The sequence below is a fragment of the Pelodiscus sinensis genome, chromosome 1 (genome assembly GCF_052426305.1).
Source record: "Pelodiscus sinensis isolate ZL-2025 chromosome 1, ASM5242630v1, whole genome shotgun sequence".
NCBI lineage: Eukaryota > Metazoa > Chordata > Testudines > Trionychidae > Pelodiscus > Pelodiscus sinensis.
Window position 1 is genome coordinate 50,700,159 of NC_143052.1, and position 119,014 is coordinate 50,819,172.

Consider the following 119,014-nt stretch of genomic DNA (forward strand, 5'->3'; position numbering starts at 1 on the left):
CAGGGACACTACTCCTATCCCCTGGCTAATAGCACTCCATGGACCCAACCTCCATGACTTGATCTCACTTCCCTTTAAACTCTGTTCTAGTTCTAGTCTTCACAGCCTCCTGCAGAAAGGAGTTCCACAGGTTGACTCTTTGCTTTGTGAAGAACAACTTTCTGTTACTAGTTTGAAGCCTGCTACCCATTCTTTTCCTTTGGTGTCCTCTAGTCCTTCTTTATGGGAACTAAAGAAGAACTTTTCTGTATGCACCCTCTCCACCCAACTCCTGCTTTTAGAGACCTCTATCCTGTCCCCCCTCCGTCTCCTCTTTTCTAAGCTGAAAAGTCCCAGTCTCTTTAGCCTCTCTTCATATGGGACCTGGTTCCCAACCCCTGATCATTTTAGTTGCCCTCCCCTCTCCCAGCCTCTCTCTTCCCCTCTTCCACCTCCTTTTCCCAGTCTCCCCCAGTTTTGTTCAATAAAGACAAATTCAAGTTTGGAAGACACGTTATCTTTATTTTGTACATCAAGAAGAGGGGCTAGGGAAGGGTAAGTGGAAGGAGGTGAGGGAGGAATGGGGCACGAGCCCCCGATGGCGAGGACTGGGCTGGCTCTGCGGGCTTCTGGGGGTGGGAGCTCTCCTGCAGCCCCCCAATTACCTCCTCTCCCCAGATGGCAGCCTGTGGCAAGTGTTGCCGGTCTGATGGCCGAGTGGTGTGATGTGCCCAGTGTGGGTACTCCGGGCACTCCAAGCCAAGACTGCTTTGCAAGCGGGGCACCCCTGAGAACTGTCTGTCCGGGGTGGGGGTCGGGACCCTTTAAGCACAGCCCTCGGCTAGCCTGAGACAGCATCTCCACGCTCTAAGTCCTCCTCTGATGCCCTGCCGGCACTGCTTCCGGCCATCCTTAACCCCGGTTCAGGGTCCACTTAATGTGGACATGCTAGTTCAAATTAGCAAAACGCTAATTCAAACTAGTTTTTTAGTCTGGACCGTTAGTTTGAATTAGCTTAGTTCGAATTAACTAATTCTAACTAAGTTAGTTCGAATTAACGTTGTAGTGTAGACGTACCCACAGAGAAGATACAAAATGTTTAACATACTCAGGGCTGAATTAATTATTCTGGGGGCCACCTAGGGCTCTGGGGTGGGGCCAAAAAGGAGGGGTTCAGAGTGTGGGAGGCTGCAGGTTGAGGCAGAAGAGTGGGGGAGGGAGGGAGGTGATGGCGCCAACTGGAGATGCAGGCTCTGGGAGAGGCTAGGAGTGAGGAGTTTGGAATGCAGAAGGAGGGTCGGGACGGGGGCTGGGGAGCAGAAGAGGGTGTGGAGTTTGAGCTCTCGGAGAGGGTTCAGGACAGTGGCAAGAGGTTAAAGTGTGGGTCTGGAAGGGCGTTAGGGTGAAAGAAGGGAGTCATGGCTGGGGCAGAGGGTTGGACTGTGGGGCAATTACCTGGGGCAGCTCCCCTTTGGTGTGGGGGGAAGCAGGTGCCTCAGCATGGGCTGCACTGTCCTGCATTCTGGGCATCGGTCCCCACAGCTTCGTAACAACAGCCATACTGGGTCAGACCAAAGGTCCATCCAGCCCAGTATCCTGTTGGCCAACAGAGGGCATAAGGTAACAACAGGTAACCATCACGTGATCAGCCAATGGGAACTGCAGTGGAGTCTGAAAGTGAGGGCAGCACAGGGATGGAGCTTACCTGTGTTTGTGGCAACACAGCACTAGCCCAGCAGAGCAGATGGCAGCATGCGGAGCTGCCTCCCACTCTGGCCAGGCAGTAACAGATAATGCACAGCGCCCAGGGCTGAAGGGGCCTCGCAAAAAGATCTGGATGTTGGCAGCGTGGAGATCTTTTGTGGGTCCCCCTTAGTCTGGGGCCCTAGGCTACAGCCCCTATATCCCCTTTCTTAATATGGTCCTGAACATACTGCATAATTCCATTTGAAGAGGGGAGCAATGAAGCCCTGCCTATCACAGCAGAGAGATGTTCAGGCCACTAGCTCTCCTTTAGACACTAGAGACTTAAGCTCCTCCCTCTCTTCCTCTAGAAGCTCTTCTATGAATTGTCATACTTTGTCCCTCTTCAGATAGGCACTTCTGTGGAAATAGTGACTTGTAATTTAAAATGTGCATCTGAATACTAATGGAGGAGACTTTTCTAGTGAACGAGTCAAGTTTCTTAGGGGTCCTTCTTCCTTGGGTCATGTTCAGAGGCTCGCGCTGTTTGGATCTTTCATGCACTACTATTGCCACCAGTTACTCTGGGACTGGTGGAAGTAGAAACACTGTAGAGGGAATTGGATGTTTATCAGCTTTCTTGGACGTGGGTGTCAGAGATGCTGCAGTACATCACAGTGTCTTAGCTAGGTCCAGCAACCCCCTGTTGAAAGGCCTGGCAAACCTACCAGATGGGGAAGTAGGGTGTGGGCATGCAGAATAATTTACTGGCAGTAAATTGCGGGATTTTTATTGCACTACCTCTACCAGAACCTCCAAAGTGTCTGCCATGCATCACAAGAGATCTTAGAAGATCAAAAAATCATCCAGATGGCTACTAAAAGAGATAACGGCCTCTTCAGATGGGGAAGGAAGATACTGCTTTGAAATCAACTGAATTTCTGCCTCCTCCTGGTTCTCTTCATATCTCTGATGCTCCTGCTGGAACAGATCATAAGATCAATAAACCTTCTTGAATAGACCTTGTCACGTTATTGGATTTTTGAGGGGAGCCGGGTCACCACCCATGGGGAGTGTTCGCCCCAAAAGTGGTACAAAGGGGGCCATGTGAGGTGTCAAACAAAATCTATCTACTGATTCTGTATATGCCCTTCATATATCTGTATGATGTCTGGGTGTGGAGTTATGAATATGTACTCTGTATGGAGACTGGAAGTTTCTCTGTATGTGGTTGAGCAATGGGCTCAGCCTATGGACATGCTAATTAGCAAGGCTCCAGGGACAATAGGTCTCGTAAGTACCCGAGACCCACCTATAAAGGAATCTAGGTGCCTGGTCAGAAACCATGTGACTGTCTCCAGCTTGGAAGAAGCCATGAAGGAGATATAAATAGGCCATGTGGCCAACTCCATCTTGGTCTCCAGATCTGCTCCTGACCCTAGATGCAGCCTTGCAGGGATTCACGAGCTGGGAAGAACTGTGGACCCATCCTGGCATAGGATGTGCATCAAGGACTTTTAAGCCAGCATCTAAAATATCTCTGCTGCAAGCCTGCACCGAGAACTGGGAGATTCGATGCATGTAATGTATGATACTTTAACAACCTTACTCTCATGCTTTACTTTCTTGATGTTAGATTCTAAAGGACTGGCTCAGCGTGATCTTGTGGGTAAGGTCCAGAGTGTAAATTAACCTGGGATCTGTGGCTGGTTTCTTGGAACTGGACAGAACTTGTTCGGGGAAGGTGAGGTTGGGCTCTAAAACCCCTCACCTTTGTATGAGGCCTGGAGCCATCTGGGGCACAGATATTGCTGTGGTGTCGGAGGGGTTTTGCTCATGAGGCTTCAGGCAGGCATCTGAAATGTTCTGTGGGACTGGTTTGTGGCCTATTTGGGGTACTGAGAAAGCATAAGTTAGGGAATCAGCTAGCTATTATGAACTATGTGTATGGCTATACCCTTATGGCTGCCTGTACTGAAGTCTACTTCTTGTCTTGTGCTAAGAAGAGGGAGAGTGGCTCTTTGGGGTCAGCCTCAGATTGGATGACAATTAAGTATAATCAACAACTGAATAACCCTGATCCTTGCAGAGCAATGGGGTTGCCATAATCTATCTTGATTAGGCATCTCAAACGCACGGCCTAAAGGCCATCTATGGTCTGAGCAGTTCTATAATCTGGCTCATGCGCAGCTGCTGGCATGTGAGTCCCTGTGGCCATGGGGAAGGGTGACAGTATCTTTCTCCCAAGTGCAGCCCCTGCTGTGCTGCCACCCCAGCTCTTCTTCCCCTGTCCCACCCATCGCACCCATTTCCTTAAGCCCCTCCCTCGAGAGACACAACCTCAGGGATTACCGGGGGGCCTGGTGCAGGGCAGCAGTGGATCAGGTCCCCTTGTACTCACTATGGTGACAGGAGATGCAATGAAGTGGAGCAATGCAGCAGCCTCTGCTCTGCTCCACCGCCCGCTCCCAGCCTAGCCCAGTCACTCCACTTTGCCACGGTAGCAGGAAGCAAAGCACCCCAGTCCTAGGACGGGCTGGCTTGGGAGATGTTAGCAGAGTTGAGCAGGCTGCTGCATAGCCCTACTTCCCTACGGCTTCTGCTGCCATGGTGAGTGTTGGAGGGGCAGCCCCTAGCTTGCCCAAGGTCCCACTGGCTAACCTGAGTATGGGGGATCATTCCATCCATAAGACAGCAGGGGTAGCCACCACAGTGCCCCCAAAGCATGGGGTCCAGGGTGTTGTTTGCACCAAATCATCCTATGAATTGGACGGCTCTGTACACACCTCCCCCCAGGCTACAGGCACATGCCAGCAGTGACACAGAGCCCCATCCACAAGCCCCTCTAGCCCCACTGAGCTACTGGCGGTGGTGCTGGAGCCCCCTTAAAGGGGGTTACGTAGCCTGGGTGCAATAGGCAGGATGAGAGGACGCATAGGTGGGGATGCAGGCCAACAGGTGGGGCTGGGAGCCGTATGGGGGGCAACACTTGGAGACCTTCCCCAGTGCCCTGCCAGAAAGGGGAGCCTACTGGTGCACTTGGAGGATTTGAGAACTGGCACTTAGGTAACACTAAGTTTGAGCCATGTTCTAGATGGGGGTGGGGAGCCTAAGACCCGGGGGGCAGATGCAGGTTCCAGCTTGCCTGGATCTGGTCCCTGAGGCTCAGGGCTCCCCCCACCCTTGGGGGCCCACACTGGCATGGGGTGGGGGGGGGGGTTGTGTCTCACTTGTGTGCTGCCCCTGATTGATTTTTCTGAGGATTAATAGCCCTGACCCAAAAAAGGTTTCCCACCCCTATTCTAGATCAAATCAGTTATCTCCAACTTGTCTGCAGAGGAGAAGCAACAAGAAAAAAAAACCACATGAAAAGAAACACTGAACCAAGATGTTAGTCGTTAGTCTTGTGGCACCTTAGTCTCTGTCTATACTGCATCATTTTTCTGGAAGAAGAAATGCAAATGGAGCACTCGTCTGCCTATCTCGTGCTCTCATTTGCATATTCTCTTCTGATCCTTTTTGTGGAAGAGGTTTTTGCACAAAAAAGCACTGTATAGATGGTGCCTTTTTGCGCAAAAAACCCCTTTTGCACAAGAACTCTTATTCCTCAAAAAATGAGGAAAAAGTGTTCTTGCGCAAAAACCTCTTCTGCAAAAAGGATCAGAATATGCAAATGAGAGCATGAGATAGGCAAATGAGCGCTCCATTTGCATTTCCTCTTCCAGAAAAATGATGCAGTGTAGACGGAGCCTTAGAGATTAACCAAAAAAGATATGTAGTATCATGAGGTTTCATGGGCAAAACTCACTTCTTCAGCTGAGCTAGAAGCTGGACTGGAAATAACAGGGACCCAGAACCTATACCAGAAAAAAAAAGGGTAGAGGAAAAAAAGTTTCTGGCAGCAGTACTGGTGGTAACAAGGCTAACTGAGTGAGCTGGATGTGTCCCATACTTAGATTTTGATGTAAATAAGGTGTTACATGCATCGAGGGCTGGCTTTATAATGTGACATCCAGTTAATGTCTTTGTTCAAGCCAAAGGAACCAGTGTCAGATTGCATATGAAGATCAATTCTGCATTCTCTATAATTGGCTTGTGAAATTCCTTTGTTGAATAGCTACTCTTAAATCCATGGCTGAGTGCCCAGGCAGGTTAAAATGTACAGCCGGGGTGGCCAAAACTGTGGCACTCAAGCCACATGCGGCTCTTTGCTCATAGAAATGCAGCTTTTTAGTGTTACCATGCGTCCAGTTTTTCCCAGACATGTCCTGGTTTTCCTGTCTTCTTTAAAACACAAAAAATGTCTGGGATTGAGGGAGGGGGCGGCGGCACCTGCCTCCAAGGGGAACATTCGACTGTCTTTTGGAGCCATGTGCCTGGACAGTTCACGGCCGCTCTGTGCATGCGCCCCAGAGCCTGGAGGAAAAAGCGCTTGGCTGCAGCGGCAGCTCCCGTGAAACCCAGGATATTAATAAAAGAATCTGGGGCTGCCTGGCTCTGAGGGAGGGGTGAGTAGCTAGTATTGCTAGATGGTGGTCAGTTCAAACTGATGCATGACTGATTGCTGGCCTGGTGATATTGGGAAGGGAGCCCTCCCAGGAGCAGCGAGCTCGGGGCTGTATTTCTATACCTGTGGTGGATGGGTCAGGGGAGAGCGGCAGTGAGGGTGAAAAACTGCATGGCCCCAGATCCCTCTGCCCAACTCTCTCTCTCTTTTTGCTATTTCGAAATAGCGCGTCCACACTGAGTGGATGCTGAATCGCATTTAAGGCCAGCTGGAACCAGGTCTGGAAGGGCATCAGGTCAGGAGTTACTTTCTGAGGCCTGTGCTTAAAGGGACACCTCCTGGACAGCCAGTTCTCAGGTTTCCCTGCTTGCTTGCATACCTCGATATGGGACAGCAAAGCATTTTTGTCTCTGTGTGCTCTGGTTGCCCTCACTCAGGACACCACAGCATGCTGCAACATGGACCCAGAGCTGCCTCTGGGCACTCCAGTGCTTCTTGTAGACACTTTGCTACGAGCCTGGCTGCACTTTCTGCAGGCTGCCATCTAGGAGGTCCATCGGGGGCTTTCAGTATCCAGGAAGCCCTGCAAGAGAGCATCCACCCTGAGGAAGACTAAGAGCTCCCCTGGTCTGCCCCACTGGGGGCTTGTGCCTCATTCCTCCCTCACTTCCTTCCACTTACCCCTCCCTAACCCCGCTTCCTGATGTCAAATAAAATACATGTATTTTCATTAACACAAACTCTCTTTATTTAACAAAACGGGGTGGGGAGGGGGGGAGATGAAACTGGTGACACCAGGGAAAGGAGGCAGGAGAGGGGAGAAGAGAGGGTGGGAGAGGGGAGGGGGAAACCTAGGAGGAGGGAGCTGGAAGGAGGAAGAAGGGGGAGAGGAAACTCAGGGTTGGGGGTCTCGACGGACCAACTTGATTTTTATGCAAACCTGCTCCTGGGTTCGCATGTGGCCTTTAGTGGCCAAGCTGGCAGCTATCCTGCCATAGACGGCCACATTCCTCCATCTAGTGCAGAGATCATGGACGTTGGGTGCATCCCCCCCAAACCTGAATAAGGTCCATGATCGCCACCCTAGACCAGGAAGACGCCCGCCTTCTCCAAGCCCTGGCAGGCTCCTGGGAGCTGGCAGACTGCTCCTGGGGAGTGGTGGAGGGCTGGCTGCCAGTGGCTTGCTGGCTCATGTTTTGGGGCCACTGGGTCGGGGCAGTGACTGCTGGCTCTGGGCTGCCAGGCTTGGAGCTGGCACAGGCACTGTGGCCAGAGTCTACCCCTTTAAGTGCTCCGGGGGGAAGGGAGAGGAGTGTTCTTGGTTGAGGCTGGAGGGGCCACCAGGGCACCCTGCGAAGGCTGGAGGCCCCCTATTTCGATATAAGTGTCTACACAGCCCTTATTTCGAAATAGCTATTTCAAATTTGGCATTATTCCTCATGAAATGAGGTTTATCAAATTCGAATTAAGCGCTCCGCTATTTCGAATTAATCTCAAAATAGCGGTTTGGCTGTGTAGACACTAGTAAAGTTATTTCAAAATAACTTTAATGTGTAGACATACCCTAACTGGTTGGCCACCCCTGACCTATAGGTTTATGTATGTTACCATTTCTGATATCTGACTTATGCCCATTTATCCTTTGCCCTTTGTCTCTAGTTTGGCCAATATACATGGCAGAGGGGCATTGCTGGCACTTGATGGCATACATTACATTAGAGGATGTGCAGGATGAGTTCAGACCTCTGAGGGGTAGATGCTAAAGCTATTGGTGGATCTTGAGCAATTACCACTGGTTTTGGGAGCTCAGAACAGCAGGTCTCATTCTCTAAAAATACCAAACAGAGAGTTTATGGCCAAGGAGTGAGCCTTGTCAGTAGTAAGTAGCAAGTGACATGCATCTGACAAAGTGGGTCTTTGCCCACGAAAGCTTATGCTCCAATACATCTTAGTCAGTCTATAAGGTGCCACAGGACTCCTTGTCACTTTTGCAGATCCAGTACTTGGATCCAAACATAGCCTGGTGAGTATTCAACAAAGTGAATGGTTCCAATATACATGGACAGCCAAAATAATCCAGTCTTGCTTTCATGAAGTTAATGTGCATCAGAAATGGAATCCACGTGGATAATCTTTCAAAAAAAAGAACTAGGGGACTTCTGGTGGGATTTTCAAATAATTTTAATAGGAATTGGGCATCTAAATCTCTTAGGCAGGGATGATAATCTCAGTCTCAACTAAACTGAAAGGTAATAATTACAACTTATTAAAAGAACTTCTTTTACTCAGTCCTTATTTCACCTGTGGAACTCATTGCCACACTATAAAATTGAAACCAAGAGCTTAGCAAGTTTTAAAGGAGTATATATTTCTATGTATCATAAGAACATCTGCATTTACTTTAGAAAGGGATAAAAAAGTGAGAAATATAAACCCTCATGCTTCAGGGTATATACTGACTGATGTGGATTAGAAGAAAACTTCCACTACCAGTGGTCCATAGTTTATTTTGTAAACTTCTGCTCTGAAGGGTTTGGTCTTAGGGACTGTCTTACAGATTGTCTTCTTGTGTGGTACTCTGGACACTGATATCAGCTGAGGTGCCTATGCCAACATCTCCTTCATTTATATAGGAAGAGGGTGATGACAGGAGCTTTCTGGTGAGTGGCTCTCTATTTTGGAACTTGCTCCTCCCAACTAGAGCTAAAGTCCTTCTGTAAGTCCTGCTGGATCTATTCTCCCAAGATGGGACAGTAGAATCCAAATTTGTAGTGATAGGGGAAGTAAAGTTCATATCAGGTTGCACATATCTATGAGGTAAAAGGAAATGAACATGCCTGATCTGTGCTTCTTCCTGTCATCATTCTAGTCATTCCCCTCACCATGTCAACCCTGAGATAAATAAGTCAAGACTGAAGTAAACCTAGACTGATGAGAAAATGTACCTTATTTCTGGCCAAACAACTTCTCTTTTTAATGATCTGATGGCATCAACATGGACTTGGGGTGTGTCTAAAACTACATGGCTCCGTTGACGGAGACATGTAGTCTAGACGTACCCTTGGTGATCAGACTGTTGATATTGCTCTTTAGTGTACGCAAGCATATGGAGAAGTCACGTGTATTGCAACAAATCTAACTTCTCATAATTTACATTTATGCCTAATCTGCCCATCTCATGTGATGATTCTGTCATAGATGTTTACTGTTTGAGTCCTGACTCATAATCAGTTGTCAATTACATAGGATTTAATAAGAAAATATTTAATTTACTAACTGCAAGATCCTATTAAATGGAATATCAACAATTCAAGCAACAGAATTAGTTAAAACATCATCAACAATAATTGACTAATTTTTTTAGGAAGAAGACAAGTCTACAAATATAAAATCTGGCTCAGCCTTATTTTTCCATGCAAGTCAGATTATTTAAATTCATGAATAATGGATACATCTTTTTATGATGTCTCATTGCCTTTCATAGTACAAGAAGACTAGCATTATGCAAATTTAATGTCTTGAAAATGGTCTTGTCAAATAAGCATCATTTTGTATTTTCTGTTAATGTAATTGACAAAACACTCAATACTACTGATTGTCTTTTCTTGTAAACCACTTATTTTATAGGCATAAACAGCTGTGTTTATGCTTCTATGAATTTCCGATTTCATTATGACGTTGTCACCATGCTGTGAAAGAGTAATAGGCAGAGTCCTAGACACTCTAGTTACCAGATGGCAAAAGCATTTCTTTAGTAATAAAGGTATAATTCAATCAACATTGGTACATTTCTAATAGTGCAGGAAGGTTTCTTTTTTTTTCTTTAGTTGATCCTGTGTGGATTTAACAAGTTAATCTGAATGCATGTAACTCTTGATTTACATAATATTACCTGTCCTTAAAGCTTTAAGCAGATGTCATCAGTTAACCATTCGAGACATACCCTTTGAGGTCCTGAGCAAGCTCAACTTCCTTTGAAGACTTCTATGGGACCATTGCAGCTGCCCTAAAGTTAAACTAGGGGGAATTTCATCCACCAATGGCTTCAAAATCAGGGAAGTGGTAAGGTGATTCATAGCAACCACTGCACAAAGGATGTGTCCCATGAGATCCTATTCTTCACTCTGTTACACAAGTTTTACACCAATATAACTTGACTTACTACAGCAGGGTTCCACTATAAATCTGGTTTAACAGAGTCAAGAATCCATCCATTTTTGTCTAAGAGTTTGTGCTATACAGTTGTTATTCATCACTAAAAATATACCAAACCTCCTCTATAGGTGAACAGATACATTTCCCAGTATTATTGCTCTTTTGTGCCCAAAGCAGCCAGTTAAATTTTGGAACCCTGAGGATGCTCCAGCTGGACACAGAAATAGAGTGTTAGTATAGTGTGTAATGCTGTCTTGTTTATTTATAAGGAACTAAAAGATGTACCCTGTGTTGCTCAGGTCCTTAATTCAATTAATTTTCTTTTTTTTTGGAAAATAAAATGAAAATGTACATGCTTAATTTTACTCATTGCTCTGAAGTGGGGTTGGGTTGGGGACGAGGGGATCAATATGCAGGCTGTTCCAGGGAGACAGGACAACCAAGGCCTTCTCTCACTGTAACAGGTTGGGGTCAGATGAGAAGTTCCTCTCTATGGCTGCTGCAGCTGCAGCGGGCATAGCTGGGGAAGGAATGCATGTCCTCCAGGGGCAGGTCCGAGTTTGTCTGTCCCCCGGACACTCTAGCCAAAGTGAGAAAAGCAGCAAACTGTTGACTTTCTCCTCACTCCCTGATGAAGGGGAATATCCAGAGATGTCCCTGTAGAAATGTAGGGGACAGATTTCCTAAAGGATGCCTGGTGGGTGAGAGCTCAGGGCTGATGCAGTGCCGGATGTGGGGGAGCACACTCCCAGCTATCCCCTTTCACCTGCCTGGTGATTCTCTCTCTTTTCTTTATGGTTTTCTGAGAAGCTATCCCATTCCAGACACATCCCATGTTCCTGGCACAACCAAACTGTTATGTTGTTTTAAATTATAAGAGGAAGCTGTATACCAAATTTAGTGGTCCTAGATCTTACTGTTTAGGAGTTCTCGAACAAACAGACAAACTCTCTCGAATATATAGTTGATGCACAAAGCCCTGCTCCTTAAACACAGGGGGAACCAAAATCATAAGAAACTATTTCTTAGCTTAGCAGTGCCAAGACTCTTTAGACAAAAGAACCAAAAGCTGTCTCTCTTGCCTCTTCCATGGCCACACTATGCTCACAAGATCTGAGGAAGTGGGTCTGGCCCACGAAAGCTCACTTAATAAACCATCTTGTTAGTCTTTAAAGTGCTACATTGTCCTGCATTTTGCTTCAAGCTACTACTTGGTTTTCTTGCTTTTTGCCTCTGTCTCTCTCTGTGGCTATGTCTACACTGGCATGATTTTCCGAAAATGCTTTTAACGGAAAACTTTTCCGTTAAAAGCATTTTTGGAAAAGCACGTCTAGATTGGCAGGATGCTTTTCTGCAAAAGCACTTTTTGCGGAAAAGTGTCTGTGGCCAATCTAGACGCGGTTTTCCGCAAAAAAGCCCTGATCGCCATTTTCGCGATCGGGGCTTTTTTGCGGAAAACAGTACTGTGCTGTCTACACTGGCCCTTTTTAGCAAAAGTCTTTCGGAAAAAGACTTTTGCCCGAACAGGAGCAGCATAGTATTTCCGGAAAAGCACTGACAATCTTACATGAGATCGTCAGTGCTTTTGCGGAAATTCAAGCGGCCAGTGTAGACAGCTGGCAAGTTTTTCCGCAAAAGCAGATGATTTTGCGGAAAAACTTGCCAGTCTAGACACAGCCTGTGTGTATTCTTGTGAGTCCCTAATGTTTGTGTGTTCACTATGATCCCCACCATACAAATATCTGGATAATATACAATACCCAGTGCATCTCCTAACCTACATGGTGCTAGCTTTTGCGCAGACTCTTTTAGGTCTTGTTTTGAGTGAAGCGTCTTAGAGCTACTTGTAAGACACGCCCATCAAAGAACAAGTTTACTTATCAGCTTGAACAAGGTTTTAACTCAGCCTATAATAAAGTTTAGCGCAGCTCCCAACAACTCACTCACCTTCCAGATCTTTGCTTCCCCCATTATCTTTAAGTGGCCTAAAATAGCGATACCCCACAACTCATCCCAAATAGAAAGAAAATAATGAACAGAACAAATTACAAATCATGCAAGTTTAACTGTTCACATATATAATGTCTGTGTTAATAAGAACTATTAACTATAAATATTCTTATTCCAATCCAAATCTCTTTGGGACTCTGCTCTCTGATAGACTTTCTTTGACCTACCAAGGAAGGACCCCTTTCAATCAACTCTGAAGAATGAATGTTGCTTCTGTAGAATTTGCTATCTAATACAGGCAATGTCCATTCTATTTGAATAGGACACTCAAGGTAAGGGGGTGCTCTTACCAATATGTGCTGCATAGGGCACCACAGTATTTGGGGGGGACCATTCCTCTGCTGGATGGGAGGGACTGTATTCCAATCAAGTAGATAAGAGTGGGAAGCTAAATGTGCCAGCATGGTGCATTCAGGGTTCTCCGTGCTGGTGATGGGTCTCTGGGAAGAATGGGGGCCTGGATAAGGGAAGTGACAGATTCACCTGTGAGTCTCAGTCTCTCCCCAACTCCTCTAATTCAGTGAGAGTAGGGCCAGCAGCCAGGTTGCATGCTGACCACAATAACATTATCATATTCTTTCCTTTATCATATCTACCTCTTCTGCCAGAGTTCTTCTTCTACACCAAACCCCTGCCCACACCTGCAAAGTGAAGGCTAGCTCTGGTCCTCCCCCCGAATGTCCCAGCCCCTCCCAGCACAGAGCTCAGCCCCACCATGGAGGGAGGGTGTAGGTGCAGGTGTTAGCTGTCTGCATATGTACTGAGAGACTGAGTCATTTCAACAGCAGCCAGCCTGCCAGAGCATCCATCTGTTCTGCTCCAACTCAGTGACTGCATGCAGACTGCGGCTGCTGCAGAACGAGTGTGACATGCAGCACAACATTCATCATCAGCATGGACAGGGAGTCCCCTCTGTACTCCTTGCCAAGTGGAGCCCAGCCCCAGACAACCCCCCAATGCTGAGTGCACCAACTCCTCACACCCACTCTGACAAAAAACTTGTTTTAGAGGAAACGTTGACAATATATACAAACCCCAAAATGGCAATTTTTGGGGATCTTATTCAACTGCTAGGAAAATCTGACACAGTAATATCTCTGAAGTGTAAGTGAAAATTAAATAAATACATTGCCACAATTTGGGACCAAGAATTCAAAATGAACTGATCATGCTAAGGAGTGGTAAAGTGAGAGACAAAACTGTTCATCAGTTTCTTTGGCAAAATACTGTGCCATAATTCTAGATTGCATTCCAGACGTGTCATCAACAACAGATGTCATTACAGTGAGATTTGTTGACATTAGTGATTCAGCACAGATTACACTTAAGGAATCATCACATTTTTAGAAATACAGAACACTACAGGTTTTGGAATTCTTCAAGCTCTTCTTGATGAATGAAAATGAATGTGGCTCTCTGCACTGCGGGGGGAGGCTTGGTACGCACTGCCTCCACCCCCAGTAAAATCTCTCAGCTCCCATTGGCCAGTTTGCATGAAAGGGAAAAGTTAATTTTTATACCTGTGTCTCTCAGAAAATATCACACAGGATCTTATTAAATGTGAAAGGCACAGTATGACCATCATTTACAACTGTACTTACAGAGAAACCTTACTTCTTGGATTTGCTTTTGCTGCCTTCACATTTTTTTTGCTCTGGCTTTTTACTAGAGAAATGGAATAAAAAGTGCCATATGTCAGTTCCACCTGTCAATTATTAACTCAAGAGTCACAGTATTTATCTTAATATTGCATCATTTTACATTCTGATATAAAAATTACAAGGAAATGTTATTCTTGTAGTTAGAATGTTATGTGTTGAACTTCATTTCTTAGTTTCACAGCTAGAGTAGAAGATAAAGAAGAAATTTAAGTAAAAAATGGTTATTCATCTTTTGTATCTGTTGTTCTTTGAAAGGTGTTGTTTGTGGTTGATTCCAATCAGGTGTGTGTACATGCATGCCCAGTAGCTGGAAGATTTTACCCCTAGAAGCTAGCTATGGGGTCAGCCTGAGTACCCCCTGCAGTGGTGCCCATAGCGCGCCCAATTTAGGGCCCTGTCAACTCCACCCTCTTCAGTTCCTTCATGTTAGCTACTCCAACAGAGGGGAAGGAGGGTTGGTATTGAAATTGACATAAACAACACATCTCAAAGAACTATAGTTCCAAAAGGTTAAGTAACCATTTTATCTTCTTTGAGTGCTTGTTCATGTGCATTCCAATCTGGTTACTCACAAGCTCAAGTCTAAGAGGTGGGGTAAGAGTTCTGCACTGACTGCCCAAAGGCTGCATCAGATCTCCACTACTGTGTAATTGTGTAGTGCTCAGCAAAGGTATGTATTGGGGACCAGGTTGCAGCCCTACAGATCTTCTGAGTGGGCATCGGGTGAGGAACCCTGTGGAGGCCTGGACAATGGTAGAGTGTACCATGACCAGGAGCGGAGGCATATCCATGAGGCCATAGCATTCTGAGATACAGGATACTATCCATGAAGAGATGCATTGAGATGATACAGGTTTGTCCTTCAATCTGTCTGCCACTACCACAAACAACTGAGGTGACTTCCTGAATAGACTTGTTCTGTCAAGGCAAAAAGCCAATGTTCTATCCATATCAAAGGAATGGAGAACCTGTTCTCCAGCACTAGAGTGCAGTTTAGGGTAAAACACCTAGAAAGAAAGAAAGATGTCTTGACTCGTATGGAAACTGGAGACCACCTTTGGCAAGAAGGCTGGATGCGGGCAGAGTTGCACCTTGTCCTTCTAGAAGATTGTATTATGAGGGCCCTCAGCTCAGATATCTTTCTAGCAGAAAAACACTGAATAAGAAAGGTAGAGCAGGTAGAAAGTGGCCAAAGTTTTGAATGGGGGCCCCATGAGATTGGATAGAACTAAGTTAAGGGAAGGACTGGTTGGTGAATGTGAGGGTAGAATCTGTCCAGGCCCTTTAGGAATCGGCAAACTATTTCACGAGGCATACCTGCGCCAGTCAACAAAGGCTTCCTTGTCGACAGTGGCGCGTCCAGACTACCCCATCTGCCGACAAACAGCTGATCATCAGTTGGTCGGCAGAGTGCGGCAGCCATTTAAATTTAAATGAAGCTGCGATTATTTAAATCGCGGCTTCATTTCCCTCTGCCGATCAGCCTAATCTACATGGCTCCATCGACGGAGCCATGTAGTTTAGACACACCCACAATGTCCTGACAGGTATGACTTGAAAGCCTAACAAGCTAGCCAAACTGCCCTTAGCTCCATGACATTGATGTGTACCATTAGACCAGCTAGAGACCAAAGACCCTTAGTTTTGAGGTCCTCCAGATGGGTGCCCCATCCCAATTTTGAGGCATCCGTGACCACCATTTTGTGGTGTCACAAAGGGAAACCCTAAGCAGACTTTCTGTGGGTCTAACCAACAGGTCAGGGAATCAAGAACTGGGTGAGGCAGAGTCACTATCATGTCTAAAGCATTCCTGGTAGGGCGATAGACCACTGCAGCTGTGGCTGGCATCAGTCTGAGTCTGAGCCTGGCATGTCACACCACAGACACACAGGCAGACATGTGGCCGGGTATCTCAAAGCAGTTCCTCACTGTAGTAGTCAGGAACTGTTAGAGACTTTCAATGAGATCAGATAGGAGCTTGAACCTTGAGTGTGGCATGTGTTGAGTCCAGGACTGCTCCTATAAACTCTATTCTCAGAACTAGCATAGCAACAGCGTGCACTTTGCTTTGTTCACAAGAAGAATTATATCATTGAAGATGGTCCTGATAAATGCAAGGCAAGCCACTGGCCGATGAGCTTGGAGCAAGCTTTGATCAGCCAGTTGTCAAGGTACGGGAACACTTGTATGTGATGTCTGCAAAAGAAAACTGCTACCACTGTCATGCATTTGATGAATACACAGGGAGTTGCTGATAGACCGAAGAGAAGTACTGTGAACTAGAGGGTGCCACTCACCACAAATTTAGAATTTCCTGTGTGGCTGAACAATCACTATATGAAAATACATGTCCTTTAAGTTGTGGGTAGCATACCAGTCTGCCAGATCCAATGACAGGCTAATGGAGGCCATGCAGAACTTGGATTTCTCTATGGATTTGTTGAGTTCTCACAGGTCTAGGACTGGTCTGAGACTCCCCTTGGCTTTCAGTATTAGGAAATACCAAGAGTAAAACTCCTTGCTGCTGTGCACCTGAGGAGCCTCCTCCACTTCCCCCAATTGTAGAAGTGATTGCACCTTCTGCATTAGGAGTTCCTTGTGAGAAAGGAGGGAACTGAAGAGAGACAGGAAAGGGGGTGATTAAGAATTGGATAGAGTATCCCGTCTACCGTGTTGAAAACTCAATGCTCCGTAGTGATACTGGACCGTGCATGGTAGAAAGGGAATAGTCGGGAGGAAAAGGTAAATGGGGGTGGATGTACTGGCAAGTGTGGTGTGCTGTCCCTAACCGTGCCTTCAAAAGGCAGGCTTTGGCCCTGGAAGGGGCTTCAGGTGGCCTGAGTTTTGCCCCGAGGGCTGATGTGACTTCTTTCTGCCACTTCAGTTTCTCTTCCTAGAGCCATCTTGATAGCTCTGCTGTGGGAAATACTGTTGAGGCTGTGGTTGGAAGTGCCCACATTGGGTAGAAAGGGTAGAAAGGCACAGGGACCCTAGGGTAGTCCTGCAGTCTTTTAGGCTGTTGAGACTCTTCGGCTACGACTACACTGGCATGAATTTCCGGAAATGCTTTTAACAGAAAAGTTTTCCGTTAAAAGCATTTTCGGAAAAGCGCGTCTAGATTGGCAGGACGCTTTTCTGCAAAAGCACTTTTTGCGGAAAAGCGTCTGTGGCCAATCTAGACACGCTTTTCCGCAAAAAAGCCCCGATCGCCATTTTCGCAATTGGAAAACAAATCTCTGCTGTCTACACTGGCCCTTTTGCGCAAAAGTTTTTTGGAAAAAGACTTTTGCCCGAACAGGAGCAGCATAGTATTTCCGCAAAAGCACTGACAATCTTACTTGAGATCGTCAGTGCTTTTGCGGAAATTCAAGCGGCCAGTGTAGACAGCTGGCAAGTTTTTCCGGAAAAGCGACTGCTTTTCTGGAAAAAGTGGCCAGTCTAGACACAGCCTTCATGTTCTCTGAGAATAAGCCCTCTTTGAATGGCAAATTCTATATTGTTTGTTGGACTTATAGGGGAGGCCTGAGACTTGCAACCAAGACTCTTACACATGGGAATTCCAGTGACCATCATCCTAGTAGCAGCATCAGCAGAGTCTAACGCTGCCTGTAGGGACACTCTGGAGATGAGTCTCCCTTCTTCAAGCAAAGCTAAAAACTTGGCCCTGGAGTCCAACGGGAGGAGCTCTATGAACTTGGCCATTGCTGAACAGATGTTGTAGGAGCAGGTGGAGGAGTACCTGCTGACAATGGCCTGCTGGTTTGTGATTTGCAATTGTAAGCTCCTGACAGAAAAGGACTAGGCATTTTAGCCTCTCTGTTTTTAAGGCAGGTCCCCTGAAGCCACTCTCTTTCCCTCTGATTAGCAGCATCTACTACGAGGAAGTTTAGTTGCATCTGAGCGTAAAGGGGACAAAGTATCATCTCCTACTCCTTGGAGGGAACAAAGTATCATCTCTTATTGCATTTGGCTGTAACTCATCAATGTCATGGATGCTGAGATCCCTGGCTCCTGCTCTGACCCTGATGGAAGGCCCAGGAGATCCAAAAGGGCTACTGTGGGGGATTCTGCCATTGCAGTGGCCATTGGGAACAGTGGAGCCATCTACTGTCATTGCTGCAAGGATGACCACTACCTGCTGCTGCTGTACTCCGATCTGTTCAAGTCCGACTCCAATTCGAAGTACAAAACCCAAAGGAGAACTGCACTTCTTGACACAGATTTAACTGAGGTAGGAGATCTGCTGTGGTTCCTGGAAGGGCAGGGAGAGGGAGCTCTAGACAGCATCATCACCAGCTTCCCTTTTGATTGCCTTGGTGGCCTCAGAAGAGGTTAAGGCACCGATGCGGAGAACTGCCTGCATGGCAAAAATAGTGCCAAAAAGCACATCAAGTTCTACACCACATGAAACACATCCCGTATGGAAGGCTAGGGTTGGCACTTTAAAGGCACTGATGAAGAAGACTGTCTGGACTGGGCAGGAGTCAACATGGTCCCAGTGGCGGTCTTGGCATTATGGCCCTACTGTGGTGCTGGCACCATCCAATCCATGGGCATCAAAGCTGGAGATCAGCCTCTGTCCCTCTTTTTCTTCTAGCCTGGAGATTGGGAACAATACTGAGTGCCAACATGGCCCTGAGTGGAGACATGTTGGTTCTGGTCCCTGCTAAAGTTCTTCTTGGCACCATCTCTTTCAACATTGGCACCAGAATCTCTGGGCAAAGGAAGAGGCACTAGGCACCATGTCCACAGTGCCTGGGCTGACTGCAGTCACAGAGCTACTTCCATAAATAAAATTCAAAGAGGTTGCTCCTTCTCTCTTAGGGTATGTCTACACTAGCTCCCTAGTTCGAACTAGGGAGGCTAATGAGGGTGACCAAAATTGTAAATGAAGCATGGGATTGAAATATCCTGCACTTCATTAGCATGTTCTCAGGCGGTCGCCATTTTGGAAATTGACTAGCCTGGATGGAAGAACTGCCCTCATCTACACGCGGCACAGAAGGGTGATTCCGAAATAAACCCTTTACTTCGAATTACCAGTTAAACCTCATGGCACACGGGCAGTTCTTCCGGGCTAGTCAATTTCCAAAATGGCAACCGCCTGGGAACATGCTAATGAAGCGCGGGATATTTAAATCCCATGCTTCATTTGCAATTTCAGTTGCCCTCATTAGCCTCCCTAGTTTGAGCTAGGGGGCTAGTGTAGACAAACCCTTACAGTTCTGGGTCAGAACCCTTTACACATCTTGCAGTTCTTTTAGTGATCCTCACGCAGGCAATTTAAGCCGGAGGAGTGAGGATAATTTTTTGGCATGTTCTTGGTGCACTACTGACAAGCCTTAAAACCCAGGGAAGGAAGCATGCATTAGGAATGGCTTTTGATGAAAGGGGGCGTAATGAACTTATCCTAACACCAACACTAAGAACTACTATAACTATGAACTAACTAATAAGAAATAATGCTTATCTGCTTGCAAGGCAAGGAATGAGCAAGGGGAAGTTCCAGCTACTATCACTTGTGGTAAGAAGGACTGAGGAGATGGCGAGTGCTATATTAGCGCTACTCCAAAGAGATGCCCAGGCTAACCCTATCACTAGCAACCAGGGGAAAAATCTTCTGGCTTCTGTGCTCATGCGCACGCACGCACACACACACCTGATTGGAATGCACATGAACAAGCATTTGAACAACTCATCTTTACGCACCACATGTAGTTTTTCCAGTGCCTAATGGATTCAAAGGATGCGGTGCTTTTTTCTTTTTTTTGTTAGAATAAAAAAATTCTTAGTAGGAAAGTTATATGATTTTGCGCACACATGCATGCGTATATGAGTGCATGTGTGAAAATCTAGTGACCACACAAGACAATGGAGTTCTCTCTGCTCCATCTGAGCACCTAAGAAGCACACAACAAAAAGTGCCATCAAAGACAAGCCATTACTACCCCCGGAAACCTGAAGTCATCTCCTGAATGGGGTGCAAGCAATCTTCAATTTTTATTCAAGCAGAGTGCGGAAAGTTATGACAGCTTCAACTAAGGGTACGTCTACAGTACACATTTCTTTCAAAAGAGAACGTCTAAACAGCAACAACGTTTTTCGAAAAAGTGACAAGCTTTTTCGAAAGAGCGCACCCAGACAATCTGGATGCTCTCTTTCGAAAAAGCCTTGTTTGCGGTCAAGAAAGCCTCTTTTCAAAAGAGCGCTCTCAAAAAAAGGCATTCTTCCTCGTAAAATGAGGTTTACTACTGCTGTTGAAAAAAACGCCGTGTTCTTTCGGTTTAATTTCAAAGAATGCAGCAGCAGTCTAGACACAGGTGAAGTTTTTAAAAAGGCCACTTTAAAAAAAAACAAAAAAACCCTGTAGTCTAGACATAGCCTAAGAGGTAAATCTGGAGAAAAAAGAAACTGATAGGGGTAGTTACTGGATGGCATTTTGGAGTAGGAGAGACTTCCCCCACCCTTCTTACTTCCCGTGGATTTCCTCCATTTCCAGAAGCAGTAGCTATTTTCCTCTCAGTCCCTTTAAATAACATTTTAAAACTTTGATTCCAGCTTCAGTTCTCTCCTGCCTTTTAAAAGAAATAAAAGCTGTTGAACAAAGGGCGCCATTTATGCAGGACTAGGTGGGCAGTAGCCCCCTCCCGAGTTTAAACCCTCTGGATTTCATACTTAAAGCTGCAACAGAAGGACTTCTTAAATGCAACAGAGTTTGAGCTGCTTGCAGTTTTGGATTGGGACAGCGAGTTTGTTATAAAAAGCGGGAGGCAGGCAATTAATAACAGAAGACTGTTCATTCAAGTAATTAAAGATCCTTAAATCACCATGAAAACATTGTCAGGTATTTAAAAGATGGCGGGGGGAGACGGAGTAGCAATGAGTGTTGTGCTGCTGGGATTTAAATTTGGAGCAGTACTGATACACTTTAGATGTTCTTGAAAAAGGGGTAAATAGTGAGGTGGCAAAATTTGCAGATACTACAAAATTACTCTAAATAGTTATGTCCAAAGCTGACTGCAAAGAGTTACAAAAGGATCTTACAAAACTGGGTGACTAGGCAACACAAGGGCAGCTGGAATTCAGTATTGATAAATGCAAAGTAATGCACAGTGGGGGTGGGAAGGCTACCCTCTCATAGACTGCCACCCCGCATGGGCTGGAAGCCAACAGCCCCTTCTCCTACAGCTGCTTCTGCCCAGCGTGAGCCTGCAGATGGCTGGGAGCTAGCAGCCCTTCCTCTGCTGTTGCTTCTCCTCTCTCTTCAGCACGGAGCTGCTGACTCCTAGCCCATGCGGTCTGTAAACAAGCTGCTTGGTAGAGCTTGAGCTACCCCATCCATGGTGCGGGGGCCACTCCAGCCCAGCCGTGATGGACAGGGGTGGGACACTCCAGCCCAGCAGACTGAAACGTCTCTCCCACCCTGTTTAATCAGTTAAATGGTTAAACTTAACATTTAATCAGTTAACTAATTAAATGGGATTTTATATCTCTAAACCAAAAATAAACCCACAATTTCTGAGAATCGTGAGTTGGTTGCACCAGATGCACATACGCACGAATGGGCTGAAGCAAGAGATCTGAAATCTATTTTTTCTCACTGATGCTTGGCAGGCTGGTTCTTGCTCACCTGTTCAGAGTCTAACAGATCACTATTTGTAGGGATAGCAAGGAATTTTCTTCCTGATTAGATTAGCAGTGGGATTTTTTTTGCCTTCCCCTGCAGCATGTGGAAGCCAGGTCACCTGCTAAAATTACAGTATCTGGGTATTTCTCACTTAATCAATTCCCTGCCATTGTGGGGGCAACAAACACTGGTGCATCTCAGGTCTTCCTGTTCTCTGCTTGTGGCACTTCCTATTCTCTAGTTTCCTGTGGTGTCTAGTACTTTGGTATCATTTTGGCTGATGTGTTTAGTGCTGGGTAGTGGTGACCTGTGACAGAAGAGGTCAGACTAGATGATTTGGTGGTCCCTTCTGACCTTAAATTCTATGAATCTATTCCAGAGACTGTTGTATGATCATAGACAAGTCATTGAACCGCACTGCTTCATTTTCCCTTTTAAGAACTGAAAATAATATTAACTTTTTGTCATAAAGCACTTGAAATCTATGTTTGAAACACTCCATATGTATAATAGTGATAGAAATGTAGCCGTCTTAGTCTGGTGTAGCTGAAACAAAATACAGGACTATGTAGCACTTTAAAGACTAACAAAATGGTTTATTAGATGATGAGCTTTCGTGGGCCAGACCCACTTCCTCAGATCAAATAGTGGAAGAAAATAGTCACAGCCATATATACCAAAGGATACAATTAAAAAAAATGAACACATATGAAAAGGACAAATCACATTTCAGAACAGAAGGGGGATGCGGGGGGGGGGGGGGGGGGGAAGGAAGGTGAATGCCTGTGAGTTAATGATATTAGAGGTGATATTAGAAACTTCTACCCTTCCCCATCTCTAATATCATTAACTCACAGGCATTCACCTTCCTCCCCCCCCCCCCCCCCCTCCCCCTTCTGTTCTGAAATGTGATTTGTCCTTTTCATATGTGTTCATTTTTTAAAATTGTATCCTTTGGTATATATGGCTGTGACTATTTTCTTCCACTATTTGATCTGAGGAAGTGGGTCTGGCCCACGAAAACTCATCATCTAATAAACCATCTTCTTAGTCTTTAAAGTGCTACATAGTCCTGTATTTTACTCCATATGTATGGTATTCTACAATACTTCCCATCTATAGCACAGGGATTATTTTTACCATGCAGAGGTGCCAGATGATGTTGATGCTGATGTTTCTGTTATTTCTGAACCTTTCTTCACAGGGTTACTGGATATCTTTTTTGCTGACCATTCGGAGGCTGCCCGTGTAATTCTTAGAATCCTCTCTGAAATCTCACTGCCTAAGGAATATATAATCATGTGCAAAATTAAGCTCTCTTTCATACCTTAACATTGGTTTAGCATTCGTGACATGCTAGTTGCAGTGTTTTCTGAATTTTCTCATATAATTCTGTATGTGTTCACCTGTTGAGCTAAACTGTACATTTTTTCTGATTACTAACTTTCACAGAACACAGCTATTTTTGTGATACTTAAAGCTCCAATTGTATTGACATGATTCTGTTTTCTAATCAAATCTAAATGTAAATCTAGTGACACCTATTTGAGATGATAGCACTGTTACACCAATAACTATGAAGGCAACTTTGCTTTCCATTGCTATAGGCAAGGTCCTTCGCATTTGCTTCACAGATGAAATGATAATCTAAAGAAACTGGCATGTTGACTCTGAATCTAACTCTTACATGAACCTTGAGATGCTGTTCAAAATCTTCCTGTGCAGCCATTTTAGTCTATATATAATCTGTAGGTAACACGGATCTTTCCCTCTCCATGCAGAAAGGAGTGCACTATTGCCTTACACTCAATATCTGTACTTTTTTAGGAATCCGTGCGGGCAGGGCATGGGAGTGAGCAGGAGAAATGGACCTGAATTGGTGGATGCACTTAAACACACACAACACAGCCCAAGCTCAAACGTCCATACCATAATTAAGCGGACCCTTAACCCAAGCCTCTTGAGCCTGATATGGGTAAGTCTCAGGTGTTTTAACTATTGTGCAGACATACCTTAGAGGGTGGGAAGTGAGGGCCAACTAGGGAATACATTGTAATATAGCTCCACTGAGGCTAAGGCAGAAATACTAGCAACCCAGAATCGATTCAGAGGACCAGAACTCCTCAAAATGCCCCTGTGTCCTAGAGGATAAGCAGTGATTTTGGAGGTTCCTAGTATTTGTGAGCTTTCCCCTAGTTTGCTCCACACTGGGGCAAGAATCTCTCAATGGAAGAATTCAGGGAAACTCTGGAAGGAAAAGTTGATGGAGTTTCCTAGTCCTACATTGGCATTTCCTTGCAAGCAGTAGCTGGTCAACACTTGAGCCAATCTGGGGACCCCAGGAGCACCAGAACCTTTGTAGAAGGGAGAGCGCCACAAACATTGGAACTGTGGCCCCACCCTTGCTCCTCCTCTTTCCTCTGTCAGCCCACCCATTGCTCCTCCTCTTCTCCCTGAGGCTTTACCCCCTAGTTAGCCCAGATGATGGAACTGGGTCAAGGAAAGTGTCTAGGATGCTATGGGAAGCACTGGCCCTCCACCTGCCCTGGGGAGAGAAGCCTGAGAGCAACCCCTGGCCTGTCTCTGTCCCCGAGTGTGTTGCCCATGGCAGATGGAGGATTGGCAGGGGTGGAGGTATCCCAATATTAGCTCAGTCTGTCTGGGTTGCTCTAAGGGGGATGAGACGTGCAGGAGGCAGAGCCCTATAGTAATTTAGGACTAAGGCTCAGCTTGGATGTTGCCCTTCTATTTACTTCATACTTTAACATTTTTAACTTAAAGTATATTTAAATACTTAAAGTACTTTTGTTGGTAAAATATTTTGGTCAGGGGGGTGAAAAAACCATCCCTAACTGCCAAAAGTTTCACCAACAAAAGCACTGGTGTGGACAATGTTGTCAGTGGTAGATGCTCTTCTGCTGACAGAGCTACTGCCACTCATCAGGGTGGTTTAATTATGCCAGTGGGACAGCTCTCTCCAACTGGTATAGAGCAGCTACATAGGAGACCTTTCAGTAGCACAGCTGCAGTGGTGCAGCCATGCCATTGAAAGGGTCATAATATACTGTAGACATAGCCTTAGGGTGTGTCTACATTATCAGTCAGCTCAACAAGCAACAATCAATACAGCAGGATCAATTTATTGAGTCTAGTCACCGAGTGCTCTCCCGTGGACTTCAGTACTCCACCAGAACAAGAATAGTAATGGGAGTTGACAGGAGAGCATCAGTTGTTGACTTACTGCAGTTTAGGTACCACTGTAAGCAGATCTAAGTTTGCTGACTTCAGCTATGTATTGTCCAGATTATGAACAGGAGGCTTCCAGGCAACTCTCCAACACTACATTCTACAGGCCATTTTCCTCTGATCGAGGAATATCAAAAGGAAATATACCATCTGCTCAAGAAATTCCCAACCAGAAGTATTCTCCTACCCAAGATCCATAAACCTGGAAATCCTGGATGCCCCATCATCTCAGGCATTGGCACCCATACAGCAGGGTTATCCATCTATGTGGATACTCTCCTCCCACCCTATGCTACCAGCACTTAAATACTATGTCTAAACTACATCCCTCTTTCAAACGAGGGATGTAAATTAGGCAGATTGAAAGTGCAAATGAAGCGGGGATTTAAATATCCCGTGCTTCATTTGCATAATTGCAACACAGCGTTCTTTTGAAAAAGGGTATTTTGAAAGTGAGACCGCCACTCACACCCATTTTGTTTTTGTTTTTTTTAAACCTTTTTCAAAAGATCCTGTACTCCTCACTTTTTGAAATGTACTCCTTATCCTGTACTCCTCAACTTTTGAAAAAGATTTTTTTTTGAAAGAACCACGTCTAGATGGCAGTTTCACTTTCAAAATACCCTTTTTCAAAAGAATGCTGTGACACGATTATGCAAATGAAATGCAGGATATTTAAATCCCCACTTAATTTGCACTTTCAATCTGTCTAATTTACATCCCTCTTTCGAAAGAGGGATGTAGTTTAGACATGCCCCAACACACTGCTGAGTTCTCGAGGAAACTACAGCGCATCAGTAATCTTCCTGAAAACACCATCTTTGACACCATGGATGTAGAAGCTCTCTACACCAATATTCCACATGAGCATGGAATACAAGGTGTCAGAAACAGTATCCCCAGTGATGCCATGGCACAGCTGGTGGCTGAACTATGTGATTTTGTCCTCACACACAGCCATTTCTGATTTGGAGACAATTATACCTTCAAGTCAGCAGTTCTGCTATGGGTATCCACATAGCCCCACAATATGCCAGCATTTTTATGGCTGACCTAGAATGTTTTCTCAGCGTTATTTTGGAATAACTGACATTTTTCAAAATAACAACATGCATATCTGCACTACAAGCCATTATCTCAAAATAATGTCAAGCTGGAGGACTTCTTACTCTGACTCCTGTAACCCTCATTTCATGACGAGAAAGGAAAGTGGAAGGAAGAGTGTTCTTTCTTCAACTTCTTGCTGTGTAGAGAACATCAAAAGCTGAATTAAGCTATTTCAACTTCAGCTACACAATTGATAGAGCTGAAATTGAGTATCTTAATTCAACTTTTGTCCTGCTGTGTAGATGTACCCTAAGGTGCCATAGAGCTACGGATGTTGGGTAATTGGCTAATCATGTAGTCAATACAATTTTTATCAACTACACTATTAGTCGATAAGGGAAGGCACTCAATCCTGGCTCATGCCAGATCAAGGAACTACCCCCTCTGCACTTCTGCAGTTTAAATGTAGTAGAAGCCAGAGTGCAGGCAGCCCGGTTCCTACTACATTTAAACTGCAGAGGTGCAGTAGGGGTAGTTCCTGGACCCAGCACGAGCCAGAATTGAGCCGGGCTTGCTCAGTCCCAGCTCAGGTCCAGGACATAACCTTATTGCACCTCTGCAGTTTAAATGCCCAGCTCTTACTACATTTGAACTGCAGAGGCCCAGTGGGGATTGGTCCCGGACCTAGCACGAGCCAACACTGAGCAAGCCCGGCTCAGTCCTGACTACCTCCACTGTAGCTGCTCGCCCAACTCTTAGTACATTTAAACTGCAGAACCACAGCAGGGGTAGTCCCAGTTGCCTGCCTGGCTGGAGCAAGCCCTGTTCACGACAGCCCAGGCTTGAGCCTGCCATGGGCAGAGGCTGCTTTGTGCCAGCCTCCCCTGCTCCTTCATGCTGCTGCTTTTGACAATGTTGTATAAATGCTTCATAAAAATAAGAACCGAGAGTATTGTAATGGAAGAAGAACTAGGCTGGGTAGGTTGTGGTTATTTTTAGCTAACAATAATCTGTGTAATTATTACCATTCAATTTTAAACCAGATTCCTTTAATATCTTTCCATATGATGCCCTCCTTGCAAATGTAGAGTTGTCAAGATAACAGGTTGGAGTGCTGCAGATAAAGGACCCCTTTTTCTGTCCAGGAAGTAAGTCCGTTTTCTTGTCTCTGTGACATGCTGAATTGGGAAGAAGAGATTTTCTAAGAAACAGTAAGTAGTATAATTCAACTCTTTTTAGAAGAAAGATTTTTGGAATTAATGTTTCTTTAAAAAGTGCATGAGCTGCTTTACAAAATCTGTAGGGAATACAAAATAAAGATCTGAATATAAATAACCTTAAATTTCCAGTATACTGAAAAAATTAACTTAGTCTCGCTCTTCTTTTATAGTGGGTTCATAATGGTGCTGACATTCAGACGGGGGGGGGAGGGGGGGTCTAAAATTATGTTGCACAAATTACCGACTGGAAGTAATGATAACTAGTTTACACAGTAGCAGAGTCTGCATTTAAAAGAGCCAGGGTATGTCCTCTGGAGAAATAAAGAGAGTTTCATCTTCAAAAGGAGGAGGTTATTCTTTGGAAAATTCACAGTTTTGTGAGACCACAAAGATTTTCATTATGACACAGAGTACAGAGACATTTATCTTTCATCAGTAGAACACAGTTGAAGTTCCCACTGCCTAAAGTATAGCCCTCTTCCACTGTGAGAAGATCTGACTTAGAACGGACTGACCAACTTATCCTTGCATCTGAATTTGGTAATATCAGGTGCAGGAATTGTAAGGAGGGAATATCAAATTCTGGCCTTTGACCTGAAGCCTCTACTAGGGAAGCACTGAAAGAAAAATATATGTCAAAATAATTATTATTAAAAATAAACTGCCATGGATGGTTCTTTATGAAATAGATGCAAAAGTGACCCTTTCTTCATTTTTACTCGGTATGAACTAGTCTGCTTATTTGTGGAAGTCCCCTATAAGGACCTTTAATCTGCTGGGGACTGCCAACATTCTTTGTACTCTGGCTACTGCCTCTCTTCACCGTTATCTATTCCTGCACATCAACATATTGCCTGTGCTGGGATCTGCAATGGGGGGAGGCACAGATGATAACTCTACTGGCTCAATGCCCCTTGGGGAGTAACAGGAGATTTCTGGTCCCTCTGTGCCAACTGGGTGACACAAAGGGAGCTGGAGAACCTAGCTCAGTATCTTTGAATTTAAAACAAATGTCTGATTAATTTAAACTTTTTTTTTAAACCTGGAAGACATATTTCATTGTAACTAGTCACTATAGGGATCAGTAGATCAGTAAACCATGTATGCTGAATTTACATACCTATCTGTAACTATTTGTAAATATATTCTGTGGTGAAGATAGGGCCTAGTGGCATACTTTTTTCTCAGGCAGATCTAGCAAATAGAGGCTGAAAGCGCTGCAGAGTTAGTAAGCTGAATTCTTGGTAAGAAATCTTTCATGCTTCTTTACAGGGAACCCTTTGCTTAAAGGGGATGTGAAAGGTGCTCCATTTAGCCCTCCTCAGCTAGAATAAAGGTGGCAGCAACGCAGATCCTTAACAATGATGAGGTAGAGCTAGGAGAAGAGGTCATCAGAAACCTCTGAGGCGGAAATTAGAATTTCACTGAATAATTAGCAATAAGTAAATATAATGTTATGTTACAATGAAATATTGTCCATTAAAAATAGAGTGATTCCTATTATAAGGTTTATGTGTACACAAAAGCTGTACCAATTTAACTATTCTGGTACACTTAAAATGGTACAACTCTCCAGTGTGAATGCAGTACACAAATATAAATTCACTTATACCAGTATACAGCTTATTCCCATACAAGAAGGGAAATAAGTTAGTGCAGAATAAGGCACTATAAACAGTATAATTGCATCACACTAGGGATTACTCCAGTATAACTATGCTGGGGGGGAAAACCCACATTCCTTACTAACACAGTTGTACTGGTACAAAATCTGTGTGTAAACAAGGCCAACAAAATGATCCAGATGACTGATGGCACCATAAATATTTAATTTTGTACTATAGGAGGAAAAATATTCATTTCCCTTCATCATTAACATATTTGTCTTGAGCAGTGGCCAATCTAGTTAAACTAAGCTGCCAACACTTGATGGCTAATAAAAGTTCCTCCCATTGAGAGGAAATTTCATGTTACATTGCAGATCATAATCAAGAGGATTTGGATTGAATCAAGAGGCTTTGGGTGATATCATGCTGTATCTGGAGGATACAAACTTTGGGCATGTTTTAATTTGAAGTGTTTGAGAGAAAGGGAAAACTGCTGGCTTTATTTTTTATTTCACTGTGATTTTTTTTTAATAATGTCAAAGGGTCCCTATAACTAGAGCTGGATGACATTTTTCAAATACTTTATTCACTGATGAATGTAGTTTTGAGCCACCTGAAACTATTTATTAATTCATCTTGGGTGCGTCTAGACTGGCAAGAAAACTTGCCAGCTGTCTACACTGGCTGCTTGAATTTGCACAAGAGCACTGACTTTGTAATGTACAAAATCAGTGCTTCTTGCACAAATACTTTCATGCTCCCGCTCGGGAAAAAGCCCTCTTGCACAAGAATACTTGCGCAAGAGGGCCAGTGTAGACAGGGAAGAACTGTTTTGCACAAAAAAAGCCCCGATGGCTAAAATGGCGATCGGGGCTTTCTTGCACAAAATCGCATCTAGACTGGCCACAGATGCTTTTGCGCAAAAGCACTTTTTGCGCAAAAGCATCCGTGCCAATCTAGATGCGCTTTTGCGGAAATACTTTTAACGGAAAAACTTTTCCGTTAAAAGTATTTCCGCAAAATCATGCCAGTCTAGACGCAGCCTTTGAGTTCATTGAATAGCTTTGACCAAACCAAAAACAAAAAACTGAAATATTTTGTAATGTCAAAAGGAAATGTTTAGTTTTGGCTTGACTTTTTTTAACCAATTTTCAGTCATTTTGACAAAAACAAAGGAAAGGAGAACTATATTTACAAAATGACTGGAGGAGTAATATTAAACACAGAAGGTTCAAGAGGCACATCATTGCAGCAAAGTAGTTAAAACACTTTCAATGCTCTTACGATCAAGTGGCAACTGTGACATTAATGAACTTCCAGCCAACAAGTTGACTTTCATTATTGTGTGAGGAACATTGAGAGACCACAGGAATCTGTAAGACATTTATGAGAAAAAAAAGCCACTTAACATTTTTCATAGAAGCTATTGACATTATATTGATTCACTTCCCTCCAATTGTCCTCATAAGTTGTCCCCAAACCAGACTAAATATGTTCTTAATTTTACACAAAAAATGCCAACTCAGATATAGGGAGTCCTACTCAAAAAGAAAAACATGATACTGCAAGTTGGATTAATATTTACTGTGATTTTTAATAATTTATTAATTTTATAAATTAATACTATTTATTTTGTTCTCTTTTATTATGTTCTATAATTTATTATGTTCTCTTTTCAGGTTTTAGCTTTTTATAAGCCGCAACACAAGTATTCTATATATTTGGCATTCTTTATCATATTTTATTTATTTGTGTGTGTGTGTGCGTGCGCGCGCGTGTGCAGTCGTATGCCTCATAAAGGACAGCTCTAAAATATAAATATTTTGAATAAACTTGCATGTGCAATATTAGACTAACGCTCCTGGAGGCAGTCATGTTCAGGTTTTAAGTGTCATGCACAACAATGTTCCAACATCATAGTGAAATAAAGATAGTTGTCAATTTATTTAATTACTATGGGTATCTATACACTAGCTCGTTAGTTCGAGCTAGGTAGGCAAATGAGGGCAACCGGAGTTGCAAATGAAGCCCGGGATTTAAATATCCTGGGCTTTATTTGCATGTTCCCGGGCGCCACCATTTTTAAATCCCCCTCATTCCACGAGGAGTAACAGTTAATTCGAACTAAGGACTTAATTCAAATTAACATTTAACTGCCGCGTCTAGCCACGGGCAGTTAGTTCGGACTAAGGGGGATTTAAAAATGGCGGCGCCCAGGAACATGCAAATGAAGCGTGGGATATTTAAATCCCAGACTTCATTTGCAGCCCTGGTTGCCCTCGTTTGCCTTCCTAGCTCGAACTAACGTATTAGAGAACTTAGAAAGAGAAAAGACCTATACGTCATCAAGTCTCTCCATGCTGGGTCTTCAATAGATTCACAGTTCAGATAGAAAACAACAAACTATAATATGTGTACTTAACCTAATTACAAACATTATTTATGCTTTATTATAGTGGTTTGCAACCTTCTAAAAATCCCTAAAAGTTTTGAATCGACGTGCAGACCCATTTGGAACTCTTACATATAGTCTGCAGATCCCCCTTGGTCTGCGGCCCTCAGGTTGAAAACCATTGTTCTATAGTAACCATATTTGGTAGGTTGCTTAAATAGTCTATAGAACTCCTGGGGTCTGTGGACCACAGCAGGAAAACCTCTGTTTTACTACCTCATGGTATTCTTTTGTTTGTCAAATGTTGCACTTTCTGTCCTCCCTATCCACTTTAATCTCACTGTTTATTTATGGAGTCCCAGGAATAAAAATGTTAATATGTGCTGCTCTTTGGTATGGTCATTTAACTTAATTTTTGTACTAAATTAGATAGAAGATAATATATAAATCATGTTTATTTTTATTTTCCAGATGAAAAACTTTGCTAAATTGGAGTTAAGTTTGACAGACATATCCATAACATAAAGATTAAAAAAAAATCAAGAATGTTGTAGTAACAAAAATAAGGACAAAATCAGGAAATTCAGAGTTAAAGTTAAAAGAACTCCAATGATGTGAAAGTATGGACATGCACAGTTGATCTAACTCAAACAATTTTATCTGCCTTTGTTGTAGTGCTGGCCTTCCCTCTTGTAACCATCATGACACAAATATATTCAAACTGTAAACCCATGCAATGTGATCATCTTCAGTTTGCAGACCAGCTGAAACAACAGCTCTGAGTGGTATAAACTGCCTCATTATATTATTTTTCATGTTTTATTTAATAAAATTCTCTATTTTATATTTTTTCTGAAGATGCCACAGAAATTTCTGCCAGAGCACTGCCATATCCAGTGACTTTGCACAGAACATACATCCTGTTCACCACAAAGTACTTGAACCTTGCACCAGAATCCTAATGAAAAAGTTGTTTGTTTAATTGGGAATATTTTTTCTTTTACTGCACATATGACTGCACATAGCACAACTGCTGCATCTTTGAAAATAAGATATTATATTTTTTGAGGTTACTGATTAAAACAATATCCTTTTCATGGATAAGATTGACATAGATGGCATGACCCAGGGTTTGAACTCAGACTCAAGACTAACCTTCCACCCATTCTTATCTACAAACAGCACTATCCCAGGGCTGGATTTCAGGGTCTCAGGATCCCACAGGGATGGAGGGTCCAAGCCTAAGTCAAACTTGGATTCAGAGTTCAAGTCCTATTGCTCTTCAGTGTAGACACAGCTCCCCTTGGATCCATGCTCTGAGAGTCTGCCAAGTGCATCCCACACTCATATGGACTGACTTTCTTTTCCTATGGACAGTCAAGTTTTCACATGCTGCACCATGAACAAAGCACAAGAGCAACCACATTTTGGAAGGGTATTAGGAAGACTGGGATATGGTTGGTTAGATTTGGGTGTGAGTACTGCATTGTGGATGTTGAAGCCCCAGGTCCAGGCCTAGGCCCAGGTCAGAACAGTTATTAACCTCAGGTTGACAAACAGTGTAGATGCCCAAGCTCTGGACTCTAGAATCAACTCACATGTGTTCCTCTAACCCTAGGCTTACATTGCAGCATAGGTGTACCAGAGTTAGTTTTCTCCTGAAATACATTGTTATGAGAGACACACCATGTTATGAGGGCATTCTTATGATTGGGTGACTTATTCAACATATTCATAAATGAGCTGGAAAAAGGGGTAAACAGGTGGCAACATTTGTTGATGACACAAAACTGCTCAAGGTAGTAAAATCCAAAGAAGACTGTGAAGAGCTTCAAAGGGATCTCACAAAACTAGGCGATTGAGCAACAAAATGGCAAATGAATTTTAATGTTGATAAATGCAAAGTAATGCACATTGGAAAAAATAATCCCAACAATATATACAAAGTGATGGAGACTAATTTAGCTATAACCACTCAAGAGAGAGATCTTAGAGTCATTGAGAATAGTTTAGCTCTCTATCCATTCAATGCGTAGCAGCAATCACAAAAAAAAAAGCAGCAGCAAACAGACTGTTAGGAATCATTAAAAGAGAGACTAAGACAGAGAATATCTTATCTCAGTATAAATCCATTGTACACCCACATCTTGAACACTGTGTTCAGAAAGACTGCCATATGAGGAGAGATTAATAGGACTAGGACTTTTCCACTTGGAGAGGAGACAGCTTGGAGGAAGTGGCAGCACTGTAGTTTGGGAGCTGGGCAGCCCTACAGGCTGGAACAGCCCCCCCGACCCAGGGGAATCCCTCTTAACTGGTTTAAGCAGCTAACTGATTCAATGGGATTTTACATCCCTATTCCATATCTTGATTCCTGCTCCCCTTCTCATGTTGCGTACAGCTAGACTACAAGTTTTTGTCTGAAAAGGGTATGCAAAATGCGCTCCACATTTTGTGTACCTTTTTCCGATTCTTTTGTCAGAAGAGGCTTTTCCAACATTTGGCCCTTCTAGACTGGGCCAAATGTTGGGAAAAAAACCCTCTTTCGGAAGCCGCAGCACGAGGAATACAAGGGCTTCCGAAAGAGCACATTTATTCTTCCACCAAAAAAAGAGGACGTGCAAACACGTTCCCTGGACACGGCAGAGTTTTTCTGGGATCCCGAAATCACCTCGCAGTCTAGCCGTACCCTTTATCTCTCTCAGACCTAAAGTTTACAGGACCTACTACAGATTCCTGCAGAACACTAGGCCAAATGCAATCATTTTGGGAAGTTGGGGGAGCTGGAAAAGATGAAGATTAGAGAGCAGATGACTCAGGCAACCCAGCTCTGAACCTAAGAGGGCTGCAGGATCAGTTGAGTACAGGGGACACTACATATCTTAAAAACTCTACAAGTACTCTGCATGAAGGAGAAGCACTGGAAACCTAAAAGCACTATGGGCTTCAGGATTCACTGGAATCTAGTCTAGTAATCCCTGGCTACTGGCATGCACAGCACAAGAACAGCTGGCTGGGGGAGGTTAGCCACCAGTCCTACCCCTTCCGCCCAAAGCCCCATCCCTTCTGCCCTCCCCGCCAGAGCCCATGGGAGGAAGGACAGTTGCTACCACCGCAGTCTCTCCAGTCCTGAATCTGGGTCACAGAGTGGAAGCAGAGGCCTAGGAATGGAGCATGGGAGGAGCCATGCCTCTTTGCCTATGGTACTTGCTGCCCTGATGGTGTCTGCTGCCTTCCCACTATTATTTTGTGCACCATAATTTTGTAAGTAATATCAGGAAGCTATGCATTTCGAGCCTCCAGCTTTCTCTGGATTCACTTTCAAAACTACCAAGGCTGGAGGGAGATATGTACTATACCAGAAGAAAGTTATGCAGGACGATGTGAATATTGCCTTCACTGCATTGCTTTCTACCCTCTTCTCCTTTTGTACCCTCCCCCACTTTTCTCCACCTTGTTTCATTTGTTGCTGCCTTTTTAAAAATCTCTCTTTTATTCTTTCCACACAACCCTCCCATGAATTATACTGTACTGATACACCTATCCAATGAAACATGAGCTCTCAATGACTGGGTTAAGTGGTGTTGAGTAAAGAGTACCCTGTGGATTTCCCCATTGTACAGGTTTAATGGTCCATGTCCCAGCCACCTGCAAACCCCTCCATGCTGAAAAGTCAGTTACTGGTTTCCATAGCTAGTGTTCTTCAAGATCTGTTGCTCAAGTCCATTCAAAGCAGGTGTGTGTGCTTGACACATGCCACAGTGTTGGAAGATTTTCACTCAGTAGTATCTGTAGGAGAACCAGCTCCCACATCGCTGCAAGTGACACACACATGCTGTCCTATAAAATGCACTGCTGGACCCCGTCTAATCTCAGTTCCTTGCTCACAACACTCCTGTTAATGCATCCCAGAATCATGTTTGCTTTTTTTGGAACAGTGTCACACTGTGGACTCATATTTAGCTTGTGGTCCCTTTCTGCAGTACTCCTTCCTAGACAATCACTTCCTATTCTGTATGTCTGAAACTGATTGTTCCTTCCTAAGTGGAGTACTTTGCATTTGTCCTATTTACCTCAGATCATTTTTCTAGTTTGTCCAGATCATTTTGAATTTTGACCCTATCCTCCAAAGCACTTGCAACCCCTCTCAACTTGGTATCATTTGCTAACGTAATAATCGTATTCTCTATGTCAATATCTAAATCGTTGATGAAGATAGCGAACATAACAAGTCCCAAAACAGACCCCCTGCAGAACCCCACTTGTTATGCCCTTCCAGCATGATTGTGAACCGTTAATAACTACTCTCTGAGAACAGTTATCCAGACAGTTATGCACCCACCTTATAGTAGCCCCATCTAAGTTCTATTTGCCTAGTTTATTGATAAGAAGGTCATGCAAGACCGTGCCAAATGCCTTACTAAAGTCTCAGTATACCATGTACACCGCTTCTCTCTTATCTACAAGACTTGTTATCCTATCAAAGAAAGCTATCAGATTTGTTTGACATGATTTGTTCTTTTCCATGCTGGCTGTTTGTTATCTATCACTTTATTATCTTCCAGATGTTTGCAGATGAATTCCTAAATTACTTGCTCCATTATCTTTCCTGGGACAGAAGTTAAACTGACTATTCTGTAGTTTCCTGGGTTGTTCTTATTTCCCTTTTTATGGATGGGCACTATATTTGCCCTTTTTCAGTCTTCTGGACTCTCTTCTGACTTCCATGATAGATGTGAACTAGAGCATGAGATTGTGATTGAATGAGGTCAGATGGCACCATGTGGGTGTTTCCTGATGTGCTGATTATGCCATTCACACTCACCTCCTTACTCTTTGGGGTTCCCCACCACCGTGGTCTGCTGGACCAGATTCTCTGGTTTCCCCAAGACAAGGCACAAATTTGGAGTAACTGCCTTTCATGAAGAGCAATGCAGACACTGAAGCACAGCACCCAGAAATTCCGCCCCCAGAAAGGATCAAAACCCCAAATAAATCCGTCTTCCTCTGACTAAAAGTTTACACAAAGAAAGCCTATGAGGATGTTCACCCTCTTTATCAATGAAAGAGAAAACAAGCACATAAGATTACTCCCCTCAGACAAAAATTATTTACACTGGGCTCAATAGTAAACAAAGGTGACTTTATTAAGTACAAACAGTAGGATTTAAGTGGTTACAAGTGAAAACAGAGCATAGGAAATTGCAGAATTAAAGTTAAAAGAAAATGCATAGCTAATTCTAATGCACTAAAAAGCTTATAAGCAGTCCCTTACAGTAAAGAGCTTGTTCTTATTTCAGGACAGTCTTCAAGTCAAAAGATGATCCTTTACTCTGACTTGGGTCTCCCGTAGTTCCCTTTGTATCTTAGTATGTCAGGCTCTTCCTCAGGCCAGCCGATTATATATAGATTCTTCTTGGGTGAGAAGAATCTCTACCTCCACCTTCCATGGAAAATGATCTTGTCAAACTGGTACCCTAATATCAGGTGGCATGGTCACATGTCTTCCTAAGGCCAACCACTTCTTAGACTTAAAAGGACAAACAAGGGTGTTCTCAAGTCATTAAGTTGATCACCCAGTCAGTAAGGCTTCCAGGGAGCACTATTGAGGGCTTACATTTGCATATTTAAAACTATAAACAATTTCACACCTCATATTTCTAACTTTTCATATAAGAATGATACATGCACCCAAATAAGATATACAGATCCAGCAGACAGTAACATTAAGATTGATAGGTTATGTGAGGCATTTTGTCCAAAGCATCTTCGACACAGTAATATTTATACTCACAAGCCAATTTCATAAAACATGTTGGGGGGGGGGGGGGGACTGAGCTCTGAACTCCTTTTTAGAAACATCAGGCAGGGCCAGCTAGAATTTGGACATTGCCTGTCACATAGTGGGCTATGATAAAACTATCAGGGCCTGGTGATTTGCTACACAAAATTGGAGGCTGGAAGAGAAATAAAGTTTGTGGCCAAATAAATCGAGCCTCTTAAAATCCTTATTCTTTCGGGTGGTGCTAACTTGGCCTTGATGCTTCCACTTCCAGAACCAGAGTACTAGGGGTGGGTGACTATATGAGTACTCATGCCCTTTGGTGGGAACAAAGTACTTATGCTCTGCCAAGGGGGGAGGAATGAGGTAGTCTGACAATCTTCATGACACCATCATGCAGGGGCAAGGTCACTCTGGCTGGGGCCACCTGTCCGAGCACCACAGAGTGTCCACAGTCTCCTCCAGGTTCCTCAGCTTGGAGTTTTAACTGAAAGGCCACTCTACAAAAAAATCTTGATGTGCCTTCCTGTCATCCTGTGGGGCTACAGGTGGGAGCCCCACTAGAGCCTCATTTAGGGATGAAGAGGAGGATGCTTGTATTGATGGACTTTCCTCTGGTAACGGGGGTGGGGTCAGAACATTGTTCTGCTACCTCCATCTTGATTGATGGGGTGGTGGCCCCAGAGACCTCAGGTGCCAGGAGCTGGAGGCTGATGCCACCTCTAATGACCCAGCTACTGAACAAGGCACCTGGGGTTGCACAGGGAATGCCCGTAAGTTCCATGGACACAAACGGCAAGCACATGCGCCTACTATGAATGGACATGAACAAGCACTTTAAGAAGAACTAACATAAAACTTCAGTGAGTTTTCTGGATCCTTTTTTCCCCACTTTGCTATGTTAGCAAGGAAAAACATGTTATTTGTTATTATTATTTGTAGGACCAGTGACACCAATCTGTGATCAGAGTCACATTTTGTTAGGTACTATACACAGTATTAAAAACAAAAACAAAAAACAAAAAAACCCCACCAGTCTCTGCCCCCAAAGAGCTTTAGAGTTTTTATTTTCTAGTTGCAGTTCCCAATGGAGTGTATTTCTTCCATAACTGCAGAAAGGCCACCTGACCCTTTAACACTGAAATATGTCAAGTGTAAGATTTAATACTTCTAAATTCATGGAGAGGCTATCAGGAAATAGCTTTAAAGACTGTCCACTGAGCCATTAGATCAAAACTGAAGTAATAAAGGGATGAATCATGTTCCAATATAATGAATTATATTGGAAAAGAGGAATGTTTCAGCTCTTTTGATACTTCTATTATTAGTCTGATATACTTATATCTGTCTGTAACATTATGAGATCTCTTTTTATAATAGCCTGGTTCATCAAAAATGACTTCATGTCAATGTATCATCTCAGAAGCCTGCTGTGAAACCAGTACTTGTAAGACTTGCTCAAATACAGAGACAGAAATAAATGTAGTTGTTTAGCGCAATGTTAAATCTGCAGATTATTCATTCCCTAATTTAGCTTTATTGTAACTATTCACAAAATCACTAGTTTCTAGATAAAGCAGTAACCATAGCAACCAGCCTTCATAAATTAGATAGCAATCAGGATTATCAGTCATAAGCAACAATTTCAGTCTGGTAATGTGAAAAAAACAATAGTTACAAAGTATTTGTGCCTCTACCTTGTCATATTCAGAAACAATCTACTGTGTTGAATTTGCAGTCTGTATGTACAAAGAATTGTTGCATATGTTTACTGCAATGAACTGGTCTGCAAACAACAGCTAGCAGTAATAAATAACAACAACTGAAATCCAGAGCTTTCCTTGGAGGTTAAAGATTGACTGGGAGGAGTTTCTGGACAAAGTATTTCTGATCCTTTTCTGGTTAACAGCCACCTTACTTAAAAAAAAAAAAGTGATATTTCTAACTGGTGATGTGGCTATGACATTTGAGGGTGCAAGCCATACAAGTGATGTACTGTGACATTCTTTCTCTACACCCTAAGATACCTCACAATGTTTTGCTCTACCTGGACCTCTCAAAAATGGACAAACATTATGAAGATCACACTTGAAGTGTCTGTGTATAGCTGCAGCCTGTCAGGAAACTCCAGTCAGACTTTGATTTTCACCAACCTATGTTATTATTTGCAGGGTGACAACAACATGCTCTCAATCCCAAACTCCTCTCCTGTGTGTCTGCCTTCTCAGGTATTTTGGGTCAGTTGCCCATGTAAGGGGATCAATATACAACAGTTTGCTACTTTAAAATGGAGTTATCCAATCCACTACACTGGATTACTTTTGATCTGAGAATAAAACAAATGTATCTAGAAAGAGACATATTTTAAGGGAATATAATTATAAGGCATTAACGTCAGAAACAACAATAAAACACTTTCTCCTGCTAAAACTTAAACTAGGCTTGATTCACGGTGATATCGCTATGTTCCCAGTAATATTGCTAACCAAATTTTTAGGCCAGTATCTGCACCTAAATGAACTCTTAAAGTTAGTATTATATTTATTGCGTTGTAGGGCCGCTCTAATAGTATGTCAGGGTCATTTTGTGATCAAAGTCTTGCAACATTTCTCCAATTCTTGTCTCTCCACCATCCAACTTCCCAGGTTTTCATCAGACAGGGTTGCACGAGAGGGCTTTTGCCCGAACGGGAGCAGCACAGTATTTCCGCAAGACTACTGACGATCTTACATGAGATCGTCAGTGTTCTTGCGGAAATTCAAATGGCCAGTGTAGACAGCTGGCAAGTTTTTCCGCAAAATCATCTGATTTTGCGGAAAAACTTGCCAGTCTAGACACAGCCTTTGGGTTTCAGTGCGGGGCAGCACCGCCCCGTCACAAATAGGAACAAGAAGACGACAACAACAATTTTATTTAACTTTATCAAATATGCTGATGCCACTTCATGGTTTGAATAGAAAGACTTCACACTTTTTGAATCCCTGCAAGTGTAACAGCTTTGCTTCTTTTCTTGGTAACTGTCCTGTTCCTTCTCTAGGTTCACCATTCATTGCTCCATTCTGGAACTCTTTGTTATCTTGTAACACAATGCACGACTACCTTCAGCATAAACTATAGAACCATTCTATTCAGATAACTTACTGACCTATCACTTTATATGGCTTGGTTTCAAGTCACTAGTCAAACAGATTTTAGGGTCAAAAACCTCTAGAACTAAGCAACAATAATTCTCCTTGAAGGTGGTCTATTCACATTTAAGGAGAATTTTAAATTTGGTTCCTGTTGGTGTTTATTCCCACATGCATGGAAGCAAACAGGATGATTTAAGAATGTAATACACCTTTTCAAAAAACTATAAAAAAAAAAAGATTGATCCACAGCTAAAACCAGCTTCAGAGTTGAAATGAATCTTTTGGACGGGGGCCAGGAGAATGAGAGATATTGAGGGGGTTACTATATATCAAGTAGGCAAACATTTACAGATTTCACTTCCACCCCAACTTAGTGATATACTAGCAGAGATCTGAGTTTCTGTCTCTAGGGACCAGGACTTTTATGTCTCACTGATATGCACTCTAAAGCCAACTTCTAAAGATCACATTTCACCAATGTTTAGGTAGGATAGTGACAGGCAAATACCAATGCACAGGCCAGAGGCAGTTATGAACATAAGAATATAAGAACAGACATACTGGGTCAGATCAAAGGCCTGTCATCTGATAGTGGCCAATTCCAGGTGCCCCAGAGGGAATGAATGAGGTTTCAAAGGATACATCTACAAAGCAATGCTATTTCAGGATACCGGAGTATCCCGAAATCGCTATCCCACATCTTCACAGCAAGCCTGTTATTTTGGGCTTGCTATTCCAACGTCCCTGTAAACCTCATTCTGTGAGGAGTAAGGGGCATTGCAGAATAGCTCTTTATTTTGAAATTTGGCACTGTGTAGACAGCACCAAAATGACAAAATAAGCTATTTTGAAACAGCATTGAAATAAGATAAGCAATTTGCATAGCTCAAATTGTGTATCTTATTTTGAGTTATGGTGCTGTGTAGACACACCCCAAGTGATCCATCCACTGATGCCCATTCCCTGCATCTGATAAAAAGAGGTTAGGGATACCCAGGGCGCAAAAAATTATGGAAAACCCTACTTGCCAGACAAAAAAGGGACTCGCCACCCTCCCCCCAAAAAAGTTTTTTTTAATAGCATAAATTCCTAATAAGAATAAGAACAGTAATTACTAATAAGTTATTAATAAATATCTTATAAACCTCTACTTTTTTCCTCTGCTGCCATGTCTCCTCCCCTTGCTCCATCAGCTCCCCTGGAACCTGCTGCCCCCCAACCCCTCACCCTCCTCTGCTGTCCTGACTTCTGCCCTTCTCACTGCCCTCAGCCTTCTGAGACCTGCCCCCCTCCACTAGCCCTTCTCAACACTCTGTGCCCACTCCTCCAATAGCCCCACTCTGATCATGTGAGCTACCCTTCCTCATCCCTGCTCCTAACACCTTCCTGTACACACCTGCCCTGCCTCTCTCCTCTGATGCTGGTCCCTCCCCTGCAGGTGTCTGCCCTTCTGCTTCACCCCCAGAACCCCCTGGCACCTGCACCCTCCTGGTGCCTCCCACTTCCCTCTCTGCTCCTGCTCCCTTTGCTCTCTTTTTCCCTGATACCCACCCCCTCACCACCCTCTGCCTGTTCCCTTCATGCCCCTGTGCTCTTACACATGCCTTGCTCCATATCTGCCTTCCTCATGCCCACTCCTTCTTTCAAGCCTTCTCCCAGCACTTCCCCCTTCCCCCACTAGCCCCCAGTGCCCTTACCCTCTCCTCTCCCAGCATCACCCTGTCCCCCTTCCCACTGACACCTCCCCTCCTGCCCTTTTCCTCATTGTCTGCACTTGCCCCCCTGGGATTTGTCTCTCCTGCACCCCTGTCCCTTGGTGCCTTCCCTTTTCATCTTCTTCTTCTCCTCCTGACCTCCTCCCCTCCCCTCCGCACAAGCCCCTTCCCCATATTTTTTCCCTCCCCTCTCCTCCCTTCCTCTCCCCCCAGCCCATCCCAGACCCTTCCCCTCCCCCAGGGCCAGCTATAGGTTTTTTGCTGCACCAAGCTAAACATTTTTTGGCCGCCCTCCCTTTTTTGTTGTCTTTTACACATTTGCATTTTGCATTGGGTTTTTTTTTTGTTTGTTTTCGTTTTTGTCCAGGCATTTTAGCCCTATAAATAGCAAATAACATATTCATTTGTTTTTTTCCATAAAGATACAGGTGCTTCAAATGAACTCCCCCTTTCACTGCTGCTGGGTCACAACAGCCTTTTCCCTGCCCTGTCGAGCCTCTCCCTATGGACAAGTACCCCATACTCCCGACCCACAGGGGGAGCAGGGTGCAGGGACAGCACAAAGCCAGGGGGTGGAGGGAACAATGGGGGTGAACAGGGGTGGCGCGGGGAACAAGAGGCACAGAGGGACACAGGGATCGGGGGGAGCAGGGTGCGGTGGAGGCACGGGGAATGGTACGCGGGGAACAGGAGGGGCAGAGTGATCAGGGAACAGGCAGAGTGCAAGGAACAGGCAGCACAGAGCTGGGGGGCAGGGATCGGGGGGAGCAGAGTGCAGGGTGCAAGGGCGGTGCAGAGCCAGTGAGTCGCAGGGAAGAGGGAGAGCAGGAGGTCCGGGGTGCAGGGGAGCAGGGGCGGCATGGGGAACGGGCGGCACGGAGACAAAGGGGTGTGGGGGCGGGCGCAGCTAGCTGGGCGGTCGACAAGGAGGTGTACCGGTAGTTCGGAATAGGAAGCCTAGTCCGAACTACCTAGTTCGAGCCCCGTGTAGCCGCGCTGCACGGGGTTCGAACCAGCGGGGTTTTAAAAATGGCGGCTCCCCGCTTATGCAAATGAAGCCCGGGAAATTCAAATCCCGGGCTTCATTTGCAAGTGCGGTATGCCTACATTACCCCGCTAGTTCAAACTAGGAGGGTAGTGTAGACATACCCTTAGTTAGTGAAACATTCCTTCATAGCACTAAAGAAAGGGGTTAGTTCTGTTGCTCAGTTCTGATTTAGGAACTTTAGTCACTTTCTTGCTTTTGGCAAAACAGACACAGAAAGGGAGAGAAGAGACAAAATAATACTGATGGGGCAAATATGGCTTTTGTTGATGTTCTCAGATTACATGGCAGCTAGTCAACCACAGACAGATGCTTTGGGCTGACAAATCACTCACAACAACTGTTGATCTGTATCTTGGCTCACCTCCGGGCTCTGGTAAATCATCTGGTTGTTCTGGTCAGGTCCCTGTTCCTCACTTGTCCTACTCAGGGTCAGCAGAGCTGGATGGGCTATCTCATCCCAATGTGCTGATGCTGTACAGTACAGCCAATTTCAGGATTTGGTGAAAAGCAAAGGGGAAGGGGAAGACAGGAGGAACATGGGAGGGACAGAAAGGAGTACACAACAAAGAGGAAGGCAAAGTAAAATCTCACTTGTATCAGGTTGGGGGTCCTTACTTGTGCAACATGATGGTCAAATATCCCCACTGGAGTATAAAAGTCTGATGTCATAGCAACAATCCTGACACAGCTATTTTGATGGTAAAAATATCCCCATTTCCCCAAAAAAGTCTGTTGATAAGGGTTCCACTTAGGCAACGCAATAATCCATCCTCTCATTATTATGTCCACCAATGAAGCCTAATTTCCAACACACACATGTATTGGTTTATTGATTTCTGAGTCTCAACTTCTCTTGTTTACCAGTGGTAATAGTAGACCCTTTCTGTTTAAAGAAATTCACTTGCTCTGTTTCCTTCTCACATCCTTTCTTAACCGGTTTCATATACCAGATCATTGTGACAACTCCTGAACTTCTACCCACTTTTCACCAAGTAGGCTAAGAATTAAAGTAGGCATATTAAGTCACAATTATTACCTAAGGTCCTGCTCCATCTACAGGCCTTCTTGCCCCTCTTTCAAGAATGGGCAGCATTTCCCCTGTCTGGCAGCTGTCCTTAGAACCCCCAAGGGAACAGACCAGTATGAAGGGAGCTCCATACAAACACAGGCTGAATGCATTTTTTAATACATTTATCATTAGTTATTAGGGAACAATTACATCACCCAAATCTCACTTTTAAATCTCTCCTCAGGTGGACTCTGATCTATAGAGTGTCCTCCTCAGGATATGTATGAGGGGAAATATGGTGCCACAAAGGTCAGTACAGGAAAGATATTCACATCTGGATCCTCCTCAAAGTGATGTCATTAGGACTTTTTATTGGCTGTGGCATCTGATGACACAGTTACCAGGACAGAAATTGGGAACAACTGCAAAGAAAAAGGCACCCCACAATGAAATGATGGTTAGGGTCTCTTCTTAGGAAAGTGTACAGCAATAATAAGAAAATTAAGTTATCCTCACTTCAGCCACAACTAAAATAAGTCTTTAATTTCTCCTTGCAGTAGCCATATGCACTAGTACTCACCTATCATAGAACTCTGGCATTTTAGGACAATGGAAATCTTCTACATCAAAGAAATGTTTACTCTCTTTGTCCAGTATATAAGCCTATTGAGAAGAAAAAAATATTAACTGTTGGTAGATTATCAATAAGTCCGATACATCAAACAGTGAAATTTTGGGACACATGAGCAATGGGAAGCTAAGGGAGTTAAGATTTCCATAATCATTATTGCTTTGAATGTATTTATCTGGGGGAGTGGATGGCTAGAGGAATCGCTCACAGGAAATTGGGCCAACCTAGGTTGTCAGTTATGATGCAGCCCACGTCAGCAGTGAGCCAAAGTTATTGCCATGAAAGCTGTTTGATGGCCTGTGGAGATAAAGTGGATGGCCTCTCCGCTTCCCAGTGGATCCACACATCACACAAATCATCACAATAATTGGCACTTTTGGGCAGCCTTAGCAGAGGCACTCAGGAACGGTAAACATGGAGACTGTACTATCCTTTCTTTCCCAGATACGAACCCTCCAAGGAAGTGTTGAAGCACACTGGCATGGCAGTTTCAGAAAACCGTGCACTACTGTTGCCTATATTGCATCTGTTCTGTGGAATAATGGGGGAAGCAGGACTGAACCCGCCAGGATTAATAAACCAGCTCTATACTCACACACAGTCATTTAAAATAAAGTGTTTGTTTACTGTTACTAATAGTACACTAATTGCTACAGTATTTAGCACATTCTTTTAGTGCAAAGAACAGCCTTAAAAGAGTATGAGCAATCTAGCAAATGAATTTGAAATGCCCGAATTACAAGAATTCAGTGACTAGACATGTCCTACACAGATTTCACACACAGTGTTTTCTTCCTCTTACAAACAATTCGTAAAATATTTACAAACGTGAAAGAATAAAAGAGAAACTGTTTTGTTCTATAGGAAGAAAGAGATGTTAAAAGTTCAGATGCCAGTGACAATGGGTTAGCCTCTGTCTAAGCCAACAAAACACATAAGCACATGCTCAATTTCAGCTAAGTCTACACTAGCACTTTGTAGTGCTGTAAACTTTGTAGTGCTGGCTCAGGTATGTGAAAAAATACTCCCACCAAAGCACAGCAAGTTACAGTGTTATAAAAGGCCAATGTTAATCTGTCTACAGTGCAGTAGCTACTCCCCTTGTGGAGGGGGTTTACATAGAGTACTGGAAGGTCGCTCTGCCAGTGCTCATGCCATGGCCACAATTTTAGTTTAAAGCACTGCCACTTTTAAGAATAGACAAAGCCTTAAAGTACATGGTTATTCACACTGACATCAGTAAGATCACTTGTGCTTAAAATTCAACCATATGCTTTAGTGCTTTGCTCACTCAGGGACCAGAGCCTTACTTTGGTAAGTGAGGACACATCTACACAGCAGGGCTAAACTAGAAATAAGCTATGAAACTTGAGCTATGCTAAATGCATAGCTTAAGTTGAAATAGCTTATTTCAAATTTGGCCAGACCTACACAGCACTTACTTCAAAATAGAGCACTTTTCCTCTGACCTTCCTTAATTCTTGTAAAATGAGGGTTACAGGAGTCAGAGTAAGATCCTCCAGAAGCCTCAACATTCTGTCAAAATAACTGTGGGTGTAGACGAAATAACAGTGCTGTGCAGACACAGTCATACATAGCCTTGGTCTACACTACAATTAAGTAGATGTAAGGCAGCTTACATTGCCCTAACTCTGTAAGCATCTACATTCAAATGTCATTCTGACCTATGTAACTCAGCTGCTATACCAACTTAAAACTCCACCTAAGCAAGGGGCATGGTGGTTAGGTTGATGTACATGAAGCCCTGGCCATCTAAGGTTTTGCTGTTCATTGCTTCACCTATTTGTGGTGCACTGTGTGACATTGGTCTAAGCACATGATGCAGCGAACTGATGTTTTTTTCAGTGCATTCTAGTAAAAAAAATTACAATAATTAAAGTAACAAATATCCTTAATTATAGCTCCAAAAAGAAAAGCGAGTGTTGCAGACAGTGGTCAAGAGGCTAAGAAGGGGAAAAAGGCAATGACTGTAAGCCACAAAATTGAATTATTGGATAAACTTGCAAGTGGTCGTAGTGCAGCCTGAGTAGCTAGAATGAACAACATTAAATTTTCTATGTTTTATGTTTTAAAAAAAGGAGAAAAACATAAGGGACTGCAAATGGGTCAGCTTCTGCAAAGGTATCATGTGTGAGTTGTGTTCCTACATAACTGAGAAAATGAAAAAGGCATTAAGCATTTGGATTGAAGATATGACACAAAAATGAACACCTACAAATAGTGTTGTAATTCGCCAACAGGCTTTGAGCTTGTGCAAGCATTTTGCGCAAGCCTTGGGTGTAGAATGGGGAAGTCATGACAATCATGACAGTGCAGTGTTATTCACTGTGAGCAAGGGGTGGTTTGACATTTAAAAAGAAGCAGTTTACATCCGTGGTCCCCAACACGGTGCCAGCGGGCGCCATGGCGCCCGCGGGGGCATTTCAATGCGCCCGCCAGGTGCTCGGGGCTGGCCTGGCCCCGGGCACATGGCACGGGCGCTTGCGGGGGGAGCGCGCTTGGCGGGGGGAGAAGCGGCGGGGGGAGGCCGCCCCCGGGCATGCGGCAAGGGGGGGGGCCCGCCCCCGGGCGCGCTAGTGTCCCTGCCCCCTGGCGCCCGGCGGGCAAACGGCCATGCCCCCTGGCGCCCGACAACCTCAAAAGGTTTACATAATGGTTTACCACTGGTTTACATAATGTGAAGTTAATGGGGGAATCGGTGCCAGCAGACCATAAAGCAGTACAGGATTATCCCTCACAGGTTCTTAAAATTATTGCGGAAAAGGGTTATGTGCCCCAACCATTTTACAATGCAGATGAAACTGTCTTGTTTTGGAAAAGGATACCCAAAAGAACATACCTTTCCAAGGAGGAAAGGACAGCTTCAGGCTTCAAGGCAGCGAAAGACAGACTAACCCTTCGCCTTTGTCCTAATGCCACAGGAGACTGCATGGTTAAAAAATATGTTGCTCCCGCACTTTGAGCGCCAGGGCATTAAGAATAAACTCTGTTTGCCAATTTTTTGAATGTCAAGCAGAAGGGCTTGGGTCACAGCTGATGTATTTTTGGACTGGTTCACAACTGTTTTATCTGTGAGGTAGAAAAATACCTTTGGTCCAAAGGGCTGCCCTTCAAAGTGCTATTCATCTTGGACAATGCCTGAGGCCACTCAAAAACACTCTGCAATTTTCCCATCCTGACGTGGAAGTGGTTTTCTTGCCAACTAATACAACTTCCCTCATTTAGCCTCTCGACCAGAATGTGATTGCTACTTTTAAAGCCTACTACACCAGGCACACCTTTGTTCAGATTGGTAATACACTGGAAGATGATGAAACACTTGATTTCAGGAAGTGCTGGAAGGAGTACAACATTGCTAACTGCATCACTATCATAAAGGAATCAATTGATTACATGAAATCTAACAGGGTACGTCTAGACTACAAGCTTCTTTTGAAAGAAGCTTTTTCGAAAAAGATTTTTCGAAAAAGCTCCTTTCGAAAGAGAACGTCCAGACTACAAAAGCGGATCGAAAAAGTGATCTGCTTTTTCGAAAGACAGTTTCCAAACTGCTAGGATGCTCTCTCGCAAAAAGGGCATGCGGAACCACTTCTGGCAGGCCTTTTTTTTTTTTTTTAACTGCCTCCTCTGCATCCACACATGCCATTTTTTGAAAGAGCTCTTTCGAAAAAGGTGTTCTTCCTCATAAAAAGAGGTATACCAATTTCAAAACAAGCACCGCGTTCTTTCGATTTACTTTCTAAAGAACGTGACTGTAGTCTGGACGCAGGTAAAGTTTTTTCGAAAAAAGGGCCGTTTTTTTAAAAAAAACCTCTGTAGTCTAGACATACCCACAGAGGCAGCAAGGGGGAGCAGGGAGCAAGAGCCGGTGGGGAGCCAGCTTTAAAGCTGGCTCCCCAGGGAACACAGGATCCATGGAGCTGCCAGCTCCCTTCACTCAAGCACAGGGAGGAGATGACAGGTGAGAGCCAATATACATGGGGAGCCAGCTTTTAAGCCAGCTCTCATGTGCCAGCTCCATGGAGCTGCCTGTCCTCCCCACCTGCCTCACTGCTGCATTGGATGCTGGGGCCCACCATGGACAGAGGCTGCTACCACGGCCTGAAACAGAGGCAGCAGCACAGAATGGTAGGGGAATCAGTTTTTAAACCAGCTCTCCTTGTAGACTGGTTCCTGCCTGCCATCCCATGCTTCTGCCTTTGCATCAGAGGTAGTAGCATGAGGTAGTTGGGGCTCCCCAGGAGTCAAGCCAGGAGCACACTGGCTGCCAGCCCCATCCCCAGAGACTATCAAATGGTCGTGTAACTGCTAAGATTTCATGTGGTTAAATGACTATTCAATTAATCACTATCTAATATACCTAGCAAAGCCTAGCAACTGCTCAGCTGACCATGCCAGCTCCATGCTGCAGACATGCTCCTGCATGAAGTACACAGGAGGTGTTGGATCTTCTGGATCTGTGTGGAGATCAGAGTGTGCAGGCACAGCTTTTATCCAGCTGTAGAAACACTGATATCTCCTTGGGGCATGCAAGAGAAGGGATACAAGAGTGACCTGTAGTAATGCCAAGTGAAAGCCAAGGAGTTTCAGCAGGAATACCAGAAGGCAAGGGACGCTAACACTTGCTTTGGTGAAGCACGGCAGACATGGCATTCTTACAGAGCTGCATGCCATCCTTGGTGGAGACCTCACCATCACCCTCAAGAGCACCATGGATACTTCAGATGAGTAGGAGTTACAGTCCCCCTGCTGTGAAGTGATGAGGAGAAGTAGTATGGAGGGACAGGAGACTGAAGGATCCAGTGGCACAGTGGCCAACACCAGGGAAACTTGTCTGCCCCCCTCCCAGCCCCGGACTCCTTAAAGGGGCACGGGCTGGCTACAGTGCCTGTGCCAGGTGCAAGACTGCCAGCACCCAGCCAGCAGACCCTGCACCTCGCACGGATCGAGCCAGCCACCCGATGCCCCCCAGCCCTCCCCCTCTTCCCGGGACCAGGCTGGCGGCTCCCGAGAGCTTGCCCGGGACCGCAAGAGACGGGCACCCGCCTGGGCTAGTGCAGACATCGTGGACCTCGTCCACGATCTCCACACTAGGCACAGGAAAGTGGCCGGCTTGGGCAGGAGAGCTGCCAGCCTGGCCACCCAGGAGCAGGTGTGCAAGAGAATCAAGGGGGTCCACTGAGACCCCCGACCCTGAGCCATGAGCTTACAATGGCCATCCTGGGTCAGGCCAAAGGTCCATCTAGCCCAGTAGCCAGTCTGCCGACAGCGGCCAACCCTAGGGATCCTGGAGGGGATGGACCGAAGACAGTGACCAAGCCATTTGTCTCGTGCCATCCCTCTCCAGCCTTCCACAAACCTTGGGCAGGGACACCACTCCTACCCCCTGGCTAAAAGCACTCCATGGACCCAACCTCCATGACTTGATCTCACTTCCCTTTAAACTCTGTTCCAGTTCTAGCCTTCACAGCCTCCTGCAGCAAGGAGTTCCACAGGTTGACTCTTTGCTTTGTGAAGAACAACTTTCTGTTACTAGTTTGAAGCCTGCTATCCATTCCTTTCCTTTGGTGTCCTCTAGTCCTTCTTTATGGGAACTAATGAAAAACTTTTCTGTATGCACCCTCTCCACCCAACTCCTGCTTTTAGAGACCTCTATCCTGTCCCCCCTCCATCTCCTCTTTTCTAAGCTGAAAAGTCCCAGTCTCTTTAGCCTCTCTTCATATGGGACTTGTTCCCAATCCCTGATCATTTTAGTTGCCCTCTCCTCTCCCAGCCTCTCTCTTCCCCTATCCCACCTCCTTTTCCCAGTCTCCCCCAGTTTTGTTCAATAAAGACAGATTCCATTTTGGAAGACACGTTATCTTTATTTTGTACATCAAGAAGAGGGGCTAGGGAAGGGTAAGTGGAAGGAGGTGAGGGAGGAATGGGGCACGAGCCCCCGATGGGGAGGACTGGGCTGGCTCTGCGGGCTTTTGGGGGTGGAAGCTCTCCTGCAGCCCCCCAATTGCCCCTTCTTCCCAGATGGCAGCTTGCGGCAAGTGCAGCCGGGCTGATGGCCGAGTGCTGTGACGTGCCCAGTGTGGGCACTCAGGGCACTCCAAGCCAGGACTGCTTTGCAAGCGGGGCACCCCTGAGAACTGTCTGTCCGGGGTGGGGTCGGGACCCTTTAAGCACAGCCCTCGGCTAGCCTGAGACAGCATCTCCACGCTCTAAGTCCTCCTCTGATGCCCTGCCAGCATCAGCAAAACGCTAATTCGAACTAGTTTTTAGTTCTAGATGCGTTAGTTCGAATTAGCTTAGTTCAAATTAACTAATTCGAACTAAGTTAGTTCGAATTAACGCTGTAGTGTAGACGTACCCTCAGGCTGTGTCTAAACTAGCAAGTTTTTCCGCAAAATCATCTGCTTTTGCGGAAAAACTTGCCAAAAGGGAATTGAGTTCAGTATATCAAGCTTCCATTTATCTTGTGAATAATTTCCATTCAATTTGTGAATAGTACCTCTGCATTGTATCTTTTGCAGGCAAAAATGTAGCCTGGACAGTGAGATCCTCAACACTGGCAGAGCCGCTCAGCCAGATAAGAATGAGGACGAAAATGGCAAAATGACATATTCCAAGAGATATTACAAGCCTCTGCTGCTTCAAATACCAAGCACAGGGCATGGAGAATCATTCATGCAGATAGTGGGGACAGGAATAAAGCAGAAAGAAGAAAAGCACAGGAAAAGGAGAGAGATGTGTAGCAGGAGTATTACCACTTCTCAAGCAGCAAGCAGATTGCCAACAGGAGTCTGCAACCTTTCAGGTTCAACAGACCTGTCCTCATCTCCCTCTGAAGCCCATTCCATATGGTGTATGGGTTCCCTACACTATTCCTACCATTCCATTCTGAGGGAGAGTACAGGTAATCACAGCTGCACTTATGCTGACCTATACAAGACAAGGTATACATGTATGGGAAGTAGAAATGACTGTCCTTTCCCCTTCAAAAGTTCTTTTTCCTTTATTTATGAAGTTCCATTCAGTTATAAATGCATCTATTTGCATGGGTTGGAATAAAAGTCTATTGATGGAAACTTAATTCATCTTTATTAGTTCCCAACATATGCTTGCTGGGGCTGACATCAGGCACAGATAACAGCAATTGGTACATTTGCATCGGTACATGTTTTATTGCTACACACGCAACCTGTTCAGAGTTGGTGAGATTGGTTTTCATAACCTCTCACCTGTGTAAGGTGTGGTGCTGGCTGTGGCACAGGTAAGGCTGGAGTATCTCAGGAGATTGATTGTGTACTTCTTGTTGGTCAGAGTATCAGCTGAAGTGTCCTGTGTAACAGGTTTGGTGCCTTACAAAGAAGGATCCATAAGTAGACCTGATTTTAAGCAATTCACCCTGATTTGACCCTCTCAGTGCTGCACCCAGACTCCCTGTTATATTACAGAATGCTGCTGTGGTACAGCTGCACCAATACAGTTGTACTGCTGCAGGTTTTTAACTGTGGACTAGAGATGTAAAACTTTAACCGATTACCTGAAAAACATTATCCTTACCTGCATGCTTACCCAGTAGCTAGTTAACCAAAGGGCCAGGCCCACTATGAGCAGCCCCCCCCCCCCCTGTTGTGGAGTAGCCAGCAGGGTCCCAGCCTGAGTAGGCCCAACAAGAGCAGATCCTCTGTTCATAGTGATCCAGCCAGGGCAGCTCTCCAGCTGTGGCATGGCAGGCCTCACGGCTGGAGCAGCCCCTGGACATGGAATGGCAGGACCGCCTGGCGAGAGCAGCTCCTGGCCACACTTTAGCAGACCTGGCTGGCTGAAGCAGACCTGCCCAAGGAGGGCTTGGCTGAAGGAACCCTCTCCCCACAGCAGGCTGCTAGGCAGGACTCCCAACTGTGGTGACCCATGCCTGGAGCAGTCCCCTCTATAGGAAGCCTGCCATTCATGGTTAGCCTCTTAAATGATTAAAATTGTATCTTTTAACCAATTAACTTTTTAAATGAGTATTTGCATGTGTGATGGGACGGCCCCGCCCCACACTCAAGCCCAGGGCAGCCACCTGGTGCTGGAGGCAGAGAGGGCTCCACCCACACAGCCCTACTGGGCATGCTCGCAGGGGGACCAAGGTATAAAAGACTGCCAGCCTGCTCCAAAGAGGGGGACTGCAGCCAGAGCTGGAGCTAATGCCCAGCTGCCCGCGGTGCAGACCAGACGGACAGAGAGGGAGTCGCCAGGCCTGCTAGATCCACCACCGCCAGTCCCAAGCCAAGCTCAACCCCGATGATGGAGCTTGCCGTGACCCAGGCACTGTACCCAGCCCCAACGCTGACTGGGAACATGCCATGAACACCATGCAACTCATGCCAACCGGTGAGACTGCTACGGGCCGGGGAAAAGGGGTAGGAATTGACCCAGGGCAGGGAGCTGGAAAAGCCCCTGAGGGCTCGGCGCATTGTGGGGAGGAGCCCCCGCCGAGCCAGTGGTGGGATCCACCTGCCGCTAATAGGGCCCTGGGTCGGGGCCCAGTGGAGAGGGAGGGCCCAGGCCCCTCTACCTCTGCTGCCTGGACCCCGGCGAGTAGGGGCTAGGATAAAGGACTAGGCCGTAGGGCCTGCGTATTGAGGATTAGGCCAGGAGGCTGTATTTCAGTTTCAGCTTCTGTGGCAGTTGGGACTGAGAGCCTGCCATTGTTCCCTTGATTGCCTCTGATTAGCCTCAGGCTCAGCCTTCCCCTGTGTGACTCAGAAGGGGGCAGGCCTGACCTAGGCAAGCAGGCTTTAAAAAGCCAGAGCAGTGCGACCAGGGGACAGCAGACAGGGGAGTTGAAGAGGGAGTGACTGATGGTGATGAAGACCCGTAGCACTTGTGCCAGTACTTCTCCTGTCTCCTCCACCTGTGCCTGTATCCAGACAGAGAACCTGAGCATGGATGCCTCTACCCAGGTCCTGGTGTGGTCTTGCTGTATTTGTGGCTTGCAATTCCCACTGAGTGATCTCCAGGCTGGGGGAGACAACCGTTGTGAAAGGTGCCTGCTGGTGGAATCTCTCAGGCAGCAGGTGGGAGAGCTACAGGAGGAGGTGGCCAGGCTGAGGAGCATTCGAAGCCATGAGGAATTCCTGGACAGTATTCCTGTGGAGTCCACGGAGGTCACTGTCCTAGGATGTGGGACTGTTGACCAGCCACTTATGGAGGAGGCAGTGGTGCAGGGTGAGAACTGGCAGCTGGTTACTTCCGGCAGCAGGCAGTGTTCCACCCCTGCTCCTAACCCTCCCACTGTGTTGTTACATAACCGTTACACTTTACTTTCAGCAGGAGACAAGGAGTCACCCCCCACAGTGGAGGAGACCAGGCCTTGCACCACCAAGGTTGAGCAGTCTCCTGCCACCACTGCGAGGAGGAAATGTAGAGTAGTGGTGGTTGGAGACTCTCTTCTGAGGGGAACGGAGGCACCCATCTGTCGCCCTGACAGCTCATCTCGAGAGGTATGCTGTCTGCCAGGGGCCCGTATCCGAGATGTTACGGAGGCATTGTCGAGGATTATCCGGCCCTCTGACTACTACCCCATGCTACTCATCCACGTGGGCACAAATGATACTGCCAGGTGTGACACTGAGCGGATCAAGTGTGACTACAGGGCTTTGGGAGTACGGGTGAAGGAGTTTGGAGCGCAGGTGGTATTCTCTTCTATCCTTCCTGTCAAAGGTAGGGGCCCGGGCAGAGAGAGGTGCATCCTGGAGGTGAATGCCTGGCTGCGACGATGGTGTCGCCAGGAGGGATTCGGCTTCCTTGATCACGGGGTGCTCTTCCAGGAAGGACTGCTTGGCGGAGATGGAGTTCACCTTTCCAGGAGCGGGAAGGCCTTGTTTGGACACAGACTGGCTAACCTTGTGAGGAGGGCTTTAAACTAGGTTTGTCGGGGGCAGGTGAGCAAAGCCCACAGGTAAGTGCTGAATGTGCGGGACTGGGAGATGGGTTGGAAATGGGGGGGGACTACGGCCTATAATGGCAAGGAGAAAGGAGGGTCAGGGCACAACAGGGAGGCAAGATCAAATCCGTATCTTAGATGCCTATATACAAATGCGAGAAGTATGGGTAATAAGCAGGAAGAACTGGAATTGCTAACCAATAAATACAACTATGATATCATTGGTATTACAGAAACCTGGTGGGATGGGACGCATGATTGGAATATTGGTATGGAAGGGTACGGCTTGCTCAGGAAGGACAGACAGGGAAAAAAGGGAGGAGGGGTTGCCTTGTATATTAAAAATGTACACACTTGGACTGAAGTGGAGATGAACGTAGGAGATAGCTGTGTAGAGAGTCTCTGGGTTAAGCTAAAAGGGGTAAAAAACGAAGGTGATATCATGCTAGGAGTCTACTACAGGCCACCTAGCCAGGTGGAAGAGGTGGATGAGGCCTTTTTTAAACAATTAACAAAACTATCCAAAGCCCAAGATTTGGTGGTGATGGGAGACTTCAACTATCCAGACATATGTTGGGAAACTAACACAGCGAGGCACAGGCTATCCAATAAGTTTCTGGACTGCATTGGAGACAACTTTCTGTTTCAGAAGGTTGAAAAAGCTACCAGAGGAGAAGCTGTTCTGGATTTGGTTTTAACAAATAGGGAGGAACTAGTTGAGAACTTGAAAGTGGAAGACAGTATAGGGGACAGTGATCACGAAATAATAGAGTTCATGATCTTAAGGAAAGGTAGAAGGGAGACCAGCACAATTGAGGTTATGGATTTCAGGAAGGCAGATTTTGATAAGCTCAGAGAACTTGTAGGTAAGGTCCCATGGGAAGCAAGACTGAAGGGAAAAACAACTGAGGAGAGTTGGAAGTATTTCAAAGGGACGTTGTTAAGGGCCCAAAAGCAAACAATTCCGCTGTGTAGGAAAGATAGAAAATATGGCAAAAGACCAGCTTGGCTTAACAAGGAGATCTTGCATGATCTCAAAATAAAAAAGGAGTCGTATAAAAAATGGAAACTAGGACAACTAACAAAGGATGAATATAGGCAAGCAACACGGGAATGCAGGGGCAAGATTAGAAAGGCAAAGGCACAAAATGAGATCAAACTAGCTACAGGCATAAAGGGAAACAAGAAGACCTTTTATAAATACATTAAAAGCAAGAGGAAGACCAAGGACAGGGTAGGCCCACTGCTTAGTGAGGAGGGAGAAGCAGTAACAGGGAACTTGGAAATGGCGGAGATGCTCAATGACTTCTTTGTTTTGGTCTTCACCGAGAAGTCTGGAGGTGTGCCTAACGTAGTGAATACAAGCAGAGAGAGGGTAAGTTTAGAAGATAGGATACACAAAGAACAAGTTAAAAATCACTTAGGAAAGTTAGATGTCAGCAAGTCACCAGGTCCTGATGAAATGCATCCCAGGATACTCAAGGAGCTGATAGAGGAGGTATCTGAGCCTTTAGCTATGATCTTTGAAAAATCATGGCAGACAGGGGAGATTCCAGAAGACTGGAAAAGGGCAAATATTGTGCCCATCTATAAAAAGGGGAATAAGAACAACCCAGGAAATTATAGACCGGTCAGTTTAACGTCTGTCCCAGGGAAGATAATGGAGCAGGTAATTAAGGAAATCGTATGCAAACACTTGGAAAGTAATAAAGTGATAGGGAATAGCCAGCATGGGTTTGTGAAGAACAAGTCATGCCAAACTAATCTGATAGCTTTCTTTGATAAGATAACGAGCCTTGTGGATAAGGGAGAAGCGGTGGATGTCATATACCTAGACTTTAGTAAGGCATTTGATACGGTCTCGCATGATATTCTTATTGATAAACTAGGCAAATATAACTTAGATAGGGCCACGATAAGGTGGGTGCATAATTGGCTGGATAACCGTAGTCAGAGAGTTGTTGTTAACGGTTCTAAATCCTGCTGGAAAGGGATAACAAGTGGAGTTCCTCAAGGGTCTGTTTTGGGACCCGGACTGTTCAATATCTTCATCAATGATGTAGATATTGGGATAGAGAGTACTCTTATTAAGTTTGCAGATGATACCAAACTGGGTGGGGTTGCGACTTCTTTGGAGGATAGGGACATAATTCAAAATGACCTTAGCAAGTTAGAGAAATGGTCAGAGGTAAACAGGATGAGGTTTAATAAAGAGAAATGCAAAGTGCTCCACTTAGGAAGGAACAATCAGTTCCATACATACAAGATGGGAAGCGACTGTCTAGGAAGGAGCATGGCGGAAAGGGATCTAGGGGTCATAGTGGACCACAAGTTGAATATGAGTCAACAGTGTGATGCTGTTGCAAAAAAAGCAAATATGATTCTAGGTTGTATCAACAGGTGTGTTGTAAGCAAAACTCGTGAAGTCATTCTGCCGCTCTACTCTGCACTAGTTAGGCCTCAGCTGGAGTACTGTGTCCAGTTCTGGGCGCCACATTTCAAGAAAGATGTGGAGAAATTGGAAAGGGTACAGAGAAGAGCGACAAGAATGATTAAAGGTCTAGAGAACATGACCTATGAAGCCAGGCTTCATGAACTGGGCTTGTTTAGTTTGGAAAAAAGAAGATTAAGGGGGGACATGATAGCGGTTTTCAAATATCTAAAAGGGTGTCACAAGGAGGAAGGCGAAAATTTGTTCCTCTTGGTTTCTGAGGACAGGACAAGGAGTAATGGGCTTAAAGTGCAGCAGGGGAGGTTTAGATTGGACATTAGGAAAAAATTCCTAACTGTCAGGGTGGTCAAATATTGGAATAAATTGCCAAGGGAGGTGGTGAAATCTCCCTCTCTGGAGATATTTAAGAACAGGTTAGATAGACATCTGTCAGGGATGGTGTAGGTGGAGCTTGGTCCTGCCTTGAGGGCGGGGGGCTGGACTCGATGGCCTCTCGAGGTCCCTTCCAGTCCTATGATTCTATGATTCTATGATTTCCCCTACTGTAGGGGCAGTGGACTTTGAGACTAGGCCAGTGGGCCATATTTCCCCTAAAAAAGGGGCATCACGCTTTGGGCCTAGGCCTGAGCGGACTGGATTATGCCCCGGATGGGGGCAGCAACCCCAAGCGCGAGGGGAGACCCCCGACAGCATGCCTAATGTGAACAAGTCTTGAATACCTTTCCCAGACTTGAAGAAGAGCTCTGGGTAAGCTCAGAAGCTTGCTTCTCTCCCCAAGAGAATTTGTTGCAATAAAAGATATATACCCACCGGCTGTGTCTACATTGGCATGATTTTGCGCAAAAGCATATCTCTTGCTCAAAAGCACATGCCAGTGTAGACGCTCTCTTGTGCAAATACTTTAACGCAAAAACTCTTGCATTAAAAGTATTTGCGCAAAATCTTGCCAATGTAGACGTAGCCACCTTGTCTCTCCAATCTCCTGAGAGCAGACGTGCCAACTCTGCAACAGATCATGATAGTCCTAATTTCTGAATAAAATTAATCCTCACTCATGATTTCTTGAAAGAAAACTCAAATGTCAAAATTTGGTACAAATGTTTATCCAGTCAAATAAGAGTTTCCTCATCCTAAAAAAGGAATATGTTTTTCCTTTCTTAATACTTTGAAACACAATCAGAATTCATCTCCCTTTGTGTTGCTTAGTATAATTTCATCTTTTATGCTCTCAATCAAGAATTTACTTGCGTATCAGATACACAAAGCTATCAAGCTAAAAAGAGACAGTGTGGCTTACCCTAGGGTTGTGCTCATGAAAACGTATGGCACCAGTAGCAACAGAATTTCCTGCATTGTCTGCATGGCTGTGGGTGTTGACACGACTTCTAGATGAGAGAGGCCCTTGATGCCATCCAGTGCAGCAGGCATGGTTCGGGGTGGACTAGATCACTCAGGTTGAGCTTGTTCCTAACTCCCTGACAGAAGGGTGGGCCTTGACTCGCCTCCTTTCCTTTCCAGAATTTGGGAAATCTTCCCCTCACAAGTTTCTTAGGCTTCTTGCATGCAGCCAGGGAGAGGAATCGGTGCAGGTTGAAGACATCACCAGTGGGGCACTCCACACAGATGCCATGGTACTCAGGGTCAACTTGGACCTCTGCTTCAGTGACAGTTAGCATGGACTCCATCAGGAACACCAAGAAATGTATGTCTCTCTTCCTCTTTGTCCAGGATTTAAATAACTTACAAATGTGACACTTGTCACTTGTGTCCTTTAGCTCAGGCCTACACAACTCGGAAAGCGGTGAGAGCCATATTATTCCAAAGAAGACATCTGCGGGCCGCAAGTTGGGTTGTCAGATGCTCTCTCAAAAAATACTGAACACACGGGCTAAAAAATTTTTGTTGAGCAAGAAAAAAACCACACGTGTCAAGATTTTGTTGAATACATTCACACACAAGGTAAAGACTCAGTCACACACAGAGAATAAATAATTCTGATACAAGCTATACTATTGACGGGGCATAGATTTTACCAGCTTGTGAGCTGTAACAGGGCGACCCGCCCCGCACTCGAACAATGCCGACCCCCATGCCGCACAGGAAGCGTGGCGGTCTGACAGCGGTCTGCGCCATGCAAGCAGCCACTCAGCCGAGTGGCGTGCAGGGGGGCCAAGTCCTGGGACAGGAGCCGGAAGCAGAGGCGGGGCCAGAGCGTGCGTGCGTCCCTGATGTCATGGGAAGAGGTGCCGGCACAAGAGAACACCGCATTCAAAAGGGGAGTAGAGCAGAGTGGAAGAGAGGAGGGAGGCAGAGGAGAGCAAAAGTTATTTCCAAAAGCCGTCGCAGTCCGCACAGTGAACCCCTTCGGGCCGCATGCAGCCCACGGGCCATATGTTGTGCAGGCCTGCTTTAGCTAGACACCACTAACAGCTACAATGAAGAGAGAGTGGGTGGTGCCCCTTATACCGTGCCATGAGAGATCAACTTCAGAGGGTGCTGACCCACTTCCCTACAGATACTGCTTAGGGAAAAATGTCTGACATCAGTTCATGTGGCAAGCACACACAATGTGAAATGGACATGAGCAATCACTCGAACAACCCCACGCCTCGGTTTCCCCTATCTATCCAACCCAGTAACTATGGAGAAAAAGGCCATAAAGTTAAAGCCAGTAAAAACAGGGATGATTAGCTATGCTAGACCACGGAATTGCCAACTCCCTACCATTCTGAAGGGGACCAAGACTAGGGGGAAATTGAGTCATAACAAGGACTTGACAAACATGGAATTGGGTGAGGTGCCATAAAAGGTATAGCTCCTCATTTTGCCACAAAGGAACTCTAACAGACAAAGACGTCATAGTACAAACCACAGTAAGTAAAATCAGTTTTTCTATCACAGTAAGTAAAATACAGTTTAAAAAAATGGATGGTGTTGCCCAGAAAAGAGGTTTGGCTGGCAATGAGATAATTCAATAAAGCCCGATCAGCAGTGATTTTATATTTCCTTTTTATATAACCTGTTCTGTTCTATGTCTGTTCTTATACCATGGCACATTGTCGCAGTATCTGAGCATCTTCCATTAGTGCATTAATATCTGTCACATGTTGTTTGTTCTCTCATCCTCTCGCTGGGGAAAGAAGCCTGGCTATGTCTAGACTACAGGGTTTTTGTGGGATAGTGGAGGTATCCCGCAAAAACCCCGCCATGTTCAAGGAACGCGTTTGCTCTCCTGTTTTTTTTTGCAGAAGAGAAAATGCACTCTTTCGGGGAGCCCTGTATACCCCTGTCTAAACGGTGCCAAATGGCGGAAAAGCCTCTTCCAAAAAAAAAAAGCAGAAAAGCTACGCAAAATGCGGAGTGCATTTTGCATAGCTTTTTCCGCAAAAACGATGCAGTCTAGACCTAGCCTGTGCTTGGATTGTGGAGCATCTGCATTTTATTTTGGTACAGTTTCTTTTAGAACCAAGTATTAGTAGTTACTGCAAAAAAGATGTAAAATCAACACTGAAAGGTGGAAAGAACGATGCTCTATCTTAAGCAGCTAAGAATATGAAAAAGCCCTCTATCAGAGAAAGATTAGATCATGTGCAAAATCTGTAACAACTATGTGGGATGAAATTTTTCTTCAGAATTAGCACAAATATCAATAAAAACTGCGTCTGCTTAAACATGGCTGATTTTGTTCCCATGTCTGACCCATGTTCTATTAAAAAAAAAAAAAAAAAACCACTGAGACAGAAGTTGAACTAGAAGCTTAGTAAGGATGTCATTTACCTTTTCATGATCTTTATTCTTCACTAAAGACTGTGGATCCTCTCTAGCCATAAGTGATTGTTTTATAGCTCCCTTTATGATCAAAGTGGAAATATTAAAAGGTTTTAGCTTCTGGCTACAGTTTAAATCAAAAAGTGCTCTCTTCCTTTCTTTCACTGTATTCCAAACAAGAGCTCGAATGCAATATATATCCTGGAAAATAGGAAATGTATCAGTTAGTTCCTGGAAGACCAGGCCAGAACTAAATTATGGCTGCACTAAAAAAAAAAAGAGAATGGGAACAAGGGGCTTTTCCTTCCAATTTCTCTGTAGTTAAGGGGTCTGAGCTAGCAAAGCTATTAGTTATTGTCTAGAGATGATATATGTCTGGGCAAAATGATGGGACCTGATGCAACACTAACACTATAGGGGTGGGAAATGGCTAACCTACCTCTCATAACTGTTAAAAACATCCTTTAAAAAAAACATTGACAAGTCCTGTGGCACCTTAGGCTGTGTCTAGACTGCAGGGTTTTTTCGAAAAAAGTAGCCTTTTTTTGAAAACTTTACCTGCGTCTAGACTACAGCCGCGTTCTTTCGAAATTAAATCGAAAGAACATGGCTTTTCTTTCGACAGTGGTACTCCTCATTTCACGAGGAATAACGCCTTTTTTCGAAAGTGCTCTTTCGAAAAAGTGTTCTTTAATGCAAACTATGCTTTTTTGAAAGAGCATCCAGACTGCCTGGGTGCTCTTTCGAAAAAGTGGCTTGCTTTCTCGAAAGTACTGCTTGCAGTCTAGACGCTCTTTTTCGAAAGAGGCTTTTTCAAAAGTATCTTTCGAAAAAGCCTCTTTCGAAAGAGGCTTGCAGTCTAGACGTAGCCTTAGAGACTAACAAAAACATATGTATAGTATCATAAGCAAAATCCACTTCTTCAGATGAGATGATCTTGAGTGGAAAAGGGGGGACTCTCAGAATAAGAAGGGAGAAAGGAAAGAAAAAATTCCTGTCAATTCTAGTCCTGGTGCTAATGAGGCTAATTTAGTAGGCTGGAAATGTCCCATACTTAGCTTTTGATGTCAATAGGATATTGAATGTAAAGAAAGCTAGGCTATGTCTACACAGCAGCATTATTTCAGAATAGCTGACATTATTCTGAAATAACATAGTCCGCATCTACACACAGTTATTTTGATATAATGTTGAGCTGGAGGACTGCTCAACCCTCAGGCTGCGTCTACAATGGCATGATTTTGCGCAAATACTTTTAACGGAAAAGTATTTCAGTTAAAAGTATTTGCACAAGAGAGCGTCTATACTGGCATGTGCCTTTGAGCAAAAGATTTGCTTTTGCGCAAAAGCATCCGTGCCAGTGTAGACTCTCTCTTGAGCAAGAAAGCTTCGATGGCCATTTTAGCTTCTTGCACAAGAAACTGATGTTACCTGTCTACACTGGCCTCTTGCGCAAGAACACTTGCACAAGAGGACTTATCCCTGAGCGGGAGCATCAGAGTATTTGCGCAAGAAGCACTGATTTCATACAGTAGAACATCAGTGTTCTTGCACAAATACTCGCGGCCAGTGTAGACAGGAGGCAAGATTTTGCTCAAAAGTGACTGCTTTTGTGTAAAATCTTGCCAATGTAGACAGCCTCATTGTATGAGGAGTAAGGGAAGTCAGAGGAAGAGTGCTCTAACTCAAAATAACTGCTATGTAGACAGTGCCAAAAGTCAAAATAAGCAATTTCAACTTAAGCAATGCAATTAGCATAGCTCAAGTTGCGTAGATTATTTCAAGTTAGCCCTACTGTATAGACATGCCCCTAGTGTCCTGAAGAAGTGGGTTGTGCCCATAAAAGCTCATGATACCATCTACATTTTTAATAGCCTCTAAGATGCTGCAGAAATATTTGTTGATTTTAAGTATTATAATATGTTAACCAGTTCAAATTTGTTTATGAAAGTCAATTCCACACTTTCTCTCTAGTTGGCTTTTACAATTACGTTATAGAAGAATGGTTACTTTTAAGTTCATTAATGATTGCCCAGGTAAGTTAAAATGTTCCCCTACAGGTTTATCTGTTACTATTTTGAATAACTGATTTGTGTCCATTAATCCTTTTTCATAGAGATTGTCCAGTTTGGCCAATGTACATGGCAGAGGGACATTGTTGGCATTTGATGGCATATATTACATTAGAGGATGTCCTATTTAGGGACATGAGACAGGTGGAAGAAGCTTGTGCATGTGTGGAATGTGCAGTTAACTGAAGGGATGGGATTTTGGCAAGGTTGTAGCAGGTTGTAATGCAAGCAATGATTCAAGAGGAGAGCCTCTGGGAGGAAACAAGTAGGTCCTTGATTCTGTCTGCAATCCACTGAGTGGATTTCCTAGAAGGTCTAGTGTGTTCTATATAAAAATCAAGAACGTTCCTGACATCCAGAGAATACAGTGAAAGTTCCTTGTTGGAGACATGTAGTTTTGGGTAAAACGGTGGAAGAAAAATATCCTGACTGACATGAAATGATGACACCATCTTAGGTGGAAAAACTGTGGAGTTGTAGCTGAACTTTGTCCTTACACTTTTTTTTTTTTTGTAAGATGGCTCCGATGTCAGGGCCTTAAGCTCTGATACCGACCTGGCCACTGTGATCGTGACTAGGAAAGCTACCTTCCAGGAAAAATAGTGGAAGGAGCAGGTTGCTAACAGCTCAAGGGAGGGGAACGCATCAATTTGACAGCTCAAAATTAAGATCTCATGAAGGGATTGGCTGTCTCATGAGAGAGGAAAACCCATCCAAACCTTACAAGAAGCAAACTACCACTGGGTCAGAGAAGAAGGAGCAGCCCACTGACCCAGGACCAATGTGAGTCCCTTGGGAAAGGGACACCCGTACACACTGCCATGGCTCAAGCCACCACTGGAGGCAATTAAGGACTTGAGGTGTGAGTGTGACCAACCTGTTCAATCAATCTTGACCCGGTCTGTAAATCTGAGGCAGCCATACCAGAAGAGGGCAGAGTCAGAGCTTGGCATGTTATACTGTGTAGGTACAGGCTGACATGGGGCCGAGTAGCTTCAGACAGTTTCAAGCTGTCATGGTGGGAAAGGCATTAGGTGTCTTGTAAGTGCACTCAAGGTAAAAAAAATGAGATTGCAGGAGAAGTTCTGGCCTGGATCAAGTCCAACTTGGCTCCTACGTACTCTATCCTCTGATCAGGGATGAGGGTTGGCTTTGTCATGTTCAGGACCATGCTGTGCCTGAGATAGGTGTCACATTCCTGACTCACATGGTTCTCCACTTAGGCCTGAGACCTTCCCTTGACCAGCCAGATCATCCAAGTAGAACATTTGCACATGCCTTCTGTGCAGGAAGGCTGCCGCAATGGCCATGCATTTTGTAAAGTCGTGTGGGGCTGCCAGTAGGCCAAAGGGGAGGACTATGAATTGGAAGTGTTGGTTACTTATCAACTGATATAAACTCCTGTGGAAAGGATTATGGCAATGTGGAAATGCACATCTTTCAAACAGAGGGTGGTATGAGTCACCTGGATCCAATGAGGATATGATAGAGGGCAGACAGACCATACGAAACCTTAACCTTTTCACAAACCAGTTGAGATTGCAAAGGTCTAAAATAGGCCAGAGACCACCCTTGACCTTGGGGATTAAGAAATAATGGGAGTAAAATAAACCCCCAAGCCTTTGAACTCCAGAGGGAATGTCTCTATTGCTCCTAACTGTAGGAGCATGCCTGCACTTCCTGTATGAAGACTTGCTTGTGTAAATGGTCCCTCAACAGGGGCAGAGAGAAGCAAGAGCTTTAGAGGGGATATCCCAGTTCTACCATGCTTAAGACCAAGTGGTCTGAGGTGATCCAGGCTCACGCCTGGTAAAAGTGGGATAAATAGTTCCCAAACATAGGAGAAGGACTCGGGATAAGGACTCATTTTGCCTCCAGGTGCACCTTCAAAAGGGACTTTGTTAAGCCCTAACCCTGATTATGAGAAGAGCTTGGAGGTCTCCTTCTATTTCTGTGACCACCGCTTCTATTATAGTCCTGCCTGTGCTGGGAAGGATAGTAGCAAAACAGTGGCTGTGGTTCAAAGGGCTTCCTCCGTGTGGCCAATGTATGGTGGCCCAACAACTTTAAGGTTGCCTTTGTGTCCTTATGGAACCTGGAATCAGTCTGCTTAGCAAAAGCCTAGAGTAGTTGAAAGGCAAGTCTTCTACTGTGTGCTGTACTTCTGGTGGAAGGCCAGAAACTTGTAGCCATGAGTTCCTACACATCATGATGCCCAGGGACATTGTGCAGGCCATTGAATGCACAGAGTCTAAAGCCACCTGTAAGGAGGTCCTGGAAATGACCTAACCCGCTTCTACAAGAGGTGCAAACTCAAGGCAAGAGTCTGCAGGGAGGAGCAGTTTGAATTTTGCCAAGGAGGTCCAAGAGTTAAAATTATAGCAGCTTACCAAAACCTGTTGGTTAGAGATTCTAAGATAAAGGGCCCCCAGTCAAATAGACCTTATGGCCAAAGAAGTCCAGCTTCTTGGCCTTCTTCAATTAGGGATAGGCCCCTGATGGTCCTGACTTTCCTTGGCATTGGTCGCATCCACTACCAGAGTGCCCAGTTGTGGATCAATGAAGAGATATTCATAGCCTTTGGAGGGCACAAAATATTTTTTCTCTGCTCCTTTAGCTGTGGGCTGAATGGATGCAGGAGTTTGCCACAAAGTCTTTGTGGTCGTAGATATAGTTTGGATCAGTGGCAACGCCACTCTAGATGGCCCTTTGGAGGCAAGGATATCACTCATGGAATTGATTTCTTCCACCACCTTCTCTGCTTGTTCTGAGCTACCCTCCTAAACAAGTCTCAGTAGGATCTACTGTCCATGTCTGGTAAGGATGTGGATGAGCCAGCCACTGCTTCATCCAAGGATGATGATAATGCCCCCACAAGTCCTCCTGACCTTCAAGCTCTCTAAGGGCATCCATGATGGGTGGTATGGTAGGCAGAGCAAGTGTGCTTGCAATGCTTGCATGCACCTTGGGATCCACCTCCAATGCAGCAACAGGTTCAGTGCCAATCAAGGTGACATGTTTAGACTGCAGTAGCCAAAGGACTGTGGTACTAGCTGGGAGCCAACGGCAGTGCTGGGTGGCAAAGGCGGCACCAGCATGGGAGACTGTTGCAGAGCTGTCTGGCAAGAACATATTGAGGCACCACCTTCTGATACCCTTGGCAGTTCTCTGGCTAATAAGATGGATGGTGGAACTCGCCTGTTTGATGCCACTGGAAAAAAAGCCAGGAACTGCAGCCCTTGGCCTGGTGGTATGCCCATAGCATCCAAAAAGGCCATTATGCTGAGGGTTGCCACTGAGGTGCCCAAAACATTATCAGGGCCTGGAGAGGTTGTTCCCTACAAGATTATCTAGAGTGGTGTTGACTTCTCAACTTATAGGAGCCTGGCTCCAAGTCAAGATTGAGCCTGACCACGAGGACCATGGGGAGTTATTCCAGAGTGTGCTGGTGAGCAGTCCCGGCAGTGATGGTGTCCAGGAGAGTGAGGCCAGGGCAACCGGTACCGAGGTGAGGGTGACAATTGGTGCAGCATTGCCGGCTTGCCCCAAGATGGTGCCAGTGACTTGAAGGGGCAAGTTGGTGTGAAGGACTCCACAGAGACTGTTGGACCATGAGCTCAATAAGGCTGCCTCAAAGGTATTAGGGATGGGAAGGCATTTCCATGTCCTCCATACGGCTCTTCCTTGCCAGGAAATTGACCTGCACTGAACTCAACGACTCTGGCTGTGCCAGAGCTGATGGAGTGGGCTGTTCTCAAGGCACCTCAGAGCATCCTTATGTGGGATGCAATCCATTAGTTTTATTGACTCTGCCTCTCTTCAGTCACTTTTGCCTCTTATAAGACACTGGAGAGTGAGAGCAGTGCTAAGACACTTCAATGTAGAATGGCGGTGCTGTTGTCTACGGTGCTGAATTTTTTGGCAATGCTGAATTGTTCCACACAGAGGTCAGTGCACTGAGATTCAGTGAGGCTGGTTTGGGTGCTTGGCCCAGCTACATGGCGTGAGAGCGTAACAAATTCCATAAGAAGGATTTTCAATATGAAATCTTACTCTTTCTTTGTGTGAGGGCGGAAACTCCTACAAATCCTTTACTTACCTGTTTGATGTGCTTCTCCCAAGCACTTAAGTCAAGATTCACGCAGGTCCCCTGTGGGCACAGACTTCTAGCAAGAAGCACAAAATGTGAAGCCCTGGGAATGAGGAATGCTTCGGTCTCCAGGGAAAGGGAGGTGAGGGCCAATCCCACTAACTAAGATGATCAGCTATATAGAAAGGTGTCTATAAGGTACCATAGGACTCCTCATTGTTTTTACAGAATTACACAGCTACTCTTCTGAGACTATTATACAAAAGGTAGCTTACATGAGCCTTAGGGAAATGCTTGCTGAGGCAAGAGAAGGAAGCTCCAATGATCACCACTGGTGGAAAGAAGGAACTGAGCAGGAGGGAGTGCGGAGTGGCAGTGGCTTATATTCAGTGCTCTAGCAGCGCTACTCCAGGGGACTCCATAACCAATCCCATGAGTACTAGAGAAAACCTTCCAATGACTATCCATGCAGCATACACAGCTACTTGGAATCAACATATGCAATCACTTGAAGAACACCTTTTCTACTAGCGCAGTAAAAGCAGCTTAGCTGCACACTGCACTCTCCATAGCACCTCTAGATGCACATGCTTTACAAAGTCACTCTTGCTCAGGTGATGCACCTACTCTCATTTTTTGTATGACTATTCCTTTAGGGTACATCTCCACTACAGCATTAATTCAAATTAACTTAATTCGAAATAGTTAATTCAAATAAGATCATTCAAATTAACACATCTACACACAACCTATTTCAAAATAGCATTTTGCTATTTCGAAATAGTGTGTCCACACTGAGTGGACCCTGAACCGAAGTTAAAGCTGGCTGGAACCAGTGCCGGCAGGGCATCAGGTTAGGACTTAGTGTGTGGGGCTGCTGCCTGAAGCTAACTGAGCTCTGTGCTTAAAGGGACCCTACCCCCACCCTGGACAGACAGTTCTCAGGGTTCCCCGCTTGCTTGTCTACATCGAAGAGGGACAGCAAAGCAATCCTGTCTTGGAGTGCCCTGAGTGCCTGTACTCGGGACACCACAGCACTCGGCTACATGGAGCCAGAGCTGTCCCTGGGCACGCAGGTGCATCTTGTGGGGTCGTTGCCATCAGCCTGGCTGCACTTGCTGCAGGCTGCCATCCGGGGTGTCCATCGGGGGGCTGTCAGGATCCAGGAGGCTCTGCGGGAGAGCATCCACCCTGAGATTCCCTCAGAGCCACCCTGGTCCTCCCCACTGGGGGCTCATGCCCCATTCCTCCCTCACATCCTTCCACTTACGCCTCCCTAGCCCCCCTTCCTGATGTCAAATAAAAGACACGTATGTTCCAAAACAGAAACTGTGTTTATTGAACAAAACTGGGGGGGGGGGAGATGAACCTCTGGGGAGACGGAGAAAAAGGAGGTGGGAGAGGGAAAGAGAGTGTGGGGGAGGGGGAAACCTGGGAGGAGGGAGCTGGAAGGGGGAAGCAAAGGGAAGAAGGGGGAGGGGAAGCTTAGGGTTGGGGGTCTCACTGTACCAACTTGATTTTCATGCGAACCTGCTCCTGCGTTTGCATGTGGCCTTTCGTGGCCAGGCTGGCAGCTATCCTGCCATAGACGGCCGCATTCCTCCATCTAGTCTGGAGATCATGGACATTGGGGGCATCCCCCCCAAACCTGAATAAGGTCCATGATCTCCACCATGGACCAGGAAGGTGCCCACCTTCTCCAGCCCGTCAGGCTCCTGGAAGCTGGCAGACTGCTCCTGGGGAGTGGTGGAGGGCTGGCTGCCCGTGGCTTGCTGGCTCATGTTTTGAGGCCACTGGGTCAGGGGCCCCGTTGGCCACTGCTGGCTCTGGACTGGCAGGCTTGGAGCTGGCACAGGCACTGTGGCCAGAGTCTACCCCTTTAATGGTTCCGGGGCTGGGGGGGGGAAGAATAAGTTTTCGTGGTTGTGCCCAGAGTGGCCACCAGGGCTCCCTCGGAAGGGCTGGAGGCCCCCTATTTCGAATTAAGTGTCTAAACAGCACTTATTTCAAAATAGGTATTTCAAATATGGCGTTACTCCTCGTAGAATGAGGTTTACCAAATTCAAATTAAGCGCTCTGCTATTTCGAATTAATTTCGAAATAGCGGTTTGCATGTATAGACGCTATTAAAGTTAATTTGAAATAACAGCTGTTATTTCAAATTAACTTTGCAGTGTAGACATACCCTCAGACATAATTTTGCTCACAGCCTCTAGACTCAAACTACTGCACAAAACTTGTACTACAGCCTTAGAATTTGTCCTGTAGGTCACCATTATTTGAATTTTACTACACAATCATAGAATCATAGAATAGAATCAAAGAATCATAGGACTGGAAGGGACCTCAAGAGGTCATCGAGTCCAGCCCCCCGCCCTCAAGGCAGGACCAAGCTCCGTCTACATCCCTGACATCTAACCTGTTCTTAAATATCTCCAGAGAGGGAGATTCCACCACCTCCCTTGGCAATTTATTCCAATATTTGACCACCCTGACAGTTAGGAATTTTTTCCTAATGTCCAATCTAAACCTCCCCTACTGCACTTTAAGCCCATTACTCCTTGTCCTGTCCTCAGAAACCAAGAGGAACAAATTTTCTCCTTCCTCCTTGTGACACCCTTTTAGATATTTGAAAACCGCTATCATGTGCCCCCTTAATCTTCTCTTTTCCAAACTAAACAAGCCCAGTTCATGAAGCCTGGCTTCATAGGTCATGTTCTCTAGACCTTTAATCATTCTTGTCGCTCTTCTCTGTACCCTTTCCAATTTCTCCACATCTTTCTTGAAATGTGGCACCCAGAACTGGACACAGTACTCCAGCTGAGGCCTAACTAGTGCAGAGTAGAGCGGCAGAATGACTTCACGCGTTTTGCTTACAACACACCTGTTGATTCAACCTAGAATCATATTTGCTTTTTTTGCAACAGCATCACACTGTTGACTCATATTCAACTTGTGGTCCACTATGACCCCTAGATCCCTTTCCGCCATGCTCCTTCCTAGACAGTCGCTTCCCATCTTGTATGTATGGAACTGGAGGACTTCTTATTCTAGCTCCTGTAACCCTAATTTCACGAGGAGTAAGGGAAGTCGAAGAAAGATTGTTCTTCTTTTGACTTCCTGCTGTGTAGACAGCGCCAAAAGCCAAATTAAACTATTTTGACTTCAGCTATTCAACTGATGTAGCTGAAGTTGCATATCTTAATTTGACTTGCCCTGCAGTGTAGACAGGGCCAGCTCTAGGCACCAGCAAATCAATCACGTGCTTGGGGCAGCACATTTCCAGGGGCAGCATTTCCAGGTAAACAGCCGCCCCAGCAATGCCTGGCACCACCCCATCCTGCCGATTTTAAAGGAGCTCAGCTCTGGCTGCGTGTCCCCGGGAGCTGGCTGCGGCGCGCGATGCGGCCAGGCTCCTCCCCGCCCTGTCGGCTCCAGCCCTGTCACGGCCCCAGCCCCTTTCACCGGTGAGAGACCACTCCCTGCCGGCCGCCCGGCTCGCTCTACCTATCCCGCCCTGCGTCCCTATGGCTCCGCGCTGCCCGTTCCCTGCGCCACCCCTGCGCCCTACACCTTGCTCCCCTACACTCTGTTCCCTGAGACTCTCTGGCTCTGCACCATCCTTGCACCCCGCACCCTGCTCCCCCCGATCCCTGTGCCCCTCTGGCTCTGCACTGCCCATTCCCTGCGCCGTCCCTGAACCCCGGTCCCCGTGCCCCTCTGGCTCTGTGCCCCCTCTGCACCCCGCAGCCCCTTTTCCCTGCACCCCTCTGGGTCTGTGCCCCCTATTCCCCACACTGCCCCTGGACTCCGATCCCTCTGCCCCTCCCATTCCCATGTCCCATTCCCCAAGCCTCCCCTGCATCCCACTCCCCAATCCCTGCATCCCTCTGGCTCTGTGCCTCCTGTTCCCTGTGGCACTCCTGTACCCCTCACACTGTTCCCTGTACCTCTCTGGCTCTGCACACCCCAGCACCCCAGTCCACCTGGTCCCCTCTGGCTCTGTGCCTCCCATTTCCCACGGTGAACCCTGCACCCCCTGTTTCCCATGGTTCTCTGGCTCTGCAACGTCCCGGCTCCCCCTGTGGGTCGGGAGTGAGGGGTGCTTGTCCATAGGGAAGGGCTGAACAGGGCAGGGAAAAAGCTGTTGTGACCCAGCAGCGAGTGAAAGGGGACAGGGAGTTTACTTGAAGCGCCATTGCTTATGGGAAAAAAAATATTAAAATTATATTTGCTATTTATAGGGCTAAAATGCCAGGACAAAAATGAAAAAAAAAATCATTGCAAAGTACAAACATGTGTAAAAGCCAACAAAAAAGGGGCGGCGGGGAGCGGCCAAAAATTTTTTTGCTTGGGTCGGCAGAAAACCTAGAGCCGGCCCTGAGTGTAGACGTGCCAAAGGGGGAAAATGATGTAACAGATAGAGGATATGTTAGCACTGACTAGCTTTGTGCATAATTCCCAGAAAAGAGTAAAATTACGTATGAATAAACCACGTACAATGTATATTAGGGACTAGAACATGCAATTCATGTCACTGTTACTTACAGGGTTCACAGGGTCTAACTCAACAGCCTTGTTAGCATCATCTATTGCTTCTTTCAAATTACCTAGAAACAGTGAAGAAAACAGAGCACAAAATAAATATATAAGAATCATTTTTCTAGTATCAGCTATATTAATAAGTAACAGATTTAAAACAAACAATAGGAAGTTTTTCTTCACACAGCACACAGTCAGCCTGTAGAACTTCTTGTCAGAGGATGTTGTGAAGACCAGGAGTTTAACAGGGTTCAAAACAGAACTAAATAAATTCATGGAGATTAGGTCCATCAATACTTATTAGCCGGGCTTGACAAACAGCGGCAAAATCTACTCGCCAGCCCTGCACTGTGCATACCCAAGACCCGCATTGCGCATGCGCACGCCACCGGTGAACAGGGCGCCTGGCTGAAATCTATTCACCACGGATTCACTGATTTGTCGAGCCCTGCTTATTAGCCAGGATGTGTTGGAATGGTGTTCCTAGCCTCTGTTTGTCAGAAGCTGGAAATGGATGACAGGGGATGGATCATTTGATGATTACCTGTTCTGTTCACTTTCTGTGGGGCATCTGGCATTGGCCACTGTCAGAAGACCAGATACTAGGCTACATGGACCTTTGGTGTGACCTAGTATGGCCATTCTTATGTTCATAAAGAAACCAAAGCATTACATGCAACAGCACCATTAGATAGCACTGCTACTGTTGACTGTGATATCTTCTTGACAGGATCGTCTGGAATCCCTCTCCTTCCATGTCCTTCCAAAGACCCTGCATTGCTCTGACCTTGGCTTAGATGAAGAAAATGTGATGTGGTAGCTCCTTCAATTACGTGTTCAAAACTACTTCTGTGGGTGGGCAGACATATTCTGTGTAAAGGGATATGAATTATGTATCCCTCCACAGGATCTAAGAACATTGTCTGCACTCAAAAGTGAACTTAGTAAGGACACAAACTCAAAATCCCTTGGGGAAAACACAATAAAATACCACAAAGCTGTCATGCTGGTCTTGAGGCCACAGATTTCTGAGATTATATGGAGACACATTAGACTCTATTATATATGGGAAACAGTGATTGTTCAGTATTTAAAACTAAAATAACTGCTAGGAAAACTTTTCTAAAGTCTGACTTTTAATGGTAGTTTGGTGAATAATATTTGTCTTAATATTGAGCAAAAATGCAACTAATTTATTTTAAAAAGTATAAACTGGGATATCACCTAACAAAATTAAGATCCAGATAATCTAATAGACACTTGAAAAGTAGTGTTGTATAGCTGACAGAGAAAAGAAGTGGGAGCCAGAGCTCCTGGGTTCTATTAGAAGCTCTGCAAGTATCTCACATATTTTCCCAGTAAGCCCTATACAACCCTTGTGAGATAAGTAAGAAAAACAAAATATAAATTAAGAGGTTTGTGTGGACCTAAATCCACATATATAAGTGCATCCTGGGTACAAAGAAGAAATGCATATGCTGACAATTTTCAGTCGGCCTGGTTGGGTATTCAGAATACCTGCATGCTGAAGAATGGGCACTTACAAAGGAGTAGGCAGTGAGCACAGAGATACTCATTTTCAGAACTGTGTGGGGTCAACAAGCTAAAGTTGTAATTCCACAATCAGCAGCACTAAAAGATTGTTATTTTCGAGTGAAACAGCCATCAGAGGGGGACATACTCCACACTCTGCCAATATATTACACTAGCACAGGTAGAAAAGGTCTCTACTCAGCCACCTACTGTCTGCTAGATTACCCACTCTCATACAAAACAGGCTACAGCTGAGAACAAGTGATAAGAAGGGGGATAGGGTTTGTGGGGAGAAATTGTATAGGCAGAATTTAGGAAGCTGTTACAGGGGACAGCAGACAGGGCTTGAGGAGATGCATTGGTGAGAAAAATATAAAGAAGCCTTAAATTATGCTTAATATTGATTTAGTATAGTACAGATCAAACATTTTTGTATAAATCTTGAGGAATTTAACATTTCTCCAATGCATCCTTATGAGCAAAAGGAGTCTGTCTTCAGAAACAAAGAGAATGCATTAAAAATAACTAATCTGTTTTGAAGGCATAAGCTTGGCTTCAGAACTCATCTTCATAGCTATGACCTTCTCAGCTACAGAAAAAAATTAGAGAAGTGGTCTAACAGCTGAAGTGGTAAGTCAATTTTACCTATCACAAATCCATTCACTTCTATTTAACCAAACAAACCCTTTAAAAAAAAAAAAGGACAAAACAGATATGCAGCAGTTTGGCAATACTAAACTAAATAAGCACTAAAACCTTCCCCAACACGCATATCCTTCTGTTTTTTACCCTACATTTTCATCAGACACCGACTGTTAATTTGTATGTCACTCAATTTTTGCTAAGCTTCAGCATACATATTTCAGATAGGTTTTCAAGGCAAAATTAATACAAATATGTGTTCTGTGAACTGAAATAACTTATCAGTGTTTATAAAGCCAAATCACAGCATAAATGGTATTAAATTCATTCTGCAACCAAGTACATTTTGGAGGAAGATTAGACCATTTTGTGATATTTAAGAATTATACAGAATGTAATAGGATATATAAAACTCTAAAGGAAAGAAGTACTTTGATAATTTTTAAGAGGTAAGACCTTAAGCAGTAGTAAGTTATAGCCTAATAACATAAGGCTTTCTGTATCCTCCAGTAGTTATCTACATCTATGGTCATATTACATAGCCTAAACAATGCTAACTAGCTTCTCACAATATATAATGATGAGCAGAATTTCAAAAAAACATTGCAAATGGAAAAAGATTTTTGAATTTGATAGCATTGTATTTTCACTGCTCTTCAGCAGGAGCTACCTGTGTCAAACTGGTCTCTAACATGTACTGTAAACTTCCGATAATACGGCACCTTTACAACCCAGGGGGTGCCGGATTATCAAATATGCCGGACTATCGGGGCAGCTATGAGGGGCCTGGGGTGGGGTGGGGCGGATGCCTCCCCTTCCAATAGTCCGGCCCTGCCCCAGGCATCCCTGATTCAGCCGCTGCTGTTCAGTTTCAGGAGCGGCTGAATCGGGGATGGCTGCAGCAGAGCAGCTGGGGTGCTGCCGGGTTGGTCCTGTGGTGCCGACCCATGGCGCCACGAGACCAACCCGGCAACACCCGAGCTGCTCTTGGGAAAGCCTGGCTCCTCGGCGCTACTGGACCAACCCGGCAGCACCCCAGCTTCTCTGCCCCAGGTGTCCCCGAGTCAGCCACTGCTGATACTGATCAGCGGCTGACTCCAGGAAGCCCGAGACAGAGCTGCTCTGCCCCGGGTTTCCTGGAGACAGCCGCTGGTCAGTTTCAGCAGTGGCTGAATCAGGACGCCTGGAGCAGAGCAGCTGCGGGGGGCTGACGGGTTGGTCCCACAGCGCCGAGGAGCAGCGCTACTGGACCAGCCCGGCAGCACCCCAGCTTCTCTACCCCAGGTGTCCCCAAGTCAGCCGCTGCTGAAACTGATCAGTGGCTGACTCCAGGAAGCCTGGGGCAGAGCAGCTCTGCTTCGGGCTTCCTGGAGTCAGCCGCTGGTCAGTTTCAGCAGCGGCTGAATCGGGGACAGCTGGGATGCTTCCGAGTTGGTCCCGCAGCCCCGAGGGGCAGCGCTAGGGGACCTACCCGGCAGCACTCCAGCTGCTCTGCCCCCAGCTTCCCCAATTCAGCCGCTGGTCAGTTTTAGCAGCAGCTGAATCTGGGGGCAGAGCAGCTCCAATGGTCCGGCTGCCTGGAGCACTTCCGGGTTCCTGATGATGCCGGACCATCAGATGCCGGACCATCGGAGTTTTACTGTATAAATAAAAAAACCCTTACACTGATGTCTACACTGCCACTTTTTCACCTTTTAAGGTACTTTTATTTAATTTAAAAATGCTAATTCTGTGCATGTTCAAATTAATTTGAATTTACATCCAAAGAGAACTTGACACATCACAAGTAAAAAATTAATAAACATTTAATAAATAAGAAATGCATCACTCAACTTTTCATAACATAATAAAAAAATAAAGATTAAGAATGAATAAATATTAGTTAAGCCATATAACTGTTTAAATAAATGTGTATATACCTTATTCTACTGATTAGCAAAAAGAAGCACCATATTTAGTGAAAAGTCCACATTTAATTGCAAATCAACCTGTTTTAATGGTTACCAACTAATGAAAATTAATCTTTGTTTATGAGAATTACTAAAAAGTACTAAGGATTAAGACTGATTATTTAAATCAAGGTTTCCTGCTTGCTGATTTTAATGAGTAAAACTGGTGATTTAAATTGCTTTGATTTAAATCAAACCATCCTGTTCTAGATGCCAAAATTCAAACTGTTTGCAAAGTTTCTAAAATTGGTCACAATACTAATCAAATGCTTTTTTGTTAGTTCCATTGTCTTAGAGCCCCAGACTTTTGGTGATCTGTAATTTTAAATACACGTTGCCTAGAAAAACACCAAAAACATCTTACAATGAAATACAATTATTCTTAAGAACAGATTTTCCATTCAGTTCAGTGTGAGCATCAAAAAAACTATGTGGTGTTGATTAATGACCATGAATTCACCACAGAACAACAACATCCGATTTTTTGTTAAGTTCCATTATTAGTTGCTGAACCTCTTCATACATGCCAGTGTTAACATGTCAGCAAAAAAATTCACAAGAAGTTCCCAGAGTTTTGTTAGAAGGAGCAAATGGGACACTGGAAGGTATGAGCCAGTATTTTGAGGGGGCACTAAGTATTTTCTGGCTCGTAAGTGCCGACTCCAAGGTTGCTCCCCTGGAGCACCCCTGGAAAAAAAAAGGTAGTTTCTGAGCATGCATTGGCAGCCCCTCCTATCAGCCCCTTCCTACCTCCAGTACCTCCCACCTGCTGGTAGACCCTGTGAATCAGCACCTTCCTCTGCACTTCCCGGATATCAAGATCAGCTCATGTTTTATGGCATTCAAGACGCTGCGAGGAAGGGGGAAGAAGCAAGAATGTGACATACTCAGGGGAGGGGATAGAACGGGACAGGATGAGAAGAGGTGGGATGGGGAGAGGGTGGGAGTGTGGCCTTGAGAGAAGGGGTAGAATGGAAGCAGAATTTGGGGCAGAGCAGGGAATTGAGCACCTTGGCTGGCTGGTTCTGGTCCAGATGCTCTTGGTTTAATTGATCACCATATATGGGGCAGGAAAGGAATTTTCTCCCAAATCAGATTGGCAGTGACCTTGGGGATTTTTTGCTTTCCTCTGCAGCATGCAATACAGGTCATTTCTCAGGAGTATCTGAGTATATTTCACTTACTAATTTTTTGCCAAAGCAAGGGTCTCAGTGCTACTGATGCATCTCAGTCCCTCCTGTTCTCTGCCTCTGACACATAATAGGTTAGTCTCCGGCGATCTCTAACACATTGATGTAATTTTGGTTGTTGGGGTTAGTGTGCAGATTCTACTTGGTGTTGATGGCCTGTGATATAGAAGATGTCAGATTAGATGATGTGGTGGCCCCTTTTGACCTTAAACTCTATTTTGCTTCTGGAGAACAGGGGTTTTTTTTGGGGGGGAGAAAGAGAGAAGGTTGGGAGGTTTTTTTTTGGACATATGCTGCCATAATACTCTAAATTTTAGAGTCTAAAACAGCCACTGAGGCCCACAAAAGCGTATCTTAAACACATGGTCCAGATTAGGATACCTAGATCTAGGAATGGAAGGGACCTCCAGGTGGAAATCCCCCATCTTCTATAGTAAAGGGCCTCATTTGCCACTTTGGCATCTATCCCTTCAAACCTGCAGAGTGCTTTTTGTGCAGCATGGGGTCTGGTTGAGAGAAAGGAGTGAATGAGGCAGGGAGCTGGTGACAGAATTGATGCAGAGACACAGAGAGGATTTGAGATTAAAGATTTGAGATGCACCAGGTTTGAGGTTATATTCAAAGTTTTTTCCTTGGGGAAAACCCTGTACTCCATGAAACAACATGCAGGGGAGACAAGAGAAAGGAATCTGTGAAAAGATCTTTTAGAGATTTCTTCCCCAGAGCTACCTACTGTTTCTTTTTCACTGGAGGAGATAACATGGATAATGATGTACCCTACTATTAGCCTTAATAGCCTCTATAGCTACACTAGACAGTTTACAGCAGTATAGCTTCACCACTATAAGTTCTCTAAGTAGCTCTAAGTCGACAGGAGAGAGCTTTCCCATGAGATTAATTACTCCAGCACCCGCAAGCAGTGGTAACTATGTCAGTCGGAGAAGGACTTCCACACCTAAGCAGCACTGTTTACACCAGCACTTAAAGCCGCATGTTATGTTACTCAAGAAGGTGACTAATTCACACCACTGAGCAACATAACTTAAGTTGACTTAGGGTACGTCTACACTGCAACACTATTTTGAAATAACCACACTATTCCAAAATAACTTAGTCTGCATCTACACAGCAGGCAGTTATGTTGAAATAGTGTCAAGCTGGAGGACTTCTTACTCCGACTTCTGTAATTCTCACTGTATGAGGAATTGTATTATTTGTTGAGCCCTGGGTTTTTTTTTTTATATATATATATATATATATATATCTACATACACACACACACACACACACACACACACACACACTATATACTGTATATAAAGTGTTTTTAACCCTTTTTATTGTAGCACAAGCACTGTCCAGAGTCACACAATGCCGGTGGCAGACTGACTCGGTCCCATCCGGTTTCGCTTGGTTCAGCTGATGCCACTGCTGCCTTGTGACTCGTTTTTTACCGAAGTTCACTCACTAGGCTCTTGCCATTTCACTCACTGGGCATCTTGCTCATTGCAAGTAGATTGCAACCCAGAAGAGCCGGGTTCGGGCGATCTGTGCATGTGCAGATCGCCGGACAGCACGGCTGGCGAGCAGGGCTCGCCGCGGTTCGATGAGCCCTGTATATAACCATCTTATAGTACCTCCTGATAGTCCGGCATATCTGATAATCAAGCACCACCTAGGTCCCAGAGGTTCCGGATTATCGGAAGTCTACTGTATTTTAAAAAATAACCCTTCATACAATAAACCACTATAGCGAACACACAATTCTCCCCATAGGGGAAGGATGAGAGACACAGAATGGATCACACATGACTGATGTTAATTACATCATTTAAGGAACTAGTGAAAAGCATTCACATACTACAGTGATGAAGGAGATATCAAAACCAGAACTGAAAAGAAGAGAATGTGCCTGCTTTTCCACATGCACATAGATTATGAGTTGTCAGACATTTTATTGCTCAAGACTGTGGATTTTTTGTTTTGTTTTTTCTTTACATATTCTGCAGTGAGCTTTAACCAGATTTGAGTCAGAAAGAACAATTGCCAGATAATACTTAAAAGTTCAGAGTTTTTGCTCACGGTGTCTCAATCAAAAGCAAAATATAGATCTTTGAATCCCAAGTGCAATCCACAAAATTCTCACCAAACCCTGTAACTCACCTGGCACCTATATTTTAATTCCTTCTGCCTCTATTTCTGCCTCTTGGCATGTGCATTGCACTTACGCTCTCAGTGTCTGGAACCTAAGCTACCCCAACAATTTTTCTCCCTCCTCCCCTACTGCACTTTAAGCCCATTACTCCTTGTCCTGTCCTCAGAAACCAAGAGGAACAAATTTTCTCCCTCCTCCTTGTGACACCCTTTTAGATACCTGAAAACTGTTATCATGTCCCCCCTCAATCCTCTCTTCCAAACAAAAGATCTTACAAAAGGAGTCACACATGGACCGTTATGCCTTCCTTGATTCACACTGAAATCAACAGATCTATGGGAAAGGTCCTTCTGTCTGGATCCTTTTGTATTACACAAGTCTTTATTTAATGCTTCAAGCCTAGATAGTTAAATTCTCTTTTCCCCCCCAATAGCTCCTGACTTGACATGGAGAAGTTCCTTTATGCAGGCCAACTGCCAGGGGGAGGCACAAATGGGACAATTGCCCTGGACCCTTTAGAATCGCCACTGGAGCACTGGTGTACTCCAGAACTCTGCACCTTGTGCTTCAGATGGCTCCGAGGTTCAGTGGGGACGTGATGGGGGCACCATGCTGTCTGAGCATCACTGGTGCCTGGATGCCCCAGCCCTGCCCCTTCCAAAAACACAGAGCCACCTCCACACACACACATATTACACAGCTCCCCAGCTTTTACACTTTACTTTTATTTTAATTTGAGGATTTTGTAGATGGGATAAAACTTGAATTAAAGTTGCTGTTTTACTGACCAGTTGGGCTTTTCTCCCTTTGTTCCTAAAAACGATAAAGTATACTCAATAGTTAATATATGCTCCATTCTCTAATTACTTAATCAGATTTGTATATGTAAAATGCATAAAAATGCTTGCAAATTTTGAAAGTATTTCTTTTTTAAAGTAATTATTTTCATTTGATTTCTTAAACTTGTATTTTTATTTCTTTGCTGACCTGCAAAGAATGAAAGAGCTGGACTGTCAAAGAGAAGCAGGTCATTGAAAAGAAGCCTTCATTTACACTCAGTAATGCAGTGAGTAGGCAGCTGGCCACTAGGATTCCCATCTATCAAAGTCACATTGCATTCAGACGACTTGAAGACTGCACATTGCTGTGAGCACCCCTGCTTTCTTTTAAAGTCCACCCTGCTGTCAGTACATAAATCTTTCCTGGGAGGTTGCAAAACTAAGTGAATGTATCTTTCTTCAGACTCACCCAATATTTCCCACATTGCTAATTATAACAAAAGTGCAAGGCATAGCAGAAGTATTCCAGAAAAATCTCTCTGTTTGGAATGTCAATGCTTATTTACTAAGTTAAGACTTAGGGTCTCTTACCACATTTTACATATGCATATGCTCTTCTCGCAAACAGTGGTGTATGAAGGAAAGTTCTGGAGACACAGCCAACTTGACAGGAAAGCTGGGAAGAAGATAGTACATGAACTTTAATATTATGATCTAAAAAGTAGCTTTACAGTGCATCCAGCATTGTTACAAAAACAAACCTTATCATTTATGAACCTAATGATAATCTGGAGCCATCCACATTAGCACCATTGTTCTTTTATTTATTTCAAATTATTGTTTTTATTTACCTCAGCGGGGCTCTATAAGATTACTCCCCAGCTCAGATTCCTATGGGGATGATTTATGTCATCATTCCAGTGTAACATTTCCCATAATTGTATTGAGTTTAAAAAACATTAGAACCTAAGGGGCTAGACAAGGAGCTATAACATTAGCAGCATGCTCATATAAATCAATTTACTCCCTTGGAGGGGAAAAATGAGGAAGAAATTTAATGAGATTGCACATGAACTGCAAAGCCAATGTGCACTTACCCTTAAGTGTGTTTAATCAAAATGTACAGATGTATCACACAGATAAATTCAAAAATGAGGCATCCATCTCTGTATAATATTACCTCAACAAAGAGCAAGTGAACTTAAAGCCTAAGGTGCCAGAGGATTTTAATGGCCTAATTTTCAGGATGCTCATCAATTTTATGATTATTTTTACTGCCTGCTACCCACATTGTTTCCTATTTACAAAAGCATTTATTATTATACCTTAAAATATAATTCAATTGCTGTCACTGCCTATAGTAAAAAAAATATGACTAGCATGGCAAGACTGTTTCCAATTACCTTAGATGCAATTTATCCTGCCAATCAAAAATGCCTAAATTGGAAAGACTTTAGGGTATGCATGAAATATCAGATATTAATCCAAATATTGTACATTGACCCATATATTCGCATGGAACAGAATTTAATCAACTATTTCACAGAATAAATTTCTGCTTTGACAAATGCTAGATTCCTGTGCCATTACAACAGGTATTACATTATATAAAGCATGATGTCAAAGACCAAGGGTCAGTGACTCGGATCCCGATAAAATCTAAGTGTCTCCTGCAAGCTTCCAAAAGGCTGAAATTTCCATCAAAGTTAATGAGAGCTGAGGATACTCAGCATTTCATAGGATTTAGCGCCAGATGACTAATCCCAGAAACACATTATGCAACCTGTCCAGAATGTCCTGCTACCATTAGGAAATGGGATTCAGATATAAAAATTAAGAAACTAGTTACTTGTCTTTATGGGGCCCAATCATGTGAGGTGGTGACTGTCCTCAATGCCCACACATTCCAGCATAGCATCTCACTGGAGTGCTCCAGCCTTAATGAGTATTAGATTTAGGTATGACGTCACTGATTCATAATTATAAAAGGTCCTAACATTTTCAGCAGTCAAGGTCTATCCCATATTTTCAAAAATATTGACCATTCCTCATTAAACTAATGACTGGAGGTTGTGGGTGTAGTAAATGGGGAATTTCAACTTCTTATTTCTCCCATTACATAAAACACCCTCTAAAGATGTGTACAAGTCTATTTCTAATATGCTTAATGCAATGTGCAAGCATACGATAACCTAATACATTCAGAAAATTGATTATTTGTGGTTCTGTCTGATCTGAGTCCCAAGTGCAGTGGTGTTTATTATACTGTATGATCTCATTTTGATGTACAATAGCTGTAATGCTAAGATGCAGCTGTTATTCGCTTTAGAATAAATATTAATATGTAATAATATAATAAAAATAATAAAGTCACAAGGTAGAAACAGGACAGTGCATATTAAAACAGGTTCCTTTGATTTAATTATTGATTGAATTTTTACATATTCAAAACATTTAAGATAGTTTTCTCCAAATATAAAAAAGGTACTCAATATGCAATGTACATACTGCAATTTTACCTTAGGGATAGATGCAACTTCTATTGCTTTATTAAGCTCTCGCACAGCTTCCTCATGGAGATTCTGTCTTTGGAAAGCTATAGCTAAATGATAATAGGTTTCAAATAGCTGAAATACACAACCAGAATCTCAAATTATTGTTGAAGTTTTAGTATTGCTGAGATTCTGAACAAGTTTAGGACCAGTTTTTAATTTGTTCATAACCAATTAAACTGCTTTTTACCATTTCTCCTGTCCAATCATTGTTTTACATATTTATATGCTAAAATAATTTCAAATTTATTCCCTCAGCTACTCCCTAAGAACTTTGGGCTAGATTCTTATCTTAAGTTCATTAAAATCAATTGAGGTATGCCACTCTACATCAGCTGAAGGTCTGGCCCGTCAATGATTATCTAGAACTTAAAAGTACATTGTCCAGAAGAGAAGCAATATCATTAATATTTCAATTTACAAAGTCTGTAGTTCTCATACTAAGCTAATTATATATAATTAGTAGATCACCTAAATTAACATAAAACACTGCAATCTGAACACAAAACTAAGAAAGCCCAGATTAATAAAATGACATGGGTATAAATCTGCAAGGTAAGAACAAGTGCAAACTGCCTCCATCCTAAAACTTTGTCAGATACAGCTGCATCCAAAGCCTTGGTGAGCAAATGATTTAATGCTCACCTGAACACAATCAAAGAATCACAAAGTTGGAAGAGACGTCAGGAGGTCATCGAGTCCAAACCCCTGCTAAAAGCAGGATCAATCCCAGCTAAATCATCCCAGTCAGGAGGTTGTCAAGTTGGGACTTAAAAACCCCTAGGAATGGAGATTCCACTATCTCCTTAGATAACCCATTCCAGTGCTTCACCACCTTCCTAATGAAATAGTTTTTCCTAATATCCTACCTAGACCTCCCACACTGCAACTTCAGACCATTGCTCCTCGTTTTGTCATCTGTCACCACTCAGAACAGCTTCTCTCCTTCCTCTTTGGAACCCTCCTTCAGGTAGTTGAAGACTGCTATCAAATCCTCGCCACACATACACTCTTCTCTTCTGTAGATTACATAAACTCAAATCCCTCAGCCTCCCCTCGTAAATCATGTGCTCCAGCCCCCTAATCATTTTGGTTGCCCGACACTGGACTTTCTCCAATGTGCCCACATCTTTTCTGTAATGGGAGACCCAAAATTGGACACAATGCTCCAGATGTGGCCTTACCAATGCCAAATAAAGATAAATAATCACGTCTCTAGATCGGCTGGCAACATTTCTACTAATGCACCCCAATATGCCATTAGCTTTCTTGGCTACAAGAGCACACTATTAACTCATATCCAGCTTCTCATCCACAGTAATTCCCAGGTCCTTTTCTGGAGAACTGATGCTTAGCCAGTCAGTTCCTAGCCAGTATCAGTGCTTGGGATTTTTCCATCTTTGTTGAACCTCATCAGATTTCTTTTGGTCTAATCATCCAATTTGTCTAGGTCACTCTGGACCTAATTCATGCCCTCCAGTGTATCTACTTCTCCCCCTAGCTTACTGCCATCTGTGAACTTGCTGAGGGTGCAATCTATCCCATCATCCAGGTCATTAATGAAGATGTTGAACAAAACCAGCTGCACAGCCGACCCTTAGGACACTCTGCTTTATACCTACTCCTATTGTTCACTACGTGTTACACCCGATGATCTAGCCAAGTTTCTATCCACCTGGCAGTTCATTTATCCAATCCATACTTCCTTAACTTGCTGGCAAGAATACTGTAGGAGATCATAACAAAAATGTTGCTAAAGTCAAGGTATATCATCATGTCCACTGTCTTCCCCATATTCATAGAGACAGTTACCTCATTATATAAGGCAATCAGGTTGGTAAGACATGAGTTGCCCTTGGTAAATCCATGCTGACTATTCCTGATTACTTTCCTCTCTTCCAAGTGCTTCAAAATGGATCCCTTGAGGATCCCCTCCATTTTTCTGGGGACCAAGGTGAGGCTGACTAGTCTGTAGTTCCCCAAATTCTCCTTCTTCCCTCTTTTAAAGGTGGGCGTAACTACATTTGCCCTTTTCTAATTGTCCAGGACCTCCCCCAATCACCATGAATTTTCAAAGATAATGGCCAATGGCTCTGCAATCACATCAGCCAATTCCCTCAGCACCCTCGGATGCATTAAATCTGGCCCCATGCATGTCCAACTTTTCTAAACAGTTCCTAACCTGTTCTTTCTCCACTGAGGGCTGCTCATCTCCTTCCCATACTATACTGCCTAGTGCAGCAGTTTGGGAACTGATCTTGTCTGTGAAAACAGAGGCAAAAAAAGCATTGAGTACTTCAGCTTTCCCACATCATCTGTCACTAAATTATCTCCCTCATTCAGTAAGGGTCCTACACCTTCCCTGACCACCCTCTTATTGCTAATATGCCTGTAGAAACCTTTCTTGCTACCTTTCACATCCCTTGCTAGCTTCAATTCCAATTGCGCTTTGGCCTTCCTGATTAAACCCTGTATACTCCAACTTTATAATTAAACCCTGTATACTCCAACTTTATATTTATAATCTTCCTTAGTCATCTGCCCGTTTTCACTTCTTGTAAGCTTCCTTTTTGTGTTTAAGCTCACCAAAGATTTTACTGTTAAGCCAAGCTTTTCTTACCGTACATTGGGATGTTTTTTTCCTGCTCCTTCAATAAGGCTTCTTTAAAATACAGCCAGCTCTCCTGGATTCCTTTCAACCTCATGTTAGTGTCCCATGGGATCCTGTCCATCAGTTCCCAAAGGGAGTCAAAGTCTGCTTTTCTGAAGTCCAGGGTCTCTATTTTGCAGCTCTCTTTCCTTCCTTCCTTTGGTCAGGACCCTGAACTCAACCTTCTCATGATCACTGCTGCCCACAACTACTTCCCCTACTAATTCCTCCATGTTTGTGAGCAGTAGATCAAGCTGAACATGGTCCTTGGTTGGTTCCTTCACACTTGTACTGGGGAGTTGTCCCCAACTGTCTCTAAAAATGTCCTTGATTGTTTGTGTACTGTTATATTGGCTTCCTAACAGATGTCAGGGTGAGAACCAGGTCCTGTGATCTGAGCTTTTGCTACTTGTCTGAAGAAAGCCTTATCTTCCTAATCCACCTGATCTGGTGGTCTACAGCAGACATCCACCATGATATCACCCTTGTTGCTCCTGCCTCTAAACTTAACCCAAAAACTCTCAATGGGCGTTTCTCTCATTTTATATTGGAGCTCTGAGCAATCATACTGCTCTTTTACATAGAGTGCAACTCCTCCACTTTTCTCCCGTCCTTCCTGAACAGTTTATATCCTTCCATGACAGTGCTCTAATCATATGAGCCTCCCCACCAAGTCTCTGTTATTCCAATCATATAACTAACCTTCATTAATTTATTTCAGGTTTCTAAAGACAAGTATTTGGAGTTGAAATGAAGAAACATATGGCAGCTGCACACTGAAGCCAATGTTACAGAGAAATATGGCTACATCCTGGTAAAATTCTGGCCTTAGGCTATGTCTATACTATAGGGATCTATTGGAAAAAGGTACACAAATAGTGCTCCGCAATTTGTGTACCTTTTTCCAATAGTTTTTTTGGAAGAGGCTTTTCTGAAATTTGACCCATCTACACTGGAGAGGAGGACAGGGCTTCCAAAAGACTGTGTCTGCCCTTCCACAAAAAAAAAAAAAAAAAAAAAAAAAAAAAAGAAAAGAGGGAAGAGCAGACGCTTTCCCTGGACATGGCGGAGTTTTTCCAGGATACTGTCCCAGAAAACCCCCAGGCTACGTCTACACTGGCCCCTTTTCCGGAAGGGGCATGTAAATTTCACTAGTCGTCGTAGGGAAATCCGCGGGGGATTTAAATATCCCCCGCGGCATTTAAATAAAAATGTCCGCCGCTTTTTTCCGGCTTTTAAAAAAGCCGGAAAAGAGCGTCTACACTGGCCCCGATCCTCCGGAAAAAGTGCCCTTTTCCGGAGGCTCTTATTCCTACTTCGAAGTAGGAATAAGACCCTCCGGAAAAGGGCACTTTTTCCGGAGGATCGGGGCCAGTGTAGACGCTCTTTTCCGGCTTTTTTAAAAGCCGGAAAAAAGCGGCGGACATTTTTATTTAAATGCCGCGGGGGATATTTAAATCCCCCGCGGATTTCCCTACGACGACTAGTGAAATTTACATGCCCCTTCCGGAAAAGGGGCCAGTGTAGACGTAGCCCCATAGTGTAGACATAGCCCTAGTGAAGGCATTAGAAGTTTCACCATAGATTTCAGTAGGGTCAAAATTTAATCTTATGCCTAGGAACACCTGCACAGGAAGCAGGGAAGGAGGTACAGCACCTGAGCAATGGTGGCCATTTTTGTAACAGCTCTTCACCCAAGTACTGTATCTGGTGCATAAAGGACCTATCCCACCAGACACATTATGGGGAGATGACAATACCACCAATAAAGCACTGCTCTCCACAGCTACAACCATGCATCTGTAGGATGAGATCTAGTTCTTACTTTCACCTGAACAGTGTGTTCTCTCAGCTTCCCTGAAATCTAGTCAGATAAATGTGGTTCAAATATGTCACTCAGTTATATGTTCTTAAAATTTAATTATTCAGATGTTGGTGTTATCTAAATGAAGGCTCCAATTCACAACCAGATCCAGATGAAATCTTGCACACATGTTGAGCCCTAGTGATGTCAAGGGTCCATCCAGAAAGATTTGATTGCTGAACTACAGCCTTATATTGTGTCATTTTGTAAAACAGTATTTATCCAGTAATGTCAATCCTGGGTGTTCAAATTTAAGCCATGAGTAAAGTCCCCCAAAATCATGTGACAATTAAAAATCAGGGTTATTTTAAGGGTTATTTTCATTTGCTTTCTGGTTTCTAAGTCTTTAGAGTTCACATTTTCTCTGTAATTGTGATGGTTAGAAATTTTTTTTAAATGAAAGCTTAGGTTTTCACAAAATCACATCACTTCAGAAGCTGGGATTTTAAGGAAGACCCTCTATCTAGGCAACTTGTATTACATGTCAAGATCTGGCAATCCTACTTGTCACCTGAGAAACTATTTTAAAATTACCAGTTGTACATAGCAAGGACCAGGCTCAAAGTCTTTGGGAAGTTCCTCTTTGCTCAGAGTTTTCAAGAGTGCGGTATAATGTCCAACAACCTGAAAGCAAAAAACATAAATGGCAAACTGACCGCGTCAGACACCCTGAGAAGCAAAGTACAAAGCTCCGCGGGCGGGAGGCGCACCCCCAGCGGGTGGGAGAGCACAGGACAGAGCACAAATACCCGCAGACTGGTGCCACAGCAAGTTTTCATTGCAGGGGGGCTTGCTCTGGCTGGGATGAAGACTGTTGACTGCTCGGTAACTGATGTGCAATGAGACCCCCCCCCCCATCCCTGCCCCGACCCCGCCTACTCCGGGAAAGGGGGCCCTTCCGTCCCGACCCTGCCGGTCCCCAGTGAGCTTGGGAGAGGGCAACCCGCCCGGCCCGTGCCCCGCGCCCTCTGGCGGAGGCGGGCGGAGTCACCTCGCTCCAGCGCAGGGCGCGCTCACAGGCTACCGCGGAGAACAGCTGCGCCTCGGCCCGCGCCTGCGCCCGGGTTACGGTCCTCGTCGCGAAGGAAGAGGGGAAGGAAACGGTCAGCCCGGAGATGGCGGCTTGGGGTAGCACGTGGAGCCTGACCGAGGACGTGGCAGGCAGCGGGACCCGGGACATGCCGGACCCCGAGGCGGCGCTAGGCGACCCGCCGCGCTAGGCACAACAGGCCGCGTTTCCATGGCACCGGGGGCGGGGCCGCGATTGCTGCTCTGAGCCCTGCTGCAGCGCCTCTTCCGCCAGCAGCGTGCGCCTGAGCTGAGCCCTGCGCCTGCGCGGGAGAGCATCACCTCTCTCACTGCGACTCTGTCCCTAGCCCTCCCGCTTTAAAAGGTGGGCGACAGCCAGGGGAGGGATCACGTGAGGTTTACCTCACGTGATCCCTCCCTCTGGGGCATCTGGTGCTGGCGCTGTCTGCAGACAGGATACTGGGCTAGATGGACCTTTGGTCTGACCCAGTATCGCCCTTCTTCTGTTCCTATAAGAAAAAAACAGGAGCATAGGAGCTGTTTTAGCAAAATGATAACTTTCCTTCAGCCCATTTCTGCTTAGATATGCCCCCTCTTCTCCACCCAGATGGTTTTTTTATCTTGTCTTCTTATAGTAAGTGCCAGATTTTTAAAGCGTTTTAGACACCTGAATAATCAGAGAGGTGTCAGTAGCCAGGATGGGGCAGTCTATCCTAGTGTTGAAAAAGCCAAAGGTTGGAGACTGAAGTCAGTGGGTACATCTATACTTGCTCCCTATCTCAAGATAGGGATGCAAATGTAGCCGATCGAAATCGCTAATGAAGTGGGAATTTAAATATCCCACACTTCATTAGCATAATCTCACCCGCGCACTATTCCGGTCATCAGCTGATTCGAATCAGGAAGTGCGCTTCGGGCCGCATTAGTTCGAATCAAATCCCTTGATTCATTTTTTGAGGAGTAACGTTAGTTTGAACTAAGGGGTTCGAACTAATGCAGCCCAGATCACACTTCCTGGTTCAAATCAGCTGGCAATCTGAATAGCGCGCAGGTGAGATCATGCTAATGAAGCATGGGATATTTAAATCCCCACTTCATTAGGAATTTTGCTCGGCTACATTTGCATCCCTATCTTGAGATAGGGAGCAAGTGTAGATGTACCCAGTAACACAAGCCAGTCATAACAGCCAAGGGTCAGAGGTGAAATCAGGAGCAGAATAGGAATGTGATAGGAGTAAGGCTAGAGCAAGACAGGTACAGAAGTAATCACAGCTGCAGGCATGGTTTCTTCAGCCAGTCAGGCAGTTCCACTGTAAAGTCTTGCAGCACCTTAAAGACTAACTAAACATGTAGATCAGTGTTTCCCAGCTGGTGTTCTGTGGGATTCCGTGAAGTGAAAATAAGGGTTCTCTGAGAAAAATCAATTACAATAACATTTTATGATTTAAAAAAAATATTTAAGCATTTATTAATTTTATTGAAAACAATTTTCATTTGTGTTTGCTTCAGACAGCCAATTAATACAAAAATTTTAAAGAAGTTTCTCTGATTACAGCTTGGGGCAGCTTTTGTCAAGGATATTCAGCTTTATCAAGACATGCAGTTCATCAGTTGTTACCCTTTGCCAGCGCATACTTGTGCAAAACTGGGTTCTCGAATTATGCAGCAACAAAAACAAAATACAGAAATCGACTGAATGATATCTGCGCCAGATATGCGAATCCAACTTTCCAGTATTAAACCAAATGTAAAAAGAATTTGCCAAGATAAGAAGAAAAACCACTCTTCGCATTGAAAACTGCCAATATAATGCATATTAGTTTTTGAGTTTTATTTTTTGTACACATTAAATGTGATTTTTGTTTTTAAATATGTGCAATTAAACTAAATGTGGATGTCATGACCTTGTTTAGCATTTGTTTATTATTATCCTTACTTATTTGTGATCTACTTTTTCAGCTCCATATATAAGACTATTATTAGGGGTTCTGCAAAATTATTTCAAATTTAAAAGGGTTCTGTGAACAAATAAAATTGGGAAACACTGATTAGATGGTATCATGAGCTTTCATGGGCACAATCCACTTCTTCAGATGAATGGAGTTAAGGGGTCCAGTTCCCAATAAATAGCAGAGAAAGAGAAGGGATGGGGGAGAAGAGGAGGGGAAAGAGGGGAAAATTGTCAATTAGAGTGTCCATGCTAAATGAAATTGATAGAGTGGGTACTAAGTGCTCTTAAGTACCTTGTGCTTAGTTTTTTATGTTATTAGGATGTGGAATGTAGTGGGCCATCCAGACCAGGTCTTTGTTTAGACCTCTGTTGCAGGCATTGAACTTCTAAATGAAATTATTTACTAGGGATATTAGAAAATGGTTATTTAATAATCATGTAACTGCTAAATTTCTTAGCGGTTACACTGTTACTCGATACCCTTGGGGGCGGAGCTGGCAGCCAGTACACACCCTGTTACACTTTCAGGGAGCCCCCTGTCACTCCATGTTGCTGCCTTTCTGTCAGAGGCAACAGTGCAGGGTGACAGGTGGAAGCGGACCCAGACTCACTGCAGACAGAGGCTGCTCTGTGGAATGATGCAGAGGCAGTAGCATAGGGCAGCAAGTGGGCTCCCCGCACAGACTGGCTCCTGCCTGCCATCCCACATTGCTGCCTTCGATACAGAGGCTGTTACAAAACTCTGATACAGGCTGACTCCATTTATTCACTCTGTTGCTTAGCTATTAGGGTGTTTACTTTTTGAAGTTTCTTTCCTTCCATCACTCCTCTGCACATTAAGTTATCCATAGTTTTATATGCTTTCAAGTTACAAATGAGTTTAAAAATGTGGCCGAATAAGATTGTCTTTTAAATGGTTTGTAGGCATTCCCTTAAACTGTGGCTGTCTCAGGTAATTATGTAGCTAGTTCTTTTCTCCATATCCCATCATGCTTTCTGAGGAAATGGTACAATATTAATAATCTGTATGAAAAGAAAATAATGTACACAAGTATTGGCTGCTTTTCAAGAGTAGATATCTTGACAATTGTAATTTTTCAAAATATCAAAATTCATGTAACCTAGACACCTAACTACATGTAGCATTTATTCCACTCTTTGCAGCAGGATCTGTACATCTTCCCAAACATCATTTTGAAATCCATTTATAAGTTATGTGAACATGAGTGTATTTCTTGAAAACGTGCCCTTGTACAGAAATATCTTAGCTTTTTTTATTTGTTTTGCTTTATACATAAGTACTTACATTTGTGACTCACTATAATGCATACTAGTATGCTAACATTCCAGTTAATTGGCATGGATAATTTAACCTAACCTGTTCACCTTGCTCCCATACAAAATTGAAGGGAAGCAAGTGAAACCAGTGTTTTATGCTTTTCCTGCAAAACTCAATACTTTCAGTACCTGGTCAAGAACGTAAGAACAGCCATAGTGGGTCAGACCAGCTGTCCATCTAGCCGAGTATTCTGTCATCCAGTAGTGGCCGATGACACATGCCCCAGAGGAAATGACTAGAACAAAAATCATTAGATGTCACCCATCGCAGCTTCTGGCATGCACACAACCCCTGGCCATCCTGGCTAATAGCCATTGATAGACCTATCCTATATGCATTTATATAATTCTTTTTTTGAATCCTGTTATAGTCTTGGTCTTCACAACATTCTCTGGCAAAGAATTTAACAGGTTGACTGTGTTTATTAAAAAAATATTTTCTTGTGTTTGTTTCAAACCTGCTGCCTATTAATTTCATTTGATGACCCCTAGTTTTTATGTTATGAGAAGGAGTAAATAACACTTTCTTATCTACTTTCAAGCAAAAGGGATAGATTCACTGAAACAAGAGTTCATATATACTTATTTTACCAAATAAAGATGTGAGAGCACTAGAAAGCCCTGAGAACAGGAACTTTTGAAAATAATTAATTTAAATCATTACTGACAAGATGCATTTGATTCTATCCTTCAATTCTATATGCACCTGTAGATCTGTTGATTGGCAGAATTCATAAAGCTCAGTAAGCAAATTTTATATCTAGAGGTCTTTGATTAGACTTGTTTTTTTAAAGTATACAGGTGAAAGAGCACTTTTCACAAAAGCATAATATAGGTTTATGAAAATAAGTAAAACTGGAAGATCCTGGACTATTAAAATTATATTTAGGCACTAAGTCACATTTTTAAAATCTGCAACTCACTTACTTAACATTCTCCATCTAAAATCAACATTGTGCAGCCTCTTCCCCTCTGCACCCCAAGTGAAAATAAGGTATTGAGTCAGTGATCTCTATCAGACCGCCTAGAAATCATAGACTCTATAAAAAAAAAGAATATTAATATTCCAGAATCATGATGCAACCAGTCATGTCTTTTTAAAAAACAGGAGGTTTCTTCTATTTAATATTAATCAACTGAATAAGATTCCACAAGTGAAAATATCCTAAACATTTAGGAATCTTCCCAAAGAGAGTACATTGTCATAAAAAATTGTAACAAAACTGAAAGCACTTACCAACATCATTTATAAAAATAAAAGTCTTTAGTGATTTATCACCCATTTAATGACATATTTCTCCTTTTAAAAATCCAAAAAGACACATTTTCCCACATTATATTATTTGGTCCATTTCCCTTTCAGCTTTCACAACTGCTTTGTAAAGCGTGTACCACTGACATATGTAGGTGTCTGATCTCCGACCTAGTAAACCAGGTATGTTTAGTCTAGAGAAAAGAAGATTGAAGGGTGACCTGATAATAGTCTTCAAATACGTTAGCTGCTATAAAGATGACCAGGATAAGTTATTCTCCATGCCCACTGAAAGTAGGACAAGAAGTAATGAGCTTAATCTGTAGTGAGGAAGATTTAAGTTAGATATTAGGAAAGCTTTCTGACTGTAAGGGGAGTTAAGTTGTAGAATACACTTCCAAGAGAGGTTGGGAGTCCTTGTCATTTGTGGTTTTTGAGAACAGGTTGGCCACACCAGGTTGGACAAATGCTTGCCAGGAATGGTTTAGATTTACTTGGTCTTGCCACAGAGAAGGGGGCTGGACATAATAACTTCTCAAGTCTCTGTCAACCCTACTTTTCTATCATTCTAATAAAAAATAGGGTTTGTCTTTACTGGGTGCTCATGATTTTAACTTCAAATTTATTGTTCTTGATTTCACCATTGTTTCCAGCAGTAGGATTATGTTTCAGGATCTAAATTTTTGAGGTAAACCCATAGCCAGGCCAGGGCTGCTCATTCAGCTGCCATGATTCACCCCTCCAACAGACCCTGCCATGTCTCAGGCCTAAGGCATTCTGCAGCAGCCTACCCTTAGTAGGGTCTGGGTGAGATAACCCCCAAACACAGGTATTTCACTGACCCCACCTGAACTGCAAATTAGTCTGGGCAACAGGCAGCATTACTCCACCAGGAACCCTCCTGTTGCCTTGGGGTGTCACAGAATCCCTAGACTTCCAGCCTGCTCTTGATCTAATTCCTATTCCTGCCTCCCAGGCTTGCCTGAGCTTTGTTCCAGCCTACGCCAGCCTTATCTCTGAAAAAGAAAGGACAGTTTTCTTAGCAGCCAAGCACAAGAGGCACAGTTAAAAAGTAAACAGTATACCAAAGTATCCAAGCTTTTTCCATGACCACTGCTCTACACTAGACTCTTTGTGACACTGTTAACATATACAAAACACTTAAGCTGTTGGCTTTGCTCTGGCATTCAAACTACAAGCCTGCTCTTGCATCCGCCTTTTCAGAAATCATTTTACTTTCTCTAGCTGGACAAGCATTAATTTAGCCTTCAAACATGAGGGTTTCTCTCTCAGGATATGTCTACACCTGCAGCCTAATTCGAACTAGGGATGCAAATGTAGGCATTTTGAATTGCAAATCAAGCCCAGGATTTAAATATACCACGCTTGATTTGCATCTTCCCGCCGGGCGCCATTTTTTATTTTATTTTTTTAAATTTACAAGCCCGAAGTAACTGCCAGCGTCTACATGCTGCAGTGAAACGGGCATTCAAAATAAAGCCCTAGTTTGAACTACCTGTTATTCCTCTTGCAATGAGGTTTAACAGGTAGTTCGAACTAGGGCTTTATTTCAAACACCCATTTCACTGCCGCAGGTAGACGCAGGCAGTTACTTCGGGCTTGTAAATTTCAAAAAAAAAATGGCGCCCGGCCCGGAAGATGCAAATCAAGTGCGGGATATTTAAATCCTGGCCTTGATTTGCAATTCCAAATGCCTACATTTGCAGCCCTAGTTCGAATTAGGCTGCAAGTGTAGACATACCCTTAGTTTCTTTGTGTCCACTAATTCCACCAGACACATACGTGTATACATGTATTATGGAAGCCCCATTGACGATTTCATAGTTAACATTGAGCGCCTTACATTTGTACTTAAAGTGGTGGTTCAATATCTGTGTTATGTATTAATATCACATCTCTTCACCAAACTCGCAGCATTTACTCTTTGAATACAGAATGAATTTTCTGAGAATTTAGAAACTAATTAATTGTTTTCTGAGTTAAAATTAATTACATTCAGAGTTTCTTAAGAAAGTTACCATCTGTATCAGTCTTTTCCATGTCCCAAGTGATGTGAGTAACAGAACAACACAGTCGACTCCTCATACTTTCCAGACAGAAAATAATCACTGAAATTTCGAGCAAAGATTTTATTTGAAGAAATTAGGTTTTAGTTAAACTAGGGATGTTAAATTTTGATTAATCAACTAATCAAATAGTCGATGGAATTTCCATCAACTATTCAATTAGTCGATAAGGGGGGCACTCTCTATCCCACTGCACCTCTTCCTTTGAAATGTACAAGAGCCTCTTGCGGGCAGCTCTTGTACATTTCAAAGGGAGAGGTGCAGCAGGACTGCTTAGGTCCCTGCTCCTATGCCTTTCCGTTTGAAATGTACAAGAGTTGTAGGCAGCTCTTGTACATTTCAAAGAGAGAGGCTCAGTAGTAGGGACACCTCTGCCTCCCCTGCTCCCTGGGAAGACGATGCTGGGAGGAACCAGCTTTTAATCCGGCTCCGCCTAGCACTGGCTCCTGTTCCTCCCCCTTTGCTGCCTCTCAATGATAGAAGCAGCAAGGGGGGTGGCAGCGACTAGTTGAGTGACTACTCGACTATCCGATAAGCTTAAGCTTATGCTTATCGGATAGTCGACTAGTGGCTTATATCCCTAAGTTAAACTAAGGTATTAACAATTGTTAATGTAAGTTAGTAAAAAAGGGATAAAGAATAAGAAAGAAAATATCTTATTGCTGTTATGTAAAAACATGGTATGCCCACATCTTGAATACTGAGTACAGATGTGGTCACCTCATCTCAAAAAAGATATATTGTCATTGGAAAAGGTTCAGAGAAAGGCAACAAAAATGATTAGGGGTTTCGAATGGATCCCGTATGAAGAGAGATTAAAAACACTGGAGGTATGTCTACAATACAAAGTTAATTCGAAATAACAGCCGTTATTTTGAATTAAATTTAATAGCGTCTATACATTCATTAATTCGAAATTAATTCGAAATAGCGGAGAGCTTAATTCAAATTTGGTAAACCTCATTCTATGAGGAGTAATGCCAAATTCGAAATAGCTATTTCGAATTAAGTGGAGCCCTGGTGGCCACTCTTGGCATAACCAGGAAAACTTACTCTCCTCTCCCTCATCCCCAGAGCCATTAAAGGGGTAGACCCTAGCCACAGTGCCTGTTCCAGCTCCAAGCCTGCCAGCCCAGAGCCAGCAGTGGCTACCGGGGCCCCTGACCAACTGGCTCCAAAACATGAGCCAGCAAGCCACTGGCAGCCAGCCCTCCACCACTCCCCAGCAGCACTCTGCCAGCTCCCAGGAGCCTGACAGGAGCCAGAGAAGATGGGTGCCTTCCTGGTCCAGGGTGGAGATCATGGACCTTATTCAGGTTTGTGGGGGATGCCCATGATCTCCACACTAGACAGAGGAACACGGCCGTCTATGGCAAGATAACTGCCATCCGGAAAAGGGATGCTAATGAGACACTTCGGAATTGCAAATGCCGCAGGGATTTAAATATCCCCCGCGGCATTTGCATGAACATGGCTGCTGCTTTTTTCCGGCCTGGGGCTTTGCCGGAGAAAAGCGCCAGTCTAGACAGGATCTTTCGGAAAATAAAGCCTTTTCTGGAAGATCCCTTATTCCTGATTTTAAGAGGAATAAGGGATCTTCCGGAAAAGGCTTTATTTTCCGAAAGATCCTGTCTAGACTGGCGCTTTTCTCTGGCAAAGCCCGGAGCCGGAAAAAAGCGGCAGCCATGTTCATGCAAATGCCGCGGGGGATATTTAAATCCCCCGCGGCATTTGCAAATCCAAAAGTGTCTCATTAGCATCCCTTTTCCGGAAAAGGGTGCCAATGTAGACACAGCCAAAGTGTTTTAGAATTAAACTATTGTGTTGCCTCAATAAGAGGACTTATATCTTCAGGAATATTCTAACCCCACTGTGGCTCTGTCTTTTAAATATATTAAGAGATACCAGGTTCTTAATACATTTAAAAAGCACAGGTGCAGCATCTGGGACTGGGTGCAAACTCGAAATCAGCTGATTTCCAGCTTGTGCCCAGTCCCCCCACTACGCCCCTGCCTCCCTCTCTCTGATAGAGGCAGCAAGGTGAGGGAAGTGACTAGTTGACTAGCATATGCTTCTCAGGTAGTCGACTAGTTGCTTACATACCTAGCACAAAAACATTGACTTCAGTTGAAATATAGCAGGGATAATTATGCCTCCTGAGTTTTTCATTTTTCATTTGCATGGTGGGATTAAAACAGGAAGGGCTATTAAACTGCAGAATAATTGATTATTCAAGTTGGCTTGGTAGCAAGAAAAAGAATAGCCAGAAATTGGATGAGTGCAGAACCCATTTTCACTAAAAGAGTAGGTGAATCTGTTTCTTATAATCATTAATTTAGGAGGCACAAGAAGAGATTTATGAGATTTTGAACCTTGAAATATAGATATCAGGAAGAAAACTCCTCATATAATATGTGCAGTCTGCAGTTTTTCATGACATATTAAATTAAATGTTAGACATTACAGTTATCACTTTGAATCTGCTTCATGCTTACCACTCCATCTCTCAGACTAATGTAACATTATCACAACTGGATATAAGATGTATTTTTAATAAAAATAAAATGTAGCCATTTCTGCTGAAAATACACTGTAGGATTAAATGTTATATCTATGAGAAAGTACTCTGATTTTTAATACTTCTGTATTTGCTCGTAAAACTGTAACCCTTTTCCAAGTGGAGTTGACAACAGTGAGGGCCAGGTTCAATATCTAGGGGCTTCCTCTTAATAATACAAAAAATAATTGGCTCAATTCCTTACTTAGTAATCTGGGAAAATTTCACACCACACCTGTGCCCTTCCAAGAGACAATACCTCCCCACTCACAAGCACTGAGCCTGCGTGTAATAAGAGAAGTCTTATGGTTTAAGTATGAGTAACTGAATAAAATGCTGAAAATGACCTCACTCTCCAGGAGACCCATGTGGCAAAAAAAAAGAAAAGAAAAGAAAAGAAAAGCCCATTGCTACAAAATCAATGGCTATAAATTCATAGCCAGCCATTGGCACCTAAAATATGTCCTGGCAATTTACTTAAAACAACAGAATAACAAATATGTGGTTCTACCTCCTACAGGGCACAAATAAAGTACAATCTCTGTGTGCATTGGTAAGCAAACTAGCATTAATACATATATAAACCATCTTGTGTATAGTGACCTTATCCAACTTCTGGAGAATGCACAGACTAGTCACCACACTCAATGTAGCTTATGCAGCAAACAATATATAGGTGAAGAACTGACCCAACAGGCATCAGCAAATTATATGCTCATTTTTTATGCAAAACAGAGTAACACTTTCCATTCTGCAAGATGGAGCTGAGGATATACTGCTCTGACCTGACATTCATCTCTAACGATGATACTGGCACACAAATTCTTGCATGGGAGATCATCCTTGACTACTTCCTGAACAGCCAGCATCAAGCAGTACTGACACCAAAGTCCAGTTCTCTACTGAAAACTGGCACTGTGCTGGAACTTCACAAAAGCAGATGGAGCCACTTTCACTGTGATTATGGCCAATACAATTTCCTGCTTTCCAACACAAAAGATGTCTGACTATTTTACTGCACTCCCAATCTCCACTCCAACAAAAAAACATTCTCCAGGGACACAGGTTATGATATACTTCTTGCTGGACTGCAGAGCACCAAGGGCTCCTCCACAAATAATAGTGACCATAGGCGCTGATTTCCCCTCTAGCTGGAGGTGCTCGACCTTCCACTCCAACCCAGATCCCACCCTCATTCCATCCCTTCCCCCATTCCTCCTCCTGCCTCCTGGAGCTTCCTGAATGCTGCAAATCAGCTGTTTGCACACTCCAGAAGCTCTAGCAGGGTAGAGGTGGAGGAGTTTGTCAATGGGGCCACCGGTGGGCGAGAGGCACAACGGGGAGCTTGGCTGCCGGTGAGTGTTCTGCACCTACTAATTTTTCCCCAGAGGTGCTCCAACCCTCAAGCACCCACTGAGTTAGCGCCTATGTCAGTGAAGAGACCCAGAAATTGGAGAAGCTCTTCCTGGTGTTACTGGATGCAGCAAAGTAGAAACAGTGGCTTGAATATGCAGAAGGCCTAAACTATACACACTTGAACAGAAACACCTGGAACCTGATAAGCCACCTGGGGGCTGGACTCAATGGCCTCCTGAGGTCTCTTCCAGCCCTCTGATTCTAAATTCCACACCAGAGCTGACCGAAGGTACAGGCCAACCGGGCTACTGCGTAGGGCGCCCCATTGTAGGGGGCGCCACGCGGGGCTGCTGGGTCAGGCGGGGCCAGCACCATGCATGCTCTGCATGCCAGGGGGTGGAGCCGTGCATGCGCTGAGCACCCGGGGGTGGGGCCGCACATGCGCTGGGCGCCCGGGGGCAGTGGGCAATGCATGCCCGGGGGCAGGGCCGTGCATGCGTCGCACTTCCGGGGGGCAGCCCCGCACTCCCAGGGCCCAGGGTGTGCGAATGGCTCGGGCCAGCCCTGCTCCACATATGCCATGAGACTGCAGATGGAAGTCAATGCCATCACTGCTAAAATCTATAGACATCAAAACAGTCCGTGGATCAACAGCACTCCAAACACAGGGATGGCGACAGCTTCTGCTGGCCCCTGAGAAAGGTGGTGGAGCCCCTGGATCTGCACTTTCATAAGGGGTGGGAGCATCAGGAGGAAAGGGTGTGGCCAGGGGCAGCCAGCGCTCTGCACCTCCTAGAATGCAGTACTCTCCCCACCCCAGCTCTCAGAATTGCCCAGAGTGCATGGCACGAAGTTCCAGCAGTAATTTAAAGGGCCCAGGGTGCTGTTGCAATAGCAGTGGCAGCAGCCAGGAGCCCCGGGCCCCTTTGAATCACTGGGCCCCAGGGCAACTGTCCTCTTTCCAACACCAACCCCCATCAGCAGGCCTGTGCAGACAAGTCCAGCATCGGGTCCAGCAGGCAGTGTCCAGCATACCAAGAGATCAGCGTAGCCATGGCAGTCATGAATTGGCAAAACCAATGAGAAAGGTGATACAGGCAGTCCCCGAGTTACGCGGATCCGACTTATGTCGGATCCGCACTTACGAACGGGGCCCTCTCCCTGGTCTCCAGCAGACCAGGGAGAGGAAGCAAAGCGGCGGAACACACGGGCAGCGGGCAGCCCAGACGCGTCTGGGCTGTCCGCCGCCCGCGTGCTCCGCAGCTGTGCTCTGCTTTGCTCCCCGTCCCCCTGCCAGGGCTGCCCCCTGTCCGCGTGTTCCGCTGCTTTGCTCTGCTTTGCTCCCCGTCCCCCTGGTCTGCAGTCCAGGGGGACGGGGAGCAAAGCAGAGCAAAGCCGTGGAGCCCGAGGGCAGCAGGACAGCCACGGCGCGTCTGGGCTGTCCCGCTGCCCCCGTGCTCCACGGCTTTGCTCCGGGCACCTGTGGTACAGCAGCTGGGGCGCTGCCGGTTGGTCCCATAGCGCCGCTCTGGGCGCTACAGGACCAACCCGGCAGCACCCCAGCTGCTGTACCACAGGCATCCTGATTCAGCCACTGCTGGTCAGTTTCAGCAGCGGCTGAATCAGGACGCCTGGGGCAGAGCAGCTGGGGTGCTGTTGGGTTGGTCCAGTAGCGGCGCTACTGGACCAACCGAGCAGCACCCCAGCTGCTCTGCCCCAGGCGTCCCCAAGTCAGCCGCTGCTGAAACTGACCAGTGTCTGACTACAGGAAGCCCCTGCCCGGGGCTTCCTGGAATCAGCTGCTGATCAGTTTCAGCAGCGGCTGACTTGGGGATGCCTGGGGTTCTTAAGTTGAATCTGTATGTAAGTCAGAACTGGCGTCCAGATTCAGCCACTGTTGAGACTGATCAGTTTCAGCAGCGGCTGAATCTGGACGCCAGTTCCGACTTACATACAGATTCAACTTAAGAACAAACCTATAGTCCCTATCTTGTACGTAACCCGGGACTGCCTGTATCTCTCCGGAGCTCATATATAACCTGGGTCCACTGGCATAGAAAAGCATAATGCAGCTTTACCTCAACATGCTGGAGGCTGGTGAAATTCCCTGTATCTGTAGAGAAGCCAAAGTCATTGAACTCATAAAGCCCAGAAAACCTGCACATCACCCTTCTAGTTATAAGCCAGTCTCCCTATAAGAGCTCCACTTATAAGATGATTCTGAACCAAATCAGGCCCACTATGGATACCGGCCTACCCTAATAACAAACTGGTTTTTGACCACACAGAAGTAGCTCTAAGCAGGTCCTAACTCTCAGTATAAACATCAAGACTGGATTCCAACAAAAAACTACAGACAGTACTGCTTTCATTGATTTGTCAGTGGCATTTGACAGTCTGGAAGGATCATCTGCTACTGATTGTCCAAAATAATCCCATGTACAGATTTATCAGGCTGCTAAACACCTTGCGTAGCAGCAAAAGGCGGAATGTATACCTCAGAGGTCAAACCAGCAAGTTGTGCACTTTTAAATAATGACTTACCACAAGGTTCTGTACTTGCTCCAACACTCTTCATTATTTACACAAGTGATCTGCCTGAAACAGTAGTGCAGAAGTGTACATATGCTGATGATTTGGCGTTCACTCAAGCCTGTAGCCTTAAAGAACTTGAAGTGACTTTAAAAACATGGAGAAATACTTCCAAAAGTGGCTTCTGAGACCAGAGAACCAAGGACTCAGCAGTCTCTACTTTCCATCTTGACAATACAATCACACAAAACATACTGACTGTTGAATTTTGTGGTGAAACTGTGCATTATGACCCAAAGCCAAAATATCTTTGGTGTCATTCTTGACCACACACTGATCTTTCATGACCTCCTCAAAAAAATAGCCTCTAAAGCACAGACTTGCATCAAGATTATTCAGAAGTTAGTGGGAATAAGTTGGGGATTGTGGTAGTCACCCGCATAGACTCTTAGGGTATGTCTACACTACAGCACTAATTCGAACTAACTTTAATTCGAACTAAGCTAATTCGAATTAGCGCAGCTAGACTTAAAATCTAGTTCGAATTAGCGTTTTGCTAATTCAAACTAGCATGTCCACAGTGAGTGGACCCTGAACCGAGGTTAAGGATGGCCGGAAGCAGTGCCGGCAGGGCATCAGAATAGGACTTAGAGCGTGGAGCTGCTGTCTCAGGCTAGCCGAGAGCTGTGCTTAAAGGGTCCCGACCCCCACCCCGGACAGACAGTTCTCAGGGGTTCCCCGCTTGCAAAGCAGTCCTGGCTTGGAGTGCCCTGAGTGCCGACACTGGGCACATCACAGCACTCGGCCATCAGCCTGGCTGCACTTGCCACAGGCTGCCATCCGGGGGGGGTCAATCGGGGGGCTGCAGGAGAGCTTCCACCCCGAGGAGACCGCAGAGCCACCCCAGTCCTCCCCATCGGGGGCTCGTACCCCATTCCTCCCTCACCTCCTTCCACTTACCCCTCCCTAGCCCCCCTTCCTGATGTACAAAATAAAGGACATGTGTGTTCAACAATAGAAACTCTCTTTATTGAACAGATCTCGGGGACACTGGGAAAAGGAGGTGGGAGAGGGGAAGAGAGAGGGTGGGAGAGGGGAGGGCAACTAAAATGATCAGGGGTTTGGAACAGGTCCCATATGAAGCGAGGCTAAAGAGACTGGGACTTTTCAGCTTAGAAAAGAGGAGACTGAGGGGAGATATGATAGAGGTCTATAAAAGCATGAGTGGTGTGGAGAGGGTGCATAAAGAAAAGTTCTTCATTAGTTCCCATAATAGAAGGACTAGAGGACACCAAATGAAATTAATGGGTAGCAGGCTTCAAACTAATAACAGAAAGTTCTTCTTCACAAAGCAAATAGTCAACCTGTGGAACTCCTTGCTGCAGGAGGCTGTGACGGCTAGAACTATAACAGAGTTTAAAGAGAAGTTAGATAAATTCATGGAGGTTGGGTCCATGGAGTGCTATTAGCCAGGGGGTAGAAATGGTGTCCCTGGCCTCTGTTTGTGGAAGGCTGCAGATGGATGGCACGAGACAAATGGCTTGGTCATTGTTTCGTTCCATCCCCTCCAGGGTCCCTAGTGTTGGCCGCTGTCGGCAGACAGGCTACTGGGCTAGATGGACCTTTGGTCTGACCCAGGACGGCCATTCTAAGCTCAGGGCATAGGGTCGGGGGTCTCACTGGACCACCCTGATTTTCATGCACACCTGCTCCTGGGTGGCCAGGCTGGCAGCTATCCTTCCCTAGACGGCAACTTTCCTGTGCCTAGTGCGGAGGTCGTGAACGAGGTCCATGATGTCCGCACTAGACCAGGCGGGCGCCCGCCTCTTGCGGCCCCGGGCAAGCTCCCGGGAGCCACCAGCCTGGTCCCGGGAAGAGGCGGAGGGCTGGGTGGCAGCGGGTGGCCGGCTCGAGCCATGCCAGTTGTAGGGTCTGCTGGCTGGGTGCTGGCAGGCTTTTCTGGTGGTGCCCAGAGTGGCCACCAGGGAAAGCTGGGGAGGGCTAGCCTCCCACTAGTTCGAATTAAGTGGCTACACAGCCCTTAATTCGAACTAGGCGTTAGTCCCCGTGGAATGAGGTTTACCTAGTTCGAATTAAGCGCACTGCTAGTTCGAATTAAGTTCGAACTAACGGTTTGCATGTGTAGCGCCTATCAAAGTTAATTCAAACTAACGTCTTTTAGTTCGAATTAACTTTGTAGTGTAGACATACCCATAGACTTTAAGGTCAGAAGGGACCATTATGATCATCTAGTCTGACCCCCTGCATAATGCAGGCTGCAGAATCTCACCCACCCACTCCTAGAATAATGCTCTTACCTATATCTCAGATACTGAAGTCCTCAAATGATGGTTTAAAGACCCCAAGATGCAGAGACTCCTTGAGCAAGTGATCCGTGCCCCGTGCTACAGAGGAAGGCGAAAAACCTCCAGGGCCTCAGCCAATCTACCTTGCAGGAAAATTCCTTCCCGACCCCAAATATGGCGATCAGTTGAACCCTGAGCATGTGGGCAAGACTCACCAGCCAGACACCCAGGAAGAAGTTCTCTATAGTAACTCTCTAGTTACTTCATTTGCTTCATTGCTTCATTTGCATAATCACGTAGTGGTGCTCTTTTGAAAAAGTGCCATTTTGAAAGTAAAGCCGCAGTCTAGACGCAGTTCTTTCAAAAACGGGGCGCTTTTTCGAAAGATCCTGTTGGGCAAGTTCCTTCGCCTCCAGGTTCGTAGGACCATCTCCTCCATGACATCTCCAGTGCTATGGCCAAGGAAGAGAGAGTTACCTCTGTTGCCTGGTAGTGAGATATTTTCTCACTATATATATATACAGAGCTTAGATTTTTGAGTCTTCACAGAGCTGACAACATAGATATTTTCAATCCTTCCCACAAAGACTGTAGATTTACTGAACAACAGCACTTTATCTCTCTGGTGGATCAGCTTGAAGGCAATCCATTTAAACCTGCTTTGTGGCAGAGGTGGGAATTAATAATTCCATCAAACAGGAAAAATGGCTTAATCATGCTTTTTAAAAGGGAGCCAGTGTTGTTACATTAACAATTAATGATGCAGCTGGCAGGCAGGATGAATTGTATGAAAGATCTTTATTAAGCATGCTGGGTGGCCTCCAGTGTTATATACCAGGGCCCAAGATTTTGAGCAAAACATCTTGTGCTCCATCTTACATACCTGAGTCTTTGGTGCTATATCAGACTAGAACTTTCCTGAAATCTGACTCTTTTCTCCGGTTCCACTTACCATATTACATATGTGGCCTTCTTACATGAGAGACAACTCCCAAAAATTTAAGGGCTTGAATATCAGACACTGTGATAAATTTGTGGTATTTGCACCTGGTGAGAGTAAATAGTGCAGAACACCTAATGCTAAGAGGCTATGTTTATGGCTATAAAAATACTTTCCAGACATTTTCCACTCGCTCTTGATTGAAATTGCAACTCTGCATGCCCTTCACCCTCACAACTGATCCCCTATTAATTGGGTATCTGCTCACCATTGAAACGCAGGCACATTTGTAATGGAACTCAGTAGCAATCTAAGGACTTGTCTACACTAGGAAATAATTTCAAAATAAGTAAAAATTGAAATAATAGCTCCCCAAATAACAAAATTGAAATAATGTGTCCACTCTACAAAGCAGCATCGAAATAACTATGGCTCCTGTGCTGCTGCAGTGTGGTAGAGAACTGCATGTGCCACAAGCCCTTTTTCTGCAGCCTGTTTCTTTAAAGGTTCTGCAGGAAAAGGGGAGGAGTGGAGATATCAGATATGGCCAAAGCGGCCACAAGTGCAGCTGTGAGAGGCCTCTGGAGGCCAATTATTTCAAAATAGCAGCAGCTGAGCGTCTACACTCACACTATTTCAAAATAACAATTTTGCAATAAGTGTTATTCTTCATGGAAAGCAGGAGTTGTTATTTTGAAATAACCAGCCCATTATTTCAAAACAGCAGGCTTGGTAATGTGGGAGCTCTGCTTCTTATTTCATAATAACGGGGGTTATTTCAAAAGAACTCCCTAGTGTAGATCAGGGCTAACAGTGCACAGCAACACTAGACAGCAGTGTAGGGCAATAAGTGAACATGACAGAGGAAGCCATTTGCAATGCACATTGAGTTTTGTCTTACAAAATTCTGGAAGTACAGGCAGTCCCCGGGTTACGTACAAGATAGGGACTGTAGGTTTGTTCTTAAGTTGAATTTGTATGTAAGTCGGAACTGGTACATATTGTAGGGGAAACTCTAGCCAAACATTTCTCCAGAGCTCAGTTTTATTCTCCCACACCTCACTTCCCTCAGTCCTTTATTCTCAAACTGAGGTGTCTGCTGAGAAAAGCCTCTCTGTGTCTCCCTGGTCTGTTGGGGTGGGGGGGCGCTAGCTTCGCGTCTCCCTGGTCTGCTGGGGGGAAGCAGCTAGTGCGGGGTTGCCTCACCCCGTTTGTAAGTAGGGATCCGATGTAAGTCGGATTCATGTAACCCGGGGACTGCCTGTACATGACATATTAATGAGCACCATCCACTGGCACTTTATTAACTATTTACATGTATGCAAAAATTCTCACTCTTTTAACAGAAAATATGGAAGGAGATTTGCTAAGCAATGTGTAATTACTCAGATAGGATTTTAAGCCTCAGTGTTCAGGTCAAAATCCAATGATGCCAAACTCTGCCATGGACTCTAAATTGTCAGAACTTTAGTTTTATATCTTACTTGAATGCTTTAACACTATCTCCATGAATACTGTGCTTCTGTTAATACTGTGCTCATACAGTGGCTCAACACAATCTTAAGGCTTGTCTGTTCATGAGTGTTAATATGGAATAAAGAAGGGTGTGAATTTAAAGCAGATTAACTATTTCTGGTTAACTCTATGGCTATATCTAAATGAGGTTTACCGGGGCAGTCGACAAAGGTTTCCCTTGTCTACCATGGCGCGTCCAGACTGCGCCGCTGTGCCGGATCAGCTGATCGTCGGCACAGCACGGCGGCCATGTTTAATTTAATGAAGTGGGGATTATTTAAATCCCCGCTTCTTTGCCTATGCCAAATAAACTGTTTTACATGGCTCCATCAACGGAGCCATGTGGTCTAGACATAGCCTATGTTATATATTATATTCCAGAATCAAAGCTATTTATTCCACATTAGAATTATTCGAAGCATCAACAAGCATGTGGACAAGGGTAATCCAGTGGATATAATGTACTTGGACTTTCACATAGCTTTGGACACCAAAGGCTCTTAAGCAAAGTAAGCAGTCATGGAATAAAAGGGATGGTCCTCTCATGAATCAGTAGTTGATTAAAAGAAAACAAAGGGTAAGAGTATATGGTCAGTTTTCACAATGAAAGGAAGTAAATGGTGGGGTCTCCAAGGATCTATGCAGTTCAATATATTCACAAATGATCTAGAAAAGGAGGTAAACAGCTAGGAGGCAATATTACTCAAGATAAGTCCAAAAATAAGTCCAAAGCTGAATGTGAAGAGTTACAACTGGATCTCACAAAACTGGGTGATGGAATAACAAAATATAGGTGAAATGCAATGGTGATGTTGCAAAGCAATGCACACTCAAAAAGGAAAAAAAAGCCCAACTATAATGTGATGAGTTCTAAACTGGCTGTTACCCAGTCAAGAACAAGATCTTGGGGTCATTGTGAAAACATTTGCTTAATGTGCAGTGATAGTAAAAAAAGCTAACAAACTTTAGGCATTATTAGCAAAGTGGTAGATAATAAAATAGAAAATGTCGTACTACTGTACCACTATATAAATTGCAGGTACACCCACACTTTGAATTATTTGTGTAGTTCTAGTCACTCCATCTCAAAAAAGATATATTAGAATTGAAAAAGGTGTAGAGAATGGTAGCAAAAGGGCTTAAAGATGTGGAACAGCTGGAGAGATTAAAAAGATTGAGACAGTTCAGTTTATAAAAAGAGGAGAATAAGAGAGGCTATGATAAACATCTGTAAAATCATGAATGGTGTGGTATTTAACTCTTCACATAACACAAGAACCAGGTGTCACCCAATGAAATTAATAGGCAGTCGGTTTTAAATCAATTTAAGGATGTATTTCTTCACACAAACACTCAGCCTGTGGAACAACTCTTTTCCAAGGATGTTGTGCACGCTAAAATTATTACTAGTTTCAAAAAATGATTATATAAGTTCCTGTCCCTAAAACTCTGACTGTCAGAGGTTGGTACTAGATGACAGGGGATGGCTCACTCAATAATTGCCCAATCTGTAAATTCCTCTGAATCATATGTCACCAGCCACTGTCAGAAAGTAGGGTAATGTGTTCAATAGCCCATTGTTCTGATCCAGCATGACCATTCTCATTTTTCTATGTTAATCCACTTCCAGACTGGATTAAACTATTTCCAAATAAGAGTTTGTTTAATTCAGATTAAGGTAGGATGTGATTTTGAAGCAGAATTTAAATCCTGATTAACTCTCTGTGGGTAAGTCTCCACTATGAGGTGGATTGATGCTGTGGCAATGAAGCTAGCAGAGATCAATTTAGTGGGGCTAGTGAAGATTCACTAAATTGACCACCGATCACACTTCTATCAACTCCAATAATCCACTAGAATGAGATGCGTAAGGGGACCCAGCATGGTGTGGACTCTGTTAGAAATAGATCCAAGTCGATTTGAGTTATGATACTAATGTAACTCAAATTATGTAGTTTAGATTGACTTGTTTCTATAGCATAGACCTGCCCTTTTTATGAATGCTTTTATCCTGGAATAAGAGGATAACCTTATTAATAATTACTCTATGTAGTGTTGTTATAGCCATGTTGATCCCAGGATATTAGATAGACTAGGTAGGGGAGACAGTGTCTTTTATGGGGTAGATAACGTGTCTCTCACACCAACAAGAATTGGCTGATAAAAGATGTGACCTCATTCATCTTCCCCTCATATTCCAAAATGTAATCCATTTGGAAATGGATTACATTAATTCAGAATCAGGCACTATTATTCCGGACTAAATATGCCCACACAGGGCTTGTTTACACTACAGAGAAGATCGACCCTCTGGAGATCAATCTTCTAACATTCAATGTAGTGGGTCTAGTGTAGATCCTCAAATTGAACGCTGAGGGCAGCCCCTACTGGCGTTGTGTACTCCTCATTCTATGTGGAGTAAGGGAAGCTGACAGGAGCATGTGCTTCAGTAGGCCTCTCACAGTGTAGATGCTGTGGTGGCTTGGCTTAAGCTAAGCCAAATCCAGCTACACATTTTGCATAGCTGGATGGAGTACCGTAAGCCGATCAGCCTGGTCTAGTGTAGACCAGGCCATAGGGAGTTTGGTATAGCTATTTTGGAATAACTCTCCATGTAGCCAAATCATCAAAGGAAAGTGTGTCACCTGCGTAACACTCTTATCATCTTCTACAATGCCTGGGGTTTTCCTTGCAAATCTTCCCTCCAAAGACTGACCAAACCCAAGCCTCCTTTGGGTGTGTGAGACCTGATGAGAATTAACCAGTTAACTAAAGGGGATGTTTTAGTGTTGTTATACTCCATCTTCATGACAAGAAACATTTGGAAAGAAGATATCTCACCAGGAATATTGCTGGGTAAAAAGGTTGAAAGAAAACAAAGTGACTTCTGAATTTTAATAACACTGTGCTGGTTGGAGCTCTGTGTACAGAAAGGAAATGGTCTGGGTTGTGAGTACAACTGTGTGTAATTAGGAACCACTAAAATAACCTTTGTGTAGGTGACTCTGAGGATGAAGCATAACATTGTAAAATGAGAGACCTAAAATTAGGTGTAATGCTGAATGAATAATGGATAGCTGGAAGGTTTTGGATAGTGCCTGTGGAATGCAGAGTTTCTCCTTGTTGTATGCAGCCAGAACAAAAAAGCTAAGCTGTCTTCAGTTCTTCAAAGTACCTTAACGTTTTGAACAACACTTCACAAATCAAATGCCTCCCTTATTAGCATGGGTAGTATAGCGCCATTTGCTGTAGTTTAAACCCTGAAACTGCCAGAGGAAAGAACAAAAAAAGGCTAAAGTGCATGTAAGGCTGTTAATTAATTGAAGAAAAATAAACTCATTATCTCTTTATCTGTCTCTGTGTATTGCTATATACTTAGCTTAGGGTTTTTTATCGCACCTATCACCAGAGAATGTAAAGTCTGATCTGAATTAGTTGCTATAACATACATTTGTGATCAGTTAAACATACATAGTGGGCTAAATAAAAATGGAATGATTATAATTATCACTACATCAGTTCAAGTGGTCACAAAGGTACCCTTGTCCAAATACATTCACCCATGGAAATGTCTTGCAGGAGGAATTTCATGCTAGTTTCAGAATAAACAAAATACTATATATTAGGTGCCATGCTGGCAACCAGCAGGAGACAACTGAGTTCTATCCAGATGCCTTGATTTGACTATAAGTGTAAGTTTGAAGGGGCTTAACAAACTCTCAGCAGGCATCAGCTTCTGAGGTTGCAGCTAATGATGTTCAGTGGAACTGAGCTCAAGACCAGTCCTTAGCAGGGCTCTAAATGTGTTGGATTTTTAACCCAGCTGTATCTCAGTTTTAAATAATTCCACTTAGGATACAAACCAGATTAACCTCTAAATACAGTTGTCTCTCCACCCACTGAGCAGCACCAAGGCAACGGAGGAGGAGAACATAGAACATGTGTTTTAAAGAAGCCTCGTTATAAGCATTTGTTCAATATATAAAAAAATCTGTAGACAACACTGCTGTAAGAGTGCTGTGCAACAAGGCCATTTGGCATTTCATGGTCACAGTGGGGACAGAATTCAGATCATCCTGTTCCAAAAGCATCACTAGAGCTGTGATGAATCACCATTAGTTCTTAACTGTGTAGGGATTATGGCACACAGTTGAGTAGTTCTGATTTCATCTTTCAGAGGGCAGAAGTATACAGAGTAGCTTGTTCATTATAATATTCTAAATTGATATACTTATTGTCAATAGCAACACTGAAAGCAAGTTTAAAACAAACATGATATACCTGTAGAGGAATGAGAGGAACTAAGATTGAGAAAAAAGGAAAAATCCCATGTCCAGGAAGCTATCAAAGAGGATGATAATGCAGATAGCACTGTTTTCTTTTACATGAATCAGGAAGAGGGATTGTAGACATTCAGGGAATGTACATAACATTTTAGAAATGATGAGAGATCTACTAAGTCTTTGTTTTTATGAGTTATCTTTAAAATATTAGCAATATTGCCCATTCTAAAAAGAAAAACATATCTCTGCATGTATATGGATTAGGACATCTGAGGTACAGCCAAGTGCAATACCTTATTGAAGTTCAAGGGGAAATTGCCTTTCCTGTGATATGGAATGACTTTCAATTGCTGCTAGTGCAGGGTGAACTGAGCATTCATGCAGTCAGAATGCCCAAGTTTTGCAGGGCTTGATTTTCGGAGGTGCTGAATGTCCACAACACCGAATGTTGGTGATGGGAGCACATCTGAAAGGTCCACATTTTACATGGTTTTCACTTTCATCAGCATGAACCATATATAGCATATGACTCACAGATAAGGTATGGAGAAAAAGTACTGGAGAGAGGGCATCATGCATGGTCATATTAAGACACATTGAGGTCCTAAACTATGTCAAGTTTCTTAAGCCCCATATCATTACCAAAAAATAGAAAGGACAATGCAAATAGAAATAAATAAAGTTTCGTATTTGCATATATATCAGTACATAGGCAAGGATGCAACTAAAATCTAGTATTTTTTTTTATTTAGAGGGCCCTCATAATCTGAGGCCCTAAACTGTATCTTACTTAGCTTGTGCATAAGTGTGGGACTGGCACCTACTGACCTTGGACAAGCAGGTGGCATATTGGGCTCCTGCTCCCTCTCTTATATTACTGCCTCAGTGTGTGATTTGTTCTTGCTGTTCTAGTGGCAGTTGTGGGTACACAATTCCGATGACACCAAAAAGTTATGCAATTTATATAAATGTGTGGTTGGGAATGTTAAATAATTTACAGTCTTGCTGCCACCATCCATATGCCTCTGGAAGCAACACTTGCATCCCTGCAGGTCTTGGGTTATAGGAGATCTATGAAACAACACAATAATTAAAAACTCTACCAATTTAAAATATATATGTTGTCTGTGGAAGAAAAATAAGTGCATGAGAGATTTGTTTCCTGAATGGCTATGGTCTGAAATTACAGATGACAGTCCCTCTGTAGAGGCTGAGAAAATTCATTTAGATGAAATTAGCCCTTCATTTCCTTTTCTAAAACATCTGAAAACCTCCCTAACTGACATTTTTGCCTCTGTGTCAGGGATAGTATTAAGAATAATTTTCTATGATTGTCTCTTCTACAGGCAGAGAACTCATTTTAATCGATACATAGTAAGCTGTTATTACAGCTATTTTCTATGTTAATTCAGCCTGCCCTTCATAATTAAGTGAATTTTTCTGTTTTGTCAAAGCTACAGTTAATGGCAGATTTCCACCACCTAGTGGAAAAATTCTATATTTTCTACTGAAAAATCCTTGTGCTGTATTTCACCCTTTCTGGGGTCTGCTTTAGACTTCCCCATCCTAACAGCATTCAGGCTCCCCTTCCAGCACTGAAGTCAAGTAAGAAATGTTCTTTTTTCAAGCACATTTCTGTTTACAAAAAATATGTATATAAAACTGACTCTGAATAGGTCAACGTATTACCTGCCAAATAGACCATGTATGTTGGAATCAGAGGAATTGTGTGTCCATTTTCTCTTGAATTCAGTGATTTGGAAATTAAGAGCCAAATAATGAAGGCTAAAAGCACTGTGTGGGTAGGGGCGTGAGCAAGCTTCCCCACACAGCTCTTCCAGGCTACATCTACACTACACAAGACCGTGTCCACACTACAAGAGTGCATCAGAAAAGCAATGCGCTTTTGCACAAGAGAGTGTCCACACTGCATGAATGCTTTCTCGCAAGAAAGCTCTGATGGCCATTAACAGAATGGCCAGCAGGGCATCTGTGCTTCTTTCAATAGGCTGTTTTGTGTGTGTGGACCTGTTTCTGGTCCACAAACACCTTTTTTCACAAGAGCTCTTGCACAAAAAGGAGTTATTCCTCGTAGAAAGAGGAATACCTAAACCACAAAAATGCCTCTGTGCTGTCGATTCACTGTAAATTTTCTTGCACAAAAACGTGCTTTAGGTGTGAATGCTCCATGAGTTTTTGCACAAAAACTGTGTAGTGTAGACATAGCCCCAAAGTATTTTATTGCTGAGCTGCAGCATAGCTGCTATTCTGAGTCCTGGCTCTCTCCTGAGCACAAACCATGTCAAGCTGCATGGTGATTTTTCTGGCTGGTGTGGGGAAATGGTAGCTGTTGTGAGGGGTGGAGCTGGGTTGAGGTAAAGAATGGAGCTGCCAACTGGAGTTATGGAGAAGGTAAGGATGGTTAGATGGGAGTGGATTAAAGAGAGTGAGGCATCTGCTGCTGAAAGCTTTGTCTGCCCTCTTCTCACTCAGTTCACACAATCACACCATTTTCTCTCCCTCTCATCACTACCACCAGGGTCTTAACCCTCTTGAGATCTGGGGAGCATCTTCACCAACCTTACTCATCCAGGGTTGAGGAAGGAGAATGTTTACCTCCCCAGAGTCGTGAGTCACCTTCTACCTCTGAGCCTGGGCCAAAGCAGGGAAAAGTGATACCCATAGGAAGACTTTCCTTTCCCCATGCAATTTCAATGGACAGCAAGGAGATGGAGCCCATGCTCCTTCACACAGGAGCCAGCTGATTTACTAAGTCACTAGAAATAAAGAATCTGACACTCTGCTTGCAATGAAGAGCAAGGCAGGTGATGTGCTGGAATCTGACTTGCATACCAAAAGGCAGCATTAAGGAGACAAGCCAAAAAGTGATGGGAGGAACCATACCAGGTCAGGAACTTCCAGGATACTGCATCTAAAGCAGGTAGCAGTTGACTTGAGACTATCAAAACTATGCCAAAATATCCCCAGTGTGAGGATGGAGAAGCAGAACTTACCAGCCTCATCCTGAATGGAATCAGATTAGTCTGGGATATTGGTGTGTTCTTGGCATGGACAAGAGAACTCTGCTTATATTGGATACTTTTGGGGTGACATCTTCCAAAGGGAACCCTCTATTGGGAAATGCTACCATAGATACTACATTAGGGCAATACTGACCCAAGCCTTACAGGCCTTACTAAATGGGAAATGTTGATTTGTAAAACATAATACTCCTATTTATAGTTTCTTTAAACCTTTTTATTGAATAAATTAGACAGATATTTACTAACCCTACAGAGTAGCTCAAAGTGTTCTCAGGGAGACTTAAGAAATGCTTGCATTGTGAAGGGGTGGATGGGCTCTGATGTGAAATTGCCCTGTACATTCTAATCAATTTCAAGTGGTCTTACATCCCCCCCAAATCAAAGGCTATGCCTAACTCAGATTAATGGTTTAAGTACGTATCTCTGTGTCAGTGATTGCCTAATCAGTTCAGTTGTGCAGCTTTCCATCACTACGAGCAACTGCTCTGATGATTGGGAAAATGTCATTGTATATCAGCACTGGAAGGAAAAAGGGTAAGCTAAAAGCAATGTGCAAGAATTGTGAACAGTGCTTGCTAACTATCACTTCAGGGAAAATTCAGCTTGAGAGGGGCTCCATGATGTAGACTAAACACTACTAACTGCCCACGATGGAGGAAGGACTGTAAGGTCTATCTGGCAGCAGATCCACACCACCAGTCGATCTTTCCACCATCCCTACTCCAGCAAAACATGACAGGTTCCTGGGATCAGCCAATGTGCAAAAGGTGAAACTAAGGGTCTTTAAAGATGATTTATGTTCCATTCTTTGTTAGCTGTCACTCAGCATGAATGCTGGCTATGAACCTACACTCTGGGGGTATCCCATTCTGGTTCATGAGCCTACGGTGACAAACACTATAGTCACATTTTTAAAAATACTTCATTTTTAAATAATAAACCTTATTATAAGATGAAGTTTTGATAACTCTGAATATGGATGTTCTATGTAAACTCAGGGACCTAGAGGACTTGACAATCTGCCATAAAGATATCAAAATAGATCTAAAACCAAATTGGGCCTCCATTGGTACTGCTGGAAAACAGACTTAAAAGAAAACAATCAAAACCAACCCCTGAATTGTAGTGTCAGATTTTAAGGTTTTTTAAAATTATTCTAGGCTCATAAGCACACTTTATTTTATACACACTTTTTCATGATGTATTTTTGATCATGCTTATGCAACTGCTGCCAGTCTGTGGGGAAAATTCCATCTTGTAGATTAGGATGGACACACATTTTCATTTTATCCTGACTTGGTCATTGGGGCATCATCCCCTGAAGGGCCCATTTGCTCTCCAGGACCCCAGTGAGATAGGAAAGCAACAGCATCTACTTTAGAGATGGGATGCACAAGTTAGGCAACTCACTCATGGAAAGAGGAAATCTGTGGTAGAAAAGGGAATTGAACATGGGTCTCCCCCGTCCAGACCCCTGCATTAGCCACAGTGCTGCTTTTAAGTTTTCCTAATTGTAGCTCATTGTGAAAATGCCACAATACATTCTGGTTTCTGGGGTTCTCTGTTTTCCAATAGTTAGGAATTAGAGGACCAGCAGTTTTCATATTATTTAAAAAAGACACTATCCTCTCTCCTTTATTTTCTTTACACCCTTTTCATTGATTCAGCTGCTCCTTTCTTTCTCACCCACATACTTCATCATTTCCTTACTATCTCATCACTTCTATTGCTTTCCCAGTCCCTCACTCACGAATTCTATCCAGTTCTTTTCACTTGATCCTTCTTTGCCCTCTTCCTTTTTCTTTCCAGCTACTCCCACACTCCCTTCAGTCCAAATCTATAAAGCATGGCTCTGGTTCTCCCTTACATATATGTCAGGAGTAATTCTACCAATCAATGTAGCTACATTGAAGCAGTCAGAGGAAAATCAGTCCATGACTCCCTGATGACAAATTACTAGGTCTACCACCAGGTGTCCCTCTTCACTTAATAGTGAAGAGCATGGATTTAGCCTTTTACACTAATGACTAGAAGGGGCCGTGGCCAGTTGATAATTTTCCTCACTCCCTCCCACATCACAACAGAGCACTTCTTAACAGGGAAACAAAGAAGTCCTGAATAAACAGCACACTATAAAACGACAGAATTATTCCTTTAAATACTGTGGATCTGTCACTTTTCTTGTGGGCCTTGTGGGAACATGCACTTTGACTCCCTATCGTATTTTTCACATATAGGCTTTCTTGCATTCCCTTCTAAGCAGCAAGTGCCATAGGCCCATAGAGATTGGCTGATGCCTATTTCTTCAATACAATTTTGCAATTATGACTGTGTTCTTTTGTTCCTCTCCTTTTTCCTGACACTTCACAATCACGTCCACCATCAATATCCTATCTGTAGCTTATCCTTTGTAGGACTCACCCATGAGGCAAAGGCTGATTCAGCTGACTCAATCTGCCAGTGCAGGGATTCTATGGGAACAGGGTGGCTGTCACTCCAGCCACAGCTCATGTGTATCTTCTTATAAGCCTGTGTTATCAACATATTACTAACCCTTATAAAGCCACAGGAAATCTGTTATCAATTTCACACTGTTTCTGAAAGACACTCCTAAAAGGCTTTCAAATGGTGCATAACATAGCTAGGGAATAATAAAATATACATTCTAATTTCCTTTTCACTGAGCCCTCTTAACACCCTTTTCATGACTACAACACTCATATGCTAACAGGATATTTGCAAGACTTTGATAAGAGGAATTTTTAAAATGTTTATTAATAAAAAACTGCCTAGGACTCTGAGGGCCTGTTCTTGCACTGTGCGTTGATAAGCACAAGAGAGAAATATGCTGAGCAGGCCAAAATAGTATGGGAGAGCTCCATGAACTAATAAGAATTTCCCCTTTCTTTTTCATAGTTGCTTAAAGTAAATACTCTATATTGGCTGCTTGGAAGATGGAGGAAAGAGAATACATATGGGAATATAGGGAAACACATATAAGAGTGCTTTGAAACCCAGGTTGTAGGGCTTTCTGATTATTTTTTTGCCTGTCTATTTATTCTGATTATCCCTTGAGGGAAAAGCCTAATTGGCTGTTACTGTATATTTTAATTTTGTTGAGTCATTTCACTAGCCTTTATTCACCCTCCAAACCTTTTTACAAACTGACTCACTTGTGGGCAGCAACTCAATTGCCGCATCATCTGCCTATTTCCAGTGGCTCGTGTGCAACATCTAGTCTGCATGTGAGAAGTTGGTGAGAAGGCAGGATACACATTCATACAGCTGACATTTGACCAGATATCTCTGGATTGCTTCCTCTGGGCACTTCACATAACGCAAACAATGTAAATCTACCTATATATATTAGAAACGTAGATGGTGCCAAAAGCCAAAACAAGCTATTTTGACTTAAGCTATGCAATTGACGTAGCTCAAATTACGTAGCTTAATTCAACTTTTGCCCTGCTGTGTAGTTGTATCCTCAAAGTAATAAGCAGGAAACACATATTTTTGTCATATATGTCTGTAGCTATAACTTTGACTACACACAACAAGATCTTCTAGGTAACATTTTTACAGTCACTGTTCAGACCAGAACCAAACTTTAGCTACCTTTTTGGCAATTAAAGAATTAATCACAAACTTTTACTGAGTAACAAAGAACTTGAAGTACTTCTCTGAGCCTACTACAACAGCATGTCCTCCTGCAGCTATTTTTCAGTCATAGTAATGAAAAAGTTATTCAGATGAAATGAGCAGTATTGAATTTGAAAAAACAAAACCATAATTATTAATAGGATTTTAAATTGTCCTTCTACTATGACTATGACTGTTTGCTTCAAAATTGTCAATTAGCAGCAACAGAGTGCAGAAAGTATTGCTACTGGAATGGGCTCATTACCATTTAGAGCTTTTTTGCTGGCTCATCAGTGAGTCCTGAAGTGCATTTCAACTACTAAAATGAGGCTCAGAAATCAGAAACAGGATGTGAAATAAATAGTCTATAAAATTCTTTCCCTAAATTCAAGACTCTGGAAATGATTCTGATATCAAAGCAGTATCATCCCACTGACTTCAGGGCCATTATTCCTGATTTACACCAGTGTAAGTGATGGCAGATCCAGCCCCTCTGTCCTTAACTCTGTATCCCAGTATTCCTGTTAATCAGTCAGAAAAATAAAGACTGTGGGATGTAATGAGTTAAACATCACACTGTTTATTTGACCAGAAAAGTTCACTGCAAGGCCAGGCTGCAGTCTAGGGGTACATCTACACAGTAATGTTATTTCGGAATAACTGATGTTATTCTGAAATGACATAGTCTGCGTGTACACTACAAACAGTTATTTTGACATAATGTCAAAATAATGTTGAGGTGGAGGACTTCTTATTCCAAGTCTTGTAACACTCATTTTAAGAGGACTAAGAGAAGTCAGAGGAAGTATGCTCTTTCTCGGACTTCCTGCTGTGTAGATAGCACCAAAAGCCAAAATAAGCTATTTTGACTTAAGCTACGCAATTGACATAGCTCAAGTTGCGTAGCTTATTGTGGCTTTAACCCTGCTGTGTAGACGTACCTTAGGGATGTAAACATAAAGGGCACATCTACACTGCAGGGCAAAAGTCAAATTAAGATATGCAACTTCAGCTATGTCAATTGTGGAGCTGAAGTTGAAATAGCTTGATTCGGCTTGATTCCATTTTTGGTTTATGTTGTATAGTTTTTTGTTTTAGATATTGCTGTCCAGACAATGCCTAGTTCTAATAAGAGCTGATCTGAATATTTTCAATAGACCTTTTTTGTCAAAATATGCTTTTTGTCAAAGTGGAAACATTTCACATATGTGTACGGATTTCTATAAAGTATCGATGGAAGGTTTATGAGGTACAGAGAGGAAGGTTTCTGTAGTTCTCCTCAGTGGGAGGATAGCTGGGAAGGAAAACAGAGAGAGACAGACACAAAGGGAGCTCAAACAACTGAAATTGTTGACTCAAAAACAGACTGGAACAATTCCATTTCATAGCAACATTAGAAAAGTTTTGTTTTTCATTCCAATATGAAACAAAAGCAAAATCCAAAGCCTTGAAAACTGTAGCAAAAACAGAATAGTGTTGTCACTCTCTGAACAGTTATACTTTTTTATTTTGTGGAGGGAGGATGGACAGGTTTAGGAATGAGAGGGGTATTTGAATAGTTAGTGTCTCTTATAGTAGAAAGGCCTTCTCAAAGGGGAAGGCCTTCCAATCTTTCCTAAAGATGTTCAGACTGGATTCACCTGATCTCCTCTGGAAGAGTGTTCCACAGCCGGCTCTCCAGGACAGACTGCTTTGTTCCCAGCTCTCACATGCTCACCCTGGACTTTGACATCCGTGCAGCCCTAGAGGAGTACAACTATTCTGGTGACTCATAGATCACAATTCGGTATTTTATTTAAGGGGGGCATGATCCATTAATTGCTTCAAAATTTAGGACCAAGACCTTAAATTGGCACTGAAGGCTGAGTAGGAGGAGGAAGAAGGACATGAGCATGGGCCTAATGTGCTCATAGTAGCCTAATTCCTTAGGCTCATGGTAGCCTAAGCCAAACCCAACTGCAAAACCTCTTTTGAGAACCCAGCAAAGTGCACTTGGGAATGAGGTGCCCTCCATTTCTTTTATCCCTCCTCTGGAAAGAAACTAAAAACCCAGCTGTTGAGAACAGCTGAAAATGGAATTTTAATTTCTCTTAGTAGCTTGGCTGTACAGTCTTACATGGGTGCACACAGAACCTACTTCTTTTTAGGACCCAGGAATCAGAATGTGTACATAAAAGTGTGGTTTTTATTTTAAAAAAGAAAGCACATTTGGTAAAGCATTGCTTTGTTGCTAGGTATTACAAAACAACTGATAAGATTAAAAATATAGATAATATTTTCCTTGGTATTCAGTGTGGAACGTGAAAGTATAATGGGGAAGTTAGAAATGCTCAGGACATAAAAGTCCAACAAACCCAGAAATAAAGAATAAACCTGATCATATCTGACTAAACATTCCCTATTTTACTCACATATCTGTGGTTTTAAGTCTTTCCCTAGGTATGGATGTCACTGGATTTTCCAGGCTTTGCTTCCTGGCTTCTTCTAGGTCCTTCCAGGAGTTCTTCTTCAGCCCTTCCTCAGGTAGGGCGGCTGCTTCCAATTCAAAAGC

The 119,014-nt window shown here is 44.1% G+C and overlaps 1 protein-coding gene across 9 annotated transcripts; it reads right to left on the bottom strand.

Annotated features, from left to right (window-relative positions):
• Positions 1-496: 496 nt before the first annotated feature.
• Positions 497-88,012, bottom strand: LOC102446356 (uncharacterized). 9 transcript variants are annotated; one of them, XR_012904030.2, is made up of 13 exons: positions 87,626-88,010; positions 87,169-87,258; positions 82,088-82,195; positions 80,160-80,244; positions 71,327-71,388; positions 60,626-60,817; positions 44,400-44,482; positions 30,027-30,115; positions 26,941-27,093; positions 22,763-22,904; positions 13,936-13,999; positions 5,471-5,519; positions 507-2,640 (listed from the first exon to the last, which is right to left on the bottom strand). XR_012904030.2 is itself a non-coding variant. In XM_075929645.2 (12 exons), the coding sequence occupies exons 1-11, from the start codon at positions 87,411-87,413 to the stop codon at positions 13,945-13,947; spliced, it is 1,089 nt and encodes a 362-aa protein (XP_075785760.2). In that variant the 5' UTR covers positions 87,414-87,593; the 3' UTR covers positions 500-2,643; positions 13,936-13,944. The 9 variants fall into 9 exon arrangements, 7 of the variants coding, with proteins under 7 accessions (XP_075785756.2, XP_075785760.2, XP_075785749.2 ...); XR_012904027.2 differs by having other exon boundaries at positions 507-2,643; XM_075929645.2 differs by lacking the exons at positions 5,471-5,519; positions 87,626-88,010 and adding an exon at positions 87,384-87,593 and having other exon boundaries at positions 500-2,643.
• Between the last annotated feature and the right edge of the window lie 31,002 nt (positions 88,013-119,014).

Excerpts from the sequence above, each read along its gene's own strand:
- LOC102446356 (XM_075929624.2), bottom strand. The coding sequence starts at position 87,814 with ATGTCCCGGGTCCCGCTGCCTGCCACGTCCTCGGTCAGGCTCCACGTG. Across the intron at positions 71,389-80,159 it reads ATATGCATATGTAAAATGTG|GTAATTTGAAAGAAGCAATA; the intron begins GTAAGAGACCCT and ends CACTGTTTCTAG. Across the intron at positions 30,116-44,399 it reads ATGCCAGAGTTCTATGATAG|ATTCCTGTGGTCTCTCAATG; the intron begins GTGAGTACTAGT and ends AATGTCTTACAG.